Below are 142269 nucleotides of genomic sequence, written 5' to 3' on the forward strand. Positions count from 1 at the left end.
GGGCCAGGCTGGGAAAAAACCAACCCAACAGTGGTAAAAGTTTGTAAAAACGTTTATTGCTTTATCGCCATATTAGGTGGGCTGGCTGGAAATGGACAACAAGAAAGCAGCATTTCAACCGTTGAGGATAGCATTTGCAAAGTTAAGGGCAAAGGTGGACACAAGAACAAAGGGATATAAACTGGCCATCAGCAAGTTTAGGCTCAAAGTTAGACGAAGGCGTCTAACCATCAGAAGAGAGAAGTTCTGGAACAGCCTCCCAAGGGAAGCAGTGGGGGCAAAAAACTGAACTGTCTTAAAGACCGAGCTTGATAAGTTTATGGAGGGGATGGTGTGATGTATACGGCCCATGCTCGACTGCTAATAGCAAATATCCCCAATGGCTGACGATAGGACACTACACGGGGAGGGCTCTGAGTTACTACAGAGGATTCTTTCCCTGGTGTCTGGCTGGTGGGTCTTGCCAACATGCTCAGGGTCTAACCCAGGGGTGGGCAAACTTTTTGGCCCAAGAGCCACATCTGGGAATAGAAATTGTATGGCAGGCCATGAATACTCACAAAATTGGGATTAGGGTGCGGAAGGGGGTGAGGGCTCTGGTTGTGGGTGCGGGATCCGGTGTGGGGCCAGAAATGAGGCGTTCAGGGTGCAGAAGGGGGCTCCGGGCTGGGACCGAGAGATTCAAGGGGGTGGATCAGGGCTTGGGATTAGGGTTGGGGCACGGGGGGAAGCTCAGGGGTGCAGGCTCAGGGCAGCGCTTACCCCGGACAGCTCTTGGAAGCAGCGGCATGTCCCTTTTCTGGCTCCTACGCTGAGGCGCGGCCAGGTGGCTCTGTGCGCTGTCCCATCCACAGGCACTGCCCCTGCAGCTCCTATTGGCTGCAGTTCCTGGCCAATGGGAGATGCAGGGTGGTGCCTGGGGGGGCAGTGTGCAGAGCAGAGCACCCTGGCTGCCCCCACACATAGGAGCCAGAGGGGGCCATGTGACTTCTGGGAGTCACATGGAGTGGCCCTCAATCCTGCTCCCCAGCTGGAGTGCCAGAGTGGGGCAAGCCCCATATCCTGCTCCCCAGCGGGAGCTCAAGGGATGGATTAAAATGGCTGGCGGGTTGGATCTAGCCCATGGGCCATAGTTTGCCCACCCCTGGTCTAACTGATCACCATATTTAGAGTTGGGGTGGAATTTGTCCCTGGGTCAGATTGGCAGAAACCCTGTGATTTTGTTTTTTTTTTTTGCCTTCTTCTGGAGCATGGGACACAGGTCACTTGCTGGTTTGAACTAAACAGAGTAAATGGTAACTTGACGTTTTTAAATCATGATTTGAGGATGTCAGTAACTCAGCCAGAGGTTATAGGTCTGTTGCAGGAGTTGGTGGATGAGATTCTGTGGCTTGTGAAGTGCAGATCAGACTAGATGATCATGTTGGTCCCTTCTGGCCTTAAAGTCTGTGAGCCTAATAGAGATGGGCAAATAATTGATTTGTTGGTTCATTTACAATTTTGAAAAGTCAAGGGGGGAAACTGTTCCAGGTTGGACCGAAAATGCAACTTTTTGTCACTTTTGGCTCATTGAAAAGTTGAACAAGAATTGTTTGGGCTTCAAATGAACCATTTCATTTAAATTTTGACCACTTCAAAATGTTTTGGGATTTTTAGAAAATAAAAAAAAATAAAATTTTGAAATTAAAATTGAAACATTTTGTTTTGAAAACATCAAGACAAAGCCCTTTGTTTTTTGCTTGGATTTTTTTCTTAATGAGCAATTTGGCAAAAATCGACACAAATTTGTGGAACATTTTGGTGTCACCAATTCTGTAGTTTTGGCCAAAAAATTTAAACCAGCTCTAGTGCCTAATTCTCTTGGATGCTTTTGATAATTCAACCCTGACGGTAGCTAGCTCTATACAATGCATGTTTGCGTGAGTGTGCGCATGCGTGTGTGTGTGTCTAGGCTGAGATATCCAAAGCTGGAAAAGTGGTGCACCGAGTTCCCTCACACAGCTCTGTACACATCAGCCCAGGGTTTCAGCCACACGCATGGCCCGGTGAGTCCCAGCTGCCTCCAGCACTCTGTGTAGTGGGAATTCCTGGGCCAAACCCATGCTGGCGCCGTCTAATGTGCAGGGACCGACGGAGCTCCCAGGTCAGCTCACACGATGTTAGAAGCGTGGCTAGAAGAGAAAACACGGCCGGGCATGAGCTGGGACGGATGCCCTGGCTGTCTCCTTGTAACAGAGCTCCTGTGTACGTCCTCCTGGGACTCTCTTGGCCGCCTAGACCGCTCTGCTTCTCCCCACGCCCCTGAGCTGGCTCTTCCCACCCAGCTCACCCCAGGAAGGGGAGGCAAAGATTCTGGCACTGCTTCCCCTCCCATCCCCAGGACTCGGCACCAGTTTTGTCCAGTTTGGGAGGCAGACGATCCCAGTTCCCTGAATAGGTGGTGCTGGCTGGCCTGGCCCTGCCCTCTCCCCGTTTCTGAACTCCCAGGTGCCATGTTCTTCTGCCCCCAGTAACCCTACACCCAATCCCCGTGACCAGCTGCCCCCTTAGCACTGGTGCCATCTTGCTTCACAGCCACCCCTCCTCCCTCACCCCCAGTCTCCCATTTCATGTAGGGAGCTGCTGAGAATGGCCACTCCCTCCACCACTCAAATCCCGCAGCTCAGCCCCACTGACACATAGATGGGGTAGCTCCACCCCTTGTGGGAGAGGCCTGGCTGGGAATGGGAAAGGAAACTCCACCCACAAGGGAGCAGGGCTCAGTTTGTGGACAGGCTCAGGCCCTGCTAGGTTGGAGGGGGCTATAGGGCTGAAGGGGCAGCAGCCCCATCAGATAACGCCCCTCTCCAAGCTGAGCCTTTTCACTTCCGGCAGGATAGGGGAGAAGAGTGCTGTTTGTGACATTTGCTGAGAGACCAGGCTCTAGGGTGACCAGACAGCAAGTGTGGAAAATCAGGACGGGGGTGGGGGGTAATACTCCCCTCACTGCCACATTCTGGTGGTATATGTTTACATTACAGGAGGGTGGGCTGAGCGACTGGCTATAGATCTACCTATATCACACACAAAAGCTACCCTAAAAGAGCAGTAAGGTTACTAAGTAACGGGGTCAAAACTTAGGAAATGCCACAGTTAAGGTGGCCCTGTAAAAACTTAATTCAGCCCCCTTTTGCATACGCATTATTGTGATGCAGTCTTTTATTCTCCACTTGGGCAGAGGAGAGGCGTCTGGTGGGTTAGAGCAGGGGGGCTGGGAGCCAGGACTCCTGGGTTCTGTCCCTGGCTCTGTGGGAGCAGTGGTGTCTAGTACCTAGAGTAGGGGGGAGCTAGGAGTCACAATGTCTGGGTTCTAGTCCTGGCTCTGGGACAGAAGTGGGCTGTAGCAGTTGGAACGAGAGGGCTTGGGGTTCTGTTCCACTTTATTTCTGTGCCTCAGTTTCCCACTGTAAAACTGGGATGAGCAGGGGGTTGGACTAGATGACCTCCTGAGGTCCCTTCTAACCCTGATATTCTATGATTCTCCACAGGATCCCCACTGCTGTCAGTGAATGGGGAGTTATTCAAGAGTTCTTTACATCCTCTTGGGCATTCCAGGGCACTTGGACTAATCGTTTCCGAGTGCTTCGCAGTCATGAATGGATTTTTCCACACCCAGTCCCTGTGGGGAGAGGTGGCACTACCCTCCCTGTTGTACAGATAAGGAACTGAAGGACAGAGACTTAAGGCCAAAATTGTCAAAAAGTGTCTACTAATTCTGGATGCCCAATTTGCGATGGTTTTCCAGAGTGCTGAGCATTTCCATATGACCTCTGTCTACGGTCAAAGCCCAGGTGCGCTTGATCTCAGTTACGGCTGGGAGTGTGCAGCACCTCTGCAAATCAGACCCAAGGTCTCAAATCAGACACCCAGAAAATGAGAAACCTGGAGTTAGTGACCCCCTAGGAGAACAATGGGTTAAGTGGCTTACATCACATAGGCAGAGGCAGGGATAGAATCCAATTCTCCAGGGCAGCATTCACACCCCAAGACCCTGTGTTCTTTTCCTTCAGTCCCTTGCCTCATGCTCTACAAATCTTCCAATCCCCCTTAATTAATTGGAGCCTGGACATAGTGACCAAGGGGGAGGGCCTTTAGTTTTGGGTAGGCCTAAGGACACCCTTCAGATAATGCACACCTTCCAACTTCTGCCATCAATGAGGCCAGGGGTCCTACACACAACAATCTCTCTCTCTCTACACAACCCTGATTCATCCCTGAGCAGGTCCAATCTGGGCATTGAATAACCAGGTACAAATTGTCTGTGATCATGGAATTAAAGATCCTAATACATATCATAGAATATCAGGGTTGGAAGGGACCTCAGGAGATTATCTAGTCCAACCCCCTGCTCAAAGCAGGACCAATCCCCAACTAAATCCCCAAAAGGCCCCCCCTCAAGGACTGAGCTCACAACACTGGGTTTAGCAGGCCAATGCTCAAGCCACTGAGCTATCCCTCCCCACCGGGGGATTAAGATTACACAGGCCACCTTAATACTGGCATTTCCTAACTTTTTGAGGGTTTGATTGTGGAAACATAAAGTTCTTTTAGTGTAGGTTGAATTCTCCATAACTTTGTTGTTTGGTTTCTCTATGTACTACGTATTTCTAATCAAAAGCCTGTGAAATTGTACTCTTGCTAAAAGCAGTCCTTGGAATCTTTCTTTGTTGACACATCTTTTAAACAAGTTGTCTACCCATGCAAGATTTACTGGTGAGGTTTATCTTGAATAGATTTGTGGTAACAAATAAATTTGGGGGGGGGGAATTTCTGATAATTTGTCACCATTTTTCATCGTAACTGAACTTTTATGAACCAGTGGATAAACATTAGGTGCTGCACAGATAAATTATGTGCTCATGCATCTAAAAGTTACGTGCTGTACACATAAGTTTGATGGGCCATATGTCCAAACCATAATGGTTGTATGCTTGTAAAATAGATACACTCTGTGTGCAAAAGCATGTGTACAAATAAGCATGATTCATAGATTCTAGGGCCAAAAGGGACCATTATCTAGTTTTACCTGGCTCGAACTGGCCAGAGAATCTTACCCAGTAATTTTCCCATCAATCCCATAACATCTTGTTAGAGCTATAGCATAGCTTTTAAAAGGACTTCCAGTCTTGACCCACAGACTGCAAGTAAAGGACAGTCTGTCCCATCCCTAGGTCAGCTGTTCCAACAGTTAATTCTGCTCACTCTTAAAATCCGTGCCTTATTTCCAGCCTAAATTTGTCTTGCTTCAGGTTCTAACCCCTGGATCTCATTCTGCCTTTTTCTACCGGATCAAAGAGCCCTCTCTGGTCAGAAATCTCCTCCTTCTAGAGGAGCTCCATACAAACCATGATTAAGTCACCTCTTAGCCTTTGTTGGCTAAGTGAGATAGATACAGCTCCTTTAGTCTCTCACCCTAGGGTGGGATTTCCTGACTGGATTATTCTCATGCAGAACTGGTCAGGGATTTTATGACAAAACAGGTTTTCTTCAGAAAATGCTGACTGGCCAAAACCAAAACTTTTCATGGGAATGAACAAGTAACAACACATTTTTTGTTGAGATAGTTTTCTCAGGTCCAGGATGGAATTTCTGGCCAAAACCAGAAAAAGATCTGCCCCAGAATAGCCAAGAGTCTGGTGGGGAGGGCAATCACCTGGGATGCTGGGGAACGACAGAGCAGAGACTTGAACGTGGGTCATCTATTTTGCAGGCAAGTGTCTTAATCCACAGGCTACTGGGTAATCTAGGGAGGAGCTTTCTCTCCATGAAACACTTTGAAAGGTCTTGGTTTTGTCGCAATGTGGAATGGGAAATTTGTTGAAATCTTGACAAGTTTTGCAGGGCAGGAAATATTTCCTGCCCATCTCTTCTCTTGTAGCTCTTTTCTGAACCTTTTCAAGTTGTCAGCATCTCTCTTTTAAGTGTGGACCTCTGAACTGGACCCAATACCAGGAATGAGCTCATAAATGGCCTACACTGAGGTAATACCATCTCTGACTTGACATTCCACTATTGATACTGATGGGTCATGCACATAAACCTGATGGACTGTGTGCACCTGGGAAGTATTAGCGCCATTGTATAAGGAATTGAGAAGACTTCATCTGGAATACTGTGTCCAGGAAAGATCCTGGTTACCCTTGCTCAGGAAAGATCAGTTCAAACTGGAACAGGTGCAGAAGATGGGTGCGAGGATGATCAGGGGGAATGGGGCCTATCTTATGAGCAGAGACTGAAAGAGCTTGGTTTCTTTAGCTTAAAACACGGGATGAGAGGGGATATGATTGCCCTCTGTAGATGCATCAAGGACTAAACATCAGGGAGGGGGAGGAACTATTGAAGCTAAAGGACAATGTTGGCACCAGAACAAATGGGGATAAAATGGACATGAACAGATTTAGGCTGGAGATTAGCAGAAGATTTCTAGGAGAGTGACATTTTGGAAGGAATGAGGGCAAACAACCTAATTAGTGTTAGATGGAGCTTAATACATTTATGAATTGGATGAATTATGAATTTATATGAATTTATGACTGGAATTATAGGACATGGTGGCCTGTGATAGCAGGGACTGGACACAATGGCCCAGGAGGTTCTGTCCAGTCCTATGTCCCTAGATACGATGGACTATCTGCAAATAAGCTTGAGGGACTATGTGAACATACAAGATTTCTCTGTCAGGGTCTATGCTATTCCATCTGATTTTACCCTACAATGGGAAAGAGGTTTGTTGATGTGCTATTGCTGATGAACAAAATAATGTCATCAGGGGCTCTCCTACTAAAATTACATTTTAATTTAAATGAAAAATCACAAAAGAAACACATTTTGTTTTTAAAAATTTCTGGGAATTGTTTCAAAGAAAAAATTCATTTTTTTAAATTTCATTTCAAATTGCAAACATTGTGTTTCTTTTTGTTTTTTTACTCCTCCCTTTTTTCCCATTTTTCCAGTAGAAAAGGAAAAGAAAGGGGTGAAATAACCAAATGGGGGGAAAATGGCCTCCAAACAAAATAACCTTTTTAAACATTTTTCAGTCAGGTTAGTTTCAAACATTTTTCCTAAACTACCCAAACAGTTTTGACCAAAGCAAATATTGTCCATGGAAATTTCTAGTTTGGTCTAAAAGACATTTACAATTAAATGGGTTGGCTCTATTCTCCCTTTTACTCCCTTCATAGATCAGTTCCAACCTTTTGCCCAGCCTCCGACCCCATGCTTAAGCATTAATAAAAACCTAGGAAATTAAATCACAGAAAACGTTATTGTAAAACAATTAGAGTTGATGAAACCAGCGCAGTTAAACCATCAGATGTATGCAGAGCTGATGCCGTGATGTATTAAAAAGAGCAGGTCACTTACCAGCCAGAGACGCATCTTGCCTTTGTGTCTCAGTCAATGTGGACAGAATCAAAATAGATGGAGAAGCCCCATTGAATCCCCATCTACTACAGCCCGCTAGTCCCAGGACAGGATTGTCCCTACACTCTGCTAGTACCCAGGGTTTATACAACCAGCCCAACTCTGTATCCCAACTACAATCAGTCATTGCTAGGCACTGACTGAACAAGCCACATCTGCAGAGCCACTCACCATCCTAAAAAGTCTCTGGCCTTCCAGGCGTCGATGACCTCGGCGATGTTCCCCACGATTTGCCCGCTGGGCAGCTGCAGGTCATCGGAGACGTCGCCATTGAAGTTCCCGCAGGGTGCGCACAGCTTGTTAGCCAGGCTCTCGCCCACCCTCAGCGTCACCTCCCCACTGGGGCTGAACAGAACTTGCATCCCCGAGGCCTGGACCACGGCCACGCCGCCCTGAGACTCGATCACAGACACAGCATCGGAGACGTTCGCCGGGAGCTGCACTGAGCGCCCGTTCACCTGGAAAGCACAGATGGGGAGGTCAGGGGAGAGCAGGGGTGGCAGGTTTGTAGAAATTTTGGTGGTGCCCAGAACCCACCCTCCCAAAACTCCACCCCACACCTTCCTAAGGCTCTGGGAGGGAGTTTGGTTGTGGGGGGGAGGTCTGGGGTGCAGGCTCTGGGCTGGGGCTGGAGATTAGGGTGAAGCAGGGGTACAGGCTCTGGGAGGGAGTTTGGGTGGGGAAGGGGGTCTGGGATGCAGGCTTTGGGATGGAGTTTGGGTGCTGGGTGCAAGCGCCGGGCTGGGGCAGGGGGTGGGGGTGCAGGCTCTGGGATGGAGTTTGGGTGCAGGCTCTGGGAGGGGGTGCGTGGGAAGGGGGAGGGGGTGCAGGCTCTGGGAGGGAGTTTGGGGATGGGAGGAGGTGCAGGGGTGAGGGCTGTGGAGTTGGGCTGGGGATAAGGGGTTTGGGGTGTTGGAGATGCTCAGGGTTGGGGCCGAGGGTTGGGGTGAGGAATCTGGCTAGGGGTGCGGACTCTGGGGTGGGGCAGGGCTAGGGATGAGTTTGGGGTGCAGGCAGGCTGCCCCAGGGCTGGGGCCAGAGAGGAGGACTTCCCCCAGCCCTCTCCACACCAGTATCAGTGAGCTCTGGGGGAGGGGTCCCCCTCTCCCCCTGGCAGCACACTCACTCTGCACCACTGTCACTGCACATGCTCCTAAGACCCCTCTCAGGTCCAGGAAGCCCCCTTGCCTCCCATGTGGTGGGTGCCGGGGAGGGCTTCCATCACATGTGCACCTCCTTCCCTGTTGCTGCTCCTCACTGTAGCCTCACTGGGGGTGGGGCTGCCCCTTGCCCAGCATGGGGCAGGAGCACGGGCGGGGAGACCCCCTCTGCTGGTGGAGAGTCCTGCTGGAAAAGGGAAGGGTCCAAGGCAGAAGGGCAGGCTAAGGGCAGCCTGCCCTGCCACTAGTGGATGGGGGGCACTAGGACTCTGCAGCATCAGTTGATGCCGGGGAGCTGGCAGATCAGAGTCAGCCTGGAGCTGCAGGGGAGAGGCAGGGGCGCTCTGGGGCCTGGCGGGGTGTGTGTGTGTGTGCGCGCACGCGCATGGGCAGCAAGTGGGGCCAGGGGAGAGACCCGGCCCCAAACATTGGTGAAGCCAGGCTCCCAGGCTCCAAATATTGCTGGAGCCCAGGCACCACGGGCCCATACAACTCGCTGTCCCCTGGGGGAGAGCAGGGGGATGTGGGGGTGAGTGAGATGGAACAGCAGGGGCTGAGCTAGAGTCCATGGGCCCTGTTACAAGTCAATGGGGTCTAGAATAAGATCTAGTGGATGCAGCTGCTGGGGGACTTCTGGGTTCTGGGAGGGGTCTGGTGGTTAGAGCAAGGAGAGCTTGTAGTCAGGACTCCTGGGTTCTATTCCCAACTGCTCAGCTGACTCCCTATTTGACCTTGGCAAGACATTTGATCAGTTTATGCCTGAGTTTCTGGGGATACTAAGGCCTGTCCCATTCAATGGTCAAAGCAGATTGAAACCATAGTGGGAGATCTCCTTGCAGTCACCAAGAGCAATAGGGAATGGTACGTTCATAGAATCATAGAATATCAGGGTTGGACGGGACCTCAGGAGATCATCTAGTCCAACCCCCTGCTCAAAGAGCTAGAGAGAGATAGGGCCATGTCCTTTTCTTTCAGAAGACATGGGGATCTCTATTTTCAAGAGCTGAGAGGGAAATTGTTGTCTCATTCCATGAAAATAATGGAGATTTTGACATTTTTTTGCCATCCTGAAATGGGAAGAAAAGTCAAAATGTTGAAAAAAACATGATAATCTGAAAATTCTTTTGGATCAGATCAAGTGAAATGTTTCATTTCCATAATTTTGAAATGATTCATTTTGATTTAGATTTTTAAAAATGTTTAAACTTTTTTTGTTTTTATAAATTAACTAACATTTCTAAAGGAGAAGTTGTTTTGAACTGAAAACTGAAACTTGTCATTTAGAAAAGGTCAAAATGGGACATTTCAACAATTTCTTTACAAATTTTTCAACAGTTTTTTGATTTGGGAGATTTATTGAAATTGACCCTCCCAAAAAGATTCAGTTTTGACAAATTCATATTTCCTGATGAAAAAAACATTTTGTTGGAAAATTCCCAACAAGCTCTGGTATTTCCCCCTTCCTGCCCCTTACTTTAGTCCCAGGTAGGGGTTATGGGGATTAATTCACTAATATTTATCAAGGCCTTTGAGACACTAGATCAGAATGAAGGATTTTTCACTTGGGATCCAACTGATGTTGGAAGCTTTTGCCCCCTTGGCTCAGCATGTTCCAACCCGACCCCCTCTTACCCAGGTCTCCATGTTATTGTTCACAGTGATAAGAGCTTCTCGGAAAAAAACAAAGATGGCCGCACAAGCTGGTATTCCGTCATTGGTGCATTCGCTGATGTCTACCACCACCTTGAACCAGGCAGGAGAGCTCTCGTCACAGAGCGAGGCCACTTTGTACGTCCCACTGTAGAGGAGTTTCCCCTTGGCACCATCAAAGGTGGTGAGGTAAGCACCCGGAGAGACCATGCACCGGCCTTCCTGTTTCACGCATCCATGCTTCCCATCCCTGAGCACGCAGATCTCTCCAGTGGGGCAGCTGTTTTTCTCACAGATGAGCCCACCTGATGGGTGGCAAGTGCATTTCTCTGAGCAGTCACTGGAGATGACACTCTCCCTGGACTGAGGGAAATTCCAAAATAAACAACTTTCTAAAACTTTCTGTTAGGTCAGATATTAGCCTCCAAAGATCAACAGCAAAAGTGTTAGAATACCTAGGGAAACTCTCACCAAGAGGAGACAAAAGACCAGATGGGGAAAGACAAAGGATGACGATAATGACCAAATAAAGAACAGAAAGACAAAGGCAATGACCCAAGAAACAAGGAGAAGATACAGGACAATGGTGAGGATCAAAGAAACACTGAAACTTTAAATGATGATAATGTCAACCAAAGAGGATACCAATCAACGGAAGAAGGAAAAGACAACGGATGGACTGTGAAGATCAAGGAAACAAGCAATTAAAGGATGATAGTGACTCCCACATAAATAAGGAAAAGACAAAAGTGGTGACCCAAGAAAGAAGGAACGACAAAGAATAATGTCAATGACCCAAGAAAGAAGGAAAAGACAAAAGACAATGGACATGACTCAAGAAACCAGGACAATTATTTTGTATTTATTATGGTAGTGCCTAGGGGCCAGTCAAGAATGAGGCTTCATTGTGCCAGACACTGTACAAACATACAGTGAGAGAGCCAACGCCCCAAAGAGCTTAACATTTAAATAGACAGGGCAGGCACAGTAAAGGAGAACGTATAAAGGATAAGCATGATGAAGGAAAAGATAACAGAAGAAGGTGATGACCAACCACAGCCAAGAAGGAGGGCCACAATAACAGATCATGATGACGGGCCACCGAAATGACATCTGAATAGAATGAGAACCGTAAACGAAAATCAAAGACCAGGAAATGAAGATGGAAAAATGAAACCTAGGTCTGTCATAAGAACATAAGAATGGCCATACTGGGTCAGATCAAAGGTCCATCCAGTCCAGTATCCTGTCTACCCACAGTGACCAATGTCAGGTGTCCCAGAGGGAGTGAACCTAACAGGTAATAGTCAAGTGATTTCTCTCTTGCCATCCATATCCACCCTCTGACAAACGGAGGCTAGGGACACCATTCCTTACCCATCCCGGCTAATAGCCATTAACGGACTTAACCTCCATGAATTTATCTAGTTCTCTTTTAAACCTTGTTATAGTCCTAGCCTTCACAACCTCCTCGGGCAAGGAGTTCCACAGGTTGACTGTGCGCTGTGTAAAGAAGAACTTCCTTTTATTTGTTTAAATCTGCTGCCCATTAATTTCATTTAGTGGCCCCTAGTTCTTATATTATAGGAACGAGTAAATAACTTTTCCTTATTCACTTTCTCCACACCACTCATGATTTTATATACCTCTATCATATTGCCCCTTAGTCTCCTCTTTTCCAAGCTGAAGAGTCCTAGCCTCTTTAATCTCTCCTCATATGGGACCCGTTCCAAATCCCAAATCATTTTAGTTGCCCTTCTCTGAACCTTTTCTAATGCTAGTATATCTTTTTTGAGATGAGACCACATCTGTATGCAGTATTCAAGATGTGGGCATACCATGGATTTATATAAGGGCATGTGGTGGGGTGGCTGCCCCACCCCCATGTGAGAGGGGGCTAGAGGAGGCCAGAGAGGCTGCGCAGGCCAGCAGCCAATCAGGAAAGGGCTTACTGAGAGCCAATCAGGGCTGTGATTGGAGACAGCCAATCGGGGCTCAGCTGGGCCATATATAAAGGCTGCCCAAAGGGAGTCTTTCCCAGACCTTCATGGGGGAAGGTCTGTCTCCAGAGCAGGAGACTAGCACCAGGGACAGTGCAGTGCTGGGCAGGCTCAGGGGAGTGGAAGGGAACTCCAGACGCTACCTGCCAGGCTGCAGGCCCTGAGGGAAGGGCCTAGCCAGTGCAAATGGGCCAAAGGGGAAGTGGCCCAGGGACATATGGACAAGGGGAGAGAAGGAGATCAGGGAGGCTGCCACTAAAGGGTCCCTGGGTTGGGACCCAGAATAGTAGGTGGGCCTCGGTTCCCCCCTTCCCCCTTGTACTGCACCTGGCCATGCAGTAGGGGGCTGAAACAAACTGCAACCGGCCCTTGCGACAAGGGGCTAGATTTTGCAGGTTGTGGTTGGCCACGGAGGTCAGTTCAAAGACTGTTGCTGATCCCCGCCCCATAAGGGGGTGAGGATGGACTAGGGGGCACTGCCGGAGGGCAGTGGCCTGAAGAGGACACCGCCGAGGAGGGAGCAACGCAGGTCCAGACACCAGCAAAGAACAGACAACGGACGAGACACCACCGGCAGAGGGCACTCCTCCAAGGACTGAGCTAATTCCCAGAGCAACCAGCGGGAGGCGCCACAGTGGTGAGTCCCAACCCCATCACAGGGCAATAAGATATTCTCCATCTTATTCTCTATCCCTTTTGAATGATTCCTAACATCCTGTTTGCTTTTTTGACTGCCACTGCACACTGCATGGACGTCTTCAGAGAACTATCCACAATGACGCCAAGATCTCTTTCCTGATTAGTTGTAGCTAAATTAGCCCCCGTCATATTGTATGTATAGTTGGGGTTATTTTTCCCCAATATGCATTACTTTACATTTATCCACATTAAATTTCATTTGCCATTTTGTTGCCCAATAACTTAGTTTTGTGAGATCTTTTTGAAGTTCTTCAGTCTGCTTTGGTCTTAACTAGCTTGAGCAGTTCAGTATTGTCTGCAAACTTTGCCACCTCACTGTTTACCCCTTTCTCCAGATCATTTATGAATAAGTTGAATAGGATTGGTCCTGGGACTGACCCTTGGGGAACACCACTAGTTACCCCTCTCCAGTCTAAAAAATTACCATTCATTCCTACTCTTTGTTCCCTGTCTTTTAACCAGGTCTCAGTCAATGAAAGGATTTTCTCATGACAACTTAATTTACATAAAAGCCTTTGGTGAGGGACCATGTCAAAGGCTTTCTGGAAATCTAAGTGCACTATGTCCACTGGATCCCCCTTGTCCACATGTTTGTTGACCCCTTTGAAGAACTCTAATAGATTAGTTAGACATAATTTCCTTTTACAGAAACCATGTTGACTTTTTCCCAACAATTTGTTCTTTTATGTGTCTGACAATGTTATTCTTTACTATTGTTTCAACTAATTTGCCCAGTACTGATGTTAGACTGACCGGTCTGTAATTGCCGAGATCACCTCTAGAGCCCTTTTAAATATTAGTGTTACATTACATTAGCTATCTTCCAGTCATTGGGTACAGAAGCCGATTTAAAGGACAGGTTACAAACCATAGTTAATAGTTCCGTAATTTCACATTTGAGTTCTTTCAGAACTCTTGGATGAATGCAATCTGGTCCCGGTGACTTGTTACTGTTAAGTTTATCAATTAATTCCAAAACCTCCACTAGTTACTCTTCAATCTGTGACAATTCCTCAGATTTGTCACCTGCAAAGGCCAGCTTGGGTTTGGGAATCTCCCTAACATTCTCATCCGTGAAGACTGAAGCATACTAATGGACTCCATTCTCTATTGGTGGAGTCCACTGGAAACTCTTAGAAAACTCATATACTTTTTACCAATTCTGCACTGTTATTCTAAGGCTCTGAGGGCACCAACTACACAGGACAGCCAGGACCCACCTTGATGTAGCGTCCATCGTGCATGCAGCCGCACCTGTCCATGGACACGCACCCCTCCCCATCGAACATGTAGCCAGTATTGCACTGGCAGCCTTCAAAGCAATTCTGGGTGCACTGAGCAGGGGCAGACAAGCCAGCACAGGTGAAATCACAGGACTTGGTGCACAGCTCATAGTGGCTGTTGAGTGGGCAGGCAAGGGCTGGAGAGAGAGAAGCAAGAGAGAAAGGGGATGGAGTGAAGGTTTAAAAATAATTTCCACTGGAGACATAGTTACACTGTCTAGCACAGTGCCACCTAGCTCAGAGCTGGGTGCTGCGGTGGGTTGACTCAGTGGTGGGATCACCTCAGATATGGCTTAACCGTAGCATTTACTGCAGTGTCCCAGAGCACCAGACATTGGAGTCAGAGCCAGAGGACAGTGTGTCCCCCATTGGGTCACCGACGTTCTTCCAATCCTGACCCAAAGACCCATGGAGATCTGACCCAAGGGTGGTCTGGCTGGACAAAACCAATCAAAAACACAGGTGCGTAAATTGCAATCAGTCATGCTGCAGATGATGTGGCTACAGAGGGTCTGCAAACACCTGAAGATATAATAAACCTGAGCTCTAAGTTGCCGTCAGGGGAAAAAATCCTCTGGGGCTAATGGGCTTGAAATGAAGCCAATGGAAAGACCAGGGCTGTAGGTTGCTCTATAAACTCACGGCAGAAGGAGGCTGTTCTCCAGGCTCTGATCTTGGCTCCAGTTGTCTGGCATGCGGCCGCGTAGGCCTGGAGGCTCTGGCAGAGGGTCTCTCCCGTCCCGTTGGTAGCACACATGTCGTGGAGACAGTGGTTGAAGTACTCAGCAGGGCTGACCAGCGAGTGACAATCTCTGAAGGGACCTGAGGTGGCTCTGATCAGCCCACAGGAGTGCTCAGACTGGTATGGTGCTGTCTGGGCCCCATCACAGATGGGGCATCTCTCACCGCAGCCATCGGAACACATGGCACCATCAACAGGCACCTTCCAGGAGGCGACAAACTCACTCAGACGTTGAGTGCTCTTTCCATTGGGCAGCAGGAAGTCATCATTTTTGTCACCATTGAAATTGCCGCACAAGCCGCACATGTGTCCCTTGCAGGTGCTGGGGATGGACACTAGGAGGTAGGAGGCAGTGTCATAAAAGACTTGGAGGCCAGAGACAGACTGGACAATGATGTTGTTCCCTTCCTGGTTGATCTGAAGTTTCCCATCGTCCATAGCCAGTGGGAGAGTGTAGAGCTCCCCGTCCACCTGTGCAAATGAGAGGGAAATTCACCTGTCACTAGTGGGGACTCAGCAGCGGTTTCCTGGTTTTACACACACACACACACACACACACACACACACACCAGGATCACAAATGGTGTGAGTCACTCAGTTGGCTTCAATGAGACTAATCTCAAGCGGGGACTTACCTCCACCTTCCACTTCCTCCCCCTCTCCAGGGAGATGGTGTAACCATGCACAGAGACCACCACTGCCCTCGTCTGAGCCACACGGCCACCACCAATGCTCTCGTTCTCAACCACCACGGAAAATTCCACCAGCCGGGGGTCACTGCTGCAGACCTTGGCTAAGGTGTAAGCGCAAGAGCCCTGGATGTCGAAGGCCTGTCCATCAAATGAGATGTAGTGAGGGTCACCGGAGACTATGCAGGTTCCATACTCCATCGGGTGGCAGCCCAGGACTCCGTTCTCCACCTTGCACTCCTCATTGGCTCCACAGGAGGCCTCCTGGCACTCGACGACCCCGTTCTCTTGGCACTGGCACCGCTCCTGGCAGGAGGCGCTGGTGTAGAACTCTTCTCCCTTCTGGTAGTACCTGCCCTGGTGCACACAGCCGCACTGCGTGATGGGGACGCACCGGTCTCCGCTGAGGATGAATCCGGCGTCGCAGAAACACCCTTCCACACAGGGCTCCTCGCAGCTGTCCGGAGCCGAGGGTCTGTGGCAGGTGGCAGGACAGCTGCTCCCACAGAACTCGTAGTGAGAGTTCTGGGGACAGGTGAGGCCTGCAGGAGACATTGGATTGAGCATGCAGATCTCTGTTAACACCAAGAAGTCTGGGAAAAGATGTGGTGCTTACTGCTCTGGGAGGGCAGTGGGGTCTAGTGGGTTAGAGCAGGGGGGGCTGGGATCCAGGACTACTGAGTTATCTTCCTAGCTCTGGAAGTGGAGCAGAGTCTAATGGTTAGAGCAGGGTGCAGTCAACAACAGCAATAATAATATCAGTTACTAGACAGAACTTGTTAAATGGAGCTAAGGCTGAGAATACATATCAGTAATTTAAGGTAAAATGCATTACAAGGGTGTTGTAATTATCCTACCACCAGGCACTGTAAACCCAGGAAATTGAGAGTTAACGTTAAACTGAAAAGCAACCCAAAAGTGTGGAGGAATGGAAATGAACAATTAGGACAACCAAAGTGCTTTAACTCTCCCTCGTCATGACACCATGAAATCACCATATCCCTAGCAATTTATTGTCATGTGGCTGTGGTTCTCTACTAGATTTATCTGATTTTTGAAGACACAGTCCGTGTTTTCTCTAATGCTGGGCAGAAAACAATTTTTCCCTCCCGCAAGAGTTTGAGATTCTGAATTTTGGCCCTTTTTGAAATGGTGCAAAAAGCTGAAATCTTTAGCATTGTCACAGTGCAATAATCTGAACCCAGTTCTGATCTGGTCACTCAAAAGATGCTGCTTTGACCATTTCAAAATGTTTCATTTGCAGTACAAGGAATAATGTCTAACTTGGTGTCTCCCCCCCCCTCCATTTTTCTCATTTTTCCTTATTACACTTTTCAAAACTTCCTCCACTTTGAAAAAAGAATAAAAATGAAACTCTCTGTGACTCGTGAGCAGTTTTGAAATTTTCAGAGTAATAAAAGGGGTAAAAAAGAAAACAAGAAAAGTGGAGAAAAAGAACCTGGATATAATTAATTTTATTGCACTATGACTAAAAACAGAGAACAAAAGGAAAAATGAAATTTTGAAATGTCCAAAATTCTAATAAAAATCACAAAGAAAATTGGAAAAATGAAAAATTGTTACATTATGAGCCCTGCAAAATACAAACAAATGTGAATATTTAGGGTTTTTTTTATTAAATGTCCCCACTCCCCCTGTTTTTTGAAAGGCTCAGCCTATGACACATGGATGAGCGGTTCTGATTCCACCCAGCAGAGGGTGCTGGTGCATGTGCTCGCTGGCCAGTTTGTGATTGTATTAAACTTATAGCAACATGTTCAGGAAATGACACTTACTGCAGAATGAGGCCGATCTCCACTGCCCTATCTGGATGCCCCTGGCCTGGCAGGCTGTCACATAGGCACTGATTGCACTGCAGAGAGTGTCACGATGACCCTTGTACTGGCAGGTGTCAAAGACACAATCATCAAAGAAGGGGGCTGGTTTGATGGCCCCATGGCACTGTCTGAATGGCCCGTTCTGTTGGGTGAGGACCGCACAATACTGGTCTCCCTCGTAGGTTTGTTTCTGAGCCTCACTGCAGACTGAGCAGTCCCCGGTGCAGATGTCTGAGCACCCCGGGACGTCACCAACCTTCCAGCTGTCAGCAAACTGAATCTCATCAGATGTCTGAGTTCCATTCTTCATAGTCAGATCGTCGCTGGGGTCCTGATTGGCATTGCCACAGAGGCCGCAGACAGCGTTGGCGTACATATTGGGTATGATGACCCTGGCGTAGCTGTACCAGTCAAAGCTCACTCTCAGGTCGAAATCGGTCTTGATGAAACCATGAATGCCACTGATGTAGGCCTTGAACTTGCGCTGGTGGGAGAAGGGCAGGTCCACAAAAACACCATCCACCTGGAAAAGACATGGCATGGACAGTCAATGGTCTATTCCTGCATGCACAGAGCTTGCAATACTTCCACATACCCTTAGATGGAGCAGCCTGGACCACCTACCTCAAGAATTGAATGTTTCATAAAACTCTTTGAACAGGGAGCTCCAAGAAGCTTATCTAGGAGCCAGAGGGGGGATACCTGCCTAGAACCAATCACATTTTCCTTTTTTTAACTCCACAGGGAAAATTTCAAGTTTTCTGTGAAAAATTGAAATGTGAAATACTTCTATGCCAAAATGCGATGGTGGTGACTCTTGGGAGTTATAGTTTGGCTGCTTCATGCTCCCATCCTCCTGTGTAAAAAACTGGACATGTTGAGTCTTGAGAAAAGAAGACTGAGGGGGAACCTGATAGTCTTGAAATATGGTAAGGACTGTTATAAAGAGGACAGGGATGGATTGTTCTTCATGTCCACAGAAGGTAGGATAAAAAGCAATGGGCTTAATCTGCAGCAGGGAGATTGAGATTAGATATTAGGAAAAAGAAGGGGTGTTAAACTCTGCAATACGCTTCCAAGGGAGGTCATGGAGCCCCCATCACTAGAGGTGCAATGCTGGCAGATCATGCCAAGGTACCCAAGCCTCACTTGAATACTGACACATATGTAGCTGGAATCAGTCTGGTTCACCGGAGTGTTGGTGTTGGTAAAAGAGGTGATAGAATTGTAAGAATGTGTTTAGTATTTAGACGCTATTGAATGCTTATGAGTTGCTGCCTGCGTTAATCTCACCTATAGCATCTGTATCCCATATGGTAAGGCAATATTTGAGCATTTGCAGTGTGAGCCTCTGTTACTGTGTAAATCACCAGACATGAGCGTGACATTAACTAGTGTGAAGTGCTGGTCTCCAACAAAAGGTGCTGGCCAACACGGAAGGCCCATCGATACCACACAGACTATTACGTAATGATTAAGAGGACAAAAGACTTTGTTGCGCTGCTCTTTGGCACCTGCCCTTTCCCCCGAAGGTGAGTCATGCAAATGGATTCTTCCCATCAGCTGAATCTGTAAAGGAGGTTGGGGATAACACCCCCTAAAAAGAAGGACCTGTATCTTTATGCTGCTTGGACTCTGAGGGGCAAGGTTTACTAGGTATAAGCAAGAGATCCCCAGTGCTTAGCCTGGCTTCGCTTAGCCTAGAGGACATAGAACTTGCTTATTACAACAGCTTCTATTACCTTTTGAAAGTTAAGATTGTAACTCGTTTGTGTATCTATGTTTACCTGCTTTAACCTTAGCAATAACTCCCTAGTTTCCTTTATAATAAATCTTTAGATAGTTTATTATAGGATTGGCTGCCTGGGATAAGTGACAGGTCCTTTGGGAGTGGCAGCAGCCTGAATGTGGTTGTGATTTTTGGTGTAAGTGACCATCTATCACAAGGTAGCAGACAGACTGGAGTACCCACAGGGACTGGCTGTGACTCCATGGTTAGGCTGTTGTAGTGTGTTTGGAGTTTACACTTGGTGGGTGAAATCTAAGTACAGAACTCACAACCAGTTTGTGGTCTGTGCCCTTAGCAGTCTGCCTGATGTTGGTACTCATGTTCTTGAGCCACTGAAGGACAGCTTGGCAGCAGCTACTGGAGACTGATAGAAACAACAGAGAAGTGGAGAAAGCTGAAACCCAGGAGCTCATTTGGGAAATCCAATAGAAATAATAGGCTGTCTTCCTCTCGTGAACCCTCAAATAGGGTATAACAACTGAGGGCACCATTTGGGACCTCAACGTTTGCTGAAAGGACTTGGCTAGCCTCTCCTCTACTCCAGGGTGTCAGGGCAAAGACAAAGAATTTTGCTGATGGCACAAGGGCTGCAGAACTCAGGAGCTTGGACATTTGGATCAAACACTCGGTAGATTCTCCTCTGAGTGTTAACAGTAGTGTTCGGAGGCTGAATCTAAAAAATACACCCCAAATTCAATTGGTTTTAAACCGCAACTGAACTGTCCAGGTTTTCTCACCGAAACGAACCCCCCTGGCACGTTTAATCAGGTTGAACAAAACATTTGGAACATCGTTTCAAAATGACACTTTGAAACAAAAGGTTGACTCAGATGGACCTCTCAAGGTCCCACATAGCCCCACATTTCAATGACTATGACAGTGGCAGCAGGGCTGAGCAACCTGAAACAAAGGGGACCAAATGTGACAATAAAAAAGAAAGGAGGATGAAATACAAAGTGGATCCAGTTTGCATTTCTAGTGCCCATCAAACATTTTTTTCAAAAACGAAATAATTTCACCCCAAATTTAATCATTTTCATGAATTTCTTCCCACTGAAAATAGGTCATTTTTCAACCAAATATTTGTATGTGAAAATATTCAACTAGTTCAAACTCTGGTATGGGAAGATGGAAACCACCTGGGTTGTGTTTTCTGGATATAGACTAGACAGCAAGATTTCAGCCCTGCAAGCGATCCCAATAATGACTCTGCATCGTTACCTGGATCTTGCGTGGATGATCCTGGCTCATGCTGATGGTCACATTGTAAACCTCTAAGGTCACTGTTTTGGTGAAGGACACGGCCTTGCTGCCTCGGTGGTTGTTCTCCACTTTGACGTTGAATGGGGTGAGTGTGGGGTCTTCGGAGCAGAGAGCCGCGAACTGGTAGATGCAAGTGCCCATGAAATCATACTTCTTCCCATCAAAGGTGGTGTAGTGAGGGTCTCCAGTACCTATGCAGGTGGAGTAGGTAGTTGCCTTACAGCGGTGGGCACCATTCACAATGACGCATCTTTCATTGCTCTTACAGCTGGTTTCCTGGCAAACCACCGTGCCCAGGCTGGGGTCACACCTGCATCGAGAGTGGCAGTTCTCATCAGCCCAGAACTCCTCATTAGGTTTGTAGTAGTGGCCATTGTAGTCACATCCACAGCTCTCCACAGGGACACACTGATCGGCACTCAGAACGTAACCATCGTTACACTGGCAGGTCTCTGCGCAGGGCTCCCGGCAGGAGGAGGGGGCAGTTCGGTCAGAGCAGCTGGCTGGGCAGGCGTTCCCACAGGCCTCGTAGTGGCTGTTCTCAGGGCAGGGCAGGACTGTCAGGGGGTCAGAAAGGGGGAGATTGCAGTGAACTAAATAACCTATCTAGAGACAGTGAGCACTACAGACAGATTCGTACATGTGAGCAGCAGCCAGTGCATTATCCACTTTGCAGGATGCTGTACGAGCCAACAGGGATGGGCCAGGGAATTAATTCCCATAAGAGTCCAGCGGAGGGCAACAAAAATGATTAGGGGGCTGGAGCACATGACTTATGAGGAGAGGCTGAGGAAACTGGGATTGTTTAGTCTGCAGAAGAGAAGAATGAGGGGGGATTTGATAGCTGCTTTCAACTACCTGAAAGGGGGTTCCAAAGAGGATGGATCTAGACTGTTCTCAGTGGTAGAAGAAGACAGAACAAGGAGTAATGGTCTCAAGTTGCAGAGGGGGAGGTTTAGGTTGGGCATTAGGAAAAACTTTTTTACTAGTAGGGTGGTGAAGAACTGGAATGGGTTACCTAGGGAGGTGGTGGAATCTCCTTCCTTAGAGGTTTTTAAGGTCAGGCTTGACAAAGCCCTGGCTGGGATGATTTAGTTGGGTTTGGTCCTGCTTTGAGCAGGGGGTTGGACTAGATGACCTCCTGAGGTCCCTTCCAACCCTGAGATTCTATGATTCTATGATTCTATTCTATGATTCTATGCAGACAATGAAAGGTCATGCACAATATTCACTGTTCTCTGCGTGTCTGCAGCCAAAGCTCCTGGCACTAGGAGCCAGGCAGATCTCAGCAGCTAAGGAGAAGCAGAGATTGGGTGTAAAAATAACTTAGTGCTGTAGGAAGCCGGGCAGGGGGCTCAGTAGAGGGACATGGTGCCACAGGAGATAGTGGTGATGGGCTCACTAGTGGGCACCGTGCTACAGAGGGTAGGACAGGGGGTTCAGTAGGGGGACTCATGCTGCAAGGGGCGGGGGATTCAATAGGGGCACTGTGCAGCAGGGTATGGGGCAGAGGGTTCAGTAGGGGGTGCTGTGCTGCAGGGGGCAGGGCAGGTCGCTCAGTGGGGCGCTGTGCTACAGGGGTTGGGGTAGGTGGTTCAGTCGTGGGCACCTTCTGCAGGGGTTGGGGCAGGGAGTTCAGTAGGGGGCGCTGTGCTTCAGGGGCCATGGCAGAGGATTCAGTGTCCATCTAGTCTCCCATCACCGGCCGTTGGAGACATTTACTATCAGCAGTCACTGATGGGCCACGTGTCATTGTGAGCAGTCTCATCATACCATCCCCTCCATAAACGTATCAAGCTCAGTCTCAAAACAAGTTAGGTTTTTTGTCCCCACTTCTCCCCTTTTGTAGGCTGTTCCAGAACTTCACTCCTCTGGTGGTTAGAAACCTTCATTTAATTTCAAGCCTAAACTTATTCATGGCCAGTTTATAGTCATTTGTTCTTGTGCCAGCATTGACCCTTAAATGACTCCTCTCCCACCCTGGTGTTTATCTCTCTGACATATTTATGGAGAACTATCCTGAGGCTGAATCAAGGGGAGAGAAGGAGGGTGCTAGGAAGAGGTGGACAGGATATACAACACCATACTCACCGCTGGCACAAATGGCTGGGGAGCCGTACGCCTTCTGGTTTCCGATCCCAATGCTCAGCAGGCCGAAGGGGGAGCTGGCGTGCTCCACTTTATGGACTTGGAACCCTTTGCCAAGGCTGTATTCAGCCCAAGAATATTCTGTGCCTGGAACTGGCTTCCACAGGACATGACGCAGTGGTCTCTTATCAACGGTGACCCCCGCGGACTCCGATGTCTTGACGATGATCAGCGCGTAGTTCTCAAACTCGTTGTGCCCGTAGATGTGATAGGACTGGCAGTAGCTTGAGACAGCTGGGATGGCCATGAAGAAGGGGTCATATCTGATGTTTCCTTTGGTGCCACCATCACAGAAGAAGATGACTTGGATCCCAGCACTAGTGGAGAAGTACAAGGCATTGGAGCTTACAGTTCTGTACTGCACAGCATTCTCAGCTGGCAGCCTCATGCTGCTCTTGCTCATCCCAGCTTGAACTTCCACCTCAGTTGCTTGGGAGGTGGAGATGTAGATGATATCACCCTGCATCTCAAAGGACAACGGGGGCACGATGAAGGTGGTCCCCCAGCTAGAGACAGGCAGGAGCTGCTCGGATACATGGTCACACTGGTTGAATCTTGTCACGCAGGTGTGTCCAACGTAAACAGCCACAGGCTTCTGGGAAATGATTTTGGTGCCAGATATGTCCACTGGGCTCTGAAGCTGGGCAGCCTGATTTGCCTCCAGCTTGATGGTGAGCCTGCTCCCTCCGAGGTGCGTCTTTCCTTGGAAAATGACAGCCCCTTTCAGGTACACATCAACTGTGGTGGGGCCCTCCCAGGCCACAATGGCAACCTCCCCATAGCGATCTGTACCCATGGTCGGTGTGACAACGTAATACTCTGTTCCCAAGCTGTGCACTGGGTAGATGGGGGTGGTGTCAGCCGAGTTGGGTTTGGAATTAAGAGAGAGGACAGAGACATCATTGTCAGCCCGGACAACGACTGTGTTGTCAAAGACTTTGGCCCCTACCATTTCAGCATCGGGTGGGATTAACACCGTTGCGGTCTGGCCGGCATTCACCTGGACAGGCACCCTGAGCGCCGGCTTCTTCATGGAGATGGTGATCAATGTGGCCGGGGCGTAGCCTGTGATGAGTAGCCGGAAGTCGCTCTTGAGTGTTTGTTGTAAGCCGTTCTGCATGAAGGCTGTGATGAATTCTCTTCCGAGAAGGCGCGGAGCGGAAGACCTCCGAATTTTCCCAGGTACCACACTGAGAGGAATGTTAGGCATGCCTGGAGAGACAAGTGGAAGGAGAAGACAGCTGTTGTTATAGGGGTCGCATTACTGATCATGGACCACAGAACAAAAAGATGAGTGTGTGATCTAAGTATAAGAAAAGCAACTGCAGTTGGATACAGACAGAGGTGGAGCACCAGGGAACAGCCAATGAGACATCTCTCAGTATGGTGGGTTGTCAGATGACCAACACCGTAACCATTGTCAAGATTTTCATAGTCCTTGTGGCAGGATTTGAAGGTGGAGAATGTTCTGGCTTTGTGAAGGTTTGCGGGGAGCTCCTGCCAACCATACAGGGCAGCGTGGGGGAAAGCACAAAGGGGCTTGTTTGGAAATTGGTACAGGAGCCCATCACACGCTGTGATGAAAGGGGTTATTGTCATTTGGTGCCAGCTCCATTACAACTCAGCATGCAGTGAATAGAGCCGGGGGAGGCTGAATGGTTTATAAAGACAGTCATGGCCATTGCCGTGAATTAAAGCACTAAGACCAATCCATGGTCTGTTATTGCCAAGTGTTCGGAGAGCTGGGAAAACGAGGAACAAGGGTCTTGCGGTCAAGGCCCTAGATGGGGCTCAGGCAACCTGGGTTTAGTCCCCAGCTCTGCTTGGATCAGCACTGATTGTAAGGGAAGCGCAACCTCAAATAAGTCCCCCCACCCTGCTCTCTGCAGGACGATGTCCTCTACAGAGCACCCCTCACTCCCCGCAGCACAGTGCCCCCTTCGCAATCCCTGGAGCACAGAAACCACTGCTTAGCCTCCCCCCGCCAACTCCCTGCAGCACCATGCCCCCTACGGAGCTCCCACCCTGCTTCCTGCAGCACAGCGCCCCCTACGGAGCTCCCACCCTGCTCCCTGCAGCACGGCGCCCCCTAGAGAGCTCCCACCCTGCTCCCTGCAGCACAGCGCCCCCTGCTGAGCCCCCGCCCCCTTCACACAGCACAGCGCCCCCTGCTGAGCCCCCTCTGCACTTCTTGGAGCATGACACCTCCTGCTAAGCCCCCACCCTGCTTCCAGGAGCACAGTGCCCCCTGCTGAGGCCCCGCCCCACTCCCTGTAGCACAGTGTCCCCTGCTGAGGCTCCTCTGCACTCCCTGAAGAGGTGCTTTTGTGAGCCTTGGATTACTCACCCCAGAGCACGACCATCCTGGCCCACAGGAGCACAGGGATTGGGACAGGGGGTTCAGTAGGAGGCACTGTGCTGCAGGGGATGGGGCAGGGAGGTTCAGTAGGGGCCACCGTGCTGCAGGGGGTGGGGCAGGAGTTTTGGCAGTGGGTGCTGTGCCGTAGGGGTTGGGGCAGGGGGTTTGGCAGTGGGTGCCGTGCTGCAGGGGGCAGGGCAGGGGGTTCAGTCGTGGGTTCCATGCAGCAGGGGGCAGGGCAGGGGTTCAGTAGGGGCGCCGTGCTGCAGGGGCAGGGCAGGGGTTCAGTCGTGGGTGCCATGCTGCAGGGGCTGGGCAGGGGGGTCAGTAGGGGGCCCCATGCTGCAGAGGGCTGGGCACCGGGTTCTGTCGTGGGAGCTGTGCAGCAGGGGGCAGGGCAGGGGGTTCAGTCATAGGTGCCGTGCTGCAGGGGGCAGGGCAGGGGGATAGGCAGTGGGAGCCGTGCAACAGGGGGCAGGGCAGGGGGTTCAGTCGTGGGTGCCGTGCAGCAGGGGGCAGGGCAGGGGGTTCAGACGTAGGTGCCGTGCTGCAGGGGCAGGGCAGGGGTTCAGTAGGGGCACCGTGCTGCAGGGGCAGGGCAGGTGGTTCAGTCGTGGGTGCCTTGCGGCAGGGGGCAGGGCCGGGGGTTCAGTAGGGGGCACCGTGCTGCAGGGGGCAGGGCAGGGGGCTTGGCAGTGGGTGCCGTGCCACAGGGGGCAGGGCAGGGGGTTCAGTAGGGGGCACCATGCTGCAGAGGGCTGGGCAATGGGTTCGGTCGTGGGAGCTGTGCAGCAGGGGGCAGGGCAGGGGGTTCAGTCATGGGTGCCGTGCTGCAGGGGGCAGGGCAGGGGGTTCCGGAGGGGGCACCGTGCTGCAGGGGGCTGGGCACTGGGTTCGGTCGTGGGCACCTCGCCGCAGTGGGCTGGGCATGGGGTTCTGTCTTGGGTGCCGTGCTGCAGGGGGCAGGGCAGGGGGTTCAGTCATAGGTGCCGTGCTGCAGGGGGCAGGGCAGGGGGGGTGGCGGTGGGTGCCGTGCCGCAGGGGGCAGGGCAGGAGGTTCAGTCGTGGGTGCCGTGCAGCAGGGGGCAGGGCAGGGGGTTCAGTCGTGGGTGCCATGCTGCAGGGGGCAGGGCAGGGGGTTCAGTAGGGGGCACCGTGCTGCAGGGGGCTGGGCAATGGGTTCGGTCATGGGAGCCGTGCAGCAGGGGGCAGGACAGGGGGTTCGGTTGTGGGTGCCATGCTGCAGGGGGCAGGGCAGAAGCTCAGCAGGAGGCGCTCTCCCCTTGGTGTCAATCATGACCCCAATGCCCCAGTATCCTGCACATTCCCTCCCCACACTCACATCCCTCCCCCCCCCCCGTCAACAGGGGAAAACGACAGATTAGCCCTATTCCCTCCCATATCAATAAGGAAAACAAGATGCTGCGCTCACCACAGCCGGAGGGCGTCCTCCAGTCGTAGACAGTGACTCCGTGCTCCCGGCAGGCGTCCGCATAGGCCTCCAGCGCCTGGCACAGGATGCTCTTGTCGCCCTCATTCAGACACACGTTGTAGACGCAGCTGTGGAAGAACTCGTCGGGGTTCACTCTGGGGTGACACTCTCTGAAGGGCCCTCCTGGCGCTTTGCTGATCCCCCCACAGTGACTGTCCCCCCCATAGAGCTGCCTCTTGCTCTCCTCACACACCGGACATTTCCCCTGGCAGGAATCCCTGCAGGAGGGGTCTGAGTCCTCCACTCTCCAGCTATCAAGCCAGGCCAGGACGGAAGAGGCTTTGGTGCCGTTGGAGAGCGTCCCTTCATCGTCAGTGTCACCGTTGAAGTTCCCACACAGCCCGCAAGTGTTCCCAAAATAGCTGCTGGCGAGAGTCACGATCACAGCCCAGTCGCTGTCATACCGCACCTGGAGCCCAAAATCCGTCTGCAGGACGGGACGTCTCTCGCTCTGGGAGAGCTTGATTTTCCCAGCCTCCAGGGTGACCGGCAGGTGGACGCTCTTGTCATTTAACTAACAAAAGAGAAGGGGGAAGAAACGGAGGCATTATTGCTCTTTCCACGACACCTGCTCTTATTGCCACTGTGAGCTCTCTGGGTAACGATTCACTGCCACAAATATCCAAAAAACCAACCAAGGCAAAAGACAAGGGAAATTCACTGCCAAAAAACTTTGTGAATGCAGGGTTAAGATTACCCAGTGCTTCCTTGTGCCCTTCCAGAATCTAGACTGTGGCTAAATTTAAATGTCTCAAAACTAGGACATAAAAAGTTAAAGTAATGGTCACTAGTTCTTACATCATGCTTTTTCAGTAGTGGATCTTCAAGTGCATTTCTAAGGGGGGCTGTGTCATAATCCCCATTTTACAGAAGGGAAAACTGGATCACATAGCAGAGAAGTGACTCACTCACCATCACTCAGCAGGCAATGCCAACAATAACACTCAGGTCTTTTGAATGCTTTAGCCACTAGGCCACACTGCTCTGCTCAGCCTGGAACTGGGAGCTGGACCCCACCTGAGGTCAGATTCAACCAGGTAAACTCAATTTAGGGCAATTCAGTACCATAGTTTGAGCTGCGGGTGTGCACAAAAACTTGACACAAGGAGAAGCATAACAGAGAGACCAGCCCTTTGGTTCTGGAATCCCTCTGCACAGATCTGGTCACCCCATCTCAATAAAGGTATATTGGAATTGGGAAAGGTGCAGAGCAGAGAAACAAAAACGATTAGGGATGTGGAACAGCTTCTACTGGAGGAGAGATTAAAAGACTGGGACTGTTCAGCTTAGAAAAGAGAAGACTAAGGAGGGCTATGGTAGAGGTCTATAAAATCCTGACTGGTGCGGAGAAAGTGAGCAAAGAAGTGTTATTTACCCCATCAGATAACACAAAAACTGAGGGTCACCTGATGAAATTAATAGGCAGCAGGTTTAATGCAAATAAGAGGAAGTACCTCTTCACACAACACACAGTTAATGTGTGGAACTTGTTGCCAGGGGATGTTGTGCAGTTCAAAAGTATACTGGGTTCAACAAAGAATCTGCTAAAAATTCATGAAGGATAGGGCCATCAGTGGCTATTAGCCACGAGGGTCAGGGACACAGCCCTATGCTCCAGTGTCCCTAAACCTCAAACTTCCAGAAGTATCTGGCACTGGTCACTGTCAGAGACAGGATACCTGTCTAGGTGGCCCATTAGTCTGACCCAGTATGGCTGTTCTTATGGGCAAATGACTCCAAATTCACGCCCCTGTCCCTACCCCCGGCCTCGAACAAACATACTAAGTTTCTAGACAATGTGCGCATGCATGTGGATTCCAGAGAACTTTGAAACATTAGAAATGTGACATTTCCGAATCAAAATGTTTGGGAACTTTCGTTGCATGAAAATTTTTGATATTTCAACTTCATCTCAATTTACAATGGCAGCAAACATTAAAACATGCAGAGGTTCCATGGGGGACTGAAATGCTGATTTTTGCTCAGCTGTCTCCACTTCTGCCGTTTTTCACGCAGTTTGGGTGGAGGGCTACTTACAGAACAACACTGCATTATGTGTAGAATGGGATGAGTAGCTGATTTTTCATTTTGGTGCCGGCTTCAAAAAAGAAAAAGTGGTTCGGATTGAACCGAAGCTGAATTTTTGCGGAATTGCTAAGGTGCATTTGGGGCCTGTTCTAGAGGTAGGATTTGAACACAGGTCTTTTGTTTCCCAGCTGAGAACCCTAAAGAGTGGACTAAAAACTGGCCATGCAGGAATTCCTTCAGCCATTTTGTGACTGGCTAAAACCATCTGTGTCAAATTCATGACTAGTTTTCGATTGACTGAAAATGCCTCTTTTGTTCAATAAAGTATTTATCTGAAAAAATATGCCCAGTTCTAATTATAAGTGAAAAAGTGAACTGAGCCAGACAACTCACCCTGACTTCTCCACTCTCTCCCTTGTAGATGGAGATGTTGTAGCCATAGACGTGGATGGTGGTCAACCCAAGGTTGGAACTGTCCTGTTTCCCTATGTTGCTGTTCTTCTCCTTGATGGTGAAGGGCTCCAGGGTGGGGTCATGGCCACAGTACTTGGCAAGGGTATAGGTGCAGGAGTCTTGGATGTCCATGGTCAGACCATCAAAGGTGTAGTACTGGGAGGTCAGGGATCCATTGCAGGTTCCTATGTAGTCATGGAAGCATATTGCCTGGCCGTTCTTAATCCTGCATGTTTCCTTCTCCCGGCAATTCAGTGTTCTGCATGGATCTGAAAAAAACCATAATCTCCAATGGATTTTGCTGGGGAGTGAGGCCTGACATGACCCCAGTGTTCAACAGAACCAGCTGGGGTGCCAGGCATGGGATGGCCAACAGAACTCAGGGGTTGCAGCTCCCACTAACTCATAGATTTCAAGGCCAGAAGGGACCATCATGATCATCTAGTCTGACCTCCTGCACATCACAGGCCACAGAACCTCACCCACCCACTCGTGTAACCGACTCCTAACCTCTGTCTGAGTTACTGACAGCCTCAAATCATGATTTAAAGACTTCAAGGGACAGAAAACCTGCCTTTTACTCTAGTTCAAAACAGCAAGTGACCCGTGCCTCATGCTGCAGGGGAAGACAAAAACCCCCCACAGTCTCTGCCAATCTGACCTAGGGGAAAATTCCTTCCCAACTCCAAATCTGGTGATCAGTTAGACCCTGTGTGTGTGGGTAAGACCCACCAGCCAGACAACTGGAAAAGAATGCTCTGTCATAATGTAGAGCCCTCCCCATCTAGTGTCCCATCACCGGCCGTTGGAGACATTTGCTATCAGCAGTCACTGATGGGCCATATGCCATTGTGAGCAGTCTCATCATACCATCCCCTCCATAAACGTATCAAGCTCAGTCTCAAAACAAGTTAGGTTTTTTGTCCCCACTTCTCCCCTTTTGGAGGCTGTTCCAGAACTTCACTGCTCTGGTGGTTAGAAACCTTCATTTAATTTCAAGCCTAAACTTATATATGGCCAGTTTATAGTCATTTGTTCTTGTGCCAGCATTGACCCTTAAATGACTCCTCTCCCATCCTAATGTTTATCTCTCTGATGTATTTATAGAGAACTATCCTGAGTCTGAATCAAGGGGAGAGAAGGAGGGTGCTAGGGAGAGGTGGACAGGATCCACGACACCATACTCACCGCTGGCACAAATGGCTGGGGAGCCGTACGCCTTCTGGTTTCCGATCCCAACGCTCAGCAGGCCAAAGGGGGAGCTGGCATGCTCCACATTATGGACCAGGAACCCTTTGCCAAGGCTGTATTCAGCCCAAGAGTATTCTGTGCCTGGAACTGGCCTCCACAGGACATTGTGCAGTGGCCTCCTATCAATGGTGACCCCAGCGGACTCTGATGTCTTGACGATGATCAGCGCGTAGTTCTCAAACTCGTTGTGCCCGTAGATGTGATAGGACTGGCAGTAGCTCGAGATGGCTGGGATGGCCATGAAGAAGGGGTCATATCTGATGTTTCCTTTGGTGCCACCATCACAGAAGAAGATGACTTGGATCCCAGCACTAGCGGAGAAGTACAAGGCATTGGAGCTTACAGTTCTGTACTGCACAGCATTCTCAGCTGGCAGCCCTGTGCTCCTCTTGCTCATCCCAACTTGAACTTCCACCTCAGTTGCTTGGGAGGTGGAGATGTAGATGATATCACCCTGCATCTCAAAGGACAACGGGGGCACAATGAAGGTGGTCCCCCAGCTGGAGACAGGCAGGAGCTGCTCAGACACATGGTCACACTGGTTGGATCTTGTCACGCAGGTGTGTCCAACGTAGACAGCCACAGGCTTCTGGGAAATGATTTTGGTGCCAGATATGTCCACTGGGCTCTGAAGCTGGGCAGCCTGATTTGCCTCCAGCTTGATGGTGAGCCTGCTCCCTCCGAGGTGCGTCTTTCCTTGGAAAATGACAGCCCCTTTCAGGTGCACATCAACTGTGGTAGGGCCCTCCCAGGCCACAATGGCAACCTCCCCATAGCGATCTGTACCCATGGTTGGCGTGACAACGTAATACTCTGTTCCCAAGCTGTGCACTGGGTAGACGGGGGTGGTGTCAGCCGAGTTGGGTTTGGAGTTAAGAGAGAGGACAGAGACATAATTGTCAGCCCGGACAACAACTGTGTTGTCGAAGATTTTGGCCCCTACCATCTCAGCGTTGGATGGGATTAACACCGTTGCGGTCTGGCCGGCATTCACCTGGACAGGCACCCTGAGCGCTGGCTTCTTCATGGAGATGGTGATCAATGTGGCCGGTGCGTAGGCAGTGATGAGTAGCCGGAAGTCGCTCTTGAGTGTTTGTTGTAAGCCGTTCTGCATGAAGGCCGTGATGAATTCTCTTCCGACAAGGCGCGGCGGGGAAGACCCTGGAATTTCCCCAGATTCCACACTGAGAGGAAGGTTAGGCATGCCTGGAGAGACAAGTGGAAGGAGAAGACAGCTGTTGTTATAGGCGTCACATTACTGATCATGGACCACAGAACAAAAAGATGAGTTTGTGAACTAAGTATAAGAAAAGCAACCGCAGTTGGATACAGACAGACGTGGAGCAGCAGGGAACAGCCAATGAGACAACACTGCTCATCATGGTGGGTTGTCAGATCACCAGCAGCGTAACCATTGTCAAGATTTTCGTAGTGCTTGTTGCAGGATTTGAAGGTGGAGAATGTGCTGGTTTTGTGAATGTTTGCAGGGAGCTCCTGCCAAGCATTCAGGGCAGCGTGGGGGAAATCACAAAGGGGCTTGTTTGGAAATTGCTACAGGAGCCCATCACATGCTGTGATGAAAGGGGTTAGTGTCATTTGGTGCCAGCGCCATTACAACTCAGCATGCAGAGAATATAGCTGGGGGAGGCTGAATGGTTTATAAAGGGAGTCATGGCCGTTGCCATGAATTGAAGCACTAAGAACAATCCACGAGGACCTGCTGGCTTGTACTGTCTGTTATTGCCAAGTGTTGAGAGAGCTGGGAAAACAAGGAACAAAGGTCTTGCGGTCAAGGCCTAGATGGGGCTCACGCAACCTGGGTTTAGTCCCCAGCTCTGCTTGGATCAGCACTGACTGAAAGGGAGGCACAACCCCAAATAAGTCCCCTCACCCTGCTCCCCACAGCACAATGCCCTCTACAGAGCACCCCTCACTCCCCGCAGCACAGTGCCCCCTTCGCAATCTCTGGAGCACAGAAACCACTGCTTAGCCTCCCCCCACAACTCCCTGCAGCACCATGCCCCCTACAGAGCTCCCACCCTGCTCCCTGCAGCACAGCGCCCCCTACGGAGCTCCCACCCTGCTCCCTGCAGCACAGCGCCCCCTACGGAGCTCCCACCCTGCTCCCTGCAGCACAGCGCCCCCTACGGAGCTCCCACCCTGCTCCCTGCAGCACAGCGCCCCCTACGGAGCTCCCACCCTGCTCTCAGCAGCACAGCGCCCCCTACGGAGCTCCCACCCTGCTCCCTGAAGCACAGCGCCCCCTGCGGAGCTCCCACCCTGCTCCCTGCAGCACAGCGCCCCCTACGGAGCCCCCACCCTGCTCCCTGCAGCACAGCGCCCCCTGCTGAGCTCCCACCCTGCTCACTGCAGCACAGCGCCCCCTACGGAGCTCTCACCCTGCTCCCTGCAGCACAGCGCCCCCTACGGAGCTCCCACCCTGCTCCCTGCAGCATGGCGCCCCCTACGGAGCTCCCACCCTGCTCCCTGCAGCATGGCGCCCCCTACGGAGCTCCCACCCTGCTCCCTGCAGCATGGCGCCCCCTATGGAGCCCCCACCCTGCTCTCTGCAGCACCGCGCCCCTTACAGAGCTCCCACCCTACTCCGTGCAGCACAGTGACCCTTATGGCGACCCCACCCTCCTCCCCGCAGCACAGCACCCCCTGCTGAGCCTCCCACCCTGCTCCCCACAGCACAGAGCTCCCTGCTGAGCCCGTGCCCCACTCCCTGCAGCACATCTCCCCCATTGAGCCTCCCATCCTGCTCCCTGCAGCATGGCGAGCCCTGTCAGGACTCCTGGGTTCTATCCTGGATCTGGGAGGAGAGTAGGGACCTAGTTAAATCTACATGGCCCCAAACTCCTGGGCGTCACCCATAGTTAGGTGATCAGCTTGTCATGCTGTGAAGAAAGAGACAGAGGCGCCTTTGTGAGCCCCGGATCACTCACCCCAGAGCACGACCATCCTGGCCCACAGGAGCAGCTTGGCCTTTCCGAGCCCCACGTCCGAGCGCATTGTTCAGCAGCTGGAAGACACATCTCGAATTAATGGAGATCACACAGCGCGCTGCACAGAAACAGCCCAGGGCCGAGATTCCCTGCTGCAGCCCCTGAGGCTGGGAAGAAATGTCCACCCATGGTCTGGTTTTTATCGCAGACTTAGCTGCTCTGGCAGAGGCAATGTTGGCTGATGAGTAGGAAGCCAGGCTAGAGGGTGTGAGTCCTAGGTTCTATTCCTGCCACTGGTCAGGTGACTTTGGGTAAGTCATGCCCCGCCCCGTGCCTCAGTTTCCCATCTGTACAAGGGGGATAATGATACTGCCCTCCTTTGTGAAACGGTTTGAGATCTACTGGTGAACAGCACTAGATGGTATTTTGTAGCTTAGATACTTATGTGGCCTTCCATTAGCAAAGCACCTCCCAGTGATCATGGTGCTTACCCTGGGGGTACAGGGAAGTGCAGGTGTCCCCAGTACACAGGGAGGCTGCGTGAGTTGCTGAAGGACACCCAGGAAGTCTGTAGCTTAGTAAGGACTTGATGCCATTGCACCTAAGAGATAGGTTAGTGCCCTAACCACTAGGGCCCCTTTAGGAAGCATCATACCTAGTTCTTCACCAGTGGCACTCAAAGCACTTTACAAAGGCAGCTGTGAGCATTATCTCTATTTTCTACACAGGGAAACTGAGACACAGACAGAGGAAGTGACTTTCCCTAAAGTCAACTAGCAGTGCAGCCAGGACGAGAACCCAGGTGTCCAGAGTCCCAGGCCAGGAGTCTAGCCCACCGCCTTTCTCCGAGCCAGTGGACAAACTGAAGAGCGATTCAAGGGGCAAAAAAACAGTTTTTCCTTAAGGCACAGTCAGCCTGTGGAACACACTGCCACATGACCTAATCAAGGCAAAGCACTCGGCAGGACTTGCCAAAGGCTTAGACATGTCTGTTGATAACAAACCCCGCCATCGTCATGCCAGGTAGGACTGGGGGCCTCACAATCTAGGACACAGGCCAACCGCTCATGAGCCGGCACCACGGGGAAATGTCCTCTCTAGGCAGGTCTGTTTGGGAGGGTTCAGGTCCCTTCTCCTGGAGCTGCCTGGCTCAAGATCAGCAGCAGGATCCTGGTCTGGATGGATTAGTTACAATCAGCCTCTCAACAAACAGCAGCAGCTGCTGAGCCAGAACAAGACACCGCCGGCGCACTTACCTCCAGCCCCTCTGACTTATCGCAGCAAAGGTGGAGGAGAAGAGGCAGCTGTCCACTTTGTCCCTCTCCCTCTGCCTGTAGCTCTGCTTCTGATTCTTCCCTTTATATAGGGACCAACTGGGAAAGGTTCCCTCGGCTCCATTGGGACTGGAGTTTCGCCATCACCTGCTGGACCCAAATGGGAAGTGAGTAGCAGCCTGGCCTCTTGCTTTACAGAGGCTTTGAGTGACTCATGTTTGGCCATCAGGAGGCCAGCTGTAATTAACCAGAGGGAGAGAAGTGGGTTTGTTGACTTTCTTCTGAAGTTCCAAAGAACCGGACACTCCCACCACACAAGCCATGCCAGTGATTTGATCGTTAATAGGCCTCTTGCAGCTGAGGATGAGTTTTTTATTGGTTTCGTAGTGTTCTTGTAGCCGTGTTGGCCTCAGGATATTAGAGAGACAAGGTGGGCAAGGGAATATCTATTATTGTACCAATGTCTGTAGGTGAAAGAGACACGCTTTTGAGCTTACACAGAGCTCTTCTTCAGGTCTGGGAAAGCTCGTCTCTTTCACCTGCAGAAGTTGATCCAATAAAAGATATTACCTCACCCACCTTGTCTCTCTCATTTATTGGGTACCAGGACACAGACAGAATTAACTAGCCCAGCACTGGCTGAACTTGTGAATTTCAGATGCACCTACAGAGCTGCCTAGATTCTTAGATCCAAAACAAATTAGGAGTTTAGTGGCCAGGGAACTGAGCAACAAGTTTGCTAAGGAGCCAGCCATACATTCAGGAATCTGCATAGGGGCCAAGCCAGGATTACCCTTGCATCTGCAGGGAAAGCTGGGTGCGGTTTATCGTCAGGGCGACCCAGAGCCAAGACTATCTGATGGTTATTTGCCAGGAGGGAGTGGAAACAGATGCTGCCCCAGGGAAAAGCCAAGTCATAGAAAGAATATGTAACCCTTCTGCCCATCAGAGTTGGCATCAACAAGGGCCAGGTTCAGTCTAGGAGTTCCATTTCAATAATACAATGCATAACCGGCTTGAGCCCCCACCCAGTGACCTGGGACAATAACATACCACCCCCCTGCACGCCTCTAAGAGGCAATACTTCCCCTCTCACAAGCGCAGAGTCTGAGCGTAGCAAAAGCCTTTTAATAAAGGAATGTGGCATTACATTGGGGAAACACAACAAACAGGATTCACAACACAACCCATGAGCAAAAGACCCACCCCTAAGTAAGTTTGGCAGTGTCCTTTTCCCCTTAAGTCTAGCAACCCAACAGTCACCCCACCCACAGTTTCTGACCTTGGTCAGTGCAGTCCCCAGAGTTCAGAAATTCCTCTGCAGAGTTTACCTCCCAGCCTGGGTGGAAGTTGGAGGAGGCATCACATGCTCCACTACTCTGGTTGATGGCTGATTGCCACATCTCCATGGGGTTCTGCTGCAGTCTTCACTGCCAGCTGCCCCACTAGCTTATATTTAAAGTTTATTAGAGAATATTTAAAAAATAAACGATACAAAGTGTTTGAAGCGTCAGTTATTGTGTCATTGGGGGTAACATACAGGTTGTAGGGGGATGTTAGCGTTTTGGTGTTAGGCAGCATATACCATATACAGTCTGCAATGTCCCCAATGCGGGGTATACGGTGGGTGAGTTCAAGGTACAGCCAGTAAACAGTGAGGGTACATCACTCATACTACTACACTTGATCTTACCCAAAAGACCAAGAAGCACAGAGCTTTACAGAGCACAAAGAATTTTGATCTGTTTTTTAAACCAGTATGTTCTCCCTGGGGGAGGTGCACCGTGCCCGGCAGTACTGCAATACCAGGCTGATGCGTGGAGCGGATGGAGCAAGCTCCTATTCCAACTCCTTGTTCCAAAAATCAATTTAATATACAGTCCTCAAATAAAGGACATATCAGATATTAAACTGATAAGAACAGATTTAAAGTTTATTAGAGAATATTTAAAAAATAAACGGTACAAAGTGTTTGAAGCATCAGTTATTGTGTCATCGGGGGTAACATACAGGTTGCAGGGGGATGTTAGCGTTTTGGTGTTAGGCAGCATATACCATATACAGTCTGTCATGTCCCCAATGCAGGATATACAGTGGGTGGGTTCAAGGTACAGCCAGCAAACAGTGAGGGTACATCACTCATACAAACAGGTTACAGATAGTCATGGGCATGGATAAGCAGGCTGAATAATGGGGCTAGGACGACCCTCACATGGTGGAGTACAGTTTGGTGGGTTTGGGGCTTAGGGGATAGAGTCCAACGGGGGGGTCCACAGGTCTCGTCCCCTGTGTGGGTGCACAGAGTCACGCCCGCTCACTCCTGGTATTGGCGGTGGCCGGTGATGTGCTCCGTGTAAATGTCTCTGGACCAGCGAATAGTGTCCGAGACCATTAGGCGTCTCATGAGCTGCGCGTAGCGACGGCCCACCCCACAGGTCCGAAGCACACGTTCGTTGCAAGGGTCCCAGGCGCCCAGGGCCCCCACAATCAGAGCGTCGGTGCAGACCTCGTAGCCCTTTGACCGCAGGGTGTCCGCCAAGGGGGTGTATTTTTCAAGCTTGCGGGCTCAGGCCTCGCGGAAGGCCGGGGTCCTGTTTTTGAATGGGATCATCATGTCAACGAGGATGATCTTTTTCCGATCCTCATCCGTGACGACGATGTCCAGGCGCAGTGGGCTGTCGGTGCCGGGAATGGCGCAATTGACAACGATCTTTCCCAGGTGCGGGGCGATGGCCTTCACCAGGCAGTCCTGGACGGCGTTGTGGTGCAGCTGCCAGGCTCTGGCGTGGGGCTTGCAGCTGCATAGGACGTGGGGCAAGGTCTCCATGGCATACCCACACTTCCGGCAGCGTTTATCCGGGTTCCCGTGGCGGACGGCTCCATTGAGAGGGACACAGTTCAGCCGGGCGCGGTGTATGAACCGTCAGTCGGCGAATCGGGTGAAGCTGCCTGCGGGGAGGAAGTGGTTGCTGGAGTCCCACTTGCTGGTCACCTCGAAGGCCTTGCCCTGTCAGGTTTTTTCCTCAGGGTGTCCACATAGAGCGCGTGGACGGCGGCCTTCAGGGACTTCTCCAGCACACCTCTGGCTCCGGGGTTGATGAAGGTGTTGCCCTCTGTCTCGATCCGCGGTACCAGGACTCCCAGCTCCCGCTGATCTTCGCTCCATACCCAGCGGCAGCCCAGTCGCTTTCCCAGCTGGCGTGTGGCGTTGCGGGCACGGGACCACAGCGAGGCGATGTCGCCCCCGTCCCGGGCGAATTCTCCATCCAGGGAGCCGCTCAGGAAGGTGGCCTCATCTTGGTCAGAGGGGGGGGTCTGCCAATTCGCTTCTTGACAACGGCACGCAGGGTGGTCTACTCCTCTCCACTAGCCATCCTGCTAGCTGCTCACCAACTTATCTTCTGGCACCCCCCCCCAAACACAGCTCTCAATGACTCCAGCTGGTAGTAGGGGAACCTCAGTGCCGGCACACCACTAGCCCAAAGTAGGTCTAATGCTTAGACCCACATACCAATAATTTCAGCACTGCAGCATATAATGACACTCTTAACAGAGTCAAAATTAGCTTTATTATTGTGCAGTCAAGATATAACAGTGATAGCACATCATCTCAACCAGGCCCAATACCACCAACCCCACTCCCTCAAATCACTGGGAGTTGGAACTCATGTCCCTTGCCTACCAAGAGCTCCTTAGTTGAGGGCGAGACCCTCCATCATAAAATGCCAAGTACAGTTCTACTGTCATTGATTCACATAACCGGGATAACAATGCTTCATTACTCCTACCCCAATAACAAAGAGACTGGGGATCCCACAGCAGACAGAGTGACCATTTGGGCAAGAGTCTGATCATGCTAGACAGGGTGGGAGTGCCCATGCAAACGAGATCAGCCCCTGAAGTCCTTTTCCACAGCTCACCACCAGATGTCAGAGTAGAGCCCATTCTGACTCTGCTTACAAATAATAATAGATTTTAAAACACCAGAAAAACAAGTGACAACAAAGTGGAAAAGTGCGAAGAAAGAAAAAATAGGGAATGGAAAAGAAAAAATACAGAAGTAGCAAAAAGTGAAATAATTATATGATGCAAGAAAGATAATAGATAATGCCTCCCTTCTTGCAGCCCTGTGGGACTGTCAAGAGGAATCATGGCTTTGTGCATATAGACTAGTGCCGATAGGCTCTGGGTTTTATTTCCAGATCTGTCACAGATTTAAATCTCTATGTAACTCAGTTTCCCTGGCTGGCCAGTGGGAATACTAGTCCCCCTATGTCTGGGAGGCAGTGTGGACCAGTGGATACATGCTGGACTAGGACTCCTAGCTTCTATTTCTGGCACTGCTGCTGTGTGATCTTCCCCTCACTTTCCTCCCACCACCCTTAGCCCTGGTCTATACTACGAGTTTAGGTTGAATTTAGCAGCGTTAGATCAATTTAACCCTTCACCCGTCCACACGATGAAGCCATTTTTGTTGGGCTCTTAAAAATCGATTTCTCTACTCCTCCCCGACGAGGGGATTAGTGCTGAAATCAACATCGCCGGGTCGAATTTAGGGATAGTGTGGACGCAATTCGATGGTATTGGCCTCCAGGAGCTATCCCAGAGTGCTCCATTGTGACCGCTCTGGACAGCACTCTCAACTCAGATGCACTGGCCAGGTAGACAGGAAAAGCCCCGCAAACTTTAGAATTTTATTTCCTGTTTGGCCAGCATGGTGAGCTGATCTGCACAGGTGACCATGCAGAGCTCATCAGCAGAGGTGACCATGGAGTCCCAGAATCGCAAAAGAGCTCCAATATGGACTGTACAGGAGGTACGGGATCCGCTCGCTGTATGGGGAGCCTAATCCATGCTATCAGAACTCTGTTCCAAAAGACGAAATGCCAAAATATTTGAAAAAATCTCCAAGGGCATGAAGGACCGAGGCTATAACAGGGACCCACAGCAGTGCCGCGTGAAACTTAAGGAGCTCAGGCAAAGAACCAAAGAGGCAAATGGGCACTCTGGGTCAGAGCCCCAGGCATGCTGCTTCTATGATGAGCTGCATGCCATTCTAGGGGATGCCCCTACAAATACCCCACCCCTGTATGTGGACTCCTGCACGGGAGTCTCACACAACAGGGATGCAGATTTGGGGGACAAGGAAGATGAGGAGGAGGAGGAGATTGAAGATAGCGCACAGCAAGCAAGTGACAAAACTGGTTTCCCCGACAGCCAGGAACTATCACCCTGGAGCCAGTGCCCTCCCAACCTGCCCAAGGTGGGCTCCCAGACCTTGAAGGCAGAGAAGGGGCCTCTGGTGAGTGTACCTTTGTAAATATAATACATGGTTTAAAAGCAAGCATGTTTAATGATTAATTTGCCCTGAAGATTTGGGATGCATTTGCGGCCAGTACAGCTACTGGAAAAGTCTATTAATATGTATGGGGATGGAGTGGAAATCCTCCAGGGACATCTCAGTGAAGCTCTCCTGGATGTACTCCCAAAACCTTTGCACAAGGTTCCTGGGGAGGGCAGCCTTATTCCATCCTCCATGGTAGGACACTTTACCACGCTAGGCCAGTAGCACGTGGTCTGGAATCATTGCATAACAAAGCATGGCAGCGTATGGTCCCGGTGTTTGCTGGCATTCAAGCAACATCCGTTCTTTATCTCTCTGTGTTATCCTCAGGAGAGTGATATCATTCATGGTCACCTGGTTGAAATAGGGGAATTTTATTAAGGGGACATTCAGAGGTGGCCATTCCTGATGCTGTTTGCCTGTGGCTGAACAGAAATCATCCCCGCTGTTAGCCACATGGTGGGGAGAGGGGCGAAGTGATCATCCCAGAGAATTGGGTGTGTGTGTGGTGGGGGTGGGGGGGGGTTAGTTGGGTTCGTGCTGCATGTTAACCCTCCTTTTAAATGGCCAACCCAACGGGTGCTTGGTATGGGAAATGAGGGCACTGCTGTTTGAAACCATTCCCACATGTTATGAAGGTTAAAGAAGCCAAAAGACTGTGGTTTACCATGGCTGCCTGCAAGCCGAATTCTGTTGCCCGCCAGCCCTGCGTGAGTGATCTCTCACACCAAACCGGCAGGTCCTCAATATAAGAGGCAAAATACTACCTTGTAAAGAAAGCACATGTGCTATGAAATGTTAACAGTTTGGTTCACCATGAAAGAGTCTACCCATTGTCCTCTAAAATGTGTCTTTTTAAATACTACTCCTTTTTTTCCCTCCTGCAGCTGCAAATGTGTCAACGCTCCCCCTATCATCTCCGTCCCAGAGGCTAGTGAAGATTAGAAGGCGAATAAAACGCACTCGCGATGAAATGTTCTCTGAGCTCCTGCTGTCCTCCCAGTTAATGCGTGGAGGCAGACACTGTCAGAGTGCAGGAAAGCACAAAAAGAACACTAGGACAGGTGGCGGGAGCAAGAGGAGAGGTGGCAGAATCAATATGATAGGTGGTGTCAGTGTGATGAGAGGAGGTAGGAAGCAATACTGAGGCTACTGGAGGATGAAACTGATATTCTCTGGTGTGTTGCTGAGGTGCAGGAAAGGCAGCAGGAGCACAGACCACCGCTGCAGCCTCTGTGTAACCAAATGCGCTTAGTGGGGACACACACAATCGACTGTATAAAATTGATTTCTAAAAAATTGACTTCTATAAAATCAACCTAATTTCGTAGTGTAGACGTACCCTTAGTTTGTTTAGATTGTTAAGATCCTCATGACCTGTCTCTTGCTATGCACAACACTTAGCAGAATGGCCCTGTAATCGCAGGATCTAATGTTGCCCTGTAATACAAACAAGGACGTATGGCCCCTTTTCTCAACCATCCCACAGAAGTAAATCTCTGTGGTAAGGTGAGTTGTACTGGTTTTAAACAGCCTATACTGTTATGGCAGCACCTACAGGCCCCACTGAGATGATGGCCGGGCACTAACCAGACACACAGCGAGAGAGAGGCCCTGTCCCAGCTAGAGTTGCCAGGTGTCCAGTTTTCGGCCAAAAAGTCCGGTCAAAAAGGGGACCTGGCAGTGTCCGGTCCAGTTCCCAAGTGCAGGGGCTGGGGGAGTGGCAGCCTGTTGCCCAGCCCGGAAGAGGTGGCTCCTGTGGCAGCACACATGCACCAGCTCAGGCGGCCCCTTTGGGGAGCCCGGTTTGCAGGACCAGGGGCGGCTCTAGGCATTTTGCCGCCCCAAGCATGGCAGGCGGCTGCCTTCAGCGGCTTGCCTGCGGAGGGTCCGCTGGTCCCGCGGGGCTGTGACAGAGGACAGAGTGGGAGGGCCCATGCCGAGCAGGGTATGGGACATTCCCTGGGAGGGAAGGAATGCGAACTGCCTGGCCAGCCAGCACTTCCCCCGGCCATGCTCTCAGGCAACTCCGGGGTGAGGAGGGAAGGAGGCTGCTGGGCAGGCAGCGCAGAGGGAGGCAGGAGGCTGCTGGGCAGGGGGGCCATGTCTTAGCTCATCAGCGGAGCTGCCTGGCTGCTCCCGTGTGGCTGCGATGCTCTTCTGACCTGCTCTCCCAGGCAGCCTGCTGGGTCTGGGGTTTGCAAGTCCCTGAGGGCTGCTCACGTTGGAGTTGCCCCAGGTTTAGAGAGGTGCCGCTGGGACGGGAAGCTGCTTGTTAGGCCTCCTCTTAAAGCAAAGAGGCCAAATTCAGACCCATGATAAGAAGAGGGCTCGAGGCTGTTAACTCCTAGGGATGGGGCCCTTGCTTACCTCAGGCCTGAATTTATTTCTCTGTGACTCTTATGTCACAGTTCAAGTGCGGAGGGATACACATTAAAGCAACAGAGTAACAGGGAGCAGGGAGAGCTGCAAGCGACGGGGGCAGAGGAGCAGGTAAGAGGTGGGGCTTTGAGGGAAGAGGCGGGGCGGAGGGGGATGCAGGGTGAAGAGGTGGGGTAGGGGGGTTCAGTTTTCAGAAATTAGAAAGTTGACAACCCTGACTGAGACTGGGCTGCACCTAACAGTGCCAGGCACACAACGAGAGACAGTCAGTCCCTGCCCCAGCTGAGATCAGGGCCCCGCTGCACTGGGCGCTGCATAGACCCACGGTGACAGACAGTCCCTGCCCCAGCTAAGATCAGGGCCCCGTTGCTGCCCAGGTGCTGCCCAGACACAGTTGGAGATGGTCAGTGCCCTATAAAGGTTACTTTCTAACTAGACTAGACAGACAATTCACGCAAAAGGCAGCGCACGTGTCATGGACTCACAGGGTCTGGTCTGTGCCCCACACTGGAATCAATCTCCCTGGAGTGACCACTTGAGTAGGCTGCACTCCAAGGACCTGACAGCTCCATAAGGACAGGCCCATGGCTTCCCTGGCTCTTACTCTGGACCTTTGGCACCAGCGACCCATGTCTCTCTCCATGGCCCCTGCAGCGAACCCAGCCACGCCAGACACCTGCAGCAACCGCATATGGGCCCTTCATGGGAGCATTTACAGTGGCACCAGCAGCCTTTGCAAAACAAGGTCACCCTTGATTAGCCACCTGGCTACAGAAGCTGAACGGCCTTAGGTCAACACCGGAGAATAAAGGTTAAAGCACAGACCATTCTGGTTCTGTCTCCGGCTGACCTCCTGGGTTAGCCCCCACATGAGAGAGCCCCCTGTTGCTTCCCCAACCCTCTCTCCTCACCAGAGCCGCCGAGAGCGGGTTCGGGCCCCAGTGAAAAAAAAATTTGGGGTCCCCCAGCAAGGGCGGACCAGTTAAACAGGGCCGACGAGACGGGGGGAAGCCGGGGAAGCTGGGCCCAGGACCCCCTTCCGGATCGCCAGGCCCCGGTAATTTGTACCGACTTTCCCCCACTCTTGTCGGCCCTGCTCCCCACACCTCCCAACCCCTTGGTCTCCTGCTGGGGTCAGCACTCAGCTTCCCTGCCGAGAGGGGGCGAAATCCACCTCCTGGTGGGGCCTTGGTTGCTAGTGTCAGGGGACTGCTGGCCCCTCACTGACCCTTAGGGGGTTTGTGGTTGGCCCTCTCCCAGTACCAAAGAAAGGCGAAGGGTCAATGAGAACTCAGGACCCTGAGACTGACAGTCTCCAGGGGCAAGGGGGAGAGGCCAATGCTCCATGTCAGCCTGATTGACAGGGCAGGCAGGCCAATGAGGGAGTCAGGAGTGCAGGGTCCTGTCCTCCCTGTGAGCTGGAGCTGCCAGGGGCCAGAGCAAGGTGAGGTAAGGAGAGAGCTGGAGCAGGAGCTGGAGCTGAGCTGAGCTGGGGAGTGAAGCTGCACCGGCCAGAGGGTTGCCAACTTTCTAATTGCACAAAACCAAACACGCTACTCCTGCCCCTTCCCCGAGGCCCGCCCCCACTCACTGGCTCGCTGCCCCCCACCCTCACTCACTTTCACTGGGCTGGGGCAGGGGGTTGGGTGTGGGAGCGGGTGAGGGCTCTGGGGTGGGGCTGGGAATGAGGGGTTTGGAGTGCAGGAGGGGGCTCTGGGTTTGGGGGGGTTCAGGGCTGGGGTAGAGGTTTGGGAGGGTGGGCTTACCTTGGACAGCTCCCAGTCTGTCCTGATTCCATGCTGCGCCCCAGAAGCGGCCAGCAGGTCCGGCTCCCAGGTGGGGAAGCCAGGTGCTCGGGGAGGGGGCAGCGTGCAGAGCCCCGTGGCTCCCTTGCCTAGGAGCTGGAACTGCTGGCTGCTTCTGGGGTGCAGTGCAGAGCCAAGACAGATATGGACTAGCCTGCCTTAGCCCTGCTGCACCGCTGACCAGACTTTTAATGGCCCAATCAGCGGTGCTGACCAGAGCCACCAGGGTCCCTTTTGACCAGCGTTCTGGTTGAAAACTGGATACCTGGCCACCTTAGCTGGCCAGAGCAGCAGCAGAGCTGAGCAGAGCTGCACCGGGCTGAGCCAGAGGAGCAGTCCAGGGAGTTCTGGGAGCAGAGCTGGGGATGGAGCTGTCTGGAGCCGGGTGCAGTGAGTGGCTGCAGAGAGTGAGGGGGGACCCTGGGCAGGGGGATCCTGGGCAGTGGGCCCAGCGCAGGAAGATACCCCCAGGCAAGAGGCCTTGCAGGCCACACTGGGAAGGGAATCATAACCCCCATTGTGGGGAGGCGGGCGACACTGGGAAGAAGGGTCCTGCAACCTACAGCCTGAAGTTGTGTGGCCACCGCCAGAGCAAGTTTCTGACCAGCAGCATCCCTGCAGCACAGCCAGGGCCTGGGCAGGAGGCTGGGACATGTTACGAACAGGCTGTGAACTGCCCTGACAGTCCAGAGACACTGGCTGTGATGTCCCCATAGCACAGAGCAGGGTGATGGGTTTTCCTTTAATCTTCCCATTTTTTTCCTTTTTTAAAAAATTAGTTGCTGTCTAATAAATTGTATTTGCTTTGAACTGTATGTAATGATCAGTGGGTCGGGGAAGCATCCAGTGCAGAGAGAGCACCCCCGGAGTGGGGACACCCTAGCCCCTGCCCTAAGTGACCACAACAAGGTTGGAGGTTGATCCCCCCCAGGAATCCTGGGCCCAGCCTTGTTGGGGTTACAAGGACTCTGCCACACAGGAGAGGGAAGGGGAGTCCTCAAGGTCAGGCAGGCCTCTGGGTAAAGGGAGTGGGAGTGAGGACTCAGATCCTTTCACTAGCCCATTTCACCGGGGGGGGGGTGTATAAACCAGGAAAGTGCCCCACAATAGCGGGACCATTCCCCCACTTAAACTAGCAAAGAATCCTGTGGCACCTTATAGACAGACATACTGAAGCATGAGCTTTCGTGGGTGAATACGATGAAGTGGTATGCTCCAATACGTCTGTTAGTCTATAAGGTGCCACAGGACTCGTTGCTGCTTTTACAGATCCAGACTAACACGGCTACCCCTCTGATTCTTGATCCCACTTAAAGTAGGCATCTATGTCCAGGTGTTTGGGTTCTCCATTGTCGTTTGGATATGTGGGTCGGCCTCGGCCAGGCCTTTTTAATAAGCCCTTCAGGCCACGTTAAATATTGAGTCGACCCAGCCACATCACTCATGGGTGTGAAAAGTCCGACCTAACCCCCAGTGTAGACAGCGCCAGGTCCAGGGGCATCAGAACTGGGGGGCCGGGGAGGACCAGGCCCAGACACTCTTTCACAAAAGAAACCAGCCTTAGGGGTGGGCGAGATCAGGGAGCCCCATGTCATCAACCTGCTCAGCCAGGGCCGCCACACACCTGCTGCAGTGTCAGGCTGCAGCTCCCAGCCCCGGCTCTGCAGGCCTCAGCTGAGTTGGGGGTGTGGGGGTGGGGACTGCAGTGTTGGGTGATGGGAAGGGGACACACCTGCCCCTTGGGACCCATCTTCGCTCTCACTAACCTTTAGGCAGCGTTTAAATCTGTGGCTCATCCGAGCCTCCCTGCCCCCATCCCAGCAGATTTTGGAGCCCCTCCACCCCCAAGTATCTGGGTCACCCGACAGCTCGCTCTGCAACACTGCTGGAGAGGGGGTGCTCCCGGTCACCTGCTCTCTTGCTCTGCCCTGAGCGGCACTGGGGCTGCAGCCCCCTGGGCTCTTCTCCCTGCAGAGGCCGGGACAGGACTTTGCAACTTTCGGCTTCTGATTGCAGCTACTGTGGTGCAGAGTGCAAGGGCTGGAGTGCAGTGAGCAGATCCTGGGGGCTCTGGCAGCCTCTGCCCTGCTTCCCCCTGCACCTGTCCCGCACAGAGCACCACTGCATAGAGCCTGGTATCCCCCCCGGACACCCACCCGTAGCACCTGGGATCCCCCCTGCCTGAGGGGGAAACCTCTACAGCCTGGGATCCCAATGCACCCCCAGCCTGGGATCCTCCCGCCCCATGGGGACACGTTCTCTACAGCCCAGTCTCTCTGTCTGCTGGATCCCAATCCAGGATCCTAGGGACACACCCAGAGCCCCCAACTCGCCTGAGCCTCCTCCCTTCCCAGGACACCTCCCTGTTGCGATTTAAACTGCCTGCAAGAAGTCAAGCATGTCTGCACCCTTCCCCATGTACACATCCTCTCCAGAGCCCAGGGCACGACATCCTTCTCTCTCCACCCTCTGGTGAAACAGACACCGTCCCCTAAGGCCGTGGAGGTGAGGGTCCCCCTTGGCTGAGGCCGGTGTGCAGCTCTCTCACTGCCAGGAAGGTGACTCCTGGGACTGTTACCCTGCTCTGCACAAACCAGTACTCTGAGTAACATCACAAATTGGAGAGAGTCCAGCAGAGGGCAACGCAAATGATCAGGGGGCTGGGGCACATGACTTATGAGGAGAGGCTGAGGGAACTGGGGTTATTTAGTCTGCAGAAGAGTGAGGGGGGATTTGAGAGCAGCCTTCAACTACCTGAAAGGTGGGGGGGTTCCAAAGAGGATGGAGCTCGGCTGTTCTCAGTGGTGGCAAATGACAGAACAAGGAGCAACGGTCTCAAGTTGCAATGGGGGAGGTCTAGGTTGGATATTAGGAAACACTATTTCACTAGTAGGGCGGTGAAGCACTGGAATGGGTTCCCTAGGGAGGTGGTGGAATCTCCTTCCTTAGAGGTTTTTAAGGTCGAGCTTGACAAAGCCCTGGCTGGGATGATTTAGTTGGGGATTGGTCCTGCTTTGAGCAGGGGGTTGGACTAGATACCTCCTGAGGTCCCTTCCAACCCTGATATTCTATGATTCTATGAAATTAAGAGGGGGAAACTCAAAGCTATTGGGGGACCTTCCTAGCAGTACGATCTATGTCTTAGGCTATGTGTAGGGGGACTGTTGTCCCCTTACTAAAACTCAGCGGAGTGGGTTTGGTTGCTAGCTCCCAGTAGCAAAAGGAAGGGAGGGGTCGATGGGAAATCAGGACCCTGAGACTGACAATCCCCAGGAACAATGGGGAGAGGCCAGTGCTCCAGGTCAGCCTGACTGACAAGGTGGGCGGGCCAATGAGGGAGTCAGGAGGCCAGGGGGGTCCCGTCCTCCGTGTGAGCTGGAATTGCCTGGGTCAGACCGAGTGGGGCCGAGCTAAGGAGAGAGCAGGGGCCTGAGCGGAGCTGGGAGCAGAGCCGGGCCGGCCTAGGGCGACCAGATGTCCCGATTTTATAGGGAAAGTCCCGATTTTGGGGTCTTTCTCTTATATAGGCTCCTGTTACACCCCACCCCCATCCCGATTTTTCACATTTGCTGTCTGGTCACCCTACGCCGGCCCGAGGGGCCAGAGAAGCAGCCCAGGGAGCAGGTCAGAGCTGGGATGGGGACAGCTGCAGCAACCAGAGCCAGAGGGGCCAGAGAAGCAGCCCAGGGAGCAGGTCAGAGCTGGGATGGGGACAGCTGCAGCAACCAGAGCCAGAGGGGCCAGAGAAGCAGCCCAGGGAGCTGGCGGCAGAGCAGCAGCAGTGCAGAGGCAGAGTGGAGCTGGGGCTGGAGCTGGAGCTGGGGCTGGAGCTGGGGCTGGAGCCGTCCGGAGCCAGGTGTGGTGAGCAGCTGGGGAGAGCGAGGGGGACCCTGGGCAGTGGGCCCAGCACAGGGAGATGTCCCCAGCCAAGAGGCCTGGCAGGTCAGACTCGGAGGGGGATCGTAACCCTGATGGGGCAGGGGTGACGCTGGGAAGAAGGATCCTGCCACCTAAAGCCTGAGGGCGAGTGGCCACCACCAGAGCAAGTGTCTGACCTGCAGCATCCCTGCAGCACTGCCAGGGCCTGGGCAGAGCCCTGGGACGTGTGAGGAACAGACCAAACTTCCCCGACATCCCAGAGACGCTGGTTGCGATGTCCCTGTGCCACAGAGCAGGGTGACAGGTTTTCCTTTTACCTTTCCCGTTTTTTTCCTTATTTTTTAAAATTGGTTGTTGTTTAATAAATTGTATTTGCTTTGAACTGTATGTAATGAAAATAGTGCCCAGGTGTGATGGTAACTCTGGGCTGTCAGTGTGAATCCTCCACTTTTGTAGGCAGTGGTGTGGTAGCCATACTGGTCCCAGGATATGAGAGAGACCAGGTGGGTGAGCTAATATCTTTCATTGGAGCAACTTCTGTTGATGAGAGAGAGACAAACTTTGCTTACACAGAGCTCTTCTTCCTGCGCAGATTCCTGAATGTCTGGCTGGTTCCTCAGCAAACTCGCCGCTCGATTCCCTGGGCCCTAAACTCCTAACTTGTTTTATATCTAAGAAACCAGACGGCTCTGTTAGTGCATCTGAAATTCACAAGCTCGGCCAGTGCTGGGCTAGTTAATTCTGTCTGTGTCCTGGTACCCAATAAATGAGAGAGGAGAGGTGGGTGAGGTAATATCTTTTATTGGACCAACGTCTGCTGGTGAAAGAGATGAGCCTTCTCAGACCTAAAGAAAAGCTCTGTGTAAGCTCAAAAGCTGGTCTCTTTCACCTGGTGCAATAATAGTCTCTCACCCACCTTGTCTCTGTAATATCCTGGGACCAACACGGCTACAAGAACACTGTGAACCCAATAAATAACTCATCCTCAGCTGCAAGAGGCCTATTAAGGATCAAATCACTGGCATGGCTTGTGTGGTGGGAGTGGCCAGTTCTTTGGAATTTCAGAAGAAAGTCAAACCCGCTTCTCTCCCCCTGGTTAATTACAGCTGGCCTCCTGAGGGCCAAACATGAGTCAGTCAAAGCCTCCGTGAAGTGGGAGGATTCTGAGGAAGAGCTCTGTGTTGGAAGGCTTGTGTCTCTCACCTACAGAAGCTTGTCCAATAAAAGATATTACCTCACTTTGACATGCTGTACCTCAAAGCAGCACCCTGGAACATTCATATTCACCACTGTCTTATATGTTTTGTACAAAGTCTGCCTTGTGAGGTATCAATTTAAAAGTCTTGATCTGTTGAACATTAATATCCTGTAGGATTAAATGTGCTGTCATTGTATGTGGAGTTATGGGGTATTGCTACATGTGCTATTGAAATATGTTGTGAGTTTGGGAACACTCACAACCAGCCTTTCAGTTACAACAAAAGATAGCCAGGCAGCTTTGATGAAAAGAATCCACTGTCCCAGGGACCCCTTAGAGAAGGCACATATGCAATAGAAAGTGGGGACTGCCTGTCCCCCACATCACAGCAGGGATCTTTCTAGCAGCTGGAAGAAGGTTTAAAAGAGAGAGGGTGACAGCATCACTTGGCCTCTCTCTCTTCCCCTTTTCCTGAGTCTCAACACCTGGAAGCATGTCTGAGAAACAAAGACTTTGAACTGGGGAACTTTGATCCCAGGCTGGAAGGCAGCCCCAGCCTGTGTACTGAGGAACTGGCACCTGCTTTTACCATCAGTCAGGGTGAGACACAGTTTGATTCAAATCCTGCTTAGTTTGTAGAACTTAGACTGTGAATTTATTTTTTGTTTCTTAAGAACATAAGAACAGCCACACTGGGTCAGACCAATGGTTCATCGAGACCAGTATCCTGCCTTCACACAGTGGCCAATACCAGGTGCTTCAGCGGGAATAAACAGAACAGGTATTATCAAGTGATACATTCTTTGTCTTCCATTCCCAGTTTCTGTCAGTCACAGGTTTAGGGACACCCGGAGCATGAGGTTGGGACACTGACCCTCTTGGCTAATAGCCATTGATGGCCCTATCCTGCATGAACTTATCTAATTAACATTAACATTAAAAGGGTTGCAGAGCAGTTTTTAAACTAAGAGTTGGGGGAAAGCCGATTGCTGCAGAGGAGCACATGGATCGGACAGAGCCTTCTCTTAGAGGAGAGTCTATTGATAGAGATTCTCTAGGTTATAGTCAGGAAGAGAAGATGGAAGAGGATAAAGTATGGGCCAGATCAGACAAGAAACATTCACATAAAAAAGAATCTGACACATCAGAAAAGGGCAGACAAATAAGCAGTGACAAGTTTTTAAAGTGTTTGTACACAAATGCTAGAAGTCTAAATAATAAGATGGGTGAACTAGAGTGCCTCGTGTTAAAAGAGGATATTGATATAATAGGCATCACAGAAACCTGGTGGACTGAGAGAAATCAATGGGACACAATCATTCCGGGGTACAAAATATATCAGAAGGACAGAACAGGTCATGTGGGGGGTCATGTGGGACTATATGTGAAAGAAAATGTAGAATCAAATGAAGTAAAAATCTTAAATGAATCCACATGTTCCATAGAATCTCTATGGATAGTAATTCCATGCTCTAATAAGAATATAACAGTAGGGATCTATTATCGACCACCTGACCAGGACAGTGATAGTGATGATGGAATGCTGAGGGAGATTAGAGAGGCTATCAAAATAAAGACCTCATTAATAGTGGGAGATTTCAATTATCCCCATATTGACTGGGTACATGTCACCTCAGGACGAAATGCAGAGTTAAAATTTCTCGATACTTTAAATTACTGCTTCTTGGAGAAGCTGGTACAGGAACCCACAAGGGGAGAGGCAACTCTCGATTTAGTCCTGAGTGGAGCGCAGGATCTGGTCCAAGAGGTAACTATAAAAGGACCGCTTGGAAATAGTGACCACAATATAATAGCATTTAACATCTCTGTGGTGGGGGAAATACCTCAACAGCCCAACACTGTGGCATTTAATTTCAGAAAAGGGAACTATGCAAAAATGAGGAGGTTAGTTAAACAGAAATTAAAAGGTACAGTGACTAGAGTGAAATCCCTGCAAGCTGCATGGACTCTTTTCAAAGACACCATAATAGAGGCCCAACTTAAATGTATACCCCAAATTAAAAAACACAGTAAAAGAACTAAAAAAGATCCACTGTGGCTTAACAACCATGTAAAAGAAGCAGTGAGAGATAAAAAGGCATCTTTTAAAAAGTGGAAGTCAAATCCTAGTGAGGTAAATAGAAAGGAGCATAAAGACTGCCAAATTAAGTGTAAAAATGTAATAAGAAAAGCCAAAAAGGAGTTTGAAGAACGGCTAGCCAAAAACTCAAAAGGTAATAACAAAATGTTATTTACGAACATCAGAAGCAGGAAGCCTGCTAAACAACCAGTAGGGCCCCTGGACGATCGAGAGACAAAAGGAGCGCTTAAAGACGATAAAGTCATTGCGGAGAAACTAAACAAATTCTTTGCTTCAGTCTTCACGGCTGAGGATGTTAGGGAGATTCCCAAACCTGAGCTGTCCTTTGTAGGTGACAAACCTGAGGAATTGTCACAGATTGAAGTGTCACTAGAGGAGGTTTTGGAATTAATTGATAAACTTAACAGTAACAAGTCACTGGGACCAGATGGCATTCACCCAAGAGTTCTGAAGGAACTCAAATGTGAAATTACAGAACTATTAACTATGGTTTGTAACCTGTCCTTTAAATCGATTTCTGTAACCAATGACTGGAAGATAGCTAATGCAATGCCAATATTTAAAAAGGGCTCTAGAGGTGATCCCGGTAATTACAGTCTAATGTCAGAACTGGGCAAATTAGTTGAAACAATAGTAAAGAATAAAATTGTCAGACACATAGAAGAACATAAATTGTTGGGCAAAAGTCAACATGGTTTCTGTAAAGGGAAATCATGTCTTACTAATCTATTAGAGTTCTTTGAAAGGGTCAACAAACATGTGGACAAGGGGGATCCAGTGGACATAGTGTACTTAGATTTCCAGAAAGCCTTTGACAAGGTCCCTCATCAAAGGCTGTTATGTAAATTAAATTATCATGGGATAAGAGGGAAGATCCTTCCATGGATTGAAAACTGGTTAAAAGACAGGGAATAAAGGGTAGGAATAAATGGTAAATTTTCAGAATGAAGAGGGGTAACTAGTGGTGTTCCCCAAGAGTCAGTCCTAGGACCAGTCCTATTCAATTTATTCATAAATGATCTGGAGAAAGGGGTAAACAGTGAGGTGGCAAAGTTTGCAGATGACACTACATTGCTTAAGCTAGTTAAGACCAAAGCAGAATGTGAAGAACTTCAAAAAGATCTCACAAAACTACGTGACTGGGCAACAAAATGGCAAATGAAATTTAATGTGGATAAATGTAAAACAGTGCGCATTGGAAAAAATAACCCCAACTCTACATACAATATGATGGGGGCTAATTTAGCTATAACTATTCAGGAAAGAGATCTTGGAGTCATCATGGATAGTTCTCTGAAGACTTCCATGCTGTGTGCAGCGGCAGTCAAAAAAGCAAACAGGATGTTAGGAATCATTAAAAAGGGGATAGAGAATAAGACAGAGAATATCTTATTGCCCTTATATAAAGCCATGGTACACCCACATCTTGAATATTGTGTACAGATGTGGTCTCCTCATCTCAAAAAAGATATACTGGCATTAGAAAAGGTTCAGAGAAGGGCAACTAAAATGATTAGGGGTTTGGAACGGGTCCCATATGAGGAAAGATTAAAGAGGTTAGGACTCTTCAGCTTGGCTAAGAGGAGACTAAGGGGGGATACGATAGAGGTATATAAAATCATGAGTGGTGTGGAGAAAGTGAATAAGGAAAAGTTATTTACTTGTTCCCTTAATATAAGAACTAGGGGCCACCAAATAAAATTAATGTACAGCAGGTTAAAAAAAAAAAAAGGAAGTTCTTCTTCACACAGCGCACAGTCAACCTGTGGAACTCCTTGCCTGAGGAGGTTGTGAAGGCTAGGACTATAACAGGGTTTAAAAGAGAACTAGATAAATTCATGGAGGTTAAGTCCAATAATGACTATTAGCCAGGATGGGTAAGGAATGGTGTCCCTAGCCTCTGCTTGTCAGAGGGTGGAGATGGATGGCAGGAGAGAGATCACTTGATCATTACCTGTTAGGTTCACTCCCTCTGGGACACCTGGCATTGGTCACTGTCGATAGACAGGATACTGGGCTGGATGGACCTTTGGGGAAGAAGGAGGTTCCGGGGAACTACAGGCCAGTCAGCCTCACCTCAGTCACTGGAAAAATCATGAAGCAGGTCCTCAAAGAATCAATTCTGAAGCACTTAGAGGAAAGGAAAGTGATCAGGAACTGTCAGCATGGATTCACCAAGGGCACGTCATGCCTGACTAACCTAATTGCCTTCTATGATGAGATAACTGGCTCTGTGGCTGAGGGGAAAGCAGTGGATGTGTTATTCCTTGACTTTAGCAAAGCTTTTGATACGGTCTCCCACAGTATTCTTGCTGGCAAGTTAAAGAAGTATGGGCTGGATGAATGGACTATGAGGTGGATAGAAAACTGGTTATATCGTTGGGCTCAAAAGGTAGTGATCAATGGCTCCATGTCTAGCTGGCAGCCGGTTTCAAGCGGAGTGCCCCAAGAGTCGGTCCTGGGGCCGGTTTTGTTCAATATCTTCATTAATGATCTGGAGGATGGCGTGGACTGCACCCTCAGCAAGTTTGCAGGTGACACTAAACTGGGAGGAGTGGTTGATACGCTGGAGGGTAGGGATAGAATCAGGGGCGGCTCTAGAAATCGGGCTGCCCCAAGCAGCGCGGCGCGCGCCTTCCCCGTCCCGCGGGCGGTCCCCTCTTCGCGGCTCGGTTGAGCTCCTGCCGCATGCGTGCGGCAGGTCCCCCGGAGCCCGGGCCGCGCGGACCTGCCGCAGTCATGCCTGCGGGAGCTCAACCGGAGCCGCGGGAAGACGGGACCCGCCGCAGTCATGCCTGCGGCAGGTCCGCTCGTCCCGGGCTCCGGTGGACCTGCCGCAGGCATGCCGGCGGGAGCTCCACCGGAGCCAAATGCCGCCCCCCCGGGAAACGGCCACCCCAAGCGCCTGCTTGGCGCGCTGGTGTCTAGAGCCGCCCCTGGATAGAATACAGAGGGACCTAGACAAATTAGAAGATTGGGCCAAAAGAAACCTGATGAGGTTCAACAAGGACAAGGGCAGAGTCCTGCACTTAGGACAGAAGAATCCCATGCACTGCTACAGACTAGGGACCGAATGGCTAGGAAGCAGTTCTGCAGAAAAGGATCTAGGGGTTACAGTGGATGAGAAGCTGGATATGAGTGAACAGTGCCCTTGTTACCAAGAAGGCTAATGGCATTTTGGGCTGTATAAGCAGGGGCATTGCCAGCAGATCGAGGGACGTGATCATTCCCCTCTATTCGACATTAGTGAGGCCTCATCTGGAGTACTGTGTCCAGTTTTGGGCCCCACACTACAAGGATGTGGATAAATTGGAAAGAGTCCAGTGGAGGGCAACAAAAATGATTAGGGGGCTGGAGCACATGACTTATGAGGAGAGGCTGAGGGAACTGGGATTGTTTAGTCTGCAGAAGAGAAGAATGAGGGGGGATTTGATAGCTGCTTTCAACTACCTGAAAGGGGGTTCCAAGAGGATGGATCTAGACTGTTCTCAGTGGTACCAGATGACAGAACAAGGATTAATGGTGTCAAGCTGCAGTGGGGGAGGTTCAGGTTGGATATTAGGAAAAACTTTTTCACTAGAAGGGTGGTGAAGCACTGGAATATGCTGGCTGAGAGTCGCTCCGGGCTAGGGATCAGGGGGGCATTATTCCCTCTGGGAGTGGAGGCCCTGGGGGTCCAGAGTGAGTTCACTCCTGAGAGGGCCCACGGTGAGAAACAGGTGCGGTTCCAGGAGATGGGGGGGCTTAGCCCCTGAGAGAGTGGCCCCCCGAGAAGGGTTGTCACACTGGAGGGGGTTCCCCCGAGAGACCACACAAGGCCAAGAGTGGGCACGACCTGTGAGTCTGTGACAATTTCTAAATGAAACCGTTTTGATTTTTGAGGTTAAAATGACTTCAAAACATTCTTCAAACACAGATATGTAAAAAAAATCAGAAATGGAAAGAAATGCTCAAAATCAAAATGATTTTTTTATTTCTCCTAATTGCCAGCAAACTGAACCATTCATTATTCACTCTGCTCTAGTTTACAGGGACTAGTCCAGACACCTTTTAGATTCATAGCTTCCAAGGATAGAAGACATCATTGTGACCATGTAGTCTGACCTCCTCTACAACACAGCCCAGAGATCTTCCCCAAAATAATTCCTGGAGCAGATCTGTAAGAAAAACATCCAATCTTGATTTAAAAATTGCCAGTGACAGAAAATGCACCGTAACCCTTGATAAATTGTTCCAATGGCTAATTACTCTCACTGTTAAAACTTTACACCTTATTTCCAGTATAAAATTGTCTAGCTTTAACTTCCTGGTATTGGATTGTATTGGACCTTTCTCTGCTAGATCAAAGAGCCCATTATTTAACATTTGTTCCCCATGTAGGTACTTATAGACTGGGATCAAGTGACCCTTTAATCTTCTCTTTGTTCTACTAAATAGATAGCTGCTGGAGTCTCTCATTATAAAAGCGTGTTTTCTATTCCTTTCATTCTTGAATGTCTCTTCTGAACGTCTCTCCAATTTATCCACATCTTTCCTGAACTCTAGACACCAGAACTGGAGACAGGATTCCAGCTGTGGTTCCATCAGTGCCAAATAAAGAGGTAAAACAATCTCTTAACCTTCTCTTTGATGAAGATTGAGCTCCTTAAGTCTTGCTCTATTGGCTCTGTTCTTCAGGCATCCTTGCAGCTCTTTGCTGAAGCCTCTCCAACTCTGCCCCCGATGATGTAGCCGGCGTGTTAACTCCCACACACCTGTTATCTTTTTCCCTTCCAAGGCCAATGGAACACCCAAGTTTATTGATTTACACAGACATAACAGCTACCATGGGGAATACAAATGAAGACATTCCATTTGAGAAACAGACTTTTCTACCTCTTGGGCTGAACTTCATCCGTACTCATGAGTGTCACTAGCAGAATGCATTATTATTGTTAACTCTTTGTATTGTGGTTGCATCTGGGAGTCCCTGTCATGGACTGCAACTCCATTGTGCTAGGTGCTGTACAGACATGGAACAAAAAGTCTGTCTTGTTCTCTTCCACTGAGTCAGGAAATTACATTAAGATGGGAAGAAACAGGCTGCGATAATAAAATCACTGGATGAAGTTTGCAAAAATAAGTTTATTGCTTCACAATCATATCTGCAGGTTTATTTGTTTTTATTGACAATCAGAACAAAGTCTTTTTCCTCATTAAATACCCTAGAGGACATAGAAAGTCATGAGGGCTACAGTTATGGCCCTGTGAGCAATTCCTGGCTAAGATGGCAGCGAGTCCACTCCAGGGAGGGAAGATGCTTCATCAGCCAGGATTTTGTTTAGAAGTCACTAGAAGACAAAAACAGGAGAAGAGTTAATGAGCCTCCTTCAGGACTGGGAAGATGTCTCAGTAAGATTCCTTTGCAATTAATTCATAGATTTTAAGGCCAGAGGGGACCATTAGGTCATCTAGTCAGCACGAGCCAGGGAATTTCAACCACTCTTTCCTGCAATGTAGAAAGAACTACACTAGGCTGCAATGTAAGGGGATGCTTTCACGATCAGTAGCTTGTGGCTGGACTGCAGTGTATCTTTTAGATGGCTAGTCTGTCGAGATATAAAGACTAGCAAGTGATGGAGAATCTACCTCACCCCTGGGTCAGGTGCTCCAATGGTTAATTATTCTCTCTCTGGAAAAAGTTGCATCTTATTCCTGATCTGAACCTTTCTAACGTCATCTTCCAGACACTGGGACCTGCTCTGCCTTTGTCTGTTAGATTAAGAAGCCCTCTTCTATCAGAAATCTCCTCCCCATGGAGGTATCTATAGACCATCATAGAAAGATCAGAGGAAAGGGCAGCATCTGCAGAGCCACTCACCAACCGGAGAAGTCTCTGGCCTTCCAGGCATCGATAACCTCAGTGATGTTCCCTGCGACCCCCCCGCTGGGCAGCCGCAGGTCGTCGGAGACATCGCCATTGAAGTTCCCGCAGGATGCGCACAGCTTGTTAGCCAGGCTCTCGCTGACCCTCACTGTCACCTCCCCACTGGGGCTGAACAGAACCTGCATCCCCAAGGCCTGGACCACGGCCACGCCGCCATGAGACTCGTGCACAGACACAGCATCGGAGATCTTCACCGGGAGCGGCACTGGACGCCCGTTCACCTGAAACACACAGACTTAGATCAGAGGAGAACTGGGAAATGTGGGGGTGAATGGCAGGGACTGAGCTACAGTCCACAGGCCCCATTACATGGCAACAAGATCTGGAGTGTTGGGGCCACAGTAACTGGCAATGGGGACTAGAGTCTTTGAGCCACATTATAAGGCAATAGACTTAGACTGAGAGGTGCAGAAAACACTATGAATGATGGAGGAGCCAATCAATAAACAGTGCTCTGGAGAGCAAATTGTTCCATTTCTCTCAATACCCAATGAAGGTGCAGTAATTTGCATAGGCAACTTGATTGGCAAACATCCCTCCTGCCTTCACTATTACTGACCTGTGAGCAATCATGTCTCTTAGTGGGAAAAGTCAAGAACTCTGGAGACTTTATGGAAATGATTTAATTCCCTCATCTGAATATTTGGTGAATTTGCTTATTTGAATAAATGACCGCAGCCAATCAAGAGAGAGACAAGGTGGGTGAGGTGATATCTTTTATTGCACTCTTGGTGGAAGGGACAACCTTTCAAACTACACAGAGTTCTTCTTCACAAGGGTGTAGCTTGCAAGCTTGTTCCTTCCACCAACAGATGTTGGTCCAATACAAATTATCACCTCATCCACCTTGTGTCTCTAATATCCTGGGACCGACGCGCCTACAACAACACTGCAAACAGCTGTTCAGGTTACCAAATGTGACATCATGACACTGCCTCTGATTCCTCCCTCAATCCCCTGGGGGCAATCTCGCTCCCCCAGTGGAGAGGGGCCCCCAGGATGGGGGGTCTTTCCCCCAATGGCCAGGTACCCCAGTAAAAGGAGGGATCTCTCCCAGGGGCCCTACTGGGTCACAGCGACCCTTCCTAGAGCAGTTCCCTGCCTCTCCTCCAAACTTCGAGGTGGTTCACAGCAAGGGTGAGGGGGGCTGGGAGTCAGGACTCCTGGATTGTTGCAGCCCCAGCTCTGGGAGGAGAGTGGGCTCTAGTGGGTTAGAACAGGGGGAAGTCAGGACTCCTGGGTTCTAATTCAGTCTTTGCTATTGAATAATTGTTCATCAATAACTCATGTCATCCCCCCCAGCCTGTACACCACGTCCTGTCAACACCGGGGGTTCATGAGGCTGAATGAATTGATCTTTGAGATGCCCAGATCAGCCTCAGTTAAGAAGATCAACATCACTGTAATTTCTAGCCTTTTCATCATTTCGGTGGCAGCTGAATGAACTTCCTGCCCCTTTGACTCAGGCTGTTCTAACGTGGCCCCCTCTTACCCAGGTCTCCTTGTTCCTTTTCACAGCTATGAAAGCATCTCGGAAGAAAATGTAGGCGGTTGTCCCAGCCATCGCTGCCCCATCGCTGCATGCCCTGATGTCCACCACCACCCTGAACCAGGAGGGGGCGCTGTCGTTGCAGAGAGAGGCCAGCTCGTAAGCGCCACTGTGCAGAACTCCTCCAGAGGCGCCGTCGAAGGAGGTGAGCTGGGCTCCGGGGAGCAGTGTGCACCGGCCTTCCTGCTTCACGCAGCCGCGCACCCCATCCTGGAGCGCACAGATCTCTTTGTCGGGGCAGCTGTGTGGCTCGCAGAAGAGCCCGCCTGAGGCCTGGCAGGTGCACTTCTCGGAGCAAGTGCCGGAGATGATGCTCTCCCCGGCCTGCAGGGAAATTCCCAAACAACTTTGTTACAGAAAAGCAGCAGGAGAAAATTCCCAGGATGGGATCAACTCAGAGCTCCCTTTGATTATTTAAATTACAGTAGCCTGCCAAGGTCAGGGTCCCATTGCGCTGGGTGCTGTACGTATAAATAGTGAGAGACAGTCCCTGCCCCAAAAGGTATGTATACTGCAGAGTTATCTTGGGAGATCTTTCTTTCTCTGGGGTAGGAATGAGACCAGGAGGAATGGGAGCCAGCAACCTGACTGGGTTGAAGATGGAGCATGATAAGTTTATGAAATTCCTAGACAGGAAAGGACCTGTCCCATTCCCCATCCTCCAAGCCAGCCACTTACCCTAACTGGGGTCAGGATTAGACCTGCAGCCCCCTAGAGGGGAAAGGGAACATGTCCCTTTCCCTACCTCCCTAAGCCAGCCAGTGTCCCATGCTGGGCCGGATCAGACCCAGCGCCCTCTAGTGGGGAAAGGCTCCATATCCCATTTTCCATCCAGTCCCATGGTTTTCCTGTGATGACTCCCTAGCGCATGGCATAGTTTCATTTCCACATGCAAGGATCACACAGGGCAGGTGTTTGGATGCTCCTCTAACCCAATGCCACTGACTGCAGCGGAAGTCACATGGGTGACTGAAGGCAGGACCTAGCTGTAGGTTTTATGTGTTGTTGCACTGAAGGGCACAGACACCCAGTCGCTGTAACTCCCAGTGGGAAGCTGGGACAATCCCACACCTACAAGGGCATCCAATGCCAAATGACAGCATCGAGGATGACAGCCGACTCATATCCCAGCACCCACCTTGATGTAGCGTCCGTCACGCACGCAGCCGCATCCTTCCATGGACGTGCACGTTTCCCCATTGAATGCGTAGCCGGTGTCGCACTGGCAGCCTTCAAAGCATTTCGCAGTGCACTGGGCAGGGGTGGACAAACCAGCACATGTGAAATCACAGGATCTAGTGCACAGCTCGTAGTGGCTATTGGCTGGGCAGGTGAAAGCTGGAGAGACAGATGTAAATGATAATGAGGGATGAAAAACTGATTCCACCACAGACATAATTGTTAGTGAATAACAGAGCTAGGCAAAATGTTTGGGTGAGACAGAATTTTTGCTGAAAAATGCATTTTTCATTTGGGTCAAATTCAATTACTATTTTCAGCTGGAAAAAGCATGTTGGGTTTTTTTAATAAATAGTTAACATGTTTTTTTTTTCAACTTTTCATTTCAAAACAGAATTTTGTCTCCAAATTTGGCCAATTAAAAACAAAGTATCACACACACACACACACACACACACACACACACACACACGAAAGCCATACCAAAATGGTGGAGTTGAAACGAAAAACTTGGCCAAAAAATTGTTTCAAGTCAACCCAAAATGTTTTGGTCAATTCAAAATTATTCTCTTTCTTCAAGTTTTCCAGTTAAAGGAAAACATTAGAAAAAAATGGTTTCAGTTCCAGCCAACCCAGGTTTTTTAGAGGGATTGTCCAGCTCAGGCTCTGAACAAAAGAATCTGTGAGTTGCTGCCCTGTGGTGATTGTTTGTTCTCTGGCTGAGTTGAAATCAAAATAGAAGGATTTTTATTTAATTTTCTTTTTCAGGGTACTTTTAACCTTTAAAGAAATCAGAGTAAAATTCAAAAAGTTGTTTCAATTAAAAAAAAATCAGATTGTTTCAGTTTTTCCAGATTTTGTTTCAACTGAAAAAATTCAGCAAATTTGACAGAAATTCTCAAAACGTTTCAGTCAATCTAAATATGCATTTTTGCTTAAAAAAAAGATGTATGTGAAAAATGTTGTCGGAATGTGATAGTTTATATTTTCTGGTTTAGATCTCATTTCACCACTAGTAGAGTCATTTTTTTGAGTGCACACTGGAGGCTGGGTTTATATACTGTCTGGTACGCTGTCCCCCACCCCTAACGGCACAGCCCCTCTAGCCCAGCGAGGGAGTATTGGGGCAAGCATTGACTCATATGGAGGTGGCTTTCTGTTAAATCATCCACACGGCAGCTCTTCCTAGCACTGCTCTGGGGCACTGGGGTCAGCACTGGCTCGAGACGAGACTGTCTAGTACTGAGGCTATGTCTGCACTAGAGCAGCTACAGCGGCATAGCTACATCACTGCAGCTATACTCCATCCCACGCCCTGCAGCCTGCAACCAACCAGCTACCAACCCCTCATAAATGGTTTAGCTTGGAGATCTGACAAGCAGAGAGATTGTGATACCACATCACTAATTGCAAATACAACTGAAGATAAGAGCAGGCTGTAGATTGTTCTGTAAACTTACGGCAGAAGGAGGCTGTTCTCCAGGCACTGACTATGGCTCCAGCTGCCTGGCACGCGGCCGTGTAGGCCTGGATACTCTGGCAGAGGATTTCTCTTGCTCCATTGGCAGCACACATGTCATAGAGACAATGGTTGAAATACTCGGTAGGGCTGACCAGCGAGTGGCAGTATTTAAAGGGACCTGATGTCGCTTTGATCAACCCACAGGAGCTATCGACCTGGTATGGCGCTGTTTTAGCTGCATCACAGACTGGACACCTTTCCCCACAGCCATCGGCGCATGTGGCGCCATCAACGGGCACCTTCCAGGAGGCCCCGAACTCATCCGCGTTCTGGGCACTCCTCCCACTGGGCAGCAGGAAGTCGTCGTTCTTGTCACCATTGAAGTTGCCGCACAAGCCGCACACGTGTCCCTTGTAGGAGCTGGGGATGGAGACTAGGACATAATAGGAGGTGTCGTAAAGGACTTTGAGGCCAGAAGCAGACTGAACAATGATGTTGTTCCCCTCCTGGTTGATCTGAAGTTTCCCGTCGTCCATAGCCAGTGGGAGAGTGTAGAGCTCCCCGTCCACCTGTGCCAATGAGAGGGAAATTCACCCGTCACTAGTGCGGACTCAGCAACTGTGTCCTGGTTACACTTTTACACACACACACACACACACACACACCACTCTAGGCTACAGTGAGAATAATCTTAAATGGGGACTTACCATGACTTTCCACTTCCTTCCCCTCTCCATGGTGATGGTGTAACCATGAACGGAGACCACCACCAGCCGTGCCACTGACACTTGCCCATTACCATAGCTCTCATTTTCTACCACCACGGAGAAGTTTGCCAGCCCAGCGTCACTGCTGCACATTCTGGCTAAGCTGTAAGTGCAAGTGCCTTGGAAATCAAAGGCCCGTCCATCAAAGGTCAGATAATGAGGGTCACCAGATGCTACACATTTGCCACAGCCCATGGCGTGGCAGCCTAGGATTCCATTCTCCACCCTGCACTGCTCGTTGGCTCCGCAGGAGGCCTCCCGGCACTCGACGACCCCGTTGTCTTGGCACTGGCACCGTTCCTGGCAGGAGGCGCTGGCATAGAACTCCTCTCCCTTCCCGTAGTACCTGCCCTGGTGCACACAGCCGCACTGAGCAACGGGGACGCACCGGTCTCCACTCAGGAGAAACCCGGCGTCGCAGAAACACCCTTCAGCACAGGGAGCATCACAACCGTCTGGCGCTGAGAGGCCATGGCAGGTGGCAGAGCAGCCACTCCCACAAAGCTCGTAGTGGTAGTTACGGGGGCAGGTGGGGCCTGCAGGAGAAGATCAGAGAGAAAGAAGAAATGCAAAGGTAAGTTGAAAGAAATCTCTCTCTATTCATATCACTTACAATAGGATTGTTCTGGGGGGTTCGGAGCCAGGAGTCCTGGGTTCTATTCCTAGCTCTGGGAGGAGGGCCGGGGGCTGAGAGTCAGGACTCCTAGGTTGTATCCCAGATGTGGAAGGGCGGTCAGATCTAGAGGGTTAAAGCAGTGCAGACAAGGGCCAGAGTTCCTGAGTTTTCTTTCTGACACTTGGAGGGGCATTTGGTCTACTGGTATGAGCTGCAGACAAAGGGACGTGTTCAAGTTGCATTCTAAATTCTGGCAGTGGGCTGCTGTGTATTGTTTAGTGATGAAGGACTGGGAGCCAGCACGCCTGGGTTCTGCTACTGGATTCTCGTGCGACTCTGAGCAAATCACTTTAGTTCTCTCTGCCTCCGTTTTCCTGCACCCTGATGGGAAGGATGAACTGTGTTTGCAAAGTGTTTCCAACCCCCTGGGAGAAAGCTGCTGGCAAGGGGACAGGATTACGTTACTACAGAATAAAGTTAAAGCAGAGCCCAGGAGGTGACCCTTACTGTCAGTGACACTGGAGGAAAACTACTGCAAGGTGATAACTCTATAGGGCCAGTGACACACGGCTGAGCCATTCTATGCCCACCCTCTAGAGGGCGCTGCACATGCACACTATGCACACAAAGCGAAGTCAATTAGCAACACTCACTGCAGAATGAGGCCGATCTCCACTGCCCTATCTGGATGCCCTTGGCCTGGCAGGCTGTCACATAGGCACTGATCGCGCTGCAGAGAGCATCACGGTGACCCTTGTACTGGCAGGTATCAAAGACGCAGTCGTCGAAGAAGGGGGCTGGGTCGATGACCTCATGGCACTCTCTGAATGGCCCGTCCCCTCTGGTGATGACCCCACAGTACCGATCTCCCTTGTAGGGTTGTCTCTGAGCCTCACTGCAGACTGGGCAGTCCTTGGTGCAACTGGGCAAGCATCCAGGGACCTCCCCCACCTTCCAGCTCTCTGCAAACTGGATGGCGTTGGCCGCCCGGCTCCCATCCCTCATGGTCAGGTCGTCACCAGCACTTTGGTTGTTGTCACCACACAGGCCACAGAGGACGTTGGCGTAGGTGTTGGGCACGGTGACCCGGACCAGGCTGCTCCCGTCGAAGGTCACCCTCAGGTCGAAGGCGGTCTTGATGAGGACTTGGGCTCCGCTGACATAGGCCTGTAGTTTCTCCTCATGGTAGAAAGGCAGGTCCATGAAGACTCCATCCACCTGGAACAGATGTGGCAGGACCGGGGCTTAATTTTGAATGAACACCGCCAGGAGGGGGCAGAGGATGGGGATGCAGGACTTGTGGATTCTATACCCAGCTCTGAGACAGTAGTGGTGTCTACAGGGGCAGAAGAGGGAGGGCTGGGAATCAGGACTCCTATATTCTATTCGTGGTTCTTCAAGGGCAGTGAAATAGGTGAGAGCAAGGGGGCTGGGAGTCAGGACTCTTGGGTTATACTCCTAGTTCTGGGAAGGGAGGGGAATCTAGTGCTGAGAGCAGCATAGAAGGACAGGTCCACAAAGATGCTATCCACCTGGAGCAGATGTGTCAGAAATGGTCAAAGACTGAATTCCCATTTACACTAAAACTCTTTCACACCCCTTGACAGTGTAAATGCAATTTACTCCAACTCTACACTGTCAGAGCAGTGTAAAGGGCATTAGCGCAACAGAATTCAGGGTCAAAGATCTTAGTGGAGGACGCTTTTAGGGATGTTATTTAACAGGGCCAGCTGGTGTCAATCAAACATTGAAGTTAATGAGGCCAGATCCCCAGCTAAATGAGTGAGTCAGCTGAACGCGCAGCAGTTACACTGGCATACGGCACTTATTGGGGGGAGAAAATCCTGCCGTATATATTCACAAAGAGGCACTCAGTTACTTCCCACACACCCACCACCAGCTCAGTGTACAATGGACGCAGGTCTCATTTCTGAAAGGGGGAGAGAAATCAGGGGCAATGTATCAACAGCAAGAGTTCAGAGTAGCAGCCGTGTTTAGTCTGTATCCACAAAAGAACATTGACCAAACCGGACAGTCTCTGTGCAAAAGAATAAATGGACACAAATCTGACATCAGGAATCATAACATTCAAAAGCCAGTAGGAGAACACTTTAACCTCTCTGGTCACTCAGTAACAGACTTAAAGGTGGCAATTTTGCAATAGAAAAGCTTCAAAAACAGACTCCAATAAGAAACTGCTGAACTTGAATTAATATGCAAATTAGATACCATCAATTTAGGCTTAAATAGAGACTGGGAATGGCTGAGCCATTACACACATTGAATCTATTTCCCCATGTTAAGTATCCTCACACCTTCTTGTCAAACTGTCTGAAATGGACTATCTTGATTATCACTACAAAAGTATTTTCTTTTAATTAATTAGCCTCTTAGAGTTGGTAGGGCAATTCCCACCTTTTCATGTTCTCTGTATGTGTATATATATCTCGTTACTATATGTTCCATTCTATGCATCCGAAGAAGTGGGCTGTAGCCCACAAAATCTTATGCTCAAATAAATTTGTTAGTCTCTAAGGTGCCACAAGTACTCCTGTTCTTTATCAACAGGAAGAGTTCCTGCTCACAGCTCCCTGAGTAGTCCTGTGGTTCTCCGTCCCTACCTTGATCTTGCGGGGATATTGCTGGCTCACAGTGATGTTTCTGCCGTACACCTCCAAGGTCACCGCTTTGGTGTAGGACACGGCCTTGGTGCCGCGGTTGTTATTCTCCACCTTGATATTGAACGGGATGAGCGTGGGGTCCTCGGAGCAGACCCCAGCCAACTGGTAGATGCAGGTGCCCATGAAATCGTACTTTTTCCCATCAAAGGTGGTGTAATGAGGGTCCCCGGAGGCCGTGCACGTGGAGTAGCTGATTGGGTAGCAGTCACGGACCCCATTGATCACGGCACATCTCTCGCTGGCCTTGCAGCTGGTCTCCTGGCAAACCACCAGGCCCAGGCTGGGGTCACACCTGCACCGAGAGCGGCAGTTCTCATCATCCCAGAACTCCTCACTGGGTTTGTAGTAGCGGCCATTGTAGTCACAGCCACAGCTCCCCACGGGGACACACTGGCCGGCACTCAGGACATAACCGTTGTCACACTGGCAGGTCTCCACGCAGGGCTCCCGGCAGGAGGAGTTGGCGGTTTGGTCGGAGCAGCTGGCTGGGCAAGCGTTCCCACAGGCCTCATAGTGGCTGTTCTCAGGGCAGATTGGGACTGGGAGAGAGTCACAGCGGGGGAGATTTAACAACACAGGAAATGAACTACAAACACCTGCTTAGATGCAGCAAGAGCCAGAGACAAATTCTAATGTGCAATCAGCATCCTCTATATCACAGGCCTGATGTACAAGCAGCGACACTAAGGCCAGCTCTGGAGCCCAGCACGGGGAACAACCCAGTTAGGGAAGGGTGTTTGCTAGCTGGGAGAGCACGGAAATGCTCTCTGCTTATAAAAAACCCAAGAAGATCTGCAAAGTGCACCCAGAGCAGACTAGCCCTCACTTGTCAAGGCCTCCTCTGGAAGCCCCACCCACCCCAGATGGCCTAGGACTCAGCACAGGTACCCTGGAAGTGGAAAGGCTAAGAAGATCCTACTGGGGCGTGCACCTGTATTTCCAGGTAGTATTTCAGACGGGTCTCATCTTTCCATCGCTTTCTGATCCATCCCTCTCTGCCATCCAGTCCACCCACCAAAGCCATCCCCCTCTTCTGTTCATCAGTTACATCCCTCTTACACAATGTTGACCACCCCTTATTTGAAGTGAGGAAGTGAGATTTTCTTTACTTTAGATTGTAATTAAATTTTCATTGCCTCCATCTAATTGACGTGTACATCCAGGAGTATCTATATCTGTCTAATCTATAACCTAATCCATTTAAATATCCATCCGTCTCAGCATCTAATCTACCAATCTTCACCACTAATTGATTTTATCTCCCCATGCACCTAATCCGTCTATCCATCCATTAAATCTCTTTCTCTCTCTATCCATTTTGTTCACTTATCCTCAATTGAATCTATTTAATCTCCCAATAGATCTAATCCATCCTCTTAACAATATAGTAAGTCTCTCTCTTTCTCTAATGTAATCTAGGAAAGCCATGTGTCCATCCACTCTCAATCTAGCTAGTCTATTATAGGGATTCCTCAGGCCCATATCTCCATGGCGTCTGGTTGCCAAGGTGCAGTACCGAGGCCTGATGTCTGCCCTGATGCTCAGCCCACTGGCCATCTCCCCAACCAGCAGAGTAAGTCTCGTCTAACTGCTGCTTTTGTCAATAAAGAAACCAAAGCACAGAGCTCACCACAGCCGGATGGTGTCCTCCAGTCATAGACGGTGATGCCCTGTTTCTTGCAGATGGCTGCGTAGGCCTCCAGCGCCTGGCACAGGATGGTCTTGGCTCCCCCGTTCAGACACACGTCATAGATGCAGCTGTCAAAAATGTCCTCCGGGCTCACTTTGGGGTGACACTCTCTGAAGGGCTCTCCTGGTGCTTTGCTGATCAAACCACAGTATTCGTCGCCCCCGTAGATCTTCTGCTTGCTCTCATCACACGTTGGGCAATTCCCTTTGCAAACATCCCAACAGAAGGGGTCCCGGTCTTTGACTTTCCAGCTCCTGGCCCATTCCACGATGGAGGAGACTCTGGTGCCGTTGGGTGACGTCATGTCATCTCCATGGTTTTGGTTGAAGTTCCCACAAAGGCCGCCCATGGCCCCATAATAGCTGCTGGGGAGGGTGATGATCAGGTGCCAATTCCAGTCATACGACACCTGCAGACCAAAGTCTGTCTGCAAGATAGCATTGAGACCGCTCTGGTAGAGCTTGATTTTACCGTCTTCAAGGGTCACCGGCAAGCTGGTGGTCACGTCATTGATCTAGCGATAGGAGGAAAACACCAATGGTTATTTCTCTTTTCATCTCACCTATTACAAGAGTTCTGCTCCTCTGGGACAATAAAGATTAGAAAGCCCAGAATTAAGCACTTGAGTCCTCAGGGATAAAATATTCTCTGTCCGGGGATCTGGCTGTGGAATGAATTCCCAGTGCAGATTAGATAAATCCAGAGTCTGACCAACCTTAGGAAATGCTGGAAGACCCTCCCCTTTAATAAAGCTTCTCCACCATAACGACAATGATACTCACCGCTTGAAACCCGCCCTATTCACCACAAAATCCTACGTCAAGCAGAGATTTCTCTACTCCAAAAAGAGGAGAAAAGCCAGAAGCTCCATGGATTTGAGCAGGGAGTTTACTCTTGTCAAAATATGTTACGTAGAGGATGGTTGGATACTATGGTGACGCTCGGCAGTACAAAACCAAAGAGAGAGAGAGAGTGTGTGTTTGTGGAAGGAGCACAGGAACCAGTTATCCTGTGTGGCCTGTAAGGATGCTGTGACATGGGGAGACTGGGAGAACAGAAGTTCTGGGAGGACTAGGGGCACTGGGTGGCCTATGTGGTCCATGGATACATGTTTGGCCAAGTGATCTGTGAGGGCACAGGGGCCTGGAGCAGATCATTTTAAATCGGTTTATTTCTCACTTGTTCAGTTCCCTATTGGAATGTTTTCATTTTTGATCTTGTTTCTTTTCTTGGCCACTTTGAGATCACAAAAAGGGGATTTTTTTTTATGATAATCCGGAAAAAATTCTATTCTAAGATTACTAAATTAAAAAAAAAGCAATAGCTATTTCAAAATGAAGGTCCTGATTCAGCAGAAATTCTTGAAAAATAAACAAAATATTGGTCCATTTTGTAAGAATGGAAGAAAAAGGATGTTGAACCCCTCCCCCAAATAATCTTCAACTAGCGTAGACAGATAGATTAGATAGATGGATATGTATGGGGATGAGTGGATGGATAGATGGAGAAAAAGCAGATGTGTCTGGTGATAGATTGAGAAATGGATTGATGTGTATGGGGTGGATGAAGAGAAAGAGAGATGTGTGTGGGGACAAACAGAGGGAGGGATAGATGTGTACCCTGACAGATGGATAGACAGGTTGGTCCTGGGATGGATGGTATGATGGATGCATACGTATGGGGAAGAATAGTCAGAGATACAGACAGATTTGTATGCGGATAGATAGATAGATAGGTGTGTATGGGCATGGGAGTACAGATAGGGAGATATTTTTATTCTAAATGTAACCTTTCTGATCATTTTTGCACTTTTTACTCACTCTGATCTTCCCAACTTCCTTTTTGTGGATGGAGATGTTGTACCCGTAGACGTAGATGTTGGTCAGGCGCACGTAGGAGACAGCCTGGTTGCCCCCCCTGTTGTCGTTCTTCTCATCGATGGTGAAGGGCACCAGGGTGGGGTCGGTCCCACAGTACTTGGCCAGGGTGTAGGTGCAGGTGCCCTGGAAGTTGAAGTTCAGCCCGTCGAAAGTGTGATAGTGTGGGTCCCCCCAGCCCCAGCAGGTTCCAATGAAGTTGGGAACACACATCGCACGGCCGTTCTCGATCTTGCACGTCTCCTCGGACCGACATGTCAGGTCTTTGCAGGGATCTGAAAGGAGAGAAATCCCAGCAGTCCATGAGTGAGGACTAGGGGGCAGGAGAGCTCGGTTCAGCACAGGCCCAGGTACCCACCAGAACCCGCTGGCCCATCAAAGCCATTTGGAAGATGGGCCATCCAGAGAGGAGTCAATGAGAGACAATTTCCTACAGGCCAGAGACCAAGTCCACATATCCCGGCTCACTGGATGATGAAGAAGAAATTTCTTCAGCTTCTTTAGAAGCTCTGCCCGAATAGGATTAAGTAAATAGGTAGAGTAAGGACCTCAACATTTGACCGAAGTGGCAGGCCCGGAGGATACTTTTCTTTACCTCTTGACGGTGACGTGCCTGGTCCAAAGCCCAGGAGAAAATCAATGACTTGATTTGATTTTGATTGAAGGGGGCGGAGCTAGGCTGAGGAGGGGCCTATAAAAGCGGCCGCCCAGCCAGGCAGCGGCACAGCTGCGAGCAGCGGCACAGGAGCCAGAAAACAGGGTGGCGAACAAGGGAGTTTGCGTGGGAGTTTAAAGGGGGAGGCAGAAGGGGGCGGCGCCTTGTCTCCCGTGTTCCCCAGGTAAGAACGCCGAGCGAGGCTGAGACAGCCGCAGCCATGAACCAAGCAGCGGATGATACACCAAGGATGAGAGCATGCAGCAGCTGCGGTATGTACATTGTCCTAGCTGGGGACCCAGAACAGTACTATGTATGCATGAAGTGCCGCCTAATAGAGCTGCTGGAGGAAAAGATCCAGGGTCTAGAGCTGCAGGTAGAAACCCTGGTAGAGAATAGAAGGGGCTTCGAGCAGCTGATGGAGCAATGGCAAGCAGTGACTGAAGGGGAATGCCCAAGGGCACAGGGGGGAGCAGGGGCTAAGGCCAGTGAGGGGGGACCGCCGGATGAGGAAGATGGGCGGTGGAAGCATGTGACGGTGAGAAGCAGACCGAGAAAAAGGAGAGCCAGTGAGGGGGAAGTAGAGCTAAGGAACAGGTTCGAAGGTCTGGAGAATGAGGAAGGGGTAAAGCAGACGGTACCTGACGGTGGGAGGCCAAGGAAAAAGAGAAGAGCGGCCAGTCCGATAGAAAGAGGAGAGGAGTCTATGGAGGCAGCACCAAGTTTGGGCCCAGGGACGATACAGGATGGCTTAAGGGGAACCACAAGGGATGATAGGAATGGAAGGAGCTTGCAACCAGGGGAGACGGAGGATAGGTTAGAGGACCGCACTGTCCCCAGGCAAAGGCAGGTCTACGTGATTGGGGATTCCATACTGAGAAGGTTGGACAGGCCTGTGACCAGGGCCGATCCGGATAACAGAAGGGTGTGCTGTCTACCGGGCGCTAAAATACGGGATGTGGACCTGAGGTTGAAAAGGATCCTAAGAGGAGCAGGTAAGAACCCTTTGATCATCCTTCATGTAGGAACGAATGACACGGCTAGATTCTCACTAGAGAGGATCAAGGGAGACTATGCCAGGTTGGGTAAGACGCTCAAGGAAATTGAGGCTCAGGTGATCTTCAGTGGGATCCTACCTGTCCCTAGGGAAGGGCGCCAAAGGGGTGACAGGATCGTGACGATTAATAGTTGGCTGAGGGAGTGGTGTTACAAGGAGGGCTTTGGAATGTATGGGCACTGGGAGGCTTTTGGGGACAGACAACTGTTCTCATGGGATGGGCTCCACCTAAGTAGGGAAGGAAGTAGACTTCTAGGAGGGAGGCTGGCTCATCTGATTAAAAGAGCTTTAAACTAGACACTGTGGGGAGACGGTTGGGAGAGGTCCTGATACTCTCCATGCCAAATTTATACATTGGGAGTGAGAACAACAGGATAACAACAGATATAGCCAGAGGAGGACGGTTAGGTGTAAGGAAGAAGGGGGGGATGGATACTAGATCGACAGGTCATACTGGTAGTACTGTGTCCCTACCAAGTTGGGTGAGAGGAGCCAAACAGCAAAAATTAGGATGTTTGTTCACCAATGCGAGAAGCTTAGGTAACAAAATGGAGGAACTGGAGCTCCTGGTCCGAGAATTGAAACCGGATATCGTAGGAATAACCGAAACATGGTGGAATGGTAGCCATGACTGGAGTACAGGTATGGAAGTGTATGTGCTGTTTAGGAAAGACCGATGCAAAGGTAAAGGTGGGGGAGTAGCATTGTATATCAATAATGAGGTGAAATGTAACGAAATAACTAGCAATGCAATGGATAATACGGAGTCTGTTTGGGCAATGGTCACATTGGGGAAGAAAACTACTAGAGCGTCCCCCGGGATAGTGATTGGGGTGTGCTATAGACCGCCGGGATCTAGCCTGGAGATGGATAGAGAGCTCTTTAATGTTTTTAAGGAGGTAAATACTAATAGGAACTGTTTGATCATGGGGGACTTTAACTTCCCGGATATAGATTGGGAAACAAATGCTAGTAATAATAATAGGGCTCAGCTTTTCCTAGACGTGATAGCTGATGAATTCCTTCATCAAGTAGTTGCTGAACCAACGAGGGGGGATGCCATTTTAGATCTGGTTTTGGTGAGTAACGAGGACCTTGTTGAGGAAATAGTTGTAGGGGACAACCTTGGCTCGAGTGATCATGAGCTAATTCGTTTCAATATTAATGGGAGGATAATCAATATTGCATCTGAGACTAAGGTATACGATTTCAAAAGGGCTAACTTTACTAAATTAAGGCGACTAGTTAGGGAAGTGGACTGGACTAACATATTTAGGGATCTAAAGGCAGATGACGCCTGGGGTTACTTCAGGCGTAAGTTGCAGGAGTTGTCAGAGGCATGTATCCCGAGAAAGGGAAAACGGCTCGTAGGTAGCAGTTTTAGACCGAGCTGGATGAGCAAGCGTCTTAGAGGGGTCATTAAGAAAAAACAGAAAGCGTACAAGGAGTGGAAAATGGGAGGGATTAGCAAAGAAACCTACCTTATTGAGGTCAGAGGGTGTAGGGAAGCTGTGAGAAAGGCAAAGAGCCGGGTGGAGATGGACCTAGCGAAGGGGATTAAAACCAATAGCAAAAGGTTTTTTAGCCATATAAATAGGAAGAAAACCAAGAAAGAAGAAGTGGGACCGCTTAAAACTTTAAACAGAGTGGAGATTAGGGATAATCTTGGCATGGCACAATATCTGAACGAATATTTTGCCTCGGTCTTTAATGAGGCTAATGAAGGGCTAAGGAATAGTGGTAGAGGGACTGATGGGAATGAAGATATGGAGGTAGACATTACGGTATCTGAGGTAGAAGCCAAACTTGAACAGCTAAACGGAAGTAAATCGGGGGGCCCAGATAATCTTCATCCTAGAATATTAAGGGAATTGGCGAGTGAAATTGCAAGCCCGTTAGCGATGCTTTTTAATAAATCTCTAAACTCGGGGATTGTACCATTTGACTGGAGATTAGCTAATGTAGTTCCTATATTCAAGAAGGGGAAAAAAAGTGACCCGGGTAACTACAGGCCTGTTAGTTTAACATCTGTAGTATGCAAAATCATGGAAAAAATTTTAAAGGAGAGAGTGGTTACGGAGCATGAGGCCGATGGCAACTGGGACAAATTACAGCATGGATTTACAAAAGGTAGATCGTGCCAAACCAACCTGATCTGCTTCTTTGAGAAAGTAACAGATTTTTTAGACACGGGAAATGCGGTGGATCTAATATATCTTGATTTCAGTAAGGCGTTTGATACGGTACCGCATGAGGAATTACTGGTTAAATTGGAAAAGATGGGGATCGAAATGAAAATCCAGAGGTGGATAAGGAGCTGGTTAAAGGGGAGACTGCAGAGGGTCGTATTGAAGGGGAACTGTCGGGTTGGAGGGTTACCAGTGGAGTTCCTCAAGGTTCGGTTTTGGGTCCGATTTTATTCAATCTATTTATCGCTGACCTGGGAACCAAGAGTAGGAGTGGGCTGATAAAGTTTGCGGATGACACCAAGTTGGGAGGTATTGCCAATTCGGAAAAGGATCGGGATATCCTCCAGGGAGATTTGGATGACCTTGTAAACTGGAGTATTAGTAACAGGATGAAATTCAATAGTGAGAAGTGTAAGGTTATGCATTTAGGGATGACTAACAAGAACTTTAGTTATAAGCCGGGGACGCACCAGTTGGAAGTAACGGAGGAGGAGAAGGACCTAGGAGTCCTGGTTGATCGTAGGATGACTATGAGTAGGCAATGTGATGTGGCCGTTAAAAAAGCTAATGCGGTCTTGGGATGCATTAGGCGAGGTATTTCTAGTAGGGATAAGGAGGTGCTAGTCCCGTTATATAAGGCGTTGGTGAGACCTCATTTGGAGTATTGTGTGCAGTTTTGGTCTCCCATGTTTAAGAAGGATGAATTCAAACTGGAACAGGTACAAAGAAGGGCTACTAGAATGATCCGAGGAATGGAAAGCCTGTCGTATGAAAGGAGACTTGAGGAGCTCGGTTTGTTTTCCTTAACCAAAAGAAGGATAAGAGGAGATATGATTGCACTCTTTAAATATATCAGAGGGATAAACACCAGGGAAGGAGAGGAATTATTTCAGCTCAGTGCTAATGTGGACACGAGGACAAACGGATATAAATTGTCAGTCAGGAAATTTAGGCTTGAAATTAGACGAAGGTTTCTAACCATCAGAGGAGTGCAATTCTAGAACAGCCTATCGAGGGAAACAGTGGGGGCGAAGGACCTCCATGACTTTAAGATTAAGCTAGATAAGTTTATGGAGGAGATGGTATGATAGGATAACGGGCTTAGTCAATAGGTCAACTAAGTGCCACACTGGTAATTAGTACAATGGGTCAATGATAGGATATTGTTAGCCTTTTTCCAGAGGGTATGGCTGAGAGTCTTGCCCGCATGCTCTGGGTTCAGCTGACCGCCATATTTGGGGTCGGGAAGGAATTTTCCTCCAGGGTAGATTGGCAGTGGCCCTGGAGGTTTTTCGCCTTCCTCCGAAGCATGGGGCAGGGGTCGCTTGCTTAAGGAGTGGGTGGATCGGCTTATGTGGCCTGCATCTTGCAGGAGGTCAGACTAGATGATCATAATGGTCCCTTCTGATCTCAAATTCTATGATTCTATGATTTGACATATCCTGCCTCCCAGCCCATCAGCTCCAACCGAGAGAACCTACTGTGTAACCTGGGAGGGGCAGGGGTAGAGCAGTGAATAGCAACAAGGAGTTCTGGATCACAGACCCCTGCTCTAACCACTAGACCCCACTTTCTTCCTAGATCTAAGGATTGAAACTCTACTCCGTGCCCGCTCCTCAACTGTTCTGACTCCATTGAGTCTGCTCTAGTGGCTCTGTCTCTACGTTCACCTCTCCTCTTGTTTAACTCTTGCACTCTCTTTCACCTATGTTGATGCATTGCATGACTCCATCTCTGATCTGACAGGTTTCATTGCTGGCGCAGCTGTGAGCTTCACAGGTCACCCCTTGGGCAGGAATGCAGGTGCAGTTTTGCTGGCAATTGTTGGTCAGAACCATCTCATTAGGCTGTTTGAAAAAAGGGAAAATAACACAATGTAGCCAGGGGAAATGTAGTTTTTCAGTGCGGAGATGTTCAGTTACGTGGAAGCCACATCTGGGACTAGAACGGAGTGTCTTATCTCCCAGCCGCACCTACTCTACTCCACTAGGCACCACTGCCTTCCCAGAGCTGGGGAGAGACCAGAGGAGTCGTGACTCCCAGCTCTAACCACTAGACTCCACTGCCCTTCCAGAGACACGGGTCATGGAACCAGCCTTGCGCCATTAGTGCCTTTCGCCTTTCTACAGAGATTCGTGTATTGCCATTGGCAAGTGACAACGGTCTGATCCAACATGGCCGATGAGAGCAGGGCGTGGAGGAAGCAAACGGATAGGAGTTAATACCCCAGCAGGGGGCGGTACCTTGTAATATAGCCCTTTGTTGAAGCACCCACAGCTCTGCAGAGCAACGCAACCCTGGCCGTCGAAGAGGAAGCCATCGTCGCACTGGCAGCCTTCGGCGCAGGTGTCTGGGCACTTCCTGGCGTCGGTGATCCTGGCACAGGTGGTGGTGCAGAGGTCGGCGCACAGCTCGTAGTGACTGTTGGCCGGGCAGCGCAGAGCTAAAGCAGAGAGAGAAGTAATTGATGGCTGGAGAGATCTCACCCCACAGCTTAGAGGGACAGACATGAAGGAGAGGAGACTCTAGCAGGGACGAGAGGACCAGGTCACCTTTATAACAGAACATGAAGTTGTTGGTTCCCACCCAAAGGAGTCTCTGAAGAAGCCCAGAGGTCTGGAATGAGATACCTAGAATTGCTGTCCCCACCCCCCATAGGGATGCTGTCCCCACCAGCATCACGGCACTTACGGCAGAAGGAGGCGCTCCTCCAGGGCTGGATGGTGACCCGGGCCTCTTGGCAGGCCGTCACATAGCTGTGGATGCTCTGGCACAGGACCTGGGAATCCCCGTTGCCCAGGCACAGATCATAGAGGCAGTTGTTGAAATACACAGTGGGGCTGACCGTGCTGTGGCAGGCGGCAAAGGGGCCATCGGGGGCCGTGAGCAGGCCGCAGTAGTTGCGCTGTTTGAAGAAGTCCTTCTTTGTCTCCTTGCAGACCGGGCAGCTGTTCCCGGAGCATCCGTCCTCACAGGCCGCTCCTGGGATTGGGACTTTCCAGGCGGAACCGAATGCTGCCACGTTAGGGGCGGCCCTGCCATCGGGGAGCAGGAACTCGTCATCCCGACGCCCGTTGTAGTTCCCGCACAGGCCGCACGTCTGGCCCTGGTAGTTCCCTGGGACGGTGACTCTGACGTGGTAAACCAGGTCGTAGCTCACGGTGAGGCCGAAGTCCGTTTGCACCAGCACGTTCCCGCCGTGCTGATATGCTTGGAGCTGCCCATCGGCCACGACCACAGGGAGGTTATGAGACACCCCGTCCACCTGGAAGAGACAGACCATACCCTGTGAGCCACGGGAGTGGATGCTGTAGGGGTGGGTTATGGGCACAAGACAGGGTCTTGGTGATACATGGGCAAATCTGTAGTGACTCCACTGAACTCAATTAAGTTATGGCCATTTCTGCTCTCACTGACCCCAAGGTAAATCCAGGGTCACCTCGTTCAGTGCAATGACATCAGGGCCCGATTCTGATCTCAGTTCCCTGGGCTTACTCTGCAATCACCCACTGAGCGCAATGAACTGAGGGCTGGATTCCGATCTCACTTGTCCCAGAGAAAATCCAGAGCGATTCTGCTTTCTTCAGCGGGATGCTTCTGGATTGGCACTGGTGCCAATAAGGTCAGGATCAGATTCTGGGTATTTGACCCCTCCTGCCTACATGCTCCTAATGAGTGACCTATGAGACAAGTGCCCCTTGCATTGCCACATCGGTGGGCTGCCCCATTGCAGGGTTCAGCCCCATGGGAACATCTTGAGCAGGACTTACCATGACGTGCCCCTTCCTGTTCTGCAGCAGGGTGAGCGTGAGCCCGTAGACCTCCACGGACACCAGCTTGGTGACAGACACCTTCCCATTGCCCCAGGGCACATTCTCCACCTTCACCGAGAAAGACGTCAGGTTCCCGGCGTCAGCGCAGGTCTTGGCCAGGATGTAGGTGCAGGTGCCTTGGAAATCAAAGGCGACTCCATCGAAGGAGAGGTAGTGGGGGTCCCCGGCAGCAGAACACGTTGCGGATTCGACAGGCTGGCATTTCCGGACGCCATCAGCCACCTTGCACTGCTCGTTGGCTGCACACGAGGTCTCCCAACACTGGACCACCCCGTTGTCTTTGCACTGGCACTTCTCCCGGCAGGAGGCCTTGGTGTAGAACACCTCTCCCTTCCCGTAGTACCTGCCCTGGTGCACACAGCCGCACTGCGCGACGGGGACACACCGGTCTCCGCTCAGGAGGAACCCGGTGTCACAGAAACACCCTTCGGCACAGGGGGCGTCGCAGCCGTCCGGCGCCGAGAGGCTGTGGCAGGTGGCAGGGCAGCCATTCCCACAGAGCTCGTAGTGGGAGTTACTGGGGCAGGTGGCGCCTGCAGGAGAAGATCAGAGGGAACATACAGATGGGGGTGAGAGAAAGCTTCTTAAATTAAGGCACAATCGGAAGAAAAGGTGCAGGTATCACTTACAATATAGTGTTGTTCGGGGGAATTGGGAGCCAAAACTCCTGGCTTCTACTCATGGTTCAGGGAGGGAAGTGGGGTCTACTGGGTTAGAGCGGGGAGGGCTGGGAGCCAGGTCTGCTGGGCTCTGTCATTGGCTCTGGGGGGGGAAAGTGGCATCTAGTGGTTAAAAGCAGGGGAAACTGGAACTCAGGACTGATGGGTTCCAGTCCTTCATGTGAGCAGCCAAAGGGATCTAGCCAATCAGAGCTGGAGGGCTTGCAATCAGGTTTCCTGGGTGTATTGCCAGCTCTGGGAAGGGATTAGGATCTAGTAGCTTAGTCACAGAAGGGCTGGGAGCCAGGACTCTGGGGTTTTCTTTCTGACTCTTGGAGGGACGTTTGGTCTAGTGGTTACAGCTGCAGACAAGGGGACATGTGGACTGCTATGTATCGTTTAGTGATGGAGGATTGGGAGTCAGGATAGCTGGGTTCTGCCATTGGCTTCCCCCGTGACTCTGAGAAACTTGTTCTAGTTCTTTCTGTGTCCGTTTTCCTGACCCTGAAGGGAAGGATGACTAGTGTTTGCAAAGTATTTCCAACCCCTGGGAGACAGGTGCCAGCAAGGGGACGGGATTATATCACTACAGCATGAAGTTCAAGCAAAGCTAAGTAGGTGACCTTTACGTTTGGCTACACTGCTGCAAGATGATAGGTGTATAAGGCCAGAGACACACAGCAGAGCCGTTCTGAGCCCCCTGCAGAGGGTGCTGCAAATTCAGACTAGCCAGTCCCTAAAGCAGATTCTAGAGGTGACACTTACTGCAGAATGAGGTCGATCTCCACTGCCTTATCTGGATGCCCTTGGCCTGGCAGGCCGTCACGTAGGCGCTGATCGCGCTGCAGAGAGCATCACGGTGACCCTTGTACTGGCAGGTATCAAAGACGCAGTCGTCGAAGAAGGGGGCTGGGTCAATGACCTCATGGCACTCTCTGAACGGCCCGTCCCCTCTGGTGATGACCCCGCAGTATCCATCTCCCTTGTAGGGTTGTCTCTGAGCCTCACTGCAGACTGGGCAGTCCTTGGTGCAACTGGGCAAGCATCCAGGGACCTCCCCCACCTTCCAGCTCTCGGCAAACTGGACGGCATTCGCCGCCCGGCTCCCGTCCCTCATGGTCAAGTCGTCACTGGCAGTTTGGTTGTTGTCACCACACAGGCCGCAGAGGACATTGGCGTAGGTGTTGGGCACGGTGACCCGGACCAGGCTGCTCCCGTCGAAGGTCACCGTCAGGGCGAAGGCGGTCTTGATGAGGACTTGGGCTCCGCTGACATAGGCCTGTAGCTTCTCCTCATGGTAGAAAGGCAGAGCCACAAAGACACCGTCCACCTGGAACAGACGCGGCAGGGCCGGGGGTTAATTTTGAATGAATACTGCAGGCAGAAGGTGGGGACCCAGGACTCCTGGATTCTATCCCTGGCTCGGGGAAGGGAGAGGAAGGGAGAGAAAGGGAAAGAAGGGGGTGGGACCTAACATCTTAGAGCAGGGGAGGCTGGGAGCCAGGACTCCTGGGTTCTATCCCCAGTTCTATCCCCAGTTGCGTTAGAGCAGTCGGGGATGGGAATCAGGATTTCTGGGTCCTATCCTCAACTCTGGGAGGGCAATGGTTGGAGCATGGGGGCTGGGAGCCAGGACTCCTGGGGTCTATCCCCCAGCTCTGATTGGGGAGTGGGGCCTAGCGATGAGAGTAGCTTTCTAGGAGAGGTTCATGAAGACTATGTCCGTCTGGTGGGGATGGTCTGAATTCCCGATTACGCTAAGGCCTGTCTACACTAGTAAATTAGGTCAGTATCACTATCGCTCCAGGCTGTGGAAACTCCACCCCCCTGACCGATGCAGTTAAACTGACCTAACCCCTGCTGTAGACATTGCTAGCTCAACGGGAGAATTCTCCTGTCAACCTAGCTAGTGCCTCTTGTGGCGGTGGCTACATCAATGGGAGAACTGCCACTGGCATTGGTAGCATCTTCACTGAAGCACTACAGTGCTGCAGCTACCGCAGTTCTGTTGTGCCACATTAGTGGTTGATTTGTGAGCAGCCCTAAGACTCTTTCACACCCCTTGGGCAGTGTAAATGTAATTGACTCCAACTCTCTGCTGTCAGATACCTGTAAAGAGCCTTCACGCAACAGAAGTCAGGGTTAAGTACTTTGGTGGAGGAAGCTTTTTTGTATGTTGATTCCTTTAGAGTCAATGGGCCAGATTCCCAGCTGGTGTGAATTGTCCCATTCCCTGTGGAGGGAATCGGACCCGATCCCCTGATAAATGAGTGAGGCTACTGAATGCACAGCAGTTACACTGGCATAACGGCACTGATTGGGAGGAGAAAATCCTGCCGTATATATTCACAAAGGGGCACTTAATTACTCCGTGTACATCCACCGCCAGCTCAGTGTACAATGGACGCAGGTCTTATTTCTGCAAGGGGAGAGAAATCAGGGGCCATTGAGTTCCTGCTCACAGCTCCCCGAGTAGTCCTGTGGCTCTCCGTCCCTACCTTGATCTTGCGGGGATATTGCTGGCTGACAGTGATGTTTCTGCCATAGACCTCCAAGGTCACCGCTTTGGTGTAGGACACGGCCTTGCTGCCACGGTTGTTATTCTCCACCTTGATATTGAACGGGGTGAGCGTGGGGTCCTCGGAGCAGACCCCAGCCAGCTGGTAGATGCAGGTGCCCATGAAATCGTACTTTTTCCCGTCAAAGGTGGTGTAATGAGGGTCCCCGGAGGCCGTGCACGTGGAGTAGCTGATTGGGTAGCAGTCACGGACCCCGTTGATCACGGCGCATCTCTCATTGGCCTTGCAGCTGGTCTCCTGGCAAACCACCAGGCCCAGGCTGGGGTCACACCTGCACCAAGAGCGGCAGTTCTCATCGTCCCAGAACTCCTCACTGGGTTTGTAGTAGCGGCCATTGTAGTCACAGCCACAGCTCCCCACTGGGACACACTGGCCGGCACTCAGGACATAACCGTTGTCACACTGGCAGGTCTCCACGCAGGGCTCCCGGCAGGAGGAGTTGGCGGTTTGGTCAGAGCAGCTGGCTGGGCAAGCGCTCCCACAGGCCTCATAGTGGCTGTTCTCAGGGCAGATTGGGACTGGGAGAGAGTCACAGCGGGGGAGATTTAACAACACAGGAAATGAACTACAAACACCTTCTTAGATGCAGCAAGAGCCAGAGACAAATTCTAATGTGCAATCGACATCCTCTATATCACAGGCCTGATATACAAGCAGGCACACTAAGGCCACCTCTGGAGCCCAGCACGGGGAACAACCCAATTAGGGAAGGGTGTTTGCTAGCTGGGAGAGCAGGGAAATGCTCTCTGCTTATAGAAAACCCAAGAAGATCTGCAAAGTGCACCCAGAGCAGACTAGCCCTCACTTGTCAAGGCCTCCTCTGGAAGCCCCACCCACCCCAGATGGCCTAGGACTCAGCACAGGTACCCTGGAAGTGGAAAGGCTAAGAAGATCCTACTGGGGCGTGCACCTGTATTTCCAGGTAGTATTTCAGACGGGTCTCATCTTTCCATCGCTTTCTGATCCATCCCTCTCTGCCATCCAGTCCACCCACCAAAGCCATCCCCCTCTTCCGTTCATCAGTTACATCCCTCTTACACAATGTTGACCACCCCTTATTTGAAGTGAGGAAGTGAGATTTTCTTTACTTTAGATTGTAATTAAATTTTCATTGCCTCCATCTAATTGACGTGTACATCCAGGAGTATCTATATCTGTCTAATCTATAACCTAATCCATTTAATTATCCATCCGTCTCAGCATCTAATCTACCAATCTTCACCACTAATTGATTTTATCTCCCCATGCACCTAATCCGTCTATCCATCCATTAAATCTTTCTCTCTCTATCCATTTTATTCACTTATCCTCAATTGAATCTATTTAATCTCCCAATAGATCTAATCCATCCTCTTAACAATATAGTAAGTCTCTCTCTTTCTCTAATGTAATCTAGGAAAGCCATGTGTCCATCCACTCTCAATCTAGCTAGTCTTTTATAGGGATTCCTCAGGCCCATATCTCCATGGCGTCTGGTTGCCAAGGTGCAGTACCGAGGCCTGATGTCTGCCCTGATGCTCAGCCCACTGGCCATCTCCCCAACCAGCAGAGTAAGTCTCGTCTAACTGCTGCTTTTGTCAATAAAGAAACCAAAGCACAGAGCTCACCACAGCCGGATGGTGTCCTCCAGTCATAGACGGTGATGCCCTGTTTCTTGCAGATGGCTGCGTAGGCCTCCAGCGCCTGGCACAGGATGGTCTTGGCTCCCCCGTTCAGACACACGTCATAGATGCAGCTGTCAAAAATGTCCTCCGGGCTCACTTTGGGGTGACACTCTCTGAAGGGCCCTCCTGGTGCTTTGCTGATCAAACCACAGTATTCGTCGCCCCCGTAGATCTTCTGCTTGCTCTCATCACACGTTGGGCAATTCCCTTTGCAAACATCCCAACAGAAGGGGTCCCGGTCTTTGACTTTCCAGCTCCTGGCCCATTCCACGATGGAGGAGACTCTGGTGCCGTTGGGTGACGTCATGTCATCTCCATGGTTTTGGTTGAAGTTCCCACAAAGGCCGCCCATGGCCCCATAATAGCTGCTGGGAGGGTGATGATCAGGTGCCAATTCCAGTCATACGACACCTGCAGACCAAAGTCTGTCTGCAAGATAGCATTGAGACCGCTCTGGTAGAGCTTGATTTTACCGTCTTCAAGGGTCACTGGCAAGCTGGTGGTCACGTCATTGATCTAGCGATAGGAGGAAAACACCAATGGTTATTTCTCTTTTCATCTCACCTATTACAAGAGTTCTGCTCCTCTGGGACAATAAAGATTAGAAAGCCCAGAATTAAGCACTTGAGTCCTCAGGGATAAAATGTTCTCTGTCCGGGGATCTGGCTGTGGAATGAATTCCCAGTGCAGATTAGATAAATCCAGAGTCTGACCAACCTTAGGAAACGCTGGAAGACCCTCCCCTTTAATAAAGCTTCTCCACCATAACGACAATGATACTCACCGCTTGAAACCCGCCTATTCACCACAAAATCCTACGTCAAGCAGAGATTTCTCTACTCCAAAAGAGGAGAAAAGCCAGAAGCTCCATGGATTTGAGCAGGGAGTTTACTCTTGTCAAAATATGTTACGTAGAGGATGGTTGGATACTATGGTGACGCTCGGCAGTACAAAACCAAAGAGAGAGAGAGAGTGTGTGTTTGTGGAAGGAGCACAGGAACCAGTTATCCTGTGTGGCCTGTAAGGATGCTGTGACATGGGGAGACTGGGAGAACAGAAGTTCTGGGAGGACTAGGGGCACTGCGTGGCCTATGTGGTCCATGGATACATGTTTGGCCAAGTGATCTGTGAGGGCACAGGCGCCTGGAGCAGATCATTTTAAATCGGTTTATTTCTCACTTGTTCAGTTCCCTATTGGAATGTTTTCATTTTTGATCTTGTTTCTTTTCATGGCCACTTTGAGATCACAAAAAGGGGATTTTTTTTTATGATAATCCGGAAAAATTTCTATTCTAAGATTTCTAAATTTAAAAAAAAAAAGCAATAGCTATTTCAAAATGAAGGTCCTGATTCAGCAGAAATTCTTGAAAAATAAACAAAATATTGGCCCATTTTGTAAGAATGGAAGAAAAAGGATGTTGAACCCCCCCCCCCCCAAATTAATCTTCAACTAGCGTAGACAGATAGATTAGATAGATGGATATGTATGGGGATGAGTGGATGGATAGATGGAGAAAAAGCAGATGTGTCTGGTGATAGATTGAGAAATGGATTGATGTGTATGGGGTGGATGAAGAGAAAGAGAGATGTGTGTGGGGACAAACAGATGGAGGGATAGATGTGTATCCTGACAGATGGATAGACAGATTGGTCCTGGGATGGATGGTATGATGGATGCATACGTATGGGGAAGAATAGACAGAGATACAGACAGATTTGTATGCGGATAGATAGATAGATAGGTGTGTATGGGCATGGGAGTACAGATAGGGAGATATTTTTATTCTAAATGTAACCTTTCTGATCATTTTTGCACTTTTTACTCACTCTGATTTTCCCAACTTCCTTCTTGTGGATGGAGATGTTGTACCCGTAGACGTAGATGTTGGTCAGGCGCACGTAGGAGACAGCCTGATTGCCCCCCCTGTTGTCGTTCTTCTCATCAATGGTGAAGGGCACCAGGGTGGGGTCGGTCCCGCAGTACTTGGCCAGGGTGTAGGTGCAGGTGCCCTGGAAGTTGAAGTTCAGCCCGTCGAAAGTGTGATAGTGCGGGTCTCCCCAGCCCCAGCAGGTTCCAATGAAGTTGGGAACACACATCGCACGGCCGTTCTCGATCTTGCACGTCTCCTTGGACCGACATGTCAGGTCTTTGCAGGGATCTGAAAGGAGAGAAATCCCAGCAGTCCATGAGTGAGGGCTAGGGGCAGGGGAGCTCGGTTCAGCACAGGCCCAGGTACCCACCAGAACCCGCTGGCCCATCAAAGCCATTTGGAAGATGGGCCATCCAGAGAGGAGTCAATGAGAGACAATTTCCTACAGGCCAGAGACCAAGTCCACATATCCCGGCTCACTGGATGATGAAGAAGAAATTTCTTCAGCTTCTGTAGAAGCTCTGCCCGAATAGGATTAAGTAAATACGTAGAGTAAGGACCTCAATATTTGACTGAAGCGGCAGGCCCGGAGGATACTTTTCTTTACCTCTTGACGGTGACGTGCCTGGTCCAAAGCCCAGGAGAAAATCAATGACTTGATTTGATATATCCTGCCTACCAGCCCATCAGCTCCAACCCAGAGAACCTACTATGTAACTTGGGAGGGCCAGGGGTACAGCAGCGAATAGAAACCAGGAGTTCTGGATTACAGACCCCTGCTCTAACCACTAGACCCCACTTTCTTCCTAGATCTAAGGATTGAAACTCTACTCCGTGCCCGCTCCTCAACTGTTCTGACTCCATTGAGTCTGCTCTAGTGGCTCTGTCTCTACGTTCACCTCTCCTCTTGTTTAACTCTTGCACTCTTTTTCACCTATGTTGATGCATTGCATGACTCCATCTCTGATCTGACAGGTTTCATCGCTGGCGCAGCTGTGAGCTTCACAGGTCACCCCTTGGGCAGGAATGCAGGTGCAGTTTTGCTGGCAATTGTTGGTCAGAACCATCTCATTAGGCTGTTTGAAAAAAGGGAAAATAACACAATGTAGCCAGGGGAAATGTAGTTTTTCAGTGCGGAGATGTTCAGTTACGTGGAAGCCACATCTGGGACTAGAACGGAGTGTCTTATCTCCCAGCCGCACCTACTCTACTCCACTAGGCACCACTGCCTTCCCAGAGCTGGGGAGAGACCAGAGGAGTCGTGACTCCCAGCTCTAACCACTAGACTCCACTGCCCTTCCAGAGACACGGGTCATGGAACCAGCCTTGCGCCATTAGTGCCTTTCGCCTTTCTACAGAGATTCGTGTATTGCCATTGGCAAGTGACAACGGTCTGATCCAACATGGCCGATGAGAGCAGGGCGTGGAGGAAGCAAACGGATAGGAGTTAATACCCCAGCAGGGGGTGGTACCTTGTAATATAGCCCTTTGTTGAAGCACCCACAGCTCTGCAGAGCAACGCAACCCTGGCCGTCGAAGAGGAAGCCATCGTCGCACTGGCAGCCTTCGGCGCAGGTGTCTGGGCACTTCCTGGCGTCGGTGATCCTGGCACAGGTGGTGGTGCAGAGGTCGGCGCACAGCTCGTAGTGACTGTTGGCCGGGCAGCGCAGAGCTAAAGCAGAGAGAGAAGTAATTGATGGCTGGAGAGATCTCACCCCACAGCTTAGAGGGACAGACATGAAGGAGAGGAGACTCTAGCAGGGACGAGAGGACCAGGTCACCTTTATAACAGAACATGAAGTTGTTGGTTCCCACCCAAAGGAGTCTCTGAAGAAGCCCAGAGGTCTGGAATGAGATACCTAGAATTGCTGTCCCCACCCCCCATAGGGATGCTGTCCCCACCAGCATCACGGCACTTACGGCAGAAGGAGGCGCTCCTCCAGGGCTGGATGGTGACCCGGGCCTCTTGGCAGGCCGTCACATAGCTGTGGATGCTCTGGCACAGGACCTGGGAATCCCCGTTGCCCAGGCACAGATCATAGAGGCAGTTGTTGAAATACACAGTGGGGCTGACCGTGCTGTGGCAGGCGGCAAAGGGGCCATCGGGGGCCGTGAGCAGGCCGCAGTAGTTGCGCTGTTTGAAGAAGTCCTTCTTTGTCTCCTTGCAGACCGGGCAGCTGTTCCCGGAGCATCCGTCCTCACAGGCCGCTCCTGGGATTGGGACTTTCCAGGCGGAACCGAATGCTGCCACGTTAGGGGCGGCCCTGCCATCGGGGAGCAGGAACTCGTCATCCCGACGCCCGTTGTAGTTCCCGCACAGGCCGCACGTCTGGCCCTGGTAGTTCCCTGGGACGGTGACTCTGACGTGGTAAACCAGGTCGTAGCTCACGGTGAGGCCGAAGTCCGTTTGCACCAGCACGTTCCCGCCGTGCTGATATGCTTGGAGCTGCCCATCGGCCACGACCACAGGGAGGTTATGAGACACCCCGTCCACCTGGAAGAGACAGACCATACCCTGTGAGCCACGGGAGTGGATGCTGTAGGGGTGGGTTATGGGCACAAGACAGGGTCTTGGTGACACATGGGCAAATCTGTAGTGACTCCACTGAACTCAATTAAGTTATGGCCATTTCTGCTCTCACTGACCCCAAGGTAAATCCAGGGTCACCTCGTTCAGTGCAATGACATCAGGGCCCGATTCTGATCTCAGTTCCCTGGGCTTACTCTGCAATCACCCACTGAGCGCAATGAACTGAGGGCTGGATTCCGATCTCACTTGTCCCAGAGAAAATCCAGAGCGATTCTGCTTTCTTCAGCGGGATGCTTCTGGATTGGCACTGGTGCCAATAAGGTCAGGATCAGATTCTGGGTATTTGACCCCTCCTGCCTACATGCTCCTAATGAGTGACCTATGAGACAAGTGCCCCTTGCATTGCCACATCGGTGGGCTGCCCCATTGCAGGGTTCAGCCCCATGGGAACATCTTGAGCAGGACTTACCATGACGTGCCCCTTCCTGTTCTGCAGCAGGGTGAGCGTGAGCCCGTAGACCTCCACGGACACCAGCTTGGTGACAGACACCTTCCCATTGCCCCAGGGCACATTCTCCACCTTCACCGAGAAAGACGTCAGGTTCCCGGCGTCAGCGCAGGTCTTGGCCAGGATGTAGGTGCAGGTGCCTTGGAAATCAAAGGCGACTCCATCGAAGGAGAGGTAGTGGGGGTCCCCGGCAGCAGAACACGTTGCGGATTCGACAGGCTGGCATTTCCGGACGCCATCAGCCACCTTGCACTGCTCGTTGGCTGCACACGAGGTCTCCCAACACTGGACCACCCGTTGTCTTTGCACTGGCACTTCTCCCGGCAGGAGGCCTTGGTGTAGAACACCTCCCTTCCCGTAGTACCTGCCCTGGTGCACACAGCCGCACTGCGCGACGGGGACACCGGTCTCCGCTCAGGAGGAACCCGGTGTCACAGAAACACCCTTCGGCACAGGGGGCGTCGCAGCCGTCCGGCGCCGAGAGGCTGTGGCAGGTGGCAGGGCAGCCATTCCCACAGAGCTCGTAGTGGGAGTTACTGGGGCAGGTGGCGCCTGCAGGAGAAGATCAGAGGGAACATACAGATGGGGGTGAGAGAAAGCTTCTTAAATTAAGGCACAATCGGAAGAAAAGGTGCAGGTATCACTTACAATATAGTGTTGTTCGGGGGAATTGGGAGCCAAAACTCCTGGCTTCTACTCATGGTTCAGGGAGGGAAGTGGGGTCTACTGGGTTAGAGCGGGGAGGGCTGGGAGCCAGGTCTGCTGGGCTCTGTCATTGGCTCTGGGGGGGGAAAGTGGCATCTAGTGGTTAAAAGCAGGGGAAACTGGAACTCAGGACTGATGGGTTCCAGTCCTTCATGTGAGCAGCCAAAGGGATCTAGCCAATCAGAGCTGGAGGGCTTGCAATCAGGTTTCCTGGGTGTATTGCCAGCTCTGGGAAGGGATTAGGATCTAGTAGCTTAGTCACAGAAGGGCTGGGAGCCAGGACTCTGGGGTTTTCTTTCTGACTCTTGGAGGGACGTTTGGTCTAGTGGTTACAGCTGCAGACAAGGGGACATGTGGACTGCTGTGTATCGTTTAGTGATGGAGGATTGGGAGTCAGGATAGCTGGGTTCTGCCATTGGCTTCCCCCGTGACTCTGAGAAACTTGTTCTAGTTCTTTCTGTGTCCATTTTCCTGACCCTGAAGGGAAGGATGACTAGTGTTTGCAAAGTATTTCCAACCCCTGGGAGACAGGTGCCAGCAAGGGGACGGGATTATATCACTACAGCATGAAGTTCAAGCAAAGCTAAGTAGGTGACCTTTACGTTTGGCTACACTGCTGCAAGATGATAGGTGTATAAGGCCAGAGACACACAGCAGAGCCGTTCTGAGCCCCCTGCAGAGGGTGCTGCAAATTCAGACTAGCCAGTCCCTAAAGCAGATTCTAGAGGTGACACTTACTGCAGAATGAGGTCGATCTCCACTGCCTTATCTGGATGCCCTTGGCCTGGCAGGCCGTCACGTAGGCGCTGATCGCGCTGCAGAGAGCATCACGGTGACCCTTGTACTGGCAGGTATCAAAGACGCAGTCGTCGAAGAAGGGGGCTGGGTCAATGACCTCATGGCACTCTCTGAACGGCCCGTCCCCTCTGGTGATGACCCCGCAGTATCCATCTCCCTTGTAGGGTTGTCTCTGAGCCTCACTGCAGACTGGGCAGTCCTTGGTGCAACTGGGCAAGCATCCAGGGACCTCCCCCACCTTCCAGATCTCGGCAAACTGGACGGCATTCGCCGCCCGGCTCCCGTCCCTCATGGTCAAGTCGTCACTGGCAGTTTGGTTGTTGTCACCACACAGGCCGCAGAGGACATTGGCGTAGGTGTTGGGCACGGTGACCCGGACCAGGCTGCTCCCGTCGAAGGTCACCGTCAGGGCGAAGGCGGTCTTGATGAGGACTTGGGCTCCGCTGACATAGGCCTGTAGCTTCTCCTCATGGTAGAAAGGCAGAGCCACAAAGACACCGTCCACCTGGAACAGACGCGGCAGGGCCGGGGGTTAATTTTGAATGAATACTGCAGGCAGAAGGTGGGGACCCAGGACTCCTGGATTCTATCCCTGGCTCGGGGAAGGGAGAGGAAGGGAGAGAAAGGGAAAGAAGGGGGTGGGACCTAACATCTTAGAGCAGGGGAGGCTGGGAGCCAGGACTCCTGGGTTCTATCCCCAGTTCTATCCCCAGTTGCGTTAGAGCAGTCGGGGATGGGAATCAGGATTTCTGGGTCCTATCCTCAACTCTGGGAGGGCAATGGTTGGAGCATGGGGGCTGGGAGCCAGGACTCCTGGGGTCTATCCCCCAGCTCTGATTGGGGAGTGGGGCCTAGCGATGAGAGTAGCTTTCTAGGAGAGGTTCATGAAGACTATGTCCGTCTGGTGGGGATGGTCTGAATTCCCGATTACGCTAAGGCCTGTCTACACTAGTAAATTAGGTCAGTATCACTATCACTCCAGGCTGTGGAAACTCCACCCCCCTGACCGATGCAGTTAAACTGACCTAACCCCTGCTGTAGACATTGCTAGCTCAACGGGAGAATTCTCCTGTCAACCTAGCTAGTGCCTCTTGTGGCGGTGGCTACATCAATGGGAGAACTGCCACTGGCATTGATAGCATCTTCACTGAAGCACTACAGTGCTGCAGCTACCGCAGTTCTGTTGTGCCACATTAGTGGTTGATTTGTGAGCAGCCCTAAGACTCTTTCACACCCCTTGGGCAGTGTAAATGTAATTGACTCCAACTCTCTGCTGTCAGATACCTGTAAAGAGCCTTCACGCAACAGAAGTCAGGGTTAAGTACTTTGGTGGAGGAAGCTTTTTTGTATGTTGATTCCTTTAGAGTCAATGGGCCAGATTCCCAGCTGGTGTGAATTGTCCCATTCCCTGTGGAGGGAATCGGACCCGATCCCCTGATAAATGAGTGAGGCTACTGAATGCACAGCAGTTACACTGGCATAACGGCACTGATTGGGAGGAGAAAATCCTGCCGTATATATTCACAAAGGGGCACTTAATTACTCCGTGTACATCCACCGCCAGCTCAGTGTACAATGGACGCAGGTCTTATTTCTGCAAGGGGAGAGAAATCAGGGGCCATTGAGTTCCTGCTCACAGCTCCCCGAGTAGTCCTGTGGCTCTCCGTCCCTACCTTGATCTTGCGGGGATATTGCTGGCTGACAGTGATGTTTCTGCCATAGACCTCCAAGGTCACCGCTTTGGTGTAGGACACGGCCTTGCTGCCACGGTTGTTATTCTCCACCTTGATATTGAACGGGGTGAGCGTGGGGTCCTCGGAGCAGACCCCAGCCAGCTGGTAGATGCAGGTGCCCATGAAATCGTACTTTTTCCCGTCAAAGGTGGTGTAATGAGGGTCCCCGGAGGCCGTGCACGTGGAGTAGCTGATTGGGTAGCAGTCACGGACCCCGTTGATCACGGCGCATCTCTCATTGGCCTTGCAGCTGGTCTCCTGGCAAACCACCAGGCCCAGGCTGGGGTCACACCTGCACCAAGAGCGGCAGTTCTCATCGTCCCAGAACTCCTCACTGGGTTTGTAGTAGCGGCCATTGTAGTCACAGCCACAGCTCCCCACTGGGACACACTGGCCGGCACTCAGGACATAACCGTTGTCACACTGGCAGGTCTCCACGCAGGGCTCCCGGCAGGAGGAGTTGGCGGTTTGGTCAGAGCAGCTGGCTGGGCAAGCGCTCCCACAGGCCTCATAGTGGCTGTTCTCAGGGCAGATTGGGACTGGGAGAGAGTCACAGCGGGGGAGATTTAACAACACAGGAAATGAACTATAAACACCTTCTTAGATGCAGCAAGAGCCAGAGACAAATTCTAATGTGCAATCGACATCCTCTATATCACAGGCCTGATATACAAGCAGGCACACTAAGGCCACCTCTGGAGCCCAGCACGGGGAACAACCCAATTAGGGAAGGGTGTTTGCTAGCTGGGAGAGCAGGGAAATGCTCTCTGCTTATAGAAAACCCAAGAAGATCTGCAAAGTGCATCCAGAGCAGACTAGCCCTCACTTGTCAAGGCCTCCTCTGGAATCCCCACCCACCCCAGATGGCCTAGGACTCAGCACAGGTACCCTGGAAGTGGAAAGGCTAAGAAGATCCTACTGGGGCGTGCACCTGTATTTCCAGGTAGTATTTCAGACGGGTCTCATCTTTCCATCGCTTTCTGATCCATCCCTCTCTGCCATCCAGTCCACCCACCAAAGCCATCCCCCTCTTCCGTTCATCAGTTACATCCCTCTTACACAATGTTGACCACCCCTTATTTGAAGTGAGGAAGTGAGATTTTCTTTACTTTAGATTGTAATTAAATTTTCATTGCCTCCATCTAATTGACGTGTACATCCAGGAGTATCTATATCTGTCTAATCTATAACCTAATCCATTTAATTATCCATCCGTCTCAGCATCTAATCTACCAATCTTCACCACTAATTGATTTTATCTCCCCATGCACCTAATCCGTCTATCCATCCATTAAATCTTTCTCTCTCTATCCATTTTATTCACTTATCCTCAATTGAATCTATTTAATCTCCCAATAGATCTAATCCATCCTCTTAACAATATAGTAAGTCTCTCTCTTTCTCTAATGTAATCTAGGAAAGCCATGTGTCCATCCACTCTCAATCTAGCTAGTCTATTATAGGGATTCCTCAGGCCCATATCTCCATGGCGTCTGGTTGCCAAGGTGCAGTACCGAGGCCTGATGTCTGCCCTGATGCTCAGCCCACTGGCCATCTCCCCAACCAGCAGAGTAAGTCTCGTCTAACTGCTGCTTTTGTCAATAAAGAAACCAAAGCACAGAGCTCACCACAGCCGGATGGTGTCCTCCAGTCATAGACGGTGATGCCCTGTTTCTTGCAGATGGCTGTGTAGGCCTCCAGCGCCTGGCACAGGATGGTCTTGGCTCCCCCGTTCAGACACACGTCATAGATGCAGCTGTCAAAAATGTCCTCCGGGCTCACTTTGGGGTGACACTCTCTGAAGGGCCCTCCTGGTGCTTTGCTGATCAAACCACAGTATTCGTCGCCCCCGTAGATCTTCTGCTTGCTCTCATCACACGTTGGGCAATTCCCTTTGCAAACATCCCAACAGAAGGGGTCCCGGTCTTTGACTTTCCAGCTCCTGGCCCATTCCACGATGGAGGAGACTCTGGTGCCGTTGGGTGACGTCATGTCATCTCCATGGTTTTGGTTGAAGTTCCCACAAAGGCCGCCCATGGCCCCATAATAGCTGCTGGGGAGGGTGATGATCAGGTGCCAATTCCAGTCATACGACACCTGCAGACCAAAGTCTGTCTGCAAGATAGCATTGAGACCGCTCTGGTAGAGCTTGATTTTACCGTCTTCAAGGGTCACTGGCAAGCTGGTGGTCACGTCATTGATCTAGCGATAGGAGGAAAACACCAATGGTTATTTCTCTTTTCATCTCACCTATTACAAGAGTTCTGCTCCTCTGGGACAATAAAGATTAGAAAGCCCAGAATTAAGCACTTGAGTCCTCAGGGATAAAATGTTCTCTGTCCGGGGATCTGGCTGTGGAATGAATTCCCAGTGCAGATTAGATAAATCCAGAGTCTGACCAACCTTAGGAAACGCTGGAAGACCCTCCCCTTTAATAAAGCTTCTCCACCATAACGACAATGATACTCACCGCTTGAAACCCGCCCTATTCACCACAAAATCCTACGTCAAGCAGAGATTTCTCTACTCCAAAAAGAGGAGAAAAGCCAGAAGCTCCATGGATTTGAGCAGGGAGTTTACTCTTGTCAAAATATGTTACGTAGAGGATGGTTGGATACTATGGTGACGCTCGGCAGTACAAAACCAAAGAGAGAGAGAGAGTGTGTGTTTGTGGAAGGAGCACAGGAACCAGTTATCCTGTGTGGCCTGTAAGGATGCTGTGACATGGGGAGACTGGGAGAACAGAAGTTCTGGGAGGACTAGGGGCACTGCGTGGCCTATGTGGTCCATGGATACATGTTTGGCCAAGTGATCTGTGAGGGCACAGGCGCCTGGAGCAGATCATTTTAAATCGGTTTATTTCTCACTTGTTCAGTTCCCTATTGGAATGTTTTCATTTTTGATCTTGTTTCTTTTCATGGCCACTTTGAGATCACAAAAAGGGGATTTTTTTTTATGATAATCCGGAAAAATTTCTATTCTAAGATTTCTAAATTTAAAAAAAAAAAGCAATAGCTATTTCAAAATGAAGGTCCTGATTCAGCAGAAATTCTTGAAAAATAAACAAAATATTGGCCCATTTTGTAAGAATGGAAGAAAAAGGATGTTGAACCCCCCCCCCCCAAATTAATCTTCAACTAGCGTAGACAGATAGATTAGATAGATGGATATGTATGGGGATGAGTGGATGGATAGATGGAGAAAAAGCAGATGTGTCTGGTGATAGATTGAGAAATGGATTGATGTGTATGGGGTGGATGAAGAGAAAGAGAGATGTGTGTGGGGACAAACAGATGGAGGGATAGATGTGTATCCTGACAGATGGATAGACAGATTGGTCCTGGGATGGATGGTATGATGGATGCATACGTATGGGGAAGAATAGACAGAGATACAGACAGATTTGTATGCGGATAGATAGATAGATAGGTGTGTATGGGCATGGGAGTACAGATAGGGAGATATTTTTATTCTAAATGTAACCTTTCTGATCATTTTTGCACTTTTTACTCACTCTGATTTTCCCAACTTCCTTCTTGTGGATGGAGATGTTGTACCCGTAGACGTAGATGTTGGTCAGGCGCACGTAGGAGACAGCCTGATTGCCCCCCCTGTTGTCGTTCTTCTCATCAATGGTGAAGGGCACCAGGGTGGGGTCGGTCCCGCAGTACTTGGCCAGGGTGTAGGTGCAGGTGCCCTGGAAGTTGAAGTTCAGCCCGTCGAAAGTGTGATAGTGCGGTCTCCCCAGCCCCAGCAGGTTCCAATGAAGTTGGGAACACACATCGCACGGCCGTTCTCGATCTTGCACGTCTCCTTGGACCGACATGTCAGGTCTTTGCAGGGATCTGAAAGGAGAGAAATCCCAGCAGTCCATGAGTGAGGGCTAGGGGCAGGGGAGCTCGGTTCAGCACAGGCCCAGGTACCCACCAGAACCCGCTGGCCCATCAAAGCCATTTGGAAGATGGGCCATCCAGAGAGGAGTCAATGAGAGACAATTTCCTACAGGCCAGAGACCAAGTCCACATATCCCGGCTCACTGGATGATGAAGAAGAAATTTCTTCAGCTTCTGTAGAAGCTCTGCCCGAATAGGATTAAGTAAATAGGTAGAGTAAGGACCTCAATATTTGACTGAAGCGGCAGGCCCGGAGGATACTTTTCTTTACCTCTTGACGGTGACGTGCCTGGTCCAAAGCCCAGGAGAAAATCAATGACTTGATTTGATATATCCTGCCTACCAGCCCATCAGCTCCAACCCAGAGAACCTACTATGTAACTTGGGAGGGCCAGGGGTACAGCAGCGAATAGAAACCAGGAGTTCTGGATTACAGACCCCTGCTCTAACCACTAGACCCCACTTTCTTCCTAGATCTAAGGATTGAAACTCTACTCCGTGCCCGCTCCTCAACTGTTCTGACTCCATTGAGTCTGCTCTAGTGGCTCTGTCTCTACGTTCACCTCTCCTCTTGTTTAACTCTTGCACTCTTTTTCACCTATGTTGATGCATTGCATGACTCCATCTCTGATCTGACAGGTTTCATCGCTGGCGCAGCTGTGAGCTTCACAGGTCACCCCTTGAGCAGGAATGCAGGTGCAGTTTTGCTGGCAATTGTTGGTCAGAACCATCTCATTAGGCTGTTTGAAAAAAGGGAAAATAACACAATGTAGCCAGGGGAAATGTAGTTTTTCAGTGCGGAGATGTTCAGTTACATGGAAGCCATATCTGGGACTAGAACGGAGCGTCTTATCTCCCAGCCGCGCCTACTCTACTCCACTAGGCACCACTGCCTTCCCAGAGCTGGGGAGAGACCAGAGGAGTCGTGACTCCCAGCTCTAACCACTAGACTCCACTGCCCTTCCAGAGACACGGGTCATGGAACCAGCCTTGCGTCATTAGTTCCTTTCGCCTTTCTACAGAGATTCGTGTATTGCCATTGGCAAGTGACAACGGTCTGATCCAACATGGCCGATGAGAGCAGGGCGTGGAGGAAGCAAACGGATAGGAGTTAATACCCCAGCCGGGGGCGGTACCTTGTAATATAGCCCCTTGTTGAAGCACCCACAGCTCTGCAGAGCAACGCAACCCTGGCCGTCGAAGAGGAAGCCATCGTCGCACTGGCAGCCTTCGGCGCAGGTGTCTGGGCACTTCCTGGCGTCGGTGATCCTGGCACAGGTGGTGGTGCAGAGGTTGGCACACAGCTCGTAGTGACTGTTGGCCGGGCAGCGCAGAGCTAAAGCAGAGAGAGAAGTAATTGATGGCTGGAGAGATCTCACCCCACAGCTTAGAGGGACAGACATGAAGGAGAGGAGACTCTAGCAGGGACGAGAGGACCAGGTCACCTTTATAACAGAACATGAAGTTGTTGGTTCCCACCCAAAGGAGTCTCTGAAGAAGCCCAGCGGCCTGGAATGAGATACCTAGAATTGCTGTCCCCACCCCCCATAGGGATGCTGTCCCCACCAGCATCACGGCACTTACGGCAGAAGGAGGCGCTCCTCCAGGGCTGGATGGTGACCCGGGCCTCTTGGCAGGCCGTCACATAGCTGTGGATGCTCTGGCACAGGACCTGGGAATCCCCGTTGCCCAGGCACATATCATAGAGGCAGTTGTTGAAATACACAGTGGGGCTGACCGTGCTGTGGCAGGCGGCGAAGGGGCCATCGGGGGCCGTGAGCAGCCCGCAGTAGTTGCGCTGTTTGAAGAAGTCCTTCTTTGTCTCCTTGCAGACCGGGCAGCTGTTCCCGGAGCATCCGTCCTCACAGTCCGCTCCTGGGATTGGGACTTTCCAGGAGGAACCAAACACTGCCACGTTAGGGGCCACCCTACCATCGGGGAGCAGGAACTCGTCGTCCCGACGCCTGTTGTAGTTCCCACACAGGCCGCACGTCTGGCCCTGGTAGTTCCCTGGGACGGTGACTCTGGCGTGGTAAACCAGGTCATAGCTCACGGTGAGGCCGAAGTCCGTTTGCACCAGCACGTTCCCGCCGTGCTGATATGCTTGGAGCTGCCCATCGGCCACGACCACAGGGATGTTATGAGACACCCCGTCCACCTGGAAGAGACAGACCATACCCTGTGAGCCACGGGAGTGGATGCTGTAGGGGTGGGTTATGGGCACAAGACAGGGTCTTGGTGATACATGGGCAAATCTGTAGTGACTCCACTGAACTCAATTAAGTTATGGCCATTTCTGCTGTCACTGACCCCAAGGTAAATCCAGGGTCACCTCGTTCAGTGCAATGGCATCAGGGCCCGATTCTGATCTCAGTTCCCTGGGCTTACTCTGCAATCACCCACTGAGTGCAATGAGCTGAGGGCTGGATTCCGATCTCACTTGTCCCAGAGAAAATCCAAAGCAATTCTGCTTTCTTCAGCGGGATGCCTCTGGATTGGCACTGGTGCCAATAAGTTCAGGATCAGATCCTGGGTATTTGACCCCTCCTGCCTACACGCTCCTAATGAATGACCAAGGAGACAAGTGCCCCTTGCATTGCCACATCGGTGGGCTGCCCCATTGCAGGGTTCAGCCCCATGGGAACATCTTGAGCAGGACTTACCATGACAAGCCCCTTCCTGTTCTGCAGCAGGGTGAGCGTGAGCCCGTAGACCTCCACGGACACCAGCTTGGTGACAGACACCTTCCCATTGCCCCAGGGCACATTCTCCACCTTCACCGAGAAGGACGTCAGGTTCCCGGTGTTGGTGCAGGTCTTGGCCAGGATGTAGGTGCAGGTGCCTTGGAAATCGAAGGCGACCCCATCGAAGGAGAGGTAGTGGGGGTCCCCAGCAGCAGAACATGTTGCGGATCCGACAGGGTGGCATTTCCGGATGCCATTCACCAGCTTGCACTCCTCATTAGGGCGGCAGGACAACCCCTTACACACCACGTCTCCGCTGGCCTGGCACACACACTGCTCCTGGCACGTTGGGTGGAAAGTCTCCCCAGCCTTATAATAAAATCCCAGGTAGACACATCCACATTGGGATATAGGGACACACTCATCACCGCTGAGCACAAAGCCCTCATCACACACGCAGCCTTCCCAGCACTGAGCCGAGCACTGAACTGGGGTGTAGAGGCTGCTGCAGGTTGACTGGCAGCCCCGGGCACAGACCTCGTAATGGCTGTTTTGTGCACAGGAGGGACCTGCCATTGAAACAACAAGACGTTAGCATCCCATAAAAGAGAACTAGATGGATTCTGAACTATTTAACAATGTAAGGGCTGGAGAAGGGAGCCTGATGACAGCCCTGGACAACAGAGTCTGTTGGGTGCAGTATAGGAAGCCGCCGGGAAAACTTCCATCATATTGTGCCTTGCCAGTATGTCATTGTTGGACCCCTTGTCAGAGGAGAGTTCAGTCTCCATGGTCTGTTCATCTCTTGACCCCTTCTGACACTGGCAACTCAGGGGTATTTAGTTCCAGTTATTACCGTGAGCTCTGTGACAGGCTCATTTGTCCAATAAGGACCTTCATGAGATTCACATGCTCACGAAATACAGGCCCCATATCCCATTCCCTGGACAACCCACACTGAGTCAACTTCTCACCCCCAGGCAGGGGGAATTCGCATCCTCCAAGTGACAGGCCCTGAATTCCAATTCCCTGACCCTGAGCCAGTCAGTTCCTGTCTTGGCGTCAGATTAGAGCTTGTGCCCCCTAGGGGGAAAATCCCATTATCCTCTCACATGCCCACCCTGAGCTGGCCAGTCCCCCAACTCTGGGGCTGGATCAGAGCCCGCACCCCCTAGGGCAGAAACATCTCATATCCCCTTCCCTGAAAACCAAATACTTGTCTTTCCCTTGAGCAAAGGCCCTGTTTTCTTTCCCTCGCGCATTAACTTTCATCCCAGAAGATGGTCCCAAGCTGCTTCCACTTACTGCAGAAGGAGTTGGTCCTCCAGGCATAGATAGTCACCCCAGCAGCATGGCAGGCTGTGGCATAGCTGGTGATAAGCTGGCATATCACAGCTTGTTGGCCTTTGAAGATGCAATAGTCGTACACGCAGTCTTGGAAGTAGCCCTCGGGGTTGACTTTGCTGTGACACTCTCGGAAGGGGCCGCTCTTGTCTAGGAGGATCCCACACTCCCCATTCATTCCTCTTTGGCGTCTCTCAACAGCCTCTAGATCTGAGCACTCGTCCTTGGTAATCTCCACACAGCCGGGGATATCCTTCACCTTCCAGCTCTGCCCAAAGACTGTTGGGTTTGGGGCCAATGTGCCACCCCTCGTGGTCAACTCATCACCCTTGTCCCCGTTGAAGTTCCCACAGAGACCGCACACGGCTCCAGCGTAGGTGCTTGGAGCAGTGACAGTGATCCGGCCCTGCCAGTCAAAGGTGACGGTGAGACCGAAGTCAGTCTGGAGCACTGCTGCCTGCCCCCTCCGGTATATGGAGATCTTGCTGTCGTTGGTGCTATGTGGTAGGTTGATCAGCACGCTGTTCACCTGGGATCAATGCCAAGGGATCAGTGAGAATGGTCTGACACTGAGCAAGCAACTCTGAACCTGCCCTCTAAAGAACTTTACAGGTAGAGCTGGTTGAAAACAAAACCCAAATGGTGAATTTTTATTTCATTTTCATTCTCTTCGTTTTTTATTTTCCTTTTTTTAAAACGTTTTTTAAACTATGTTTCAGTTTCCCATTTGCAGGTTAAGTAGTTTTTGAAAATGAATGTTTATTGATTCCAAAACCAAACATTTTCAATTTGGGAATGTTTTTGAGTCATAAAAAAATCCTACCCATTTTTTTGTTCATGGTGACTGATTAAAATTGCCAATACAAACCTCCCAAATGAACCCAATGCAACTAAACACAAAAAGAAAAAATACATAAGAAGAGCGACAAATGAACACAAAAAAGGAAGCAAGCTAATGAATCTGAGGAGAAATAACTTGCAATTAGAGCTGGTTGGGATTCTCCAGCAGAATGATTTTTGCAGCAGAAAATGCAGTTTCTGAACATTTGAAATTTACTACCAGAGAAATTTGATTTTGCTGGAATTTTTCTATTTTCCTGACAGGAAAATGAAAATGAAATATTAACGTTGGGACAATTCAACCTGAACTGGAATATTTCATTTTTTAACTGCCCCACAACGTTTCATTTTGAGTCAGTTAAAAAACAATTAAACGTCTTTTCTCTCTGGCACATTGCCTTATGGGAGTTGTAGTTCCAGTCCCCCTTGTCGCCAATGGGCTGGGCTCCCTGGGGGACTATAGCTCCCAGTAATAGATTTCCACTCTTTGGAGCATCATGGGTATCACATGACTCTGATTGTATTATGGGAGATATAGTCCCCCGGGAGAAAATGGTGTCAGAAACTACAGCTCCCATCAGGGAATAGGGAAATACGATTTAATCTTGAAATGTGGCTGAAGAAGCTGGATCAGAACATTCCTGTTTGAGTTGCTTGAAAGGTTTCATTCACTTGAACATATTAAAATGGCATATTTTGACATTTCAACTTTTTTACCCCATTTTGGGATGAAAACACAATTTGGAAAGATCTAAACTTCCTGTGAGGTTCACAGTCCACATTTCATTCAGCTCCGCTTGCCATGCGGACATACACGGAGAAGCCTTATTTGTATAGCAGCAATGCGGAAAGTAAGGTTCGGCTGATTATCTACATGAAATTACATCTGAGCTGGAGGAACTGAAAGAGGCACAAGCAAATGTGGATGCAATTCCAGGCAGTTCCAAAGTAGAGGTTGCTGAATAATGGGTTTTTCAGATTGCTGGCAATTGTGTGTGTGTTTGTGTGTATGTGTGGCAATTGTGTGTGTGTGTGTGTACATATATATTGGGTGAAACTAAACTTTTCATCTGACCCAAAACAAAATGTTTTGGTTGAATTTTGAGCATTTTTTGTGTTTTGGATAGTTTTGAAAATAAAATTAAAGCAAATTTTCAATTAAAAGTCATTTCAAACTGATTTTTTTAAATGTCAAAATGGAGCATTTGATTGTTTTGGATTTTTTTTTTTAGGGTTTCATTCATATTGAAACAATGTGATGAAACCAACACAAATTTTCCAAATATTTTGGTGTCGCTGAACCTGCATATTTTTTTTTACCAAAAAAGGTTTTGTATGAAAACTGTCAGCCAGCTAAAGTCCAGTTATCCATCAGAATTTTCAGCATATTAAGAGAACTGCCTAAGTGTGCTGAAAAGGTGGTTCAATTAAACATCTAGGCACAGAGTCCTGGAGAAAGGAAAGGAAAAAGAAAAGAAAAAAGGTAAAATGAGCGAACTCAGGAAAGAAGAAAAGAATGACGACTGACCACAGGAAAAGAAAAAAGGTTCGGTGGCTAAACATGGCAAAGGAAGACAGGTCTGATGACTGACCAGGAAAGGGCAGAAGGGTTTGATAAACTCACCATGACTCTGCCGGGGTTTTCCCTGCTGATCACAATGTCAACCTCATAGACTTTGACCTGCACAACTTTGGTGAAGGACACGACTTGGCTGCCCCGATGGTCGTTCTGAACTAGGACCTGGAAATCCACCAGGTCCTGGCTTTTGATGCACAGCCCGGTGAACTGATACAGGCAGGTGCCCTGGAAGTCAAACTTCTTCCCATCAAAGCTGATGTAGTGAGGATCCCCCGAAGCTGAGCAGGTTCCATAGCTGCTGGGGTAGCAGTTCTGGATGCCATTCTCTACCCGGCACTGCTCCCCAGTCCTGCACCCTGAGGCCTGGCAGCTCACTTGCCTGGTTTGGGGATCACAGAGGCACCGTCTGGTGCAGGTGCTGTCCCCCCAGAATTGCTCTCCAAGGGCATATAGATGCCCGTTGAACTTGCACCCACAGCTGGCTTTGGGGATGCATTTTCCAGCATCCAGCACGAAGCCCTCATTGCACTGGCAGGTCTCCACGCAGGGTAAGGAGCAGTTGTTAGGGGCTGCTTGGTCATTGCAGGTGGCAGGACACGCGGAGCCACAGAGCTGGTACTGGCTGTTCTCCGGGCAGGGCAGAGCTGTCAAAAGAACAGGACACTGAGGTCACTGGAAATATTGCTCCCCTGTAGCATTAAACAGTTTGGCACAGGTCTAAGGAGGCCCAGCTGGAAATTCTACATCATAGCAGCCCCTAATGATACTCCTTAACCTACAGTCAGCTCTGACCCATAGAACTAGAGATGTCACAGCCCCCGTCACCTTCAGCCCATGGTTTTGTCAGCCTAGCTTTAAATGACTGAAGCAATGAGGCTCCCACCCGTCCTAAGTCAGTAGGCTGATAGACTTCACCATTAGGACATTTTTCCCTTGCTCCATCTTGTCCCATTACTGTTAGATAGACCCACTGGGACTACCATGAACTGGGACTACCATAAACATTTTCCCTACCCACTTCCTCACCTCAGATCTACTGAGAGGGTTGTCTCGTCCACCACTTATGCCTAGTCCACACGAGAAAGAGTATGCTGGAATAGCAATACCGCAAACTCCCCTAGTGGGGATAGAACTTATACCAGCAAAAGAGTCCTTATGCTGATAGAGCTCATACCATTTCCCCAGATGAATTAAGCTATGATGGCAAAAGGACTCTGCTGGGTCCTGTGTCCAGCTGTGGTCACCCATGTTGAAGAAAGATCAAATCAGAGCGGGGTAGATGCAGAGAAGGGCTAGTAGGATGATATGGGGAATGGAGGTCTATTTTAAGAGAATAGACTAAAAGAGCTTCTCTTATTTAACCTAGCAAAGAAGGGGATGTAATTTCTCTCCATAAATACATTGAGGGGAATACCAAGGAGGGAAAAGAAATGTTTAAACGAAAGGAAAACATTGGCACAAGAGCAAAGGAGGCTAAACTGACCATGAGTCATGAAACAGATTTGCAATAGGAGCAGTTGGGGAAAGAACTTCATGATTTGAAAAGGGAGCCTGATAAAATTCTGAACGGGATTGTATGACAGGATGCATACTGGAGGGACTGGATGCAATGACCCAGGAGGTCCCTTCCAGTACTGTGTTCCTATGTTTGCCAGTATAATTGTGTCAACACTAGGGTTGTTTGCTGGTATAAAACTGTCACAAAGAATCAGAGCCCTAACTGCCATTCTTATGATGGCAAATGTTTCTAGCATAGAGATGGCTTGAGTCATCAGTTAGCCAAGCTATGCACAATGTTTCCTTCTTATTCAGTCCCCGTCTCTTTAATTATTTGCACTGGCTATTTTTCAAATTCCCCCAACAGCCAAGGTTGAGGCCGGAACCTCTGCTGAAGTCAAGGAAGTCATGCCAAGTTCCACCAGAGATGGAACTGTCTCATTATTGTTAGTTATAGGTGCCTAACAAGTGTTAAAAGAAGACAGAGCTATTCAACAGAAGCCAACTGGGGACCACTGAGGTGTGATACAGAGAGATCAATTCTCATTATGATGTTCCAAAGGCACTTAAACATCTATCTGTGTAGTCCTACCACATCCATGATATCTCAGAGCCTCCATAATATTTACACTCAGTTCTACAAATCTCTTTAGGCCTCTTGAGGACCTGTTCCCATTCACATTTTGCCATTAACTTCAAACTCTGATACTAAAACCTGCTCCCTTTAGCTCATGAGCCAGCATTTGGCTGGGATGATTAGGGGTTGAACTAGATGACCTCCTGAGGTCTCTTCCAACCCTAATATTCTATGATTCTATGATCTCTTTGTCACCCTGGGTATACTCACAGCACCTCGTGGGTGTCCTCCAGTCAGAGATGGCCACCCCCTCTCTCCGGCAAGCATCAGCATAGCTTGTCAGCGCCTGGCACAGCATCTCCTTGAGGCCGTCGTTCATGCACAGGTCATAGACGCAGTTGTCCAGGTAGATTTGGGGGTCAATCACGGAGTGGCATTGGCTGAAGAGGCCACCCGCCTCTTTGGTGATCCAACCGCAGAAGGGCTCAGCTTTGTACCTGCCAACCAGCTCTGGGGAGCAGCTCTTGCACTCCCCGTGGCAGTCGTCCCAGCAGAACCTGTCCCCGTCCTCCACCTTCCAGCTCCTCCCGAACTCCACGGGGCTGGCAGCCAGTGTCCCAGACGGGGTGGCAAAGTCATCCCTGGCATCCCCGTTGTAGTTGCCACATAGGCCGCACATGCTCTCCCAGAAGCTGCTGGAGATCTTCACCACCAGGGAGCTGCTCCAGTCGTAGGAGACCCTCAGGGAGAAGTCAGTCTCGATGACCACAGAGCCCCCACTCTGATACACCCTCAGCTTCCCCTCGAGCACAGAGATGGGGAGGCGGGAGCGCTGGTCATTCACCTGGGAAATTGAACCACAAGAAACTATCATTGTTTTGGGTGCATTACCCAGAGGAATCTGGCACAGTAAGGGACTGAGGCTGCTTTGTGCCACTGATAAATAATGATAAGATGAGATTTGCAAGTTTAGCTAGGGGATTTAGCCACACAACTCCCATTAATTGCCACGTAGTTACATACCCAAATCAGCCTTGGAAATCTCAGCCACAGATTTTTCTATACAAAGCCACCATTAGCGTGACATGCTGTGCTGAAGACAGAGGCAGAGAGTTACATGAGCAACTTGGGGGCGGGGGGGGCATTCCAGAGCTGGGATAGTAGAGCTATGTGTATGTGGGGACTGGAGGGGGCAGCCCAGGGCTGCAATAGCTGGGGGGAGATTGTGGGTCTTGGTTGATGGTCACCAGCAGATCTGTGTGTATGTGGAGAGCCCAGGGCTGGAGTTGCAGGGGGACTGTCAGTTTAGACTGAGGCACTGGCAGAGCTGGGTGTGAGGTGATCCCAGGTCAGGATTAAAGGGCATTGGCAGAGGTGAGGGGAAAGCGGGAAAAACCGGGGCTGGAATAGCAGGGGGCTGTGGGTTAGGATTAAGGGGCACTGGCAGAGGTGAGGTGAAAGGGGGGAGGCCAGAGCTGGAATAGCAGGGGGCTGTGGGTTAGGATTAAGGGGCACTGGCAGAGTTGCGGGGAAAGGGGGGGGATACCAGGGCTGGAATTGCAAGGGGATGTGTGATAGGATTAAGGGGCACTGGCAGAGTTGAAGGAAGAGGAGGAACCCAGGGCTGGAATAGCAAGCGAGCTATTATTCAAATCTGAAGTAAAACTCTGTCGTAAAACTTTCCAGCAGCTGCCATATGTGACTTTATGTTAGCATCACCAAATCTACCCTTAAAACATAAGCAGAAAACAAAATATCAGTATTTATTCACATTGCTCTCTTACCCTCACAAACCCAGTCTCAGATCTAATCACTGAGACAGTGACATTATAGACTTCAACCGTCACATAACCAACATAGGAAACACGCGTGTTGCCCCTGTTGTTGTTCTTGGCCTTGACACTGAATGACGGGAGAGTTGAGTCTGAGCCACAGGTCTTGGCGATGGTGTAGGTGCAGGTGCCCATGAAGTCGAAATTCCGCCCATCGAAGGTGTGATAATGTGGGTCTCCCTGAGCCCAGCAGGTGGATTCTGACTCAGCCACACACTCCGGGCGGCCATCTACAATCTGACACGTCTCTTTCTTCCTGCATTGAACAGTGCTGCAGGACAGGGTCGGGTTACCTAGAAAGATTCAACCGGCCAGTTATACAAGAGCTCACTTATGCCATGTACTGGCAGGCATTGAAACAATCTGTTTGCTGTGCATTTTTCAGCCACTAGCAGTCTCAGTGCAGGATGAGGGGGCTGGTAAACAAAGGTGACAAAGCTTTATTTCAAGCTGTGTGCAGTCTCTTTGTGTATATGTGTTGCCATATCCCATTCTATGGAGGATTGGGGGAGGGAGGGTGGCTTTTATTTACACCCAAAATTGACTTACTGTGTGCACAAATGCCGGATGAGCCATATCCACCATGATCGTTCCCTCCAAAGCTCAGCAGACCGAAGGGAGAGGTTGGGTGCTGTATGGAAAGGGCACTAATCCCTATGCCGAAGCTGTACTCTCCCCAAGAATACTCCGTGCCGGGGATCTGCCTCCACTGGACATTTCCTATGGCTCTCTGATCAGAGGTGATCCTGCCAGACTCTGAGCTCTTGACTATGATCAACACATGGTTCTCAAACTCCTTCAACCCGTCAATGTGGTAGGATTGGCAGTAGCTTATGATGGGTGGGATGTTGATGAAGAATGGGTCATATGTGGATTTCCCATTTTTAGCACCAGTGAAGAAGAGAAGAACCTGGATGCCGGCGCTAGCAGAGATGTAAAGTGGATGAGAGACTCGGACTTCAAATTCAACAACCTGCCCAGCCAATATGTTGCGGGAAGCTCGTGTGGGCCCTGACTGATAGTCAATGCGTGTGTTTTGGGAGGCGATGATGTACGCAATGTCATACTTGTTCTGGAAGGACAGAGGAGGGATGATGTATGTGCTGCCCCAGCTGGAGACGGGCAGGAGCTGCTCGACAGCGTGATCACAAGCGGTGTTTTTTTCAGCACAGCTGTGCCCAGTCAAGACGGCCACATGTTCCCGAGACTCAATCTTGGTACCAGATAAATCAACTAAGCTTTGCAGTTGCAAGGCTTGGTAGGGAGCGAGGGTAACAGTGAGTTTACGCCCAGCAGCATAGATCCACCCTTTGAACAGTACAGCCCCTTTCAAGTAAATATCAACTGTAGTGGGAGCCTGCCCTGCTACGACAGCAAACTCTTTGTAGCTTCCTAAATGGAAACCAGGTGGACTTACAATGTAATATACAGTACCCAACTTCTCAGTGGGGTACACTACAGTGGTAGCAATGGAATTGGGCTTTGAGTTAACAGACAGGACAGAGATGTCTTTGTCAGCCTGAATCAGGATGGTGCTATCAAACATTTTGCTCCCAAACATCTCTACAGAGGCTGGGATCTGCACGGTCACCATCTGTCCTTCTCCAACAGGTGTCACTCTCTGGAACGTACCCTTGTTCACCGTCACAGTAACCGTAGTGGAGGCATGGTAACCAGTGATGAACAGCTTGCAATCTGCTCCGACACTTTCGACATGGTTTTGCATGAAGACTGTAATGAATTCTTTCCCACGGAAACTTGCTCTGCAAAGACCTGAAAGTAACAGATTGTGGATTAAGAAAGAGGATCAGAAACCCCACACCAAATCACAGCTGGGAAAAGAACCCAAGTGTCCCAACTTCCAGATTCATTGCTCTAAGCAAGAGATACTAGTTACCCACCCACGTAGGGAATAGAACGCTGGAGTCCTACTCCTAGGCTCTCTTAGTTCAACCCTAAACCCCACTTTCCTTCCAGACTTAAAAATAGAAACCAGGAGTCCTGACTTCCAGACCCCTCTGCTCTAACCATTAGACTGGCATTGTCCTCTCGGAGAAGGGAGAACATGCAAAAGAAGACCTATCATGAAGAAGACCAAATACGAGGAAGAACGACTTAATAACAGTAGGAAATAAAGTATGAAGAAGAAGCTTAAATGTGAAAAAAGACCAGACATGAAGAAAGCAAATCAACCATCGCAGAGAACTCTGAACTTGAAAAACAAGGACAACTGAATATGAATACAAAGAAAAAGACTGCACACAAAGAAGTGCCACTAAACACAGGGACAAGGAAGACCAAATGTGAAGAAGACGGAAAACAGAGAAGATGAGAACCAACATGAAGAACAGTAACTCCGCATTTAACATTGTAGTTCTGTTCCTGAAAAATGCAACTTTAAGTGAAACAATGTTAAACAAATCCAATTTTCCCATAAATTGGGGGGTTAGGTTCCAAGGAATTTTTTGGTGGGCAGACAAAAGGCATTATATACTGTACAGTACTGTACTGTGGTGGGGAGGTGTCCCTATCTTACCCCTGGGGCTCAGGGCTGGGGGTGCAGGGTCTGGGGGGGAGTTAGGGTGCAGGAGGGTGCTCAGAGTGGGGTACAGGGCCTGGGAGGGAGTTAGGGTGCAGGAGGGTGCTCAGAGTGGGGTGCAGGGTCTGGGAGGGAGTTAGGGTGCGGGAGGGTGCTCAGGGTGGGGTGCAGGGTCTGGGAGGGAGTTAGGGTGCGGGAGGGTGCTCAGAGTGGGGTACAGGGCCTGGGAGGGAGTTAGGGTGCAGGAGGGCGCTCAGAGTGGGGTGCAGGGTCTGGCAGGGAGTTAGGGTGCAGGAGGGCGCTCAGGGTGGGGGTGCGGGAGGAGGCTCAGGGCTGGGGCAGGCAGGAGGTGCAGAGCACTTACCTGGGGCAGCTCCTGTTTGATGCAGGGGGTGTGCAGGTGGCTCTGCACAGCGCAGCACCATCTCCATGGCCACGATTCTGGGAGCTGCTCCACCCCCCCTCCCCGGCAAGCAGGGCCCCCGGAACGCAGGGGCTGCAGGGGCTGCAGGGCCCTGGGCTAAGGGGTCCCTGGGGCCCTGGCCTGCAGCTCTAAAGCCCCTTTCAGAATGCAGCCCTGCGAGCATGGGCTGGAGGCCTCAGGAGGAAGAGGGGCAGCCGTGCAGGTGCCAGAGAGAAGCAGCTCTTTCCTCTTCAAAGCCGGCCAGAGAGAAGCCTCTGCTCCTCCTGAGTCCTCTGGCCCATGCTCGCAGGGCCGCATTCCGAAAGGGGCTTTAGAGCTGCAGGCCAGGGCCTCAGGGCCCCCCTAGCCCAGGACCCTGCAGCCCCTGTGTTCTGGATGGCCCTGCCTGCCGGGGGGGGGGGGCAGCTTCCCTGCTCGCTCCCTCCCTCCCAGAAAATCCTAAGAACCACCAAACAGCTGGGGGAAGCGCTGGGAGGGAGGGAGGGGGAGGAGGCAGAGAAGAGGAACTTGTGCAATGCTCCCTTGTAAAGTCTGCCAAAGACATTATAAGGGAGCGTTAGCCAACTTTAAATGAGTATGTTCCCTAATGGAGCAGCGACATAACTTCGAAAAAATGTTAAGCAGGAGGACGGTAACTGAGGAGTTACTGAAACTTGAAAATGATGGAGAAGAATGACTGAGCACAAGTGAGAGAAAAGATTGAACAAAAAGAAGCCAGAACAAGAAGCCAGAACAAGATGAAGAGCGAGCATAAAGAAATCCAAATGTGAAGAAGATTGAGCATGAAGAGGCCAGAACAAGAAGAATGAGCATGAAGAAATCCAAACTTAAAGAATAATGCAGAGTATGAAGAAGACACAAGAAGAATGAGCATGAAGAAATACATATTTGTAGAAGAATATTCAGTACAAAGAACATGAGAGAAAAAGACTGAGTATGAAGACAGAACAAGATGAAGAATGCGTATGAAAAAATCTAGACTTGAAGATTGAGAAAGAACAAAAAAGCATTAAGAATTCCAAAAAAAGAAGAAAATCAAATTAAAAAGGAATGAATGAAGAAGACCAAACAGAGAGATAACTGAGCACAAAGAAAGCTAAAAAAAATAAGATGAAAAAAATCAAAGAAAAAAAATGAAAAACCAACAGGTTGTTTACAGTTTCTGTTTAAATTTTTCAAAATCCAAAAAATTTCAAGGGGGGAAAAAATCCATCAGTTTCACAAAAGTTATTTTAAAAAGGCCATTTAAAATGAGAATTCTTTTCATTTAAAAAACCTGAAACCAGCTTGACTATTAAGCCTTCTGAAGACACCTGTGCAGCTTTGACTAAAGCTGACACTGGGCTTCATAAGGCATGGGTTCTGTGCACAGGTCTGACCCTAGTTTGCTGGGTGACTGTAGGCAAAGAACTTCCCTTTTCTGTGCCTTAATTTCTCCAACTGTAAAATGGGGATAATGACCTGCTTTGTACAGCAGTTTGAAATCTACTGATGATAAGGCCTGGGTAGGAAATGATATTCCTCCCATGAGATTTTTCAATATTTCTAAAATTTTTCCCATTCCAGATTTGAATGAAAAATGGAAATGCTGAAAATTTTTGCAAACTGAAACTCTGACTTTCTTTCAGTTTGGATTAATTGAAATGTTTTGATTTGATCATTTCAAAATACTTTGTTCCAATTTTGATCTCTTTTTTTACATAGTTTTAGAATAAATTAATTTACATTTCAAAACAAAAAGTCATTTTGAAATGAAAGAAAGATTTTTTTGTTGTGAAATTGTCGAAACGGGATGTAGGGTGGCAGAGGTGGGGCTAGAGGAGGGGTACGGCATTTGGTAATGGGCATTTTGAAGGGTCAGGGAGAATCTGTGAGCTCAGCACAGTCTGGTGGCACTTTACACAGGTCTGAGCACTTTGCTTTCAGTTGGGGTCTTTAGCACGAGGTTCTGCAGTATAAGGATAAGGCCTTCGTCTGCAGCCAGATTAAAAGAGCAGCCAAGCAGCAGCCATTAGCTAAGAAGCAGGAAGTCACCTCCTCACATTCCATCTAAATTACATTAAAGCAACGTCGGATCAGGCTGGTAAGAAGGACGTCCCATCCTAATGGCACCCACTGTCACCAGGTAAAAAACAGATCTTAAGATGTTAGTTTGATAGTGTCACAACCCAGTGGCCCCCTCCCTCAGGGGGTCCCCTGGGGAGGCAGATCAGCATTGTATGTTGCTAACACTTGCAAGCATCGCAAGGCATTTTGGGAAGGCTTAAAGGGTTAAAGGTATGAATGCGGAACAAAAGGTTTCTTTACAGGTGACAAAAGGCCGGAGGGGGAGGAAAGGAGAAAAAAACAGGGTTAACTTGATGTTCCAGCTACACCCAAAGATAAGGCGCTGACTCCAGCCCAAGGCCATTGCACACACTCTGCTACCTGCCAAGAAGGAAGCGAGGGATTCCCACCCCCTGACCAGCCGGAAGAAATGAGAGTGGCTGAACAAATTGCAGGGGCCGCAAAAAAAGTAAAACAACAAGGGAAAAATAACCGTCTCATGGCTGCCGGTGTGTTTTGGGGGAAACTGAGAAGGCCACAGAAAGCCAGTTTGGATTGGTACAAAGAGCACCAGGAACAGAGGCCCCTGAACAAAAACACCTCCAAAAGAACCCAGGACTTAAAAGCCCTCCTGAGAGCCAAAGCAAGTCAGAGATCACAGTGGACCCCAAACAACCTGGGCCCAGGACAAGAACTCCCGTCCACCCCCTTTCTTCTTATATTACACCCAAGCTTGGCCAGCCTCAGGTAGTGCGGGTGTGAGTATGAAAGTGGGTTAGGGCTTGGGGCACTAATGCTTTCTTCCGTCCTCTGAGTGACATGGGGAACACACACCCCCAGCACTCTCCCGCTATTTTATTAATAAAGCTTTAAATCTTAGACACTTGGTGTGTTTCGTCATCTCCTCCCCAAACAATCCTGTGACCTCAGCCTGATCACCTAATGCCTCAGGCAAATTGGTAACAAAAATCTGTCACAATAGCATCCTGTCTGTCAAGAAATCACTTATCAATGGTTGTGGTTGTGAAATTCCCATTTCTTTATTGGTTTGTCATTATGGTCCCCACTTCCCTATTGTTTGTCTGTATGGTCTCTGTCTGGTTCTTTAATTGTTTCTGTCTGTTACATAATTAATTTTGCTAGGTGCAAATTAATTAAGGTGGTGGGATAGGATTGGTTAGAGAATTTTGTTATGCTGTGTTAGGATTGGTTAGTACAATTTTAGTATCATGATTGGTTCAGGTACAGCTACAAAGGACTCAAGTTTCACTATATCAACTGAGGTCCTAAAGGAAGTTCTTTGGGAACCAACTCCAGGACACAGCCCCAAGAACAGAGCTGCCAGACCTCAATGCTCTGCCAATGACACTGGGCAGAAACTGGAGTCCCCCAAATGGACCTGATCCTGACTGGCCAGCAGGGAAAGTTCATCTGTCTTACTGGGAGTTGTGAGCACTGTATGTGTAGCCTGTACATTTTGGTTTTGGTGATTGTTAATAAATAGAGGTTATGTAGGATATTACTGTTAAAGGCTCTTTCACTGGTTAAAGACCCCATAAACCTGCTAAAAATTAAGCCCTGAGTCCAAAGGGAAAGGGTGTTTGCTCTGAGTTCACAGGGAAAGGCTGTTTGCTCTGAGCCCATGGAGGAGTAGAGCCCAGAGCCCACAGAGGGGTAAAGTTAGGTGTTTTTCGCCTGGAGCCCTAGGAACTGGGAAAGGGTCGGGGTGCCTAAATTAAGAGGGTTATGCCTTGAGCCCTAGGAACTGGGTAAAGGTGGGTGCCCTTGAGTGTGTGGGTAACAACAGGAGAGACCAAAACCTCCTAAGTCACGATACACCTGTGAGAGCCAGTAGCATTGTCAGTGTCTCTCAAAACTGAAAAAAAACAGGCCAAAACACACACTATCATCTTAATTTTTAAAAAACCTCATGATTTTAGAGCTCATGAGCAGGGGGTTGGACTAGCTGACCTCCTGAGGTCCCTTCCAATCCTAATCTTCTCTGATTCTAACCCTCTCTTTGTTAAATTAAATAAATTGAGCTCTGTGAGTCAATCACTAGGAGACAAGCTTTCCAATCCTTTAATCATTCTTGTGGGTCTTCTCTGAACCTTCTCCAGCTGGTCAACATCCTTCTTGACTTGTGGACTCTAGACCTGGACATGGCAGCAGTCATACCGGAGCCAAATGCAGAGGTAACATAACCTCCCTACTCCTAATGGATAGTCTCCTGTTTATCTAAGTATGTGACTACATGGATATAGTGAAGAGACTTGAATCAGATCACCCTGGAGTTGCCGGGACCAGCACCCTGTTCTGTTGCAGCCTAGTATGACATTCTGCCAACTAGACCACACCATATGGCAGGCCCTGCAGCTGCACCAGCTCAATAGTCCAGACTCCCTAATAAGTCAGCAAGGCTGCCAGATGGCCCACTCTGCCTGACTGGCTGACAGGGGTGGCTCTAGACATTTTGCCGCCCCAAGCACAGCAGCCTGCCGCAAGGGGCGCTCTGCCGGTCGCCGATCCTGCGGCTCCGGTGGACCTCGAAGCCGCAGGACCAGCTGACCCTCCGCAGGCACACTTGCGGGAGGTCCACCAGAACCGTGGGACCAGCAGACCCTCCGCAGGCATGCCGCCAAAGGCTGTCTGCCTGCCGCCCTCCCAGCGACCGGCAAAGCGCCCCAAGCACGCGCTTGGTGTGCTGGGGCCTGGAGCCACCCCTGCTGGCTGAGGAAGCTAGCAACCCCCTGGCTGCTCAATGCACATGCCCGTGGACTCTTTGCCTCGCTGTGCTTGTCTCTTTCCAAGCCCTACTCCTGCTTTGGTAATAGGTAATAATTGGAGATATACCCATTTCCTAGAACTGGAAGGGACCTTGAAAGGTCATCGAGTCCAGCCCCCTGCCTTCACTGGCAGGACCAATTTTTGCCCCAGATCCCTAAGTGGCCCCCTCAAGGATTGAACTCACAACCCTGAGTTTAGCAGGCCAATGCTCAAACCACTGAGCTATCCCTCCTCCATGGCTCCAGCCCAGATCCTGCTCTGCACCCAGTCTTGATGCAGTTCTGTCTCAGCCTCGCTCCTGCCTTTCCTGGTCATCTGGTTCCGATCTTCAGTTCTTATTCCCGAGTCTGACTTTGTCTCAACCCTTGGCTCTGGCATTTGGGCTCTGACTGCAGTTCTGACCTTTCGCTCTGATTCTGTCTTGACCCTTGGCTCTAGCATGCAGACTCTGTCTCTGGTTCTGACTTTGGTCCTGGTTCTATGTCTTGGCCCTTGGTTCTGGCATTGGGATTCTGACCTCGGTTTTGACCTTCAGCCCTGGTTCTGGCTCCCTCGACCATTGGTTCTCACACTCAGACTCAGACCACTAGGCCTGACTGCCTATGATCTGGTCTTCTGACACCACACCACCTGGCCTTCATTCTATTGGCGTATTGTCTGACCACTAAGTGGCAGTAGAGGTGAACTACTAGATTGTAAATTCTTGTTCTGTGTACAGCATAAGGGATATATAGACCAGATATGCCTGGAATGATTAATAACTAATGATTCCTTCTGGCCCTCAACCATTAGAAAACCTCTTCACCTCTGTTATCCCAAAATAGGATCCATCTATGAAGACAGTAAGAAAATGGTTCACATCATGTGAGACACTTTGTCTAAGAACCCATGGATCAGCCAAGGTTGAGCATTCCCCTCCCCAGCTATAGAAATTAAATTTGGCGGAGGGATAGCTCAGTGGTTTGAGCATTGGCCTACTAAACCCAGGATAGTGAATTCAATCCTTGAAGGGGCCACTTAGGGATCTGGGGCAAAAACCGGTACTTGGTCCTGCTAGTGAAGGCAGGGGGCTGGACTTGATGACTTTTCAGGGTCCCTTCCAGTTCTATGAGCTAGGATAGGTATATCTCCATATATTAAAATGGCTGAATTAGAATATTGTTAATCACCTAGGCAAGAATCTCTTATAATTTGCATAAGTATAAACCTCTTTCTCCCCCGCAACCTAGCTAAAAAACTCCAAGTTATTAAAGAAGAGTCAGACCCTGATTTCCTGTGCAAAGTGGCCTATTGCACATTGAGTAGATCAAGAGGTGGGTGGGGAAGCTGCAAGTTAAACAAACTAGAAATGTGGCTGTAAGGCTGAAAGGTCCAATTGGGTGAACTGTTACCCCAAGAAATCCAAGCCACGTGTTTTCACCCCAAATAATAACCTATACATTGTTTCCTTCTAAACCAAATATATTGTGAATAATCTGTTTTTACCCTAAATTAGAATCTGCACATTTGTTTGCTTTGTGAATCAGAACTGCATCCTGCTATATGTGGAACACACATCTCATGTTCTGTAGTAAGTCTTAATGCTCAGTATAATCAAAGACTGTGTGGAGTGTGTTCTCCAAATTGAGAAGATTATAAGGATTGTGTTGGTTTCCATTGTAAATAACTGTTGCACGCTGGAAGTAATAGGAATTGTCTGGCACAAGGAGAATGGTAAGATATATAAACCAGGGTATAACTGTGGTATATTAACAGAGATTGCTTGAAAGGAGAGGATCCAAACTGATCGAAGGGGACAATTACGAAATACCATCATTAAAATGAATCAAACTTAAAAAGCCTCCAATCAGAAAAGGATTGAAGACATTTGCTGTTCACTATCACCATTTATGGGATACCAATGGAAGCCAGAGAGAAAGAGCTGCACCCACATGGCACATGTCCAATAGGAGTTAGAAGGTGGCCCCCTCCAATGAGCCCTGAAACAAAGTTCTATAAACTGGGGTCACCAGGTGCTCAAGAGAGTGAGTTGACTGAACCCAACACAAGAAGCTACAGAATTCTGAGTGCGACCTACGCCCGGACCAGCCATGTGGAAAGGACACTCCCCCATCCCAGGGCTAAGAGGATAACAAGTAGCTGTGAGATTTCATTTAATAGATTGTATTTCCCCTTCTATTCTTTAATATAAAGAACTGTAGGTTACAGGGGAGGCTCTAGCCATTTCACCACCCCAAGCACAGCGGCACGCCGCAGGGGGCACTCTGCCCGTCGCCGGTCCCGCGGCTCCGGTGGACCTCCCGTAGACATGACCTGCAGAGGGTCCGCTGGTCCCGCGGCTCCGGTGGACCTCCTGCAGACGTGCCTGCGGGAGGTCCACCGGAGCCACCTGCCACCCTCCCGGCGATCGGCAGAGCGCCCCCCGTGGCGTGCTGGGGCCTGGATCCACCCCTGATAGGTTATCTCAGGGCCACCCGGGAGGAGTGGGGGAGCAAGTGGGGCAATATGCCCCAGGCCCCGGGCCCTACAGGGGCCCCCACGAGACTATAGTATGCTATAGTATTGCAACTTTTTTTTATAGAAGGGGCCCCTGTAATTGCTTTGCTCCAGGCCCCCTGAATCCTGTGGGTGGCCCTGGATTATCTTGCTGAGTCTGCACCCTCTCATGAGACCTCAGTAACCGTATTTGAGATTTTTAACTTCTTTATAAGTCCAAGCAAATTGCCCTAAGAGAGAATTGCTTTAAGAAATTGCTTTTAATATTCTAAACGTGTCCCTTTTGCACCAATGTAGGCAAAGAGAAGTGATCACACTCTTCAAAGTGCCTTGGAGACAAGGGAGCCCTGGGCAGTGTGATAAATGTGGTAGGTACTAAAGAATTGAGAACTGTTGATTATACTACCTTAGGGGCCCGCTATAACATATTACCAAGGTTCAATACCGCTGTTTTGGTGGGGCAGCGCTGGGGAAAGAGAGTTTGTTTCCACTGGACGGGCGGTGCTGGGGGGAGGGGTATTTCGGGGCTGGGCGGCACTGGGGGAGTTTTTCAGGGGCTGGGTGGTGCTGGGGGCGTCGGTGGGGCCGGGGGGGTTCAGCCCTCAGCTGTTTTCTTTGGAGTAATATGGCCCTCGTCGCTTTACAAGTTGTGCAGGCCTGAGCTATGAGGCTGGGAGTACCTTTCCTAGATCTGAAGAAGAGCTCTGTGTGGCTCAAAAGCTCATCTCTCCCACCAGCAGAAGTTGGTCCAATAAAAGATATTATCTCCCCTACCTTGTCTCGCTAATGTCCTGGGACCAACAAGGCTACAACAGCCCTCCCTTACATCTGTTCAGTTCTCAGTTAACAGCATCTCCCACTGATGTCAACATGCCAAATGGCTGAGTGCTCAATGCCCCTGATTTCAGCTCATGCTTTAGCTACAAGGAGCCCAAACCCAGAGGCTCCTTGAGTTCAATAGGAATGTGTCCAAATCAGATTGTTGAGTGGTTCAAGAAACAGAAGTTACTGCTGTGCTGAAAGCAGAGTCTATTGTTAGGCTGGGAAGGGTTATACTTTTATTGGTAAATGTCCTTGTCACCATACACGCAACACCGCCAAAAACAGTCATTCCTGCGTGACTAATCAAAGTGCTGCTTGAGAACTTTACTAGCGTTTGATTGCACTCTATTTACTTTGTATATTTTGACGTGTGAGGTAGATAATTGGAGTTTTAACCATTATACAGCTTTCACTCTTTGAATCTGAACCTCTACTGTCATTAATAATTAGTGTCTGAGCCCCCCACCCATGTTAGACATCCCCCATGATTTCCCACAACTCTGAAAATAAAAGTGAAAAAATGCTTAAAAATCAATATTAATATTACCTCCCTACCATGCTGACCACAACTGTTTCCTTTTTCTCCCCTGTCTGTCTGATTGCCTCTGTTCTCTTATACTCAGGCTGTCAGCTCATTGGGGTGGGGACCATCTCTTTGCTCTGTTGTTTGTACAGCATCTGGTGCCGTGGAGTCATGGTCTAGGACTGGGGCACCACAGTGCTACCGTAACACCTCATAAAGATCAATAATAATTTATCAGGAGATGGGACAAAATTTTCAAATCTGCATACCTAAAGTTAGACCCTTAAATAGAACTGGTCCAAACTTGGAAATTTCATTCCATGGGTAATTCTGAGATTTCCTTTTCAAGATTTCCTTTTGTCCCAAATCAGAAAGAAACACTGATTTTTTTCCCCTGAAAATGAAATTTCATCTTGAGTCAACTGAAACATTTTGATAAAACTGAAATGTTTCATTTTGATTTTGAATGCTTTTATTTTGTGAAAAAGTATAAGAGACTATAAAATACATTTTACAGTGAAAAGCTGTTTTGAAATGAAAAATGAGAAACATTTCATTCTGAAAACGTGCACCTGTTCCATTTTGACATCATCGAAATCATAGAGTCACAGACTTTAAGGCCAGAAGGGAGCACCAAATTACCTAGCTGGCCTCCTGAACGTCACAGGACACCAAAACCATTAAGAAGCCTCACACCAAACCCAACAACCAAAATGAGACCAAAGAATAGTGTGGAAGAAAAAGGCCCAGGTAGGGACCGTTGAATCACGGAAGTCAACGAATGGCTATGCAGGTGGTGGAGAGAAGTCTTTGGATTCTTTGACCATGGGATGGCGTTCCAAGAAGAAGGATTGCTAGGCAGAGATGGGCTCCACCTAATGAAGAGAGGGAAGCACATCTTCACAAGCAGGCTGGCTAACCTAGGGAGAAGGGCTTTAAACTAGGTTCACCGGGGGAAGGAGACCAAAGCCCTGAGGTAAGTGGGGGAAGTGGGATACCAGGAGGAAGCACGAGCAGGAGACTGCAAGAGGGGAGGACTCCTGCCTCATACTGAGAAAGCAGGATGATCAGCAAGTTATCTTAAATGCCTATTGTGACAGACCCAAACCAGTGGAGTCCAGGAGTCTGGTAGAGGGCAAATATACTGGTCACTGGATGAGTAGTTTTCTGTTCCCTGAGTGACCAGAGCAGGGGCTGCACTAGAGTAATCAGGAACCTGCTAGAACCAATTAAGGCAGACAGGCTGATTAGAACACCTGCAGCCAATCAAGGCAGGCTAATCAGGGCACCTGGGTTTAGGTTTAGGATAAAGGTGTTTGGAGGAGGCCATGGGGAAGTAGCCCAGGGAGTTGTAGCTATCATGCAGCTGTTACAGGAGGCACTATAGACAGCTGCGATCCACAGGGCCCTGGGCTGGAACCCGGAGTAGAGGGGGGGGGGCAGGTTCCCCCCAAACCTCCCAACTCCTGATCAGACACAGGAGGAGTTGACCCAGACTGTGGGGAAGATCACTGAGGTGAGCAAATCTGCCAATAAGCACAGAACCCACCAAGGTAGAGGAGGAACTTTGTCACACTATGCACAAATGCAAGAAGCCTGAGAAACAAGCAGGGAGAACTGGAAGTCCTGGCACAGTCAAGGAATTATGATGTAATTGGAATAACAGAGACTTGGTGGGATAACTCACATGACTGGAGTACTGTCATGGATGGATATAAACTGTTCAGAAAAGACAGGCAGGGCAGAAAAGGTGGGGGAGTTGCATTTTATGTAAGGGCTAGTCTACACTTACCAGCCGGGTCGACGCGGTGAGTTCGACTTCTCGGAGTTCGAACTATCGCGTCTAATCTGGACGCGATAGTTCGAACTCCGGAAGCGCCGCGGTCGACTCTGGTACTCCACCACTGCAAAAGGCGGTGGCGGAGTCGACCTTGGAGCCCGCGGACTTCGATTCCGCGGCGTCTGGACGGGTGAGTAGTTCGAACTAGGGTACTTCGAATTCAGCTACGCTATTCACGTAGCTGAACTTGCGTACCCTAGTTCGACCCCCGCCCTTAGTGTAGACCTGCCCTAAGAGAGCAGTATGACTGCTCAGAGTATGAAACTGCAGAAAAACCTGAGAGTCTATGGATTAATTTTAGAAGTGTGAGAGACTTTGACTCCCTCAGGGGAGTGATGGGCTGGATCCACTGGGAAAATAACATGAGGGGGAGAGGAGTCCAGGAGAGCCGGCTGTATTTTGGAAAATCCTTATTAAGGTTTCAGGAACAAACCACCCCGATGTGTAGAACAAATAGTAAATATGGCAGGCGACCAGATTGGCTTAACAGTGAAATCCTTGCTGATCTTAAATGCAAAAAAGAAGCTTACAAGAAGTGGAAGCTTGGACAAATGACCAGGAAGGAGTATAAAAATATTGCTCAGGCTCACAGGAGTGAAATCAGGAAGGACAAATCACACTTGGAGTTGTAGCTAGCAAGGGATGTTAAGAGTAACAAGAAGGGTACTTTAGCAACAAGGTGGTCAAGGAAAGAGTGGGCCCCTTACTGAATGGGGGAGGCAACCTAGTGCCAGAGGATGTGGAAAAAGCTAATGTACTCAATGTTTTTTTTTGCCTCTGTCTTCACAAACAAGGTCAGCTCCCAGACTACTGCACTGGGCAGCACTGTACAGGGAGGAGGTGACCAGCTCTCTGTGGAGAAAGAAGTGGTTCAGGACCATTTAGAAAAGCTGGACGAGCACAAGTCCATGGGGCCGGATGCGCTGCATCTGAGGGTGCTAAAGGAGTTGGCGGATGTGATTGCAGAGCCATTGGCCATTATCTTTGAAAAATCATGGCGATTGGGGGAGGTCCCGGATGACTGGAAAAAGGCTAATGTAGTTCCCATCTTTAAAAAAGGGAAGGAGCAGGATCTGGGGAACTACAGGCCAGTCAGCCTCACCTCAGTCCCTGGAAAAATCATGGAGCAGGTCCTCAAGGAATCAATTCTGAAGCACTTAAAGGAGGGGAAAGTGATCAGGAACAGTCAGCATGGATTCACCAAGGGCAAATCATGCCTGTCTAACCTAATTGCCTTCTATGATGAGATAACCGGCTCTGTGGATGAGGGGAAAGCAGTGGATGTGTTATTCCTTGACTTTAGCAAAGCTTTTGATACAGTCTCCCACAGTTTTCTTGCTGGCAAGTTAAAGAAGTATGGGCTGGATGAATGGACTATAAGGTGGATAGAAAGCTGGTTATATCGTCGGGCTCAACAGGTAGTGATCAATGACTCCATGTCTAGTTGGCAGCCGGTATCAAGCGGAGTGCTCCAAGGGTCGGTCCTGGAGCCAGTTTTGTTCAATATCTTCATTAATGATCTGAAGGATGACATGGACTGCATCCTCAGCAAGTTTTCAGATGACGCTAAACTGGGAGGAATGGTAGATATGCTGGAGGGTAGGGACAGGATACAGAGGGACCTAGACAAATTAGAGGATTGGGCCAAAAGAAACCTGATGAGGTTCAACAAGGATAAGTGCAGAGTCCTGCACTTAGAACGGAAGAATCCCATGCACTGCTACAGGGACCGAGTGGCTAGGCAGCAGTTCTGCAAAAAAGGACCTAGGGGTTATAGTGGACGAGAAGCTGGATATGAGTCAACAGTGTGCCCTTGTTGCCAAGAAGGCTAACAGCATTTTGGGCTGTATAAGTAGGGGCATTGCCAGCAGATCGAGGGACGTGATCATTCCCCTCTATTCGACATTGGTGAGGCCTCATCTGGAGTACTGTGTCCAGTTTTGGGCCCCACACTACAAGAAGGATGTGGAAAAATTGGAAAGAGTCCAGTGGAGGGCAACAAAAATGATTAGGGGTCTGGAGCACATGACTTATGAGGAGAGGCTGAGAGAACTGGGATTCTTTAGTCTGCAGAAGAGAAGAATGGTTTTTAAGGTCAGGTTTGACAAAGTCCTGGCTGGGAACATTTAGTTGGGGACTGGTCCTGCTTTGAGCAGGGGGTTGGAGTAGATGACCTCCTGAGGTCCCTTCCAACCCTGATATTCTATGATTCTATTGAAACCCACAGGAGAATAAACTATTATCTGCCACAGGCAGCGGAGAGGAGGGACTGAGGACCACCAGGCCCGAGGCTCCTGCAATGGCAGGGAAATTATTAAATTAAATATACGCAGGTAATCCCGGCAAGTGACCTGCACACACATGCTGCAGAGGAAGGTGAAAACCCTCCAATGTTCCTGCCAAACTGATGTGGGGAGGGGAAAATTCCCTCCCACAGTGCCTGTGGCCATGGGAGATGGGTGAACCACAGGCTCGGGGAGGCTAGCCCCTGGCCTGGCTCACCCCTTCCACCTGAGGCCTGGCCCCTGCCAAAGCCCAGAGGCCTGTGCTCCTCCATGGCTGCCAGGCCCAGACCTCAGCCCTGGGCTGCCCAAGCACCTCCAGCCCTGGAGCACAGAGTGGTGCATGGCCTCCTGCTCCAGTCCCAGAGCACCCCCCCAGCGCCAGGCAGACCCAGCCACCCCAAGTCCCAGCTGCCCTAGCTCCAGCCCGAGCTCAGCAGGCTTCCTGGAAGAGGAGGTGCCCAGCTGAAACTCTGAACCTGAGCTTCAGGAACATAAAACATAAATGAAAACTGAGCCCCTTCCCCCCATCATCACAAACAACCCTGGTGCACCATCCCACTCATAAATCTCTGCAGCTCTCTCTGAAAACTCACAGCTTCATTTCAATTTTTTCTGAAACAATTATATTGAAATTGACATATTCCTGCAGAAAATTCCACAGAGCTGCATTTTCTGACAGAAAACATTCAATGGGAAAATTACCGAGTAGCTCTCATCTTAGTTCCATATTTAGGCACTTAGGGCAGAATGTTCAACAGCGTCTAAGTGATTAAAGAGCGTCAGTCCCCCGAGCTTAACCAGCTTAAGTATCCCACCCCTAGGTGCATAACTTCAGACACCAGGGTTCAAAACTTTGCCCTGGTATTTTGATCCTTACTCACCACACAGAAGCACCAGCCAGGCGCAGAGCAGCAGCGTCCCCTTCTTTGCCATTGCTGGAAAACAAGGGGAAATGTGTCAGATTAATGCAGAAAGAAGGCAGGGCTATCAGTGCCTGAGGACACTAAGGGGGATCAGCTCCCAAATTTACCCCCCTCCTTCACCTGAGAAATGGGGACAGAATGGCCTACCTGGGAGGCAGGTAGATATTCTCTCTATGGGGAAAGTGAGGCACAGAGAGTTGAAGTGACATGAACAAAGTTGCAGAGTTTGTGATACAGCTGGGGATAGAATCCTGACTCCCTGCCCCCTCCTGCTCTCACCACTAGATCCCACTCCCCTCCCAAAGCTGGGGATAGAACCCAAGAGTCCTCACTCCTAACCATTCCTGCTCTAAACCCCACACCCCTCCTGAATAAATGCAAGAGAAAAATTGGAAACAAGAAACATTAGATGTATTGCATCCAAAATCCAGCTCTCATACAAAGCAGAGAACCACATATGGCAGGTAACTATCCATTTATCTATCTGAGAGAAACAAGTTGGGTGAGGAAATATCTTTTATTAGAACAACTTCTGTGGGTGAAAGAGTCAAGCTTCCAGCTACACCAACCTGAAGAAGGGCTCTGTGTAGGGCTTGTCCTTCCGCCAACAGATGTTGGTCAAATAAAAGACCCACCTTGTCTCTCTAATATCCTGGGACCAACATGCCTACAACAACCCTGTAAACAATATCTATCTGTCTATCCATATCCATGCAAATTGTCTATCTATCCATCCCTGTTTGCATCCCTCTGTCTAACTACCTAGCTATCCCACCCCATCTATCTAGCTATAGCATTTTTAACATTCCTATTGCTCTGTGATCTAAGCAGTTTTGCCTCAATAGAGAAAGGACAAGATTGTGCTCACCTGCCCCATGCACCTGGCTAGCCCAGTGCCTGAGGATACTGGTGCTATATAGCAGGGAACGCCTTGGGGAAGTAGCCAATGTTCCACAGTGACACCCATAGGTGGGGTGGGGGCAAGCAGTAAGTGCCAGATTTAATCACAACTTCCTGAATGAGAAACTTGTTCACACATTATACAAGCCTATAATGCTGATCTATATTTACTTATCTATCCCCATACACACCCATCTCATTGTACTGGAAAGAGTAACAGCTACCCCGCTGTGTGCCATAGGCTCTTCACTGCTACATCTAATGGTGATTCTCCAACATGAGTTAAGGTATTAGGAACATGAACAAAGGAAGTAAATAGTGCAGCCTTCCGAAGACCTCAAGGAGGCACCTGCATCCTTGGTTGCGTTGTTCAACCCTGTTGAATGCATGTGATGTTGTGCTACAAATTCCAGCCATTTGATCATGTTAGACCTTTCTCTGCTAGGCTGAAGAGGCCATTACTAAATATTTTCTTCCCTTGTAGATACTCATAGACTGTAATCAAGTCACCCCTTAACCCTGTCTTTGTTAAGCTAAATAGAGTGATCTGCTTGGGTCGGTCACTATAAGGCAAGGTTTCTAATCCTTTAACCGTTCTCATGGCTCTTCTCTGAACTCTCTCCAATCAACGTCCTTCTGGAATTGTGGGCACCAGATCTGGGCACAGGCATGCAGCAGCAGTCGCACCGGTGCCAAATACAGAGGTAAAATAACCTCTCTGCTCCTACTCGAGATTGCCCAGTTTTGCATCGCAGGATCACAATAAGTGATTTATTTTGTAATTCTTATTTCCTGTAACCTTAACCATGTGGTCCTTTCCTCAAGGGGAAGGTGGGCGGAGTGAGAACTAGATCTATCGCTCTATCTCCATATACCCCATCTATCTAGCTATAGAATCATAGAAGATTAGGGTTGGGAAGAGACCTCAGGAGGTATCTGGTCCAACCCCCTGCTCAAAGCAGGACCAACACCAACTAAATCACTCCAGCCAGGGCTTTGTCAAGCCAGGCCTTAAAAACCTCTAAGGATGGAGATTCCACCGCATCCCTAGGTAACCCATTCCAGTGCTTCACCACCCTCCTAGTGAAATATTTTTTCCTAATATTCAACCTAGACCTCCCCCATTGCAACTTGAGACCATTGCTCCTTGTTCTGTCATTTGCCACCACTGAGAACAGCCGAGCTCCATCCTCTATGGAACCCCTCTTCAGGTAGTTGAAAGCTGCTATCAAATCCCACCTCTCTTCTCTTCTGCAGACTAAACAATCCCAGTTCCATCGGCCTCGCCTCATAACTCATGTGCCCCATCCCCCTAATTATTTTTGTTGCCCTCCGCTGGACTCTCTCCAATTTGTCCACATCCTTTCTGTAGTGTGAGGCCCAAAACTGGACACAGTTCTCCAGATGAGGCCCATCTATCTACCTATCTATTGTGCCAGTTTCTGTAGTGCTTGACAAAGAGTTTATTCTGCATAATTATTCAATTTTCCTGTTAATGGAGACAGGTTTCAGAGCGGTAGTTGTGTTAGTCTGTATCAGCAAAAAGAATGAGGAGTGCTTATGGCACCTTAGAGACTAACACATTTATTTGGGCATAAGCTTTCATGGGCTAGAAGTGCGTTTTAGCCCACAAAATCTTATGCCCAAATAAATTTGTTAGTCTCTAAGGTGCCACAAGTTTTCCTAATTTTTTCCTGTTAATGGAGTTACTCCTGATTTACACCGGGCTGAGCGAGAGGGGAATCGTCCCCAGGGACCCGGTGGAGTTACTCCTGATTTGCACCTGGGCCTGATCAGAATCAAACCCATTTTCTGACTTTTTATAAGGGTTATATGGCATTTCTTTTCAAATCAGAACCAGAGTATCTCTGTGTACTGATGCTGTGTCTACAGAGCCTGTGAGCCAACCCAGCCCCCGTGGCAGTAAAAGCCCACGTAGGCCAAACAATCTGAAATGATTGCTAATTGGGGCCATAAACAAAGTGAGGTGTGACCAGCTCTTCACATGCAAAGGCTGTAGGTGATGGAGCATCTCACCTGGAAATCCCGTCCAGTAGCTTTCTGCCTGCTAGCTGGGCAAACAAGAGGGGAATGTTAACAAGGCAGCTGGGCTGGGGTTACAAGGTAACAGGGGAATGTGTCATCTGAGAGCTTGTACTAGTGATGACTCATGAACACTGCTGGGGCATAGGTGTCAGCACTGGCTCCGAGGGGAACATGCCCCCTACGGAGCCCCTTGCCTTGTTCCCCGCAGCACAGAGTCCCCTAGTCCCAAGCTGGGGCATTAGAATCAGCACAGATTAGAAGGGGAATGCGCCCCCTTCTAAGCCACCATCTCACTTCCTACAACACAGGACCCCTTGGTGCCATGCTGGGGCATTGGGGTAAACACCTGCTCTGTCAGGAGAGCATCCCTCCCATGTTCCCTACAGCTCAGTGCACCCTAAAGCCAGGCTGTGATCAGTCAGATAGAAGACAATCACCGTTTGTGTCCACTCCAGCATGTCTTACCCCAACTGATTGCTCTTCGAGGTTTATGATCCATTCCACTAACCAGTGTGGTGCTGGCAGACCAGGTACCCGCTCAAGCCAAGGACCCCATGCCTCACTTGACCACTCAGAGCAAGTCTACACTTAAAACCCTGCTCTGATGCAGCTGCACTGCTGTAGCACTTTAATGAAAATGAACGCATAGAGCTCTCCCATTGACGCGGTTAGTCCACCTCCCCGAGAAGCGGTAGCTATGTTGGCGGGAGAAGCTCTCTCGCTGACATAGCACTGTTTACACAGGGGGAGGGGGTTAGGTCACTATAACTATGGCCCTGCAGCTTACATCAACCTAACCATGTAAGTGTCTACACCAAAATTTCACTCCAGCCGATGTAACTCACCCACTATGCCAACTCGATAACTCCAACTCCATGAGAGACATTGAGTTCAGGTTGACATAGTTAGGTCAATCCAGTGTCAGTGCAGACACTGTGTTACTTACATCGACTTTAGTGGCCTCCAGGAGATGTCCCACAATGCCCCACCTTGACCACCCTGGTCACAGTTTTGAACTCTGCTGCCCAGCGGCCAGGTACACAGGTACATGCCCCTCCCCTTTAAAGCCCTGTGAATTTTTGAGATTCAGTTCCTGGTTGCCCAGCTTGGAGAGTGCACGTAACAACTCTTGAGCATACCTAGCAACTGCCCAGCTAACCATGCCAGCTCCATGCTGCAGACGTGCTCCTGCCTGGCCTACTCAGGAGGTGTTGAAGCTCCAGGGTCTGTGGGGAGAGGAGGCTGTGCAGCCACAGCCCTGATCCAGCTGTAGAACCCTCGAAATCTACAAGCAGATTGCTTGGGGCTGGAGGAGAAGGGCTCCAACAGGGACCAGCAGCAGTGCCCCGCGAAAGCCAAGGAGCTGTGGCATATGTACCAGAAGGCCAGGGAGGCTAACAATCACCCTGGCGTAGAGCCTCAGACCTGCTGCTTTTACAAAGAGCTTCATGCCATCCTTGGCAGAGCCCCACCACCACCCTCAAGACCCCTGGAGATACTTCGGGGGAGCATGAGTCACAGGCCACTGCTGTGAAAAGCAAGGAGAAGGAGAAGGAGGAAGTGGAATAGAAGGAAGAGTTTGAGGGACAGGCAAGCGGGGTATCCCGCAGTGCAGGAAGGCCAGGACCTGTTTTTGACTCCTGTGCAGTCCAGCCAGGCCCTACAGTCCTGCACAGGCAAGCCTGATGTAGGGGGAGGAACCCCTCTGGTAAGTTTGCAGTTTGTTTTGAAAATGCAGGGCTGGAAACCCCAAAGTAGTAGGACACATCTGTTGATTTACTTTTTTTTGCTTATGCTAGGAGATGTAGTGAAACAACCAGTGGAGGTAAAGTTGCTATCTGCTTCTTATTCCTCTGTAGAGTTAGGCAGAGGGGCCCTCGTGGAACAGTTTGTTTATGTGCACCAAGATAGCTCGTGAATCCTTCATAGAGAACTTGAGGAAATTTTCCTGGAGGGAGTCTGTAATCCTCTGCCAAAGGTTTCTGGGCAGGGCTGCCTTATTTCTTCCACTGTAGTATGACACTTGGCCACACCACTCAGCAATTACTTCAGCAGGCACCATTGCAGCACACAGGCAAGCAGCGTGTGGCCCGGATCTGCAGCTGGATGCCTGCAGGAGCTGTTCCTTTTCAGCCTCCATTACCCTCAGGACTGAGATATCAGCTAAAATCACCACCACCTGTGGAAAACAGGGCCAGTATTCAGTTCATTTACCCTCTGCTCATATATTCACGCCTTATTTCCCCAACTCGTCCCTTCCCCACGGGGCTGTACTGACCATGGCTTCAGGTTCAACAGTCCCGTGCTCACCTCCCCCTGCAGCCCATGAAGAACTGCATTCCAGGACCTCCCTGTACCCCACACACACACATTCCCCTTGGTGGCCAGGGCCGCTGCACTCCCATTCTCCCTGGGGAAGGGTCCAGGCAATCACAGATGCACATACACCAACCGTGTCTTTCACAAGTTGGTGTATGTGTTATGAAATGGAAATGACTTCTCTTTCCCCTTCAGAAGTTCTTCTCCCTGTATTTATTATGTTATATTCAATTATAAATGTGTCTGATTACATGGGTATGGAATAAAAGTCTATTTTTGGAAACTTAATTCATCTTTAGAAGTTCACAGCGTATGCTGGTTGGGCTGACATCATTCACAGCTAATAGCAACAGGTGCATTTACAATGTTATATTATTGCTATGCACACAGCACTCGTTACAAGTTTCATACCAGGGTGAAAAAGAGCAATGCCAGCTAGAACACACTACAGCAGGGCTCGGCAACCTTTCAGAGGTGGTGTGCCGAGTCTTCAGTTATTCACTCTAGCTTAAGGTTTTGCGTGCCAGTAATACATTTTAACATTTTTAGAAGGTCTCTTTCTATAAGTCTATAATATAACACTAAGCTATTGTTGTATGTAAAGTAAATAAAGTTTTTAAAATGTTTAAGAAACTTCCAGGGCTTTGGAGGGGAGCCTGGAACTGGAGCGCGGAGCAGCTTTGGAGCAGTGGAGGTGCAGGTTTTTGCCTGGAGCTGGAGCGGAGCCAGAGCACAGCTCCAAAGCCCTGGAAGCTTCAATTAAAATTAAATTAAAATGTAGAGCCCCTGGACCGGTGGCCAGGACCCGGGCAGTGTGAATGCCACTGAAAATCAGCTCACGTGCTGCCTTCAACACGCGTGCCATAGGTTGCCTACCCCTGCACTACAGCAACACACATTACTGTGGCTCACTATTAAACTGGTCTTTCAAAGCCTCCCTTAGCCAAATAGCTCCCTGTTGAGCTCTTCTTATTGTCCTGGTATCTGACTGCTCAAAATCCACAAACAGCCACTCCACCTCTGCCCTCCACCCCGGTGGCAACTTTTCCACCTTTGCTTCACTTTGCTGAAGTTTTGACCAATTTGCCTGGTACTGAATTTAGGCTTACTGGCCTGTAATTGCCAGGATCATAGAATCATAGACTTTAAGGTCAGAAGGGACCATTATGATCATCTAGTCTGACCTCCTGCACAATGCAGGCCACAGAATCTCACCCACCCACTCCTGTATCAAACCTGTGTCTGAGCCACTGAAGTCCTCAAATCATGGTTTGAAGACCTCCAGGTGCAGAGACTCTTCCAGCAAGTGACACCTTTGAGCCTTTTTAAAAAAATCAGCATTACATTAGCTAACCTCGTGTCATCTGGCACAGAGGTTGATTTAAGCAATAGGTTACATACCACAGGTACTGGTTCTGCAATTTCATATATGAAGTCCTTCAGAACTCTTGGGTGATACATCAGGAACAGTATCCCCGATAATATCACGGCTAACCTGGTGGCTGAACTTTGTGACTTTGTCCTCACCCACAACTATTTCACATTTGGGGACAATATATATCTTCAAGTCAGTGGCACTGCTATGGTCAGTATGCCAACATCTTTATGGCTGACTCATTGATGACATCTTCATCATCTGGACTCATGGAAAGAGATTTTAACAATTTCCATCCCACCATCAACCTCAGGACAGAGATAAACACCTACAAGATCTCTATCAAGCATTCTTAAACCTACAATACCCACCTGCTGAAGTGAAAGGACAGGCCTAAAAAGAAAATAACAGAACACCACTAGCCATCACCTACAGCCCCAACTAAAACCTCTCCAGCGCATCATCAAAGATTTACAACCTATCCTTAAAGATGATCACAGATCTTGGGAGACAGGATGCCAGCTCTGTCCACATATCCATTCAAGTGACACCATCACAGGACCTAATCACATCAGACACACCATCAGGGCTCGTACACCTGCACATCTACCAACGTGATATATGCCATCATGTGCCAGCAATGCCCTCTGCCATGTACATTGGCCAAAACCGGACAGTCTCACGCAAAAGAATAAATGGACACAAATCTGACATCAGGAATCATAACATTCAAAAACCAGTGGGAGAACACTTCAACCTTTCTAACCACTCAGTGACAGACTTGAAGGTGGCAATTTTGCAACAAAAAAACTTCAAAAACAGACTCCAAAGAGAGACTGCTGAACTTGAATTAATATGCAAACTAGATACAATTAACTGTGGTTTAAACAAAGACTGGGAATGGTTGGGTCATTACACCAATTGAATCTATTTCCCTATGTTAAGTTCTCCTCACACCTTCTATGGGCCATCTTAATTATCACTTCAACCTCCTGCTAACGATAGCTCATCTCAATTGATTAGACTCTGCCTGTTGGTATGCATACTTCCACCTTTTCATGTTCTCTGTATGTATAAATATCTCCTGTCTGTGTGTTCCATTCTATGCATCCGAAGAAGTGAGCTTTAGCTCACGAAAGCTCATGCTGAAATAAATTTGTTAGTCTCTAAGGTGCCACAAGTACTCCTGTTTTTTTTTTCATCTGGTCTTGGTAACTTATTACTGTTTAATCTATCAATTTGTTCCAAAACCTCCTCTAGTGACAGCTCATCCAGGTGCGGCTCTAGGCACCAGCAAAACAAACTGGTGCCTAGGGCGGCAAAATATAGGGGGCGGCAAAAGGCTGGGGCCCCAGCTCATCCTGCCGCTGCGAGCCGAGGAGCAGCCCGTCCCCTGCATCCGGGGCAGGGCCGCACTCCCGGCTCCGCTTGGGAGAGAGGGGGGGCCCCTTACCGGTAGCGCGGCCCCGCCCTGGTTGCAGAAGATGGGCCGCTCCTCCTCCGCTTGTTCGCGCCCGGGTCCTAAACAGCCCGGCAGCAGCTTGGCTGGGGGACGGGGCGGGGCTGAGCTCCGCCCCGCTCAGAGCCACGTGGTGAGGGGGCGGGGCTGGGAGCTCCACGCCGAGCGGGGGCAGCTGAGCTCAGCCCTGAGCTCACAGCCCCGCCCCCTCACCACGCGGCTCTGAGCGGGGAAGAGCTCAGCCCCCTCCGGAGCCACGCGGCTGCCTCGCTGGGCAGGGCCGCTTCTCGAGGCGCGCAGTGAGCCGGGGGTAAGCAGCCGGGGCCGGGGGGGTGGCTAAGGGGCAGGGAGTCCCGGGGACACTCAGGGGGCACAGGTTCTGGGGGGAGGGGCGGTCAGGGGCCAGGGAAGGGGGGTTTGGATTGGGGGGGTCTCAGGGAGGTGGTTGTCAGGCCCCCCCCGACCCCATTACCCCCCAGCTCCAAGCCCAACCCCTCTGAGGTGGGCACCCCCCCAAACCCATCCTCCCCACCCAGCCCTGACTCCCAGCTCCAAGCCCAGCCCCTCGGACCTGGACACCCCCCTGACCCCATTCCCCCCACAGCCCTGACCCCCAGCTCCGAGCCCAGCCCCTCTGAGCCAGACACCCCTGACCCCATTCCCCACAGCCCTGACCCCAGCTCTGAGACCCAGCCCCTCTGATCCAGACACCCCTGACCCCATTCCCCACAGCCCTGACCCCAGCTGAGCCCAGCCTCTCTGAGCTGGACACCTCCCAGCCCCATCCCCACAGCCCTGACCCCAGCTCTGAGACCAGCCTCTGAGCTGGACACCCCTGACCCCATTCCCCACAGCCCTGACCTCCAGCTCTGAGCCCAGCCCTCTGAGCTGGGAACCTGACCCCATCCCCCACAGCCCTGACCCCCAGATCTGAGTCCAGCTGCTCTGAGGTGGACACCCCCCGACACCATCTCCCTCACCCCAGACCCCCAGCTCCGAGCCCAGCCCCCGTTGAGCCGGGCACCCTCCGACCCCATCCCCCACAGCCCTGACCCTCATCTCCAAGCCCAGCCCCTTTGAGCTGGGCACCCTCCGACCCCATCCCCTCCACCCCAGACCCCCATATTTGGTGTATTTTCGAATTATTACAAATTAATTTTCACTAGTTATTTTTTACATTTCCAAATACATGTTACTATAGTATTGCAACTTTTTTTATGGAAGGGGCCCCCAAAATTGCTTTGCCCCAGGCCCCCTGAATCCTCTGGGTGGCCCTACCCAGTGTGTGTGAGGAGCTGGGGAGGGAGGGAAACGGGATCACCTGGAGCCGAGCCCGGGCTGCGATGGTGGCGAGGGGCTCCTAGAGTGTGTGAGGAGGTGAGCGGCCGGCTGGGTTCGTCGGTGCTGAGCAGGTAGCCCCGCAGCCGGAGATCCTTGCCTTCCCTCCTGCCGGGGCTGGGCCAGGGCACCGTGAGGCTGAAGAGCAGCAGGTCCAGGGGGCTCTCCAGGTCCTCGGCCGCCAGCATGTCAGGGGTGAGGGCGGTGAGCGCGAACTGATCCACCTTGGCCACCAGCAGTGCTGCGAAGCCCAGGGAGGGGGCCGTGTTCTTTGCGCCACCCCGTAGCCGCGCCGCCACCTGGAAGTACTCCCGCTCCGCGCCGCCCAGCAGCTCCACCCGCATGGGGACAGAGTCGCAGCTGGGCCAGGGCTTGGCTGCAGTGTGCTGGTAGCGGATCCCACATTTGGGGGGGAGCCCTGTGCTGGGTCAACAGGGGGTGTGAGTGGGAGGCACTGGTGGGCGGGGGGGCTCATGTCTGGGGCGGGGGGGCAGCCAAAAATGTTTTGCTTGGGGCGGCAAAAAACCTAGAGCCGGCCCTGAGCTCATCTGGGACATTTTCTCAGATTTCTCACCTAAAAAGAATGGCTCAGGTGTGGGAATCTCCCCCATATCCTCTGCAATGAGACATGCAAAGAATTCATTCAGCTTCTCTGCCTTGTCTTCCTTGAATGCTCCTTTAGTACCTTAATCATTCAATGGCCCCACTGATTGTTTGGCGGACTTCCTGCTTCTGATGTACTCAACATTTTTTTGCAGTTAGTTTTTGAGTCGTTTGCTAGCTGTTCTTCAAATTCTTTTTTGGCCTGGCTAAATATACTTTTACACTTGACTTGCCAAAATTTATGCTCCTTTCTATTTTTCCTCAGTAGGATTTGACTTCCAATTTTTAAAGGGTGTCTTTTTGCCTCTAACACTCTGTTGTTTAGCCATGGTGGCATTTTTTGGTCCTCTTTCTATTTTTTTTATTGGAGGGATGCATTGACTTTGAGCCTCCATTATGGAGTTTTAAGAAAATTTTCATGCAGCTTGCAGGCATTTCACTCTTGTGACTGTTCCTTTTAATTTCCATTTATCTAGCTTCCTCATTTTTGTGTAGTTCTCCTTTTTGATGTTAAATGCTACTGTGGTGGGTTTCTTTGGTATTTTTCTCCCCACAAGGATGTTAAATTTAATTATATTATGGTTGCTATTACTGAGCAGTTCAGCTATATTCACCACTTGGACCAGATCCTGTGAGGCACTGAAAATTAAATCAAGAATTGCCTTTTCCCTTGTGGGTTCTAGGCCTAGCTGCTTCAAGAAGCAGCTATTAATAGTTAATTTGAGCTTTGTGGCTTTTAACTTCCAGCTATTAGAGCTCATTCTGCCTTTGTCTGCTCGATCCAAAAGCCCTCTATTCTCCACGCCCTACTTAGAACAGAGCTGGGTGAAACTTTTCAGATAAAGCTTTTTTCAGTGAAAAATTCAGATTTGGCGACACTGCCATGTTTTGCAAATTCGTGTGGTTTAGCTGAATTGTTCGTGTTGGAAAAAAAGAAAAACCTCCCAACATCTCAACATTTTGTGTTCACAATTTCTAAATGAAATATTTTGATTTTTTGGGTTAAAAATGACTTTTTATTTCAAAATATCCTTGAAATGTAGACATATTTTTAAAAGATAAACAACATTAAGAAACTCAGTTTTTTTTTAAATTTCTCATAATTTCCAGCAAAAATGAAAAAAAAATTGCGCTGCTCTAGTTTACAGCTGCTAGTCAAGACATTTCTTAGATTCATAGATTCCAAGGCATCAAGGACCATTGTGACCATGTAGTCTGACCTCCTCTATAACGGAGTCCAAGGATAGTCCCCAAAATAATTCCTGGAGCAGATCTGTTAGAAAAACATCCAATCTTGATTTAAAAATTGCCAGTGATGGAAAATCCACCGTGACCCTTGATAAATTGTTCCAATGGCTAATTACTCTCACTGTTAAAACTTATTTCCAGTATAAAATTGTCTAGCTTCAACTTCGTGGTATTGGATTGTGTTGGACCTTTCTCTGCTAGATCGAAGAGCCCATTATTTAACATTTGTTCCCCATGTAGGTACTGTGACAAAGTTCCTCCTCTACCTTGGTGGGTCCTGGGCTTATTGGCAGATTTGCTCACCTCAGTGATCTCCCCCACAGTCTGGGTCAACTCCTCCTGTGTCTGATCAGGAGTTGGGAGGTTTGGGGGGAACCCAGCCCCCCCCCACTCCGGGTTCCAGCCCAGGGCCCTGTGGATTGCAGCTGTCTATAGGGCCTCCTGTAACAGCTGCATGACAGCTACAACTCCCTGGGCTACTTCCCCATGGCCTCCTCCAAACACCTTCTTTATCCTCACCACAGGACCTTCCTCCTGGTGTCTGATAATGCTTGTACTCCTCAGTCCTCCAGCAGACACCCTCTCACTCTCAGCTCCTTGTGCCTCTTAATCCCAGCTCCTCACACACACTTCCTCTCCTCTGGTCCCCCTCCCCACACAGAGTGAGCTCCTTTTTAAACCCATGTGCCCTGATTAGCCTGCCTTGATTGGCTGCAGGTGTTCGAATCAGCCTGTCTGAATTGGTTCTAGCAGGTTCCTGATTACTCTAGTGCAGCCCCTGCTCTGGTCACTCAAGGAACAGAAAGCTCTTTCTCCAGTGGCCAGAAGACCTCCTTTCTGCTCCTCTGCTGTGGAGGGTAGGAGGGAGAGGGCTGCTGCTGCTGTTGCTGTTCCTGCTGGGCCCTCACTGCTGCTACTGCTCTGGCTGCTCCCCTGGCTGGGCTAGACACCACCACCCACCCCCTTTCTCTGCTGTCTGCTTGCTGGCTGGCTAGTAGATTCCCCCCCACCACCCAGTTGCTGCTGTTGCTCCACCCACAGCCCCTTGGGGGGGGCTGCTGGCCTGCTCCCCGGAGGAGGGGAGTGAGGGACCCCAGCTCCAGCCCTTGTTGCTGAGGAAGCCACCACCACCATCTTCTGAGCGGGGTCCCTCCTGCCTGGCCACCAGACCACCGCCTGGAGCTCCTGTGTTTGCTGCTGGGGAGCTGCTGGAGCCCCGAGGAGGAGGAGAGTGCTGCCTGCTGCTGCTGGAGGACCTCGTAGAGACTCTGAAGGCCACCGTGGAGGGCACCTAAGGACTGAGTATTTTTTGGACTGTGTTCTTGTGGTGGGGGTTTGGACTGTGTCTGTTGGGACACCGGGGGTGTGGCGTGGAGCCTGCCCCCGGTCCATCCGTGTCCCCCTTTGCCCCACCACCATCATTGCCCCCTCCATCACCCCCGCTGGCTGTTTTCCATCTGCCTCGACCTCCTGCCTCTGGGACTGAGCTGCTCACCTGGCTTGCCACGCCCACCTCCACCATTTGGGCCTGCAGCAGCAGCCAGCTGCATTGACTTTTGCACAAGTGCCCGTGGCGCACCCCACCCCACCCCCTTGGCCTGGCCCCTCTCCTTTGCCACATTTGTCTGCCCCACCCGTTTCCTCTGTGGCCCTGACTGTCCTGCCCCAGCCTTGCAGCTAGCCCCGTGGTCCCACTGCCCTGTTCCTAGTTTGATTTTCCCCCGGCCCTGTGATCCCCAGCCCTGATTGGCCCCTCCTCGTGCACCCATGCCCCTCCCATGCGCTTGTGCCCTTCCCCATTTGAGTTTGCCCTTGTTCACTGCACCCCAATGTTGTTAGCCCCTGATCCCCTAGTGCAACTAGAGGAGCCGGAATTCCCCTCTGGGTCGGTGGCCTGCCACCCTCCCGCCCCTGGGTCCTTGCTTGCTCCCCACGCCCCGTTAGCCTTCCCGTTTTGGCACCCTCCTCCCCTGCCTGCAGCCTAGCGGGGAGGGGTGGTCGCCTCCTTTCCCTCCCCTCCCCTCGCTGTTTGTCCCCCTTCCCGCTCTCGTTATGGCGGGGGACGCGGCGGGGGAGACCCCTCGCGATGCTCCCACCGCCCCTCCTCCCGAAACCCCCGTGTCCAATCCCCAAGCCTCTACCTCGACCGCTGCTGCCAGTTTACCTGCCACTGCCCCCGCTGGGGCACTGGCAACAGCGAGTATCGGGGAGACGTCCGCTGCTGCCACGTCCTTCGCCCCTTCCGATTCGGAGGGAGCCCCCCCAGCCGGTCGGAAAGGTCGGGGTGGGAAGAAGGGTAAGGGCCCAGCTATAAAGACCAGGCCCTCCATGGCGGGGACTACCCCCGCTGCCGTGGTCCCGGTACCGGCCGCGGCATCCCTCCCCGCTGTTCCCTCTACCAGCTCCGCAGGTGTCCCTCCCCCGGCCCCCAGGGCATATGCCCAGGTGGCGGTGGCCCCCCCGCCTGCCGCTACTCCTCCGCCTGCTGCTTCCACTACCATCTCTAGCGGCCGGGGCCCCTTTCCCACCTTGACTAGGAAGCACGGCGTCCGTTGCCTCCTGGTGCCCGCCTCGCCCCACGTCGAGACCTATGTGAGGGCATTGGCGAGGGTAGTGGGGCCCACGGCCATCGTGGCGGCCTCCAAAATGTACGGGAAGGTGGTCTTCTTCCTGGCGTCGGAGGCCGCCGCCCAGGAAGCGGTAGAGACGGGTCTGGCAGTGGGGGGCGTGTTTGTGCCCCTGGAGCCCTTGGAAGACCTGGGGGTTCACTTGGTCCTGACCTCCGTCCCTCCCTTCCTGCCCAATGCCGCCCTGTTGCCCGCCCTTTCTGCCCTGGGGCACCCTATTTCTGTCATCAGCCCTCTCCCGTTGGGCTGCAAGGACCCCGCCCTCCGTCACGTCCTCTCGTTCCGCCGGCAAGTGCAGCTTCAACTGCCGCCGGCGGCACGTGACGGAGAGGCGCTCGAGGGGTCCTTTGTGGTCCCCTACCAGGGAGCCCGCTACCGGGTGCATTATTCAACGGGGGAGGCCCGGTGCTACCTCTGCCGGGCGATGGGGCACGTCCGGAGGGACTGCCCCTTGGCCCGGCACGGAGGAGCGTCCAGGACCCCCGAGCCCCGGTATGGTGCCGGCCCCGTCACCGCCAGTGTCCCTAGCTGCCCAGCACCTGAAGCTGCCCCTCCTCCTTCTCAGTCCACCGCTGTGGAGGAGGGTGCGGCGGAGATAACGCCGAGCGTGGGAGAGGGCCCGCCCCAGGGAGACTCCTCCCTCATTCCTGTCGCCCCTCCGTTGCCTCCCCGAGTCCCTAAGCCGCTGCCCTTGCCTCCAGACCTGACCCCTGTTAGCCAGCCCCTGGATGATGCCATGGAGGGCTGGTCCTTAGTGCAGGGGAAGCGGGGCAAGCGGAAGGCTCGGTCCCATTACATCTTTCGGATTCGAGGCCCCGGAAGAGCAGGAAGGGGTCTCTGATGATGAGCCTTCCGCCTTGCCCCCCGGCGACGCCCGTTTTGTGGTGCCGGCTGGGCGCGACGTGGCAGCACCGGACGGTGACGCTGCCCCTCCTCCAGGGTCCCTTCCTGAGGAAGCCCTCGAGGGAGCCCCCCTTGCCCGCTTGCCATCCGCAGCCTCCGCGAGAACTGAGGTGGGCGTCGCTTCGGGTGTTGGCGGGGAGGGCCCCGGGGTGGCGGACGGCGATCTCCCCTCCATCTACGAGGAGATCGAGGCCCTGGGTCTGACCCCGGTTACGCAGGGGGAGGACGACCCTTTACTAGCGGGCCTCGATCTGAGTGACCTCACCTCGGTCCCCCTGTCCCCGGTTTCCCCTCCCCTGACTGCCGCTTCTGCTCCTGCCTCTGAGGGTCCCCTGGGATCCTCCATCATCCCGGCTGCGGGTGGCACCCCGCTGACGGCCGCCGAGCCCATCGAGGCGACGGCCGATGCCCCGCTGCCCGGACCCGATTCCCAGGGGGTGTCCCTCTTGGGTGTGGGCCAACCGACCCCTTGCCCTACTCTTGTCCCCTCCACCTCCCGTGATGCCATTGCCGCCCCTCGGGATACTCCCCAGGGTGCGGCCTTAGTTGTTTTTCCCTGCTCTGACCCATCAGGGGCTGCTGCTCTCCTTCCGCCGCCCCCTGTTGAACTGGGGAGCGGGGCGGGCCGCGTGGCGTCGGCCCATCGGACGCCACGTCGAGGGTCTGCCCCCTGCCTGCCCGCCTTGGTGGGCCACGGGGCTGTGACGGGGGCCCCGCTGGGGGACGGTCATCGGTCCGTTACCCCGCCCCCCCATGCGCTGAGGGAGGAGCTGCGGGCGTTCCTTGAGGACGTCCGTGGCTCCCGTAACAAAGTCCAACTCGCGCTCCAGCGGTGGGGGGATTTCCATCTAATCCTCCGGGCCGCAAAGGCCCTCATAGGGGAGGGTAAGGGGACCGGGAAGCAGGCCGCCGCGACCTACCGGCGGGTCTGCCTCTTCCGTGACTCTCTCCTCACCCACGGGTTTGGTCACGGATTGCTGCGCGGCCCGACGGAGGCCGTGGGCGTGTCTGCCAGCGAGGATCCCCCCCAGCACTCCTCATGGCGACGATCATCTTTGCCACTTTGAACGCCCGGGGCTGTAGGATGGGTCTCCGCAGGAGCCAGGTGCTCTCCTTCCTTCGGGTCGGGGGGTACTCTGTGGTTTTCCTGCAGGAGACCCATACGGATCCGGCCGCTGAAGCTAGCTGGCGGCTGGAGTGGGGGGACAGGGTCTACTTTAGCCACCTCTCGGTTCGCTCGGCGGGAGTGGCGACCCTGTTCTCCCCCGACCTACGGCCCGAGGTGCTGGGGGTCGCCGAGGCTGTGCCGGGCCGCCTGCTGCACCTCCGGGTCCGCATGGAGGGGCTTGTGGTTAATCTCGTCAACGTCTATGCCCCGACATCGGGCCCGGAGAGGTTGCGTTTTTATCGGCAGGCGTCCGCCTTCCTCGGCTCCCTGGATCCTCGTGAGTGCCTGGTCCTGGGCGGGGACTTTAACACCACCCTCGAGGAACGGGACCGCTCGGGGACCGAGCAGTGCCCGGCCGCAGCGGACGTCCTCCGGGAGATCGTCGAACGCCACTCCCTGGTGGACGTCTGGCGCGACCACCACCCGGACGACGTCTCGACTTTCACCTTCGTCCGGGTGGAGGCCCATCGGTCGCGCCACTCCCGGCTGGACCGCATTTATCTGTCACGTTTCCACCTTTCACGAGCCCACTCCTCCAGCGTTCGGCCGGCCCCCTTTTCTGATCACCACCTTGCCACCGTGACGGAGAGGCCGGGGCCGGCCTACTGGCATTTTAATAATAGTTTGCTGGAGGACGTGGGCTTCGTGGCGTCCTTCCGGGAGTTCTGGCTGGCCTGGCGAGGGCAGAGACGCGCCTTTCCCTCGGCGCGGCGATGGTGGGACCTGGGGAAGGTGCGCGCCCGGCTCTTCTGCCGCGACTACACCCGGGGCGCCAGCCGACGGAGGGATGCGGCGATAGAGCAGTTGGAACGGGAGGTTTTGAAGCTGGAGAGGCGTCTGGCCGCCAGCCCCGAGGATCCATCCCTCGAGGATCATCGAGCCCGGGGTGCCTTTGTTCGATCCCGCATCCGCCTCCTTCGGGAGATGGATCACGGCTCCCGCTTCTTCTACGCCCTGGAGAAAAGGAGGGGGGCCAAAAAGCACGTCACCTGCCTCCTGGCGGAGGACGGCACCCCCCTCACGGATCCGGCGGAGATCTGCGGGAGGGCCAGGGCCTTCTACGCGGCTCTTTTCTCCCCGGATCCGACCGATCCTAACGCTTGCAAAGTGCTCTGGGACGGACTCCCGACGGTCAGCGCGGGCGACCGGGACCGGCTAGAGCTGCCTCTCACTCTGGCCGAGTTCTCGGAAGCCCTCCGTCGCATGCCCACCAATAAATCTCCGGGCATGGACGGGCTGACCGTGGAGTTCTACCGCGTGTTCTGGGACGTCCTCGGCCCAGACCTAGTCACCGTCTGGGCCGAGTCTTTGCGGAGTGGGGTCCTCCCTCTTTCGTGCAGGCGAGCCGTGCTCGCCTTATTGCCGAAGAGGGGGGACCTCCGCGATTTACGGAATTGGCGTCCCATCTCGCTCCTCAGCACGGACTATAAAATCGTTGCGAAGGCCATTTCGATTCGGCTAGGGTCCGTGCTGGCGGACGTGGTCCACCCGGACCAGACCTACACCGTCCCGGGCTGCACAATCTTTGATAACTTGTATCTGGTCCGGGACCTTCTGGAATTAGGGTGTAGGGATGGTCTGTCGTTCGCCCTCCTGTCCCTGGATCAGGAGAAGGCGTTCGACAGGGTGGATCACGGGTATCTCCTGGGCACTCTGCAAGCGTTAGGCTTCGGACCCCAGTTTGTGGGTTTTCTCCAGGTGCTGTACGCTTCCGCGGAGTGTCTGGTCAGGCTCAACTGGACCCTGACCGAGCCGGTCAGCTTCGGGCGAGGAGTACGGCAGGGGTGTCCCCTCTCGGGTCAGCTGTACGCTCTGGCGATCGAGCCCTTCCTCTGTCTCCTCCATCGGAGGTTGACGGGGTTGGTGCTCCGGGAGCCGGAGCTGCGGCTGGTCCTGTCGGCGTACGCCGACGATGTGCTCCTCGTGGTCCAGGACCCGGGCGACTTGGCGCGGGTGGAGGCTTGCCAGGCCATTTATTCGGCGGCCTCCTCCGCCCGGGTCAACTGGGTCAAGAGCTCTGGCCTGGTGGTAGGGGACGGGTGGCAGGCGAGCTCCCTCCACCCGCTTCAGGCCATCCGGTGGAGCGCGGGTCCGCTGCTCTATCTCGGCGTTTACCTTTCTGCCACGCATCCGTCTCCGCCGGAGAACTGGCATGGTTTAGAGGCGGGGTGAGGCGTGGCTCCGGAAATGGACAGGACTACTCCGGTGCCTCTCTCTTCGGGGGAGGGCGCTGGTGCTGAATCAATTAGTCCTGTCCATGCTCTGGTACCGGCTCAACACCCTGGTCCCGGCCCCGGATTTCCTGGCCAACCTCCGGACGGCGGTTCTGGAGTTCTTCTGGCCAGGAACGCACTGGGTCTCTGCAGGGGTCCTCCACCTGCCCCTGGAGGAGGGGGGGCAGGGCCTGAAGTGCCTGCGCACTCAGGTCCACGTCTTCCGCCTCCAGGCCCTGCAGAGGCTCCTATACAGTGTGGGTAGTCCGGCGTGGAGCGTATTGGCACACACCTTCCTCCGCCGCTTCCGAGGGCTCCGATACGACCGGCAGCTCTTTTCTCTCCATCCGAGAGGTCTTCCGCGAGACCTCTCTGGGCTGCCGGTCTTCTACCAAGACCTCCTCCGGACCTGGAAGCTCTTTTCAACGACCAGGTCCGTGGCGGCCACCGTGGGGGTCGATCTCCTCGCGGAGCCCCTGCTACACAACCCCCAGCTCCATGTGCAGGTGGCGGAGTCCCCCGCGGTGCGCCAGAGGCTGGTCTTGGCAGGAGTCACCAGGGTCGGAGACCTCCTGGACTACGACCGGAGGGACTGGCTGGATCCCCTGACGCTCGCTCAGCGCATGGGGCTCTCCAGCCTTCGTACCCCCCGGCGCGTACTTCAGGAGGTGAAGGCCGCTTTACTGCCCGCTGCTCGGGTTTACCTCGACCGGGTCCTGCGAGAGGGCACGCCCCGCCCACCTTCCACCCCGGGCCCTGTGGATCTTTTTATCGGGCCCCTGCCCCGTGGCCCCACTCACCCCCCTCGCCCTTTCACTGCAAGCCGGCTGCCCGATCTGCAGCCGGTTTTGTTCCAGACCGCGCCAAGGAAACATCTGTACACGCTCGTGCTCCACACGCTTCACTACCTCACCCTCGCGTCCCGCCCCGATGCGAAATGGCGGGACCTCCTGCCACCTCTCGAGGGTGAGGAGCCCCGGTGGGCCAGCCTGTATTCTGCCCTAGTCCCGAGGCCCGCCGGGGATGTCAGTTGGCGGCTCCTTCACGGGGCCGTGAGCACGGGCGTGTACTTGGCGCGGTTTACCCCTGTCCCCAACACCTGCCCCTTTTGCGGCGTGAAGGAGACCCTGGCACATGTTTATTTGGAGTGTGCCAGGTTGCAGCCCCTGTTCCGGCTCCTCTTGGATCTCCTATTACGTTTTTGGTTGCACTTTTCCCCTCACCTGTTTGTCTATGCACTCCCTATCCGTGGCCCCACGAAGTCGCGGGATCTCCTTGTCAACCTCCTCTTAGTCCTGGCCAAACTGGCCATCTATAAAACCAGGGAGAGGAGGTTGGCCGATGGGATTTCCTGCGACTGTGGGGCCTATTTCCGCTCCTCCGTCCGTTCACGCATCCGGGCGGAGTTCCTCTGGGCGGCGTCCACTGGCTCCCTTGACGCCTTCGAGGAGCAGTGGGCGTTGTCCGGGGTTCTCTGCTCGGTGTCCCCATCTGGTTCCCTTCGTTTAGCCCTGTGACCTCACTCCCGCTCCTGTTTTTTTTCATTAGTTGTCCCACGTACTTAGTTAGTGTCCCGGACCTGTGGATCCTCTCCTTGGGCTGGGGGGAGGTCCTTTAGCAGTGGGCGGGCTTCGCCCGCCCACTTCCTGGATACTAATAGGACCAGACTCCTGGACCCCACTGGCCTAGGTCTGTCACAGTACTTATAGACTTGGATCAAATCACCCTTTAATCTTCTCTTTGTTCTACTAAATAGACAGCTGCTGGAGTCTCTCATTATAAAAGTGTGTTTTCTATTCCTTTCATTCTCAAATGTCTCTTCTGAACATCTCTCCAATTTATCAACATCTTTCCTGAACTGGAGACAGGATTCCAGCTGTGGTTCCATCAGTGCCACATAAAGAGGTAAAATAATCTAACCTTTTTTATGAAGATTGAGCTCCTTAAGTCCCAGTGTGATGTAGTGGGGGGGCATAGCTCAGTGGATTGAGCATTGGCCTGCTAAACCCAGAGTTGTGAGTTCAATCCTTGAGGGGGTCACTTAGAGATCTGGGGCAAAAATCAGTACTTGGTCCTGCTAGTGAAGGCAGGAAGCTGGACTCAATGACCTTTCAAGGTCCCTTCCAGTTCTAGGAGATTGGTATATCTCTAATTATTAAGTCTTGCTCTATTGGCCCTGTTCTTCAGGCATCCTTGTAGCTCTTTCCTGAAGTCTCTCCAACTCTGCCTCAATGATGCAGCCAGCTTATTAACTCCTGCCCACCTGTTATCTCTCCCCCCCCCCTGCCAAGGCCAGTGTAACACAGACACAGCAGCTATCATGGGGAATACAACTCAGGACCGTCCATTCGAGAGACACAGACTTCTCTAGCTCATGGGATAAAGCTTCATCCTTACTAATGTAACCCTTCTGCTGGGCCGAAACGATAGCAGCAAGGGCCGGGTTCAATACATAGGGGTCCCTTCCCCACAACATAATGCAAAACCAGCTTGAGCCCCCACCCAGTGACCTGGGAAAATCTTACACACACCCCTGGGCGCCTCGATGAGGCAATACTTCCCCTCTCGCAATCACAGAGTCTTGGTGTAGCAGAAAAGGTTTAATTACATGATAAACAACAAATTGTTTATTAAATTGGGAAAATACCTCAGCTAGAGTTCATAGGTCAAACCATGAGCAAAGACCTACCCCAGCAAATTGGGCCATGCCCTTCTCTCTGGGCCCTTGAGTCCAGCAACCCCCAAATCACCCACAGTCCCAAAAGTCCCACAATCCAAAAGTCTCTGTCCCGGGTCAGTGCAGCCCCAGAGCTCGAAAGTCTCTCTGCAGAGGTCCCCCTCCCCAGCCTGGGTAGAAAGGGGCACCTTACGTGGTTTCAAGGCCAACTGCCCTGCCTCTTCGTGGGGTTCTGCTTCCACTAGTCATCCCCACAAACAGCTCAGCTCCACTTGCTCTGTGGGCTGCTCTGGGCCACCAGCTGTCCTGTGAGCCACTCCAGCTGTCCTCACAAGCTGCTTGACTCCACTCACCCAGTGGCTGCACAAACTGCTCCACTCCGCTCTGCCAGCTGCTCTGCTCCATGGTATTGCTTCAGGCTCCCCCACTCATTAGCACAGTACTCAGTGCTCTCAGCTCAGCAAGTCCAGCTCTTCAGTGATTTCAGCTCTTAGTGATTCCAGCTCATAGTAGGGGAGCCCCAGTGCCAGTGAGTTCAGCTCAGTAACCTGTATCTAGACTCTTAAGGGAATCAAAAAATTAACTCTGACATTCCACAGTGGAGAGAAGCATAGGTGGAACTGGTGCTTCTGGCTCACACAAGGAGCTTATGGCACCAAGTACAGATATTTGTCCCCAGCCTCTCTCCCTTGACTGGG

General features: G+C 50.9%; 3 protein-coding genes and 1 non-coding gene across 4 annotated transcripts; all 4 read right to left on the reverse strand.

Annotated features, from left to right (window-relative positions):
* Positions 1–1994: 1994 nt before the first annotated feature.
* LOC120390203 (kielin/chordin-like protein) lies at positions 1995–10271 on the reverse strand. The gene is made up of 3 exons (XM_039512629.1): positions 10254–10271; positions 7633–7919; positions 1995–2171 (listed from the first exon to the last, which is right to left on the reverse strand). The coding sequence occupies exons 1-3, from the start codon at positions 10263–10265 to the stop codon at positions 2150–2152; spliced, it is 321 nt and encodes a 106-aa protein (XP_039368563.1). The 5' UTR covers positions 10266–10271; the 3' UTR covers positions 1995–2149.
* Positions 10272–15107: 4836 nt separating this feature from the next.
* Positions 15108–28625, reverse strand: LOC120390530 (IgGFc-binding protein-like). Its single transcript, XM_039513259.1, has 7 exons — positions 28611–28625; positions 26514–27087; positions 20533–21131; positions 17481–18045; positions 15631–16226; positions 15220–15466; positions 15108–15127 (listed from the first exon to the last, which is right to left on the reverse strand). Exons 1-7 carry the CDS (start codon positions 28623–28625, stop codon positions 15108–15110), a joined length of 2616 nt encoding a protein of 871 aa, XP_039369193.1.
* A 7674-nt stretch (positions 28626–36299) lies between these two features.
* Positions 36300–36485, reverse strand: LOC120390777. Its single transcript, XR_005591140.1, has one exon. It is a non-coding gene; the product is annotated as a U2 spliceosomal RNA (small nuclear RNA).
* Positions 36486–37093: 608 nt separating this feature from the next.
* Positions 37094–105628, reverse strand: LOC120390531 (IgGFc-binding protein-like). The gene is given in 39 exon segments (XM_039513260.1): positions 37094–37261; positions 37534–37823; positions 57101–57383; positions 58655–59035; positions 59850–60049; positions 61351–61921; positions 62060–62655; positions 63389–63953; positions 65357–65955; positions 67047–67620; positions 68927–69258; positions 74590–74731; positions 75128–75327; positions 75576–76149; positions 76655–77250; positions 78142–78706; positions 79875–80473; positions 81563–81994; positions 81997–82135; positions 83447–83778; positions 84425–84566; positions 84963–85162; positions 85411–85984; positions 86490–86928; positions 86930–87080; positions 87972–88536; positions 89705–90303; positions 91393–91966; positions 93279–93505; positions 93508–93609; positions 94256–94397; positions 94794–94993; positions 95242–95815; positions 96321–96910; positions 97647–98214; positions 100150–100748; positions 102449–103022; positions 103963–104303; positions 104560–105628. Coding segments are annotated over 39 exon segments (16344 nt in total). The 5' UTR covers positions 105605–105628.
* Between the last annotated feature and the right edge of the window lie 36641 nt (positions 105629–142269).

The sequence above is a fragment of the Mauremys reevesii genome, linkage group 24 (assembly GCF_016161935.1).
Source record: "Mauremys reevesii isolate NIE-2019 linkage group 24, ASM1616193v1, whole genome shotgun sequence".
Classification (NCBI taxonomy): domain Eukaryota; kingdom Metazoa; phylum Chordata; order Testudines; family Geoemydidae; genus Mauremys; species Mauremys reevesii.

Coding starts and splice junctions, on each gene's coding strand:
- LOC120390203 (XM_039512629.1), bottom strand. Junction 2,172..7,632: donor GCCAGAGACTTTTTAGGATG/GTGAGTGGCTCT, acceptor TTTCTCTTCTAG/CCACGCTTCTAACATCGTGT.
- LOC120390530 (XM_039513259.1), bottom strand. Junction 21,132..26,513: donor GAGGACGCCCTCCGGCTGTG/GTGAGCGCAGCA, acceptor ACCCCCTGACAG/TCCTGCCCTGCCCTGAGAAC. Junction 15,467..15,630: donor GGAGGAAGTGGAAGGTGGAG/GTAAGTCCCCGC, acceptor TCATTTGCACAG/GTGGACGGGGAGCTCTACAC.